We start from the raw sequence: 116,173 nt of genomic DNA, 5'->3' as shown, positions 1-116,173 counted from the left end.
GGGTGATTCAATTTGAAATCTTCACTCCCTGTGTGGGAGATTAAGGATGTGTCTTCGATAGGGGGTGTATGGATTTCAACTGGAAGAGCCCAATGTGGGGTGCAATACATCTGTTGAAACATGAATACCGTATTTCGTCAAATAGTCGCCCCCCCCCTTAAATAAACGCCCCCCACCACCCCTTTTTTCAACCAAGATGTTTCAAAAATTCTGATATTTCCATGCTATCTTGTGTAGTAAGCTTACCAAGTTCCCCACATGGTCAATAATAGCGCCAATAAGTGGCGAAAAATCTGCATCGAACACCGAAGTGAACCAAAAGTCAGTGTCAAAAGTTCATAGTTCGTCATTTTACCGTGACTTTTAAGCTTACCTAATGATTTTAACGGGAATTGTCGTGCTACAAATGACCTATAATAAACGCCCCCCCCCCTTTGGGAAAATGTAACGCCCCGGGGGCGTTTATTTGACGAAATACGGTAGTATAGAGATTTGTAGCAAATGTTAAAGCTATAGTGTATGATTTCCATTTAAATGTACTTTTTTACCCAAAATTTAGGGGGGCTAAACTTGCCAGTTTACAAAACATTACATTTTTTCTTGCATATTTAATGACCCCGTGACACAATGCGCAATTACAGAATTTTTTTATTTTTTTTTTTTTGACAAATTGGGCATGCAGTTAGTGTGTATACAAAGTTTCAGACCTCTCTTTCTTTTTATAAAGAAGGCACAGACTCCCAAAGATGAAATTTATTTAAAGGGCAACTTTTGGGTCCAAATTTAAACCCCACTACTCCAACTTTAAATGGCTGCCACAGAAAATCCGTAAGAGCTACAGACCTCAAATTTGCAGGTTCTTAATATTTTTACAGGTACAACATATGACAAAAATATAAAGCAAATCTGAGGGGGTCAGGTGGGGCGACTCCTTGATTTCATATGGAATGACCCTGACTTAAATTAAAGGTGGGTGAACAGATTTTAGTATAATCCCCCACCACACTTTATCCCATAAAAATTGAGATTTTACCATCAGAAGAACAAAAAAAACTTCTTTGTTATGACTGCTCCTAAAAATACACAATGGTTTGAAGTGACCCTTTGTGCTTAATTTGAGTAAAATAGAATAAAAATAAATCTTGGATTTTTTTTAATATGGAATATTTTTAACCTAAATAAAAGCAAGCAGCTCATGTCTGACCAGTTGAAATCCATACACCCCATTTGAAATTCATACTCCCTTCAAGGAATCTTCCTTGAAGGGAGTATGAATTTCAAATGGGGTTACCTCAAGGTGACTACATTTGAAATGTGGGCTCCCTGTGTGGGAGATTAATGTCATGTTTTCCATAGAGGGTATATAAATTGTAACTGGAATAGCCCATTGACGTGGATGAGAATATGGAAATATGTGTTTTTCATTTCGGCCTGTAGTATTTTGACTACATGTGCTTTCAACCAATTCTCTAATAATGTTCGCCGCAAATACAAGCGCAAAAATTCTATACAAGGTTTAAGATTATCATTTAAAACATCAGAAGGTAATTAAAAAATTGTTATTTAAACATAATATATGGAACTTCTCTCAATCACCACACAATGTACGTCAATAGATCCCACACATCGTTTAATCTCCTGGACACTACTGGTCATCCAACAGCATTTCTGATTGGCTGATAACTTGAAATACTCATTTCAATTGCCAATTATGACTAGGCTTTAAACTATTTATGGTCAAACTTGCTTTTGCAGATGATCTTATTAATACCCTCCTTGATTGGTTCAAAATTGGACACAATATTTAGTTTGGTCAATCGGCAGGTAATTTTCATGGGGTTAACACACAACTTTATGACATTATGTGAACCACAATGATGTGCCACTTAAACCTAAACATTTTTAACCTCATGAGAACTACCTGCCGATTGGTCAAAAAGAAGTTTTTATTATCAATTGGACCAATTGGCAACATTGTTAGAATAATTTCACCACACAAAAAATTTGGGGTGAATTATTTGCAAAGCTCCATTCTGATTGGTGATTAAAATGAAGATATCATGTAATTGACCAATCAGAGGTAATGTTAGATCGGCAGGTAGTGCTCAGAGGGTCAAAAAGTTTTAATGCTTTCAACAACTACCTATCAAATTATACCAAAGTACCACATGGAATAAATCAAAACATGTTTTGAAAAACAATCATCACACAGATCAAATTTGCGAGTTTTTGTAAGTAACTGCCAGTCAAATTGAAAACATGATATCACAAACTCATAAATAAGTTTAAAACATGTTTTGAAAAACGATAAATAAACATATCAAATTTTCCAAGTGTTTGTAAGCAACTATCAATCAAATTAAAAACGTGATATCATGAACTCAGTGCCACAACCTGTTTTGCAAAATGATCACCTCAAGGCTTAATTTGTACGATTATGTAAGCAACTGACAATCAAATTGAAAATGTGATATCATAAACTCAATGCCCCATAGAAGAAGTTTAAAACATGTTTTGAAAAACGATAAATAAACAGATCAAATTTTCCAAAGTGTTTGTAAGCAACTGTCAATCAAATTAAAAACGTGATATCATGAACTCAATGCCACAACCTGGTTTGAAAAATGATCACCTCAAAGACTAAATTTGCACGATTATGTAAGCAAGTGACAATCAAATTGAAAATGTGATATCGTAATTTCGTAAACTCAATGCCCCATAGAATAAGTTCAAACCGTGGTTTGAAAAACGATAAATAAACAGATCAAATTATCCAAGTGTTTGTAAGCAACTGCCAATCCGGTTGAAAACATGATATCATAAACTCAATGCCGCATGGAATTGATCAAAACCTGCTTTGAAAAATGACCATCACACAGACTAAATTTTCGCTACATACAATTTTTTTTAATTTTTCTTTCGTTAATGTTGGGGTCTGTGAAGCCTTCTGAGAAAGAAAACAGAGAGCGTACCACCAGTCAAAAGTCTCCGCATCATCCGATAATGAGGGCCAATTGTTCCATGAAATGCGACTGGCGAGACTGCTAGGCAATTACCACGTATTTTGACGGTCTGTTGCGTAATCGCGAAAGCATGCAACGCTCTATCGCGTATACGCGAAGGCATGCAGCGCTGGCGTGATTCTTAGACATGGCATGATCGAATAATCGGCCCTCATGAATATGCAAGAACTTACATCATATAATACACGGGTGGTACGCTCTGTTTTCTTTCTCCTCTGTTGCATTCATCAGTACACAGTGATCACAAAAGCGATGAAGTTTTTTGATAATTAATTCATGTAGATTCATCACTTCACAAGAAAATCTTGAAATGAATCTCAAACAAATTTTAACAATAATTATATTTATCAATTTAAAATCTTTGAATCAACACAGAAAATATTTTCAATTCTCTTGCTACTTTATTGTATAGAAAAGTACTAATAATTGGCTATCCTGTTGACATCCACACAGCCCCTTTCAAGGACATGGTCTTTATCTTGCACACATGAAATGTGAATTCCAAATGGGGTTATCAGAATTTCAAATGAGGTTAAATCTCCATTTCAAATCTACACCCCCTGTGTGGGAGATTAACGTCTTGTCTTCCATAGGGGGTGTATGGATTTCAACTGGAATAGCCCAATGTATAAAGCAAAGTGTGCATGATTTTATTGATATTGAAATATTTATAATCAGCTTGTAATTGGCCGGACTCGTAACATCGTGGATTAATATAGAATGGTGTACACACAGCTCGGTGCAACACATACACGAACTGAGCTTTGTGTACTATTGTGTGACTGATGTGCGCTGTTGTGAATTTACGTGGACGTAAGATGGAACTTTATTGACTTGCGCAGTAAAAAAATGCATAATTCTCGCCTATTATGAGCTGATCGTAGTATACGCATGAAGATAATATTGCAAGGCCTATCTACAATAGCTACCCTTAACCATTTCTGTATTCTATATTGTACACATATGACACCTGGCAGCTATTGCAGATAGGCCTTGTTATACATGTATGTATAGGTTAATAAATGCGTATCACTTGTTGGGAGTGAAATTGTACAAAATAATGCATGCCTACTAGTACTGAGATGTAGATGCGTCAAATGCCCAAACCCCGAAAGGGGGACACAGTGTCATCGCCCCGATATCTTCATGGTAGAAATCGCCATGGTAGATTGAATCCACAGCCACGCATGGCCATTGTATTCGGACCTTATAATTAGCCAAGTGACCTGACTAAGGCTACTGACAATAGCCGGGGTAATTGATTTCTCGCTGTGTGAGTAAGCTTGTATACGACATTGCGTGCGGTCAATGGTCATACGGTACTGCCTCCACGTGACTGGAGTAGTGAGTGCAGATAGGCTGCACGCTGTATGTATAGTCCATACAGGACCAACGCAATATATTAGAGTTTTGGTCAGATTTCGAGTTCAAGACGCACAGCCTTTTCTCAAGCCGCACGCTAACGACCATCATATCTGTTCAACACATATTTTCAAGTGTATGAGACCACATCTGGTTTCTTGAGACGAAATCATTTACGGCAGATATTCATCATTTTCTAACCCGGTATCCGAAGATTTTCGTCTGATATCAAAATCGTGCATAGCAATTCACGGTATCGATCCTGTGTATTCATGTGTCTCTGCTGCACCAAATAATTATTAGCCAGGCACAAGCAGTAAGTGATACGTACGTATTAACCTATTTCATACATGAGAAAAAAAATCATAACAAAACAATCATCAGAGCCATAACATCCGGCTGAGGATTTATTTTAAAGACTGTATATTTTGGCTTTAGCAATGCATGTGTTAATAATGAGGGGGTGGGGTAGAAAATTGTTTTTCTGATGAAGAGTACTGAGTGCGGTATCCAATTTCCGGAAATTACACAAATTGAAATCACTGCACCATGATACATACACCCTCGCAAAGTGAAATTTAATTTGAGAAAGTTGTATCTGTTTCACTGTCTGAATTTTACCAGGGTATATCAGGAAAGTTGTCATGTCCAGGTATACACATGATAATATATGAAGTGGGTGCAATGTTTCATGCTGGCTGCTTTGAATTGTTTTTGTACTAATATTGTTAAATCTATATACTGCACATATTTTTATCACCATAATATTTAATACCGCCAAGCCCGTAGCCGTGGAGGGGTTGCAATGCACCACCCTTGCCATAAACTGCCAAAAGATCTGCGTTGTCTGTAACAAATAGCAAAATCGGGCCAAAACTCATAATTTGAGATAAATATACCCCAAATCATCAACTTTCTATGAAATTTGTCCAAGGCTTCAAAAATCAATTGTAGAGGGGCTAAAGGTCTGCTTTTGGACAGAATGAAGAAAAGATCTGCATTTGGCAAATTCCCCCCCCCCCCCAAAAAAAATTGTGGCTACGGGCCCAAATACCGCATTCGCTTCATTTGTGCCCCTCACTAATACGCCATCACAATGGTATCTGTATAACAATTAATAACAATATTAATACCCAAAAATATACATGGCAGCTTTTAAATATATGTTGTTGTCCCATCAGCAGCAAATGCAAATGAGTGGGAAAAATATCAATTACATGTAATAAATTAAGTGTGGGCTAAAGTATTATTCTAGCACTTGGTCCTTCGCTGAAATGATTTGGTAACCATGGTTACAGCAGAATATCACTGGCGCATCTGACCAAAATTAATTGCATCCAAGCGTTCAAAATTGTCATTTCAGCTTTCATATTTGAGTACTCCATTATCAAATTAAAAAATGTGAAACTGGTCAATTTGAAATATTGCTACACAAACTAAGCTAATTTAAAAACTCACCACGATTATTGAAAGCTTTGACAGACAAGAGAAATTTGTTCCCTGCATTGAGATCTTCCAGTTGAAATCTATACAAACCCTATGGAAGTCATGACCTTAATCTTCCACACAGGTGGTGTAGATTTTAAATGGAATCACCCATTCAGGCAACTCCATTTGAATTTCACACTCCCTGTGTGTAAGTCGTGTCTTCCACAGGAGTACATGTGTCTTCCCATTACAGGTACAGAGATGCCAGTTTTCCTAATTTATTCAGATTTCCAAATTTTGTATGCATCCCCACTATTTTTTTATTTTTTTTTTTGCCATTTATTTTTCAGATTTGGTGAGTCCCTGGATCTATTGCCAAGTGCTACAATCATTTGTGGTTGATTTTTAAAAATTGAAGAAAATTCACCAAAAAATTACATTTGTGCATATTATTTTCAGAAATATGTTTGGGCAAGTCACTAGCATCTCTGCAGGTAATCATACATGAGCAGCGGATGGACATATGTCTTTGTGCCGCTGAGCCATCAAAATAAATTGCCAATTTCAAGACAAGATGACAGTATATGTGCACGCCTTCCCTTTTATATTTACACAGTGGATAACAGTACACACAAAATGTTTTGTAAGGTTTATGAATGAGTTTTAATCTCAACACTAGTATTTTGCTGTAAACCTTTGATGAAAGCGTTCTTCCGTAATTGTAACAAGGTGCCTCCGATGCGTAATATGTGTGATTGACACTTCGTTCACTGTTAATTCCGCCACCATATGTATAATTGCTACACGTTGTGAGTTGTGCCTTGTCAACATCTCGGATGTATTCTAGCGTCAAAGGCTTACAGCAATATATATTAAGTTTCACTTACCTGGAACATTTTCGCTATATTGACTAGCAGCCTTAGCAGATGGTGATGCTGTAATGACTTCCTGTCTACAACTGAGATAGTCCATTTTGGTATGACATAGTAAGAACTCTTGAAAGATGTCATAAAAGATGTTATAAGTACCTGTAATCCCAAATTGGATCTAAATCCAATTGGCACAATGGGCTATACCAGTTGCAATCCATAGATATGACCTAAATCTACCACACAGGGGGTGTGGATATGTACCCATTCAGGTAACCCCATTTGATATTCACACTCCTTATGTGGGAGATTACAGTCATGTCTTCTACTATAGGGTGCACAACTTATAAGTTCCCCCCTACATATTGTTTTTAATAAATCGAAAACTATTTGACGAAATGCAAACCTGTAAAATGATATGGGTAGCCTTATTTGTTTTACACATGTGGACCAAATTATAGCGTTACACGACATTGCGTTCAGTCACAATGGGTCATTATGTAAAAAAGGAGACCGTTTTAAACAGTGTTAAAAGTTGCATCTGAGTCCATAGGACTCAATTCTCAAACAATACAGTATGCCAGGGATATCCATGTGTCTGTAAAAGAAAACTTAATCTTTGGAATTCTTCTTCTTCTTGAAAAGCAAAGCAGGTGTTTTATTCTTTTCTTTTAATGATAAATGTCTGAGATGGAAGGGATATGTACTCCAGTGAGAATAGACCACATCGCCAGTAGTTCATCACATGTGAAAAGTCACATTTTAATAATGCCACGTTTGCCCGAATTTCTTTGCGGTAGATCAATAGGTTTGCTGGATAAAAATGTACCGGTGAAAGAAATTGCTCGACGTTGCAATGCATTTGACAACAGTGTAGGAGGACACATCCCCTACTAAACCTCTAGACTTTATTTCCATTAGTTTTATTTCCATTACAAACACATGGACATGCCTAACATACTGTATTGTTTGACAATTGACTCCTATGGACTCAGGTGCAACTTTTAAAACTCCCTCTTTTTTACATAATGAACCATCGTGGTCAAACGCAATGATGTGTGACACTACAAATTGGCCCTTATTTGAAAAACAAATAAGGTTACTTTTTACAATTTTACATTTCGTTAAATAATTTTCGATTTATTTCAAAAAGCATTAGGGGGAACTTATAAGTTGTGCACTGTATATATGGGGTGTATGGATATCAACTGGAATAGCCCAATATGTATTGTGATATTGAGGTAATTATGAAAATTCACTCGGATATTTATGAAAAGTGTTTCACATCTTGGTAGTTTTATTTCCATAAAATTGTACCGTCATACAGGTGTGCACTATGAAGCTGGTTTTAATCAATCCCATTATTTTCTTGCTCTCTCATCCATATACCCCCTATGGAAGACATGTCCTTAATCTTCCACACAGGGAGTGTGAATCTCAAACGGGGTTACCTGAATAAGTGACTACATTTGAAATCTACACTCCCTGTGTGGGAGGTTAAGGGCATGTCTTCCATAGGGGTATACGGATTTCAACTAGAATAACCCAATTTGGACCAGTTGCAGCCAGATTTTGAATTATGTTACATCAATGCAATTTTTGCTCCAATATTTTCAAACAATATAAGCATTCTATTGTACCACCCAGTGGCGTAACCAGTGGGGTGGCCGGAGGGGCAAGCTGCCCCCCCCCCCGACACAAAAAAACTGGGAAGAAGACCAAAAAATTGGGAAGGGGAAAAGGGGGGAAGGAGAGAAAAAGAGGGAAGAAAAAAGGGAAGGAGAAGAGAAAAAAGGGGAAAAAGAGGGAAGAAGAGAAAGGGGAAAGAAGAAAAGAAAAAAAAGAGGGGAAAAAGAGGAAGGGAGAAGAGAAAAGGGAAAGAAAGAGGAATTTTAAATTTGTATCTGCAACACTGATTTTTTAGCTTCTAATAGGCCAAAAACCAGGAGCTTCAGGGGGCTCCGCCCCCTTGACCCCCGCCAGTGCTTTGCCCATGGACCCCACCAGGGCCCCTAAGGCGGGCCCCTGGACCCCACCCTTTTAACGCTTCGCGGCAAGCCGCTCGCGACTTTTGGTCAAGAATTGGGAAATTTTGCAATCTTGCCCCACCGGAAGGTCGTGTCTGGTTACGCCCCTGGTACCACCTACTCCCATTTGCAATAGACATTGCATCTATACTTCAAAAGGAGGTGCAATTTGATGATGCAAATTAGATATTTTGAGGCTTGGTTGCAGCAGTTTTCAACTTGCATCGTAAACAGCCTGGATATTTAACCTAAAACAGCCACTGTTGTATTTACAGTAAAAGCACTAAAATCTTAATATCGTATAAAATATTTTGTGTTTAGATTGGAAAAAGATGAGAGGGTAAACCAGGCCTTAAGAAGGAGTCCAAAGTAAAAGTTAAGTTCAAACAGCTGCCAGTAATTAAGAACTACAGTGGCGTATGTGAGTGCTGTCAGTTGAGATTTTACCAGGCTAATTTATACTAAAATTACAACTATACCTGGGCATGTTATCATGTTACATAGTTACCAGGCACGTTTACAAATCTCTTGTGTAAGCCAATAGCCTATATGGGCAAGTGGCAAATTAAATGTGTGTGTTAAAGGCCAAGTCAGTGATTTGATCATTCGGAGGAGCGTAAAAATCATGTGGCACCTAATAGTGTGTTTTAGTCTGCTAGTGGTTAAACTGAGTATTAAAGACAAAATAAGATATTTTACATGAATCTATTAAATTTCTCAACTTAAAGTATAGAAATGAGCTACATGTATTTGAATGTGATCTCATTTTTTGCCATTTTCATTTCAAAAATACCTAGTGTCAATTCTAATGACTTATCCTTCACTTTTAGGCACATCAAATTTTAATTTTTATTACACTTTTGCTGGGATCATTAAATAAGTAATTAAGTATTATAGCATGTTTCTATTGAGACCTATTATCTGGAATATTCTAGCTAAAATAGTAATTGTTATCAATACAAACAATGTCCTACGCCATTAGGCGGCTAATAGCGGTAAGAGATTGTTCCAGTTAGTGTCAATAGCAATACAAGGTAGAAAAGATATCTTACACTTCCCACAATGCATTTCTTCCATTTCAGTTTTCTTTACTGATTTGCTATCTAGTGCAACATGGGACGATTGTGACAAAATGTACCTCAATGATGAAGAGCACATCCAGATCTTGCAAAATGTGTTTATTTCTTGACTATTGGCCCATTTTTAGCCAGTCTATTCTCAACATGAAAACAAAGGGAATCTGTACAAACTAATATGAGTGTCATTTCCTGTAATGAAGTGATGCATCATGTTGCAAAGGATTCTGGGAAGGGTAAGACATCCTCTCTGAACACAAGGTTCTGCCTGAATGCATGCAGTAAGCAGAATCGAACAACTATCCAGTTACTACCACACAAAATAAAGCAATTCTTTTGTGGTAACTTGGTAATAACTGGCTAGTTTTCCCGAGATTCAGCTTTCTGCTGAATGCACATGCTGCAGAGAAATTAGAGATTGCTATTTATAATTTATTGTCCATGCACTTGTACATGTTATTTTATCACCAAACTTCTAATTGGCTGATTGGAGGTCAACATTATCCGTTATTTTCCTGAAAGCAGATCTCAGTAGAAATTTAGAATCCACTTACTGTTATTAGCTGGGTAATGATTACCAGCAAAATGGGACTATTCCAGTTGAAATCCACACACCCTATGGAAGATATTAATTACCTTAAACTCCCATGCAGGGAGTATAGATTTCAAATGGAGTTACTCATTCAGGTCCCTACATTTGAAATTCACACTCCCTGTGTGGGAGATTAAAGTCATGTCTTCATAGGTGATGTAATATGGATTCCAACTGAAATATTGGGATGTTCAATTGAAAGCTATACCAGGGATGAGAACAAGCACTGACATAATTTACTGAAACTGAAGATTTACATCCCTGCTATAAAAATACACTAAGAGAGAGAGAGAGAGCTGTGGTTTACTTGAGTTCAGTTCATCATGAAATTTTATTGGTGTCTGTATAAACATATGATGTTAGGGCAGGGTAGCATCAGGTCATGGAAATATAATTTGGTTAGGTTAGTTTAGTTTTAGTTTATTCTTTCTTTATTGAGGGTAACAACTTCAGTGACCAGCACTGCTTTCCAAGCAGGCCCTCCCGATAGAGGTTTCCCGATAGACCGCTGCTCGGGTACCCAAAATGTCGAGGCCTTTAAGAACAACAAGAAAGTTGCCATACACTGTATGTGTGGCAACATCCAATCGCAGGACGTTCCAGTTTCAGAACAAGCAAAATATATCGCTACAATAAAATATTTTTGCGACTGACAGACCCTACCTTACAAGCAGCATGCATGCAACTCTAACCAAACAATTATTTTCCCACAACCATAGTAATAATATGAAGTTGACATGACAACCTCAATATTAATGTATATAGAATATTTTATATAATCACTAAATTTGATTTTGATCCTCATATTTGTAAATAAAGATATACTACTTATAACAATTATACAGCTACTTTTCACTGTATCCTTCTCATTTGGTTGTTGTTTTTTCAATAATTTTTTACAGTCTTTGATTTACAGTGATTGAATCAGTTCATCAGGTCTGTTAATTAATCAGCTATTTACAGTTTGTTTGTGAAAAATTATGTTTTTCTGCTGACAGTTTCACCAGAAACCTGGCTTTCTCATAGCGTTAGTGATGTTATAGATCCATCTGCTTGTAGTGGGAAACTTGGATGTTTTGGTTTTCCTGGAAGTGATATTCCTGTCGACAGCATTGATCTTGAGTAGAGGATAAAGATATGACTTAGAAAGAATATGCCCTCTTCTCTGTTCATATAACTCTATGAGAAAGCCGGAAGGTTTCTGGCGAAACTGTCAGCAGAAAAACGTATGTTTTTTACTTGGTCTTGAAAAATAAACTCTAAATAGCTGTCTTATTTTACTGTTTTTAATTAAAAAGTATCTTTTATCAGATTCAGTGTATTTTCATAACCAGAGTAACACACACACACCTTGTTTTTCTTAACCTACACTGACCAACTCTACAGAACTTTTCCACAACCATAGCAACACAATTATGTTGAAATGACAACCTCAATATTAATGTATATATAGTCTGTATATCTACCATGAGCCACCAGCACTAGCTTTGAAGTTCAGCTGCGTTGGCTTAGCGTAGTTTCTTGCGTGTGCATATGCGGCACATTGATCACACGCATGTAACGCACCAAGTAACGCTAAGTTAACACAGAACACGCTGAACTTCAAAGCTAGTGCTGGTGACTCGTGGTTGATATACAGACTATAGATTTTTAAATTTGTTAAAATTCATAGTTTGTGTTGGGAATACAGAGAACATTTCTAAATTATTTAACTTGGAGATGATTTGAAGCAACCTCCACTTGAGAAGAGTCTAGCTATTAAGTAAAAAGAGACACATATACACTAAGCCAAAAAAGAAACTTATAATTTTTCACAAGGTCGTATCTTAAAATCCTGTCGATCAAAATTAACGAAAATTACACACAGGATTGCCTCAATACTCTACTCTAAACACATGTCAGTAACCAAGCAGTTGCTCAACTGACACAATAGCAAAATGCACAGATATGGAACAGCTTCCTGGACCACATTCACAGCCCTATTGACACCTAGCAAACAAAATCTGTGAGAATGGCATCTTGAATCACAGGTCACAAACTTACCAACCGATACAAACAGATCACAAACTTACCAGGATCATTATGTCACATGTCCAAACAAATAATGAAGTCATTTATTAACGGTCCACCGTGCGCTTGCACGCATGCTGTGCACCTGCTTCTCATGCTTCCAACCAAGTTCCTGATGATACCCTGGGGAAGATTGCCCCATACTTCCCGTTACTAAAGGACTTCATTATTTGTTTGGACATGTGACATGATGATCCTGGTACCGGTAAGTTTGTTTTGACTCTCTTTAATGTTTTTAACTTAATGTTGTTAAAATTGTTGGGTGTGACCTGTGATTCAAGATGCCATTCGCACAGATTTCTTTTGCTGGATGCCAATAGGGCTGCGAATGTGGTCTAGGAAGTTGTTCCATATCAGTGCATTTTGCGGTTGTGTCAGTTGGCCAACTGATTGGTTACTAACATGTGTTTAGAGTAGAGTATTGAGGCAATCCTGTGTGTAATTTTGATAGACAGGATTTTAAGATATGACCTTGTGAAATATTATAAGTTTCTTTTTTGGCTTAGTGTATATCACCTGACAAACATCCTTTTGACTTGCATGTACACCTTTGTAAATAATCACATCTGTGTTCATTATTTCCCCTCAACTTGGACTCTGTTGGTTAAATCACATAAATGACATAATTCACAATTTTGTGGAAAAGGAGTAATAAATTCCAGCTGAAATCCATTCAATCCATGACTTTCTCCCACACAGGGGGTGTAGATTTCAAATGGAGTCACTCAGGTCATGTCTTCCATAGGGGGTATATGGATTTCAACTGGAATAGTCCATTTTGACTTTTGGGAATGATCTTGCACATCACCATTGAATGAGCCTTGACCTGCCAGGTCCCCTGAGCACTACCTGCCGATCCAACATTGCCTCTGATTGGTCAATTACATGATATCTTCATTTCATTCAACAATCAGAATGGAGCTTTACAAATAATTCACCCAATTTTTTTGTGTGGTGAAATTATTCTAACAATGTCGCTGATTGGTCCAATTGATAATGAAAACTTCTTTTTGGCCAATAGGCATTAGGCAGGTATTTCTCATGGGGTTAAATATGGTATTGATAGTCTTGTTTAGAATATTTGTGACCTATAAAACAGTCTTCCACATCAAGCCACTGCATCAATTCTTTATTTTGCATTTTTCTTTCCTTTCCGTTTATTTCTCTGTCTCTTTTTCTTCTGTGGCGCATCATCTAACATAATATCCGCTTTACGCTTTCCTCCTTTCCCATCATCACTGTGATCCCTCTTCTTTTTCTTCTCCTTATCTTCAAACACATCGGCAGCACTGATTGGTTCAATAACTGTGCCCATCTTTGTGGACACCTTTGGCGTTGTCAAACTCTTAACAGTGAGGGCGGTATTCCAGTGGCTACCAATTGGTGCACGAATAGTACGTTCAAATTGCTTAGTGTGGGTGAAGGTACTAGGCAAGTCGTTGACCTATTGAAATTACAGAGATAAAAGAAAATGAGAAAAAAGTACATAAATAACTTGGAAATATTGCTCAAAATATTAAGGGACAGTTTTCATAGCCAGACATAGTGAAGCATGACAGCAGTGTACCATAATAAACTCATCAATGTTGGTTGGTAAACAAATGTCATTATAAGCCCTGAAACTGATATCTATTCCCTACTTGAGGGAACGCCGAGTAAAAATAAAGCATGTCTCACATCGCCTAGGAATCAATCCTAATAGTGAATACTATAGAGCGGGAAATTTTTGCAGGGGTTTAATTTCCGTGCTTTTCATGGTCGAACAGGCAGCCACAAATTTTTAACCCCACAAAAATATTTATTACACATAGCACTTCATGTGAATATATTTGGAAACACATAGTACTTAATGTATTTATATTTCAAACTGTCCAGAATTTATAAAATCTTGAAAAATTAACCCAGTGATGATATCCCACTATACAGTATCCCGCATGTAAACCACAACCCCTAAACATTAGAACTGGGAGGGTTCGAGTTGAAATGGTAACCATTCTAATCATACATAAAGCTTTACGGAATTAATAAAGCAATTTAATCACTACACGGCTACACTCCATAGTGTCTGGCGACATGAACAGCCTGATACAGCTACCTAATCCATGGGTTAAAAAGCAATAACACCTCAGATAGACCTAGTAACTCCTCCACACTGGTGTCGACTGCAGACGACAAGTTGAATTTTTTTTTAATTAAAAATGTCAGAATTTTTATGACCATATTTGGAATCAGCATGAAAAATGCATTAAAATGAGTACAAACAGGCCTGGTATTGGCTCAGAGGCTCTTAAGATAGCTCTTGATATTTTGAGGAAATTTGGGGAACTTGTGACTTTTTATGTTGAAGGTTATGGCTTGCATGCAAACCATTAAAGATATTATCATTTTGGTTCACAATATGTGACAAAAATGTGTACAACGTCACTTTAATAATAATAATATAATAATAACAAACTGAATCTCACTAAAGCTCGCTATGAAAGGCACTGTGCATGCATGGATTGTGATTACCCAAATAGCCTAAGTCATCATCCTAAGTCATAATCCAGGGAATCCCATGGGCACAGGCTGGTGATCCTGTGCGTGGCATGCGAGGGGTCGGAGGGCCGAATCCAGGGGGTGCCAAGTGATTTCTTTGTTTATCATCTCTTTTTTGTTTGTTCTTTCCCTTCCGATTGGCAAAAAAACCATGGGTTCGGTTAGGATTAATGGGAAGATGTTATATAATCTATGTTGTGCCTCTTATACTTTTACATGTGAAGTGTAGAAATAAACCTGGGGTGTATTTGACTCAACTTTTAACCCTTCTAACCACATGTAACCATTCATAAGTTACGAATACCCTTTTAGTAGACGTAACTTTACAAATGGACTCTGTAGTAAATCCCTCTTAGGCAAAAAAAAAAATTGTTTGTCCACATCCAACCAAACCTGTACTCTGGTCCCGACCGTGTCTTTTTTTTTTAAATTTGCGTTGAATGTGCTAGTAAAACAGTGGTTAGTATAAATTTAAAGAAAGAAAATGTAAAGAAAATGAACAGTATAACATGCAGAACCATCTCAAGAGTTAAGTGGCATATTTTCTAATTTCCTGCAGACGTGAAAGATGAAGGTCGGCCGCCATCAATAATATTTTGGGACATTGATAGGTTTTGATAACACTTTTCAATCACGACACTAAAAAATTCTCTGGAGCCCCCTGTTAAAAAATATGACCACCCCCTAAAAATCGCTCCAAAATCACCTAAAATATGTTTTAAAAAGCAGTTTTTCATCGCATTTCAAGGAAATATTGTAAGAAACTCCATAATTCAACTGGTCCCAAACAAATTGGCATTGAAAATACATATATTGGTGAATCTCCACACAAATTTGCAGAAGCCAACAATTTCATTAAGGTGGATTTTTCATAAACTCAATATAGCCATATTTTCAAAATGTCGAAAATGAGAAAAAATGCAAATTTTACCTAATTTCTAACTTAATTATTGCCTTTATTCAGGCTGAGTTTGATATGACCTTTTTAGATAAACATTTCCCATCCTTTGCCTATAGAAAAATGCTTTTTTTATTGTGGGATCTTTTTTCAATTTATTTTGAGGGGTGTTTAAAATATTGCATTTTGCATTAGTTCGTAAATCAACAAAATCAAAATGAGCATATTAATATTGTCTAATACTATTTATAATCTGTATTATTCAGAAAGAAAATATTATATAACATCAGTATGTAGATTATTAATAACAACTGAGTGCAAGTTTTTACCTAGAAGTGACTTTTTAATGTCCAAATATCCCATTTTTGGCTGTATTTGGTCAATAATTTACATTCATATATGCCTACATACATGGCGCTACCTAACGGCGCTTGATTGTTTGAGACTAAACAACGGCGATATGGCCCAGCGTTTAGGACCGGCTGATCTGCGTAGGGATTTCAGTTGGATAAATAATGGTATATGATGAAGAAAAAGTATAGTATCACAAAATGTTCTGGTATAAGCGTGGTTTTCATGAATGAATCCCTAAATTAAATTTGATGATGCGTGAGAATTTGTTAGATTTTACAGTAAAATTTACTACATCCACTTGGTCCCATTACCATTTGGTACAATAACCATTTGGTCCTATTTACCATTTAGACCAAAACCCAATAGTCTAGGGACCGTTCACAAACACTTGGGGGAGCTGATGCAAATCGCGAACATTTTTCGGGCCACCCTTTACAGACCTCAAAGGCCCCTCCCTTTTGACATGAAAATTATGGGTCAACCCCATAGAAACCTATTTCGTTTTAAAGTTTGGAGTGACAGATAACTCATACTGGCCCATGTCCCATGCCTGTGGCACCCCGGTGATGCATGATGAGCCTATACCGGTTATATTATTTATATACCTTGTAAAGACCGGAAAAGAAGAACAAATAGCCCGCAAAATGTCACTTTCAATACATACAGGCCTCATATGTCTTCTTCTTAATTTTTTGGGTACACTATATGCACATCTCATATACATATATTTACAGCCCGTAACCAGTTGTAGACGATTTTTTTGATGAATTGGCAAATACACGACATAGTATTAGATTATAACTGGTTATTAGACCATACGGTTAATAGACCAAACGGTTATTAAATCAAAGGTAATTAGGCCAGATTGTTGGCCCCCACCCAAAGGTGTGGAAACAACAAATAATATGCAATATGTTAATAAGCTCATTAATATCAATAAAATATATGCAAATAACATGACACAAAACTATCCAGCACATCAGGCCACCATATACTACATGTATCACAAGACCAAGTTAGAAGATGATCGGTTGTTGCGTTTAAGCTGTAGAGTGGATTGATGAAAATGTAAGCAAAATATGCAAATCAGCTCATCAATATTCATTGATATACAAATAACATGACACAACCTATGCAGCACACCAGGCCACCATATCCAATCACCAAATCAAGTTTGAAGTTGATCGGTTATTGTGTTTAAGCTGCAGAGTGAATTAATTAAAATGTAGCTGCAAAATGTAGGCAAAATATGCAAATAAGCTCATTAATATTCATAAATATGCCAATAACATGACAGAAAACTATACAGCACATCAAGCTACCATGACCAATCACCAAACCAAGTTTGAAGTTGATAGGTTATTACGTTTAAGCTGCACAGTGGATTAATGAATTTGCTTCCGCCCGGACAGCCAAACAAAGAAACAAACAAGCAGTCAACTATTTGGATGATAACATAAGCCCAACATATATGTGGGGGCCAAAAATATTAGACCAAATGGTTATTAGTCTATATGGTCAGTAGACATACTGGTTAATGGACCAAACAATATTATACTAAATGGACATTAGACTATATGATTATTAGGCGTGGTAATTATAGCCTTTCTGGTACTAGACCTTTTGTATATACAGACTTGATATTTAGTATGGAATATTTTTTGCAAAATTCCAAGACTGGTCTGGAAGGGGTCTGCATAAACCGCACGGGCTAAATATTAATCGGGGTGTGTCGGGAGATGGTGTAACATAATTTTTTGACAGAAAATGTGCTTTCCAAATTCCATTAGTTTACATTATGACGCTCATAATGTAGTGAATTATCCTAAAATTGCGGTTTTAAGGAGACTGAATTGGATTTTTGTGGGGGTAAAATTTCTGAATGTGAGCAACATCATTCTGTTATTATCAAATTTATTGAGGTTTAAGGTGATGTTTACTGAACCTTAATACCAATAAGTGTTCATCAGAACTGAAATGCACTTGTAATTTACCAGTTTTGAAAGTGGGAGGAGCTTTAAAAATATGGCTCTTAAAAGTGGTACGCACTCAGAAAGTTTGAATGGCCCCTTACAATCTTACTGTACACAAAGAAGCAGCGTGAATTCATTGGACAACCAGAAATCCGCGCAGTTGTTTTTGTACCATAAGTTTATAACATTTGACCCCCGGGGGGTCATTTAAACTTTCTGAGTACGTACCACTTTTAAGAGCCATATTTTAATCTCCTCCCATGTTCAAAAATTTGTACATTGCAAGTGTATTTCAAATGTGATAAATGCCAATTGCTGACGAAGTTTAGGAAATATCACCTCAAACCCCTATACATTTGATTTCGATAATAACAGAACAATTTTGCATACAATCCGAAATTCCAGCCCAGTCCTCGAATTTTGCGAGAAAATATTCCATACTAAATGTCAAGTCTGTAGATAAAATGGGTATTAGACCAAATGGTATTAGACCAAATGGCAATAGATCTGACACCTGATAAAGTCCCCGAATGCGTGAGTCTCACGCTCAATGAGATATTGTAAACGTACATCATTACATGTACATAATATTCACATCCAATTTTAGACAATGCTTGAGGTACCTGTACATGTTATTTGATAGATAACTCATATTATCAAATTCGCCTTTGAAAAGAAATGAAAATTCCATTGCATTGGTAGTAGATATTATATGAAGTATGGCGTGGTGTTTGTTTTGTTTTGTTATAAATGTGTTGTTGTTTTTTGCCTGATCTAACAGTTAACTAAATATTTGTCAATTTTATTTTAAATATGATTTATTACCTAAACAGTGTAATGTTGGGTGCAAATTCCACTTTCGAAAATATGTTTAAAGACACAAATTCCTTGGAAAAAACAAATTCCATTAAAAAAAAACACATTTTGTTATTAGAAACATATTTCTAAAATCAGCAATCAAAATAAATATCATATCAATCTAGGAAACCCGAGTTTCATATCATTAGTTAGCAGGGAGATTCATATGCAAATTCCATGAAAATTAACAAATTCCACTATAATAAAAGAGCAAAATCCACATGAAAATAGTTATCAAACTTATATCAATAATAACCTTGGTTGAGAATTGAAGCCGTATTGTGAATGTAAAATAATTAGTATGTTTATACATTGGAAAACGTTAATTGAGTCTACAAAAAAAAGAAGCAAAAAACGGAAAATCCGCCAAAATCAACAAACTCCCCTGCAGTATAGGAAAAAAGTTCCACGCCAATTTAAACATATTTCAGAAGTACAACATGTTGGTTATATTATCCAAAAGGTTTGATCCAATGTTAGCCTGAATATAGCAGAAAATGTGATTTGAAAATGCTCTTTTTTCGCTACTTTCAAAATTATGAAAAATCCTGTTTTTGCCCAAATTCCACGATGATATTACGTAATTATATCAAAAGAAATAAATTTTTCTGAATAGGTCATCTTATAAAGCATAGTTCAATTCCAATATGTTCAACTTTCTGTCAGACCTAGGTTATTTCAAAGGACATTTTCATGATGTCAAATGCTGTTCATTTTTAAGCTGTATCAATTCTGAGGCAGGTCAAAAGAGGGCCAATTTTAGGGGGGTCATGGAATTTCCCCCAGGGGGGTCACCTGATTTCTATCATAGTTGTGAACCATCTGACCTAGCTAGACTACATACCAAATATCATTGGATTTGGCTGACCTTCATCTTTCAGCTTTGTGTACAGGCCGCATGGTGCTTAGAAAATATTCCACTTAAACCAGTAAAGTGCTGTGTGTTTTGACTTATTTACCAGTCTTCAAATTGTCATTTTCAAGTGCAATATCTGTAAAAAAAAATTTAAAAAATCCGACCTACCGACCCAACTGTTTCATAAGCCTCTATGGACAAACAAACAATTTTTTTTGGCCTTACCTACAAAGGACACCAATGGTAAATTATTTTAGTCAAATGGATCTAGTTTTTAAAAAATTAATAAAAAATCAATATTATTTTATTGTTACGTTTCCCTAAAAACAACAGGGTCAAGAAAACATTTTTTTAAAGATTTTCTCCAAAACTGAGCATTTTTGCCCAAACTTAACCTCACAGATGAATTCATAGCCATTCTAAATACTTTTATTTACTTTAGATCAACAATTTAGCAGTGCCCAAAGGTGTCCATTATTCCAGGGTTAAGACCAACCTTAATAAGTAGGTAATTGGGTTACGCATCCTGCACATGAACAGATTTGATAGTGAGAACAGGAAAACGTGCATGGGTACAAAGCCTCATGTGGATCTTAAAACCATCTCATACACTCCTATATCAAAGCAGCCAATCAAAAAAAACTGTTAGAAAAGTACACAGAGTACCTTGATTGTATAATGTGCACTCTGTGTACTATGCGCAGTGCTTTCACACACGTTTGCGTCACATAGGATTGATTCGTTTTACGGCAGGTTGATGCATTTTATTTGGTTCTATTTTCCAACATTTTTAGTGAAAATTTTGTTATAAAAACAGCATAAAATCAGTTTTTTAAACTTCTCGTGTATGAATTAAAAAAATCAACATCAGCGTGTGTGCATTATTTTGTCTAATTTTTCTTCCAACAAGTAATACGTGTTCATTAACCTATAACTCAAGCTCAATTTTGAAATCAAATTTTTCAAGCAGATTGATAGGAGTTAGGATGAGTCCTCATGCCAGTATACAATGTTTAAAAAAAAGTTAATTTTGCATTACTAAAAAATAGAGAAAATTATCCCTTTGCAGAATGATTCAATTTACTGCAATTTCCTACATGAACCCTTATTGCATGGATGTTGAGGACTTATGTCGATATTATCCAAACACACAGACAGACACCCAGAGTGATAGACAGACAGACAAGACAGAAAGGACTCACCTGATGCATAGCAACATGTTTATCTCTCTTTTCATTGATGATAACAGACAGACACCCAACACACACACACACCCAAGCAGACTCACCTGATGCATAGCAACATGTTTATATCTCTCTTTTCATTGATGATAACAGACAGACCCACACTCAGACCCCCCCCACACACACATACAAGCAGACTCACCTGATGCATAGCAACATGTTTATCTCTCTTTTCATTGATGATAACAGACAGACACCCCGACACCCACCCACACAGACAGACACCCCCACATACAAGCAGACTCACCTGATGCATAGCAACATGTTTATCTCTCTTTTCATTGATGATAACATGATGTAGGTTATCATCCTTTCTTGGTTTGGCAGGTGGAGCCTTTACAATGAATCTGTGTAGAAAAGACAAACGAAAGATGGCAATGTGAACACCTCCAAGGTTGTCCAAAATTTCGGCCCAATTTACGGGTCAAAAAATCGAAAAGTCACCCAATTTTTTTCTTAAGCGTTGGTTTCTATGGGACAGGAAACTATCAGAAGTCGCGGGAGCCGATGTTGAAAAGTCCCCTATTGGTTTCTATGGGACAGGAAATTGTCAAAAGTCAGAGAAAATCTTCAAAAGTCACCCAATTGGGCTACCAAATCATGGGTTTGGCAACCCTGAACACCACCTCAAAGCACCTCACCACCTATGAAGCACTGGTGGAAAGCAGGATGTTAGCTAGCCACTCATCCACCTGTCATTTTGAATGGGCAAAATTGATGCATGCACATGTGATATAGACGAATCCAAATCCACGCATTCCTACACCTGACTAGCAGCCTTTAGTTGGGTAGCCGTCGGCTACAATGCACCCAAAATGTGACATGATTCGACCTTGGCGGAAATTTTAAACTGCATTCCATCACCCGTCTTACACCTTAACACAGGGAAAACACAGGGAGATGCTAGATGATGATTAAAGTTTACAACACAATTCGGCAAAACGCACAGCTTCTACATAGCACGGTGAAGTTGGCTCGAGATTAGAGATTAGAGATTAGACATTCGTTATTACAATGAATATTACACTTTCAATCGTTGTTATGCATCAATCTAGTGTACGGGAGTAATATCAGACATATTTTAGACATTCAAAATTTTTGGCCTAATTTTGGCCCAAAATTTGAATTTTTGAACTTTGTTATTTTGGCGAATTTGACCTAAATACAACTTTTATGTACCGATCGAGTATTCTAGAGTATTTTGACACCGATTTTGGTCTGGCAAAAATTTTGGCCCAGAAATTTCAAAAAGTTTCAACTTTCTTATCTAGGTGAATTTAGACCTAAAACAACTCTTAAGTAGCTATCAAGTATTCTAGAGCATTTTGACACCATTTTGGGGCCTTCAAAAATTTTGGCCCAGAAATTTCAAAATGTTTCAACTTTCTTATCTAGGTGAATTTAGACCTAAAAACAACTTTAATGTACCGATCGAGTATTCCAGAGCATTTTGACACCATTTTGGTCCTTCAAAAATTTTGGCCCAGAAATTTCAAAATGTTTCAACTTTCTTATCTAGGTGAATTTAGACCTAAAACAACTTCAATGTACCGATCGAGTATTCCAGAGCAATTTGACACCATTTTTGGGCCTTCAAAAATTTTGGCCCAGAAATTTCAAAATGTTTCAACTTTCTTATCTAGGTGAATTTAGACCTAAAAACAACTTTAATGTACCAATCGAGTTTTCTAGAGCATTTTGACACCATTTTTGGGCCTTCAGAAATTTTGGCCCAGAAATTTCAAAATGTTTCAACTTTCTTATCTAGGTGAATTTAGACCTAAAAACAACTTTAATGTACCGATCGAGTATTCCAGAGCAATTTGACACCATTTTTGGGCCTTCAAAAATTTTGGCCCAGAAATTTCAAAATGTTTCAACTTGCTTATTTAGATGAATTTAGACATAAAACCACTCTCATGTACCTATCAAGTATTCTAGAGTATTTTGACACCATTGTTGGTCCTTCAAAACTTTTGGCCCAGAAATTTCAAAATGTTTCAACTTTCTTATCTAGGTGAATTTAGACCTAAAAACAACTTTAATGTACCGAGCGAGTATTCAAGAGCATTTTGACATTATTTTTGGGCCTTCAAAAATGTTGGCCCAGAAATTTCAAAATGTTTCAACTTTCTTATCTAGGTGAATTTAGACCTAAAACAACTTCAATGTACCGATCGAGTTTTCTAGAGCATTTTGACACCATTGTTGGTCCTTCAAAACTTTTGGCCCAGAAATTTCAAAGTGTTTCAACTTGCTTATTTAGATGAATTTAGACATAAAACCACTCTTATGTACCTCAAGTATTCTAGAATATTTTGACACCATTTCTGGTCCTTCAAAAAATTTTTGACCCAAAAAATTTCATTTTTAGACATTCGAGATTAAAAATTAGACATTCGTTATTCCGCAGAATGTCGATCTAAAATCCACTTTTCTACACCGATCACGTGTCATGGGGTCATTTGACATCATTTTTAGACATTCAACAACCCTTTAAACATTCCAAAAATTTTGACTAAAAATCTCAATTTTTAGACATTAGTTATTTCGCAGAATTTTGATATAAAAACCACTTTTCTACACAGATCACGAGTCCTGGAGTAATATGACACCATTTTTGACCTTCCCGAAAAATTTTGACCCAAAAATTGCATTTTAGACATTCGAGATTAGAAATTAGACATTCGTGATTTCGAAAATTGTCATATAAAAAACACTTTTCTACATCGATCAAGTGCCATGGAGTCATCTGACACCACTTTTTGACATCAAAAAATTTTTGATCCAAAAAATTGCATTTTAGACATTCGAGATTAGTAATTAGACATTCGTTATTCCGCAGAATTTCGATCTAAAAACCACTTTTCTACACAGATCACGTGTCCTTGAGTAATATGACAACCTTTTTGACCTTCCCGAAAATTTTTGACCAAAATTGTCATATAAAAACCACTTTTCTACATCGTGCCATGGAGTCATCTGACACCACTTTTTGACATCAAAAAATTTTTGACCCAAAAAACTTTTCTACACAGACCACGTGTCCTGGAGTAATATGACACCATTTTTGACCTTCCCGAAAATATTTGACCCAAAAAATTGCATTTTTAGACATTCGAGATTAGAAATTAGACATTCGTGATTTCCGAAAATTGTCATAAAAAACCTTTTTTCTACATCGATCAAGTGCCATGGAGTCATCTGACACTACTTTTGACATCAAAAATTTTTGACCCAAAATATTTCATTTTAGACATTCGAGATTAGAAATTAGACATTCGTTATTCCGCAGAATTTCGATCTAAAATCCACTTTTCTACACCGATCACGTGTCATGGAGTCATTTGACATCATTTTTAGACATGCGACACCACTAGACATTCCAAAAATTTTGACCAAAAAAATCTCAATTTTTAGACATTCGTTATTCCGCAGAATTTCGATCTAAAATCCACTTTTCTACACCGATCACGTGTCATGGAGTCATTTGATATCATTTTTAGACATGCGACACCACTAGACATTCCAAAAATTTTGACCAAAAAAATCTCAATTTTTAGACATTCGTTATTCCGCAAAATTTCGATCTAAAACCACTTTTCTACACAGATCACGTGTCCTTGAGTAATATGACAACATTTTTGACCTTCCCGAAAATTTTTGACCAAAATTGTCATATAAAAACACTTTTCTACATCGTGCCATGGAGTCATCTGACACCACTTTTGACATCAAAAATTTTTGACCCAAAAACTTTTCTACACAGACCACGTGTCCTGGAGTAATATGGCACCATTTTTGACCTTCCCGAAAATATTTGACCCAAAAGATTGCATTTTTAGACATTCGAGATTAGAAATTAGACATTCGTGATTTCCGAAAATTGTCATAAAAAAACCACTTTTCTACATCGATCAAGTGCCATGGAGTCATCTGACACTACTTTTTGACATCAAAAATTTTTTGACCCAAAATATTTCATTTTAGACATTCGAGATTAGAAATTAGACATTCGTTATTCCGCAGAATTTCGATCTAAAATCCACTTTTCTACACCGATCACGTGTCATGGAGTCATTTGATATCATTTTTAGACATGCGACACCACTAGACATTCCAAAAATTTTGACCAAAAAATCTCAATTTTTAGACATTCGTTATTTCGCAGAATTTCGATCTAAAAACCACTTTTCTACACAGATCACGTGTCCTGGAGTAATATGACACCATTTTTGACCTTCCCGAAAATTTTTGACCCAAAAAATTGCATTTTTAGACATTCGAGATTAGAAATTAGACATTCGTGATTTCTGAAAATTGTCATATAAAAACCACTTTTCTACACCGATAAAGTGCCATGGAGTCATCTGACACCACTTTTTGACATCAAAAAATTTTTGACCCAAAAAATTAAGACATTTGATATTAGAAATTAGACATTCGTTATTCCGCAGAATTTCGATCTAAAATCCACTTTTCTACACCGATCACGTGCCATGTAGTCATTTGACATCATTTTTAGAGATTCGACACCACTTTAGACATTCCAAAAATTTTGACCAAAAAATCTCAATTTTTAGACATTCGTTATTTCGCAGAATTTTGATCCAAAAACCACTTTTCTACATAGATCACGTGTCATGGAGTAATAGAACACCATTTTTGACCTTCCCGAAAATTTTTGACCCAAAAAAGTGCATTTTTAGACATTCGAGATTAGAAATTAGACATTCGTGATTTCCGAAAATTGTCATATTGACATCAGAAGGGCATTCCTCGTTTTCAAAATGCAATTTGCTGTGTCTAATGTGCTCTCAGGCCCCATTCGGTGTCCTCTCGCTATTCAAGGTCCGCCATTCGAAGATTCGCTATTCTGAAGGTTCGCTTTTCGAGCGTGTAATTTTACCATTAAGCTATTCGAATATAATTAAAGGTTCGCTATTCGAAAAAACGGTTCTCTATTCCGAAGGTTCTCTATTCGAAAATTCCCAAAACACAAACATGTTCTCTATTCCGAAAGCAGAAAGGTTCTCTATTCCGAATATGAAAAAAGGTTCTCTATTCCGAATATTCAAATATGGGTTCTCTATTCCGAAAACGAATAAAGGTTCTTTATTCCGAAACAGATCACCGTGTTCTCTACTCCGAAAATGAAAAAAGGTTCTCTATTCCGAATATGTTATATGCAGTGGAATTAAGTAACATCATGGCTAACCAAAAACAAACTTTACTTGGTTTCTTTTAGGGCCTTTTCTTCTGGGGTCCTCTCGCTATTCGAAGGTCCGCCATTCCGAAGGTTCGCTATTCGAAGGTTCGCTTTTCGAGCGTGTAATTTTACCATTCGCTATTCGAATGTAATTAAAGGTCTGCTATTCAAAAAAAAACGGTTCTCTATTACGCAGGTTCTCTATTCCGAAAATAGAAAGGTTCTCTATTCCGAATATGAAAGAAGGTTCTCTATTCCTAATATTCAAATATGGGTTCTCTATTCCGAAAACGAATAAAGGTTCTTTGTTCCGAAACAAGTCACCGTGTTCTCTACTCCGAATATGAAAAAAGGTTCTCTATTCCGAATACCAATTCCGCTTTACCAATGTGTCATGTGTTTTTTGTTTGTTTGTTTTTATCTTGAGTTCCTCTAATTACATGTAAAGGTAGAGGACAGTTTGAGGTTTGTAACTGTGGAGGGAGTCTGCAATGTTTTGTACGTAAAGAACAATAGAAAATTAGCTACTTTGCATACAATTTGCATATAAGGTAGTTACCTCACCGTCATCATGCATGGTCATCAAGTATTGCCAATCAGTCAAACTGAAAATTCAACATAATTTTACCATTATGTAGGCCTACATCCAGTACCGCCCGACAAAGGGGGGTAACTGGTGCGTTACCCCGGGGTCCTAGGGGGCTCGTAAAAAGTGAAGAAAACATACCTTACTATGCGGCAGTAAAGCAAAGAAAAGGGACCTCAGGGGCCCGTAAAAGGTAAAAAAAGATACCTTGTAATAAGGCATATTTTCTTTGCTTTAGGGTCTACGGGCCAGCAAAGGTCTCTTTTCTTGTCCGTTAGGCCTAAGGTATCTCTTCTTTGTTTTTTATGGGCCCTCCGAGGTCTCTTTTTTATGGGTCCATTAAGGTATCTTTTCTTTGCTTATTAAGCTGTTTTACATTCTCACTAAGCTCTTTTCTTTCCTTTACGGGCCTCATTTCGGAATAAAGAACCTGTTTTAGATTTTGGAATGGAGAACCCTTTTTCACACTCGGAATAGAGAACCTTTTTTCATATTCGGAGTAGAGAACACGGTGACTTATTTCGGAATGAAGAACCTCCTTTCGTTTTCGGAATTGAGAACCCATTTTTCATATTCGAATAGAGAACCCTTTTCATATTCGCAATAGAGAACCTTTTCTATTTTCGGAATAGAGAACCTTCGTAATAGAGAACCTTTTTAATTTTCGGAATAGTGGACCTTCGAATAGCGAACCTTCGGAATAGCGAAGTTCGCCCTTCCTCTGTCATCAAACACATCATTCTGTCATGGCTATAGCGCTAAAACTACGAAGGCCCCAGAGCCCATATGTGGTATACTAACGGGCCCTACCCCGTAGATTTATCCTTTGCCCATCTTGGCCCCAGAGGTCAAAGTCACAGGCCCCAGATTTGGAATGGAGAACCCTTTTTCATATTCGGAATAGAGAACCTTTTTCATTTTCGGAGAGAGAACACGGTGGCTTATATCGGAATAAAGAACCTTCTTTCGTTTTCGAATAGAGAGAACCCATTTTTCATATTCGGAATAGATAACCTTTTCTGTTTTCAGAATAGAGAACCTTCGTAATAGAGAACCTTTTTAATTTTCGAATAGTGAACCTTCGGTATAGCGAACCTTCGAATAGCTTCGAATATACTGTGTTAAAGTTGCTATCAGATCCCTTAAGCTTTTTTTTCATATGACAATATTTTGAACTCAGTGTATTCGCGGGTAGTCTAGCTTGTCGTGTAACTTTGAAAACGACCCTTTTTTTAACGATCACTTTTCTGACATCCACTTTTTGGGAAGCCGAGTTTGCGAGATCAACATAACGACAGCTCATTTTGAAAAGAGAACATGTGTATATAAATAACTCTCCTTGTCGACTTGAAAAGGCCAGGAAGTTGACATGGTGAGATAAATAATATTATCATCATCTCGCCATGCATCCGTATAAAATACCGGTATTACTTGCGTAAATAAATTTCTGACGAAAGTGACAGTTTTTCAGAAAAGAAACGCAAGCGTGTTAGCACTTAATATGTAACGGCAAGCAGAAAGATGCGATCATGCGAAGAGAACCATTTTAAACATCTTAAAACTTTTCTGCAGACTTACACTTATTGAATTTCAGTATTTTGAGTAAGTAGTACTTAGTCTTTATTACTAGTCGTTTAGTACCCAATTTAATCGTTCTCATTCCTGGTAATCAATCTGGATATTTGAATGCTCAGATATGGAAGAACTATACAACGGAATATTCCCTACCACAGCGGATACGTATGGAAATTTAAAGTTGTGCACGTATGAAAGAAAAAGACAAACACTATTATTAGTACACGTATACAAAATACTGAAATTCATGTACATGTACAATAATTGAAAAATAGGCATACATTTTCTTGTAAGGGACCTTCTGTTTATGCTTTGGTTTATTTTTTATTCACCATATCAAGTTTAGATGAGGTGACCTATGATGTCACATGTTTACATTCAGACCGCCCTCTGTTGTTTCAAAGCAGGCAAAATAAAAGTGTCTATGACAGACCACATAAATCTCTTTAAAACTCAACTTTTAAAAACAGTTGAAGTTTTGTGTGATATATGTATATAGCTTGATGCATTTATAAACAAGATTGATACCATTTTTTGTATTATTTGCTTTGAAACCAAAAGTTAATGAATAAAAATCAACTTCTTCCATGTAAACTATAGTGTTTTTTGCCTGACAGTTTTGATCACAGACCAACAGAGGCGTATCAAATGTAAACACATGTCACCTCACACACCGACATCGCCTGGCTAATAATTATTTGGTGCAGCAGAGACATTAAAATGAATACACGGGATCCATACACGTGAATTGCTATGCACGATTATGATATCAGACGAAAATCTTCGGATACTGGGTTAAAAATGATGAATATCTCCCGTAAATGAATTTTTCTCAAGAAACCAGATGTGGTCTCATACACTTGAAAATACGTGTTGAACATAGGCCTATATTATAGTCGTTAGCGTGCGCTTTGAAAATTGGCCGTGCGCTTTGAACTCAAAAATTGCCCAAAACTCTCAATTTTATATTGCCTTGGTCCTATATGGACTACAGCGCGCAGCAGGCTATAGCGGCACTCACTCAAGTGGAGAGAGTATAACCATTGACCGCAATGTCGTATACAAGCTTGCTCACAGAGCGAAAATCAATTACCCGTCTATGTCAGTAGCTTAATAGTCAGGTCACTTCGCTAATAATATGCATCTCATAAGGTCCGAATAAAATGGTCATGGGTGGCTGTGGATTCACCCTACCATGGCGATTTCTACTATGAAGACATCGGGGCGATGTCACTGTGCCTCATCTATAGATTTAGTGGTGGATCCATGGATTGCAAGTGATCAGCTGCCCCGGCAACTATCCAAGGAAAGAAAGAAGAAAGAAACAGAACACGAAGGGGCATCGGGTATCCCCCTCCATGGTCTTGAGCTTTGCCGCCAGTTGCCCCTGCATCGTTACATTTCCCCACTCAGTCTTGGGCTTCCCCCAGTCGGGCCCCCAGTACCCTCATGTACCCTGTCAAATAAGGACTGAACGAAGGAGACATTGGGGTATTTGTCTCTCATTTATGGACTTTGACGTGCATGACGCCAGAGTCCCCTTTTAAATAGGGGAAACACGAAGCCTTGGTGGAATGGGCATTTGCAGCTATTTGCCAACTCAGTCTTGAGGAAAAGTTTCCACTTTTGAGGGAATATACACAATATTATATTCGACATGAATGTCCCCAATGTCAAAATATGGCTGGATTTTCCCCGGTTGCCCGCCCTAAAATTTACCCCCCCCATTGCTGGCGTTTAACACAATTTCAATCATTTTGCATCAAATATACGCATGGGAGGAATGCGGACCCCTTCCCCACGCACCTCTTTTGTACCTTGCGCACATGACCTTCGCTATTCGAATAATGGAGCGGGAGGTTAGCCCTTTTTGCGGATTGAAATCCTTCTTTCCGGCTGAAATAATTGTGAAAGTGTGTGACCCGGGGTTAGTAATATTATTGTTTGAGTGAGTTTGCACTAATTTGATCAAAATCACCACTTTTTAATTGATCCTTGTTACTTTTGTGCATGTTTGCTTCAGTATCTATATGTCTGCAACATCAAAAAGACACCTTGGGTATCAAATTAGCTCATTTCATTGTTTACGCCACTTAGGGTATCAAAATAGAGTATTTCCAAATTGACGCCATTTAGGGTATGGTTTTTGCATGTGCTACGCCATTTAGGGTAGGATTTTGCATGTGTTTAACCGTTAAGGGGTGCAATTTGGTTATGTGAAAATTCGCCATTAAGGGTGCATTTCAGAGGTGATCGGACGCTGGTGGGAGGCACTTTTTGTGTGAGAGTGACCCCGGAAGAAAACAGGACACACAGTGACCATGTGCCATACCTTAAAAGCCAAACAAGGCGCACAAAAACAGCAACTTTCATTTATCACTGATTTTGTTACTTAATAAAAAGAAATTTGAAGCCATTTAGAACTAGAAATTCGATTTTCGAGGTTTCTAAGACGCTGTTTCGGTTATCACCCACAGATTCCATTTAAAAAAGGTCATGTTCTCACCCAATGACCCCATATTTTTTACATTTTGCTCTCACCGAATGCCAAAATCATGCTCTCACCCCCCCTCCACCGGGATGTAAGCTAAAGGGGAACAGTGGACAGAACGGGAAGATACGGGACAACACGGGGGGGGGGGGTACAAAGAAGAAGTTGATTAAAATTAATTAAATGAAACGACTGATCAATCGGTAATAAATTAGGGAGTTGGTAAAATGTTACGCAATAACAACTCGGAAGGTGGTGATGCAGTTGTAAAATTGCATTTATTTACGAACCGCGAAAGACGGGTGACCGCTAGTTTAAATAAAAGGTAATTTTCTTACCCAATGCCCCTTAAATTAGGTCCAAACGGTCTGTCTCATCCAATGACCCACATTGTTATATTTTGCTCTCACCGAATGCAAAGTCATTAGGCCTACCAGTAGCGTAGCCAGCAGGGGGGGGCAGACTGCCCCTGAAAAAAAAAAGAGAAAAGTGCCCCTCTGACCAAAGGGCAAAGGAAAAGAATAAGGGCAAGTAGCCCCTTTTCCATCAAAATTCACCCCGATCATGGGCAAAAACTGGTGTCATATTCAAAAATTTTGCGCGCGCACATCGTCCCCAAATGGCTATTTTTGGAAGCTCGAAGACATGTAGGGGAAAGTGGGGTAATCCCGGGCACCTTTCGTTAAGGCTACACAGGTGCAAGATTAAATAAAGTTCATCAGTGAAAATCATATCAATGCAAAGTAGGAGTAATGTTCTAACTAGTAACCAGTTTTTAATAACTCAACATCTATAGTTAATAAGTTATAATTAAAAAACAAAATGAAAAAAAATGATGGGGTAATGCGGACACGGGTAATCCCGGACACATGATTGTTGCTAAGAGGGAAAGTGGAGTAGGATGATAATCCCCTGAATGTATTAGGTACTTCTGTTACCTCAAGCATGCAACTATGGGGGCTGTTGTTGTTGTTTATATTTTCGAAATAACAAGTGTCCGGCATTACCCCATCTGTATAGAGACGCATGTGTGTCCGGGATTACCCCTCACGGTCTCGATTTATTTTTTCAGTGCTTGTTCTACTAATCCATTTTTAAGATACCAGAACTCATACATCCAGCTAACAATCAAGTATCAAACATAATTTTCAGCCATACTGAATCTGTGTCCCTTGTCGCTTTAACTGTCACCTAGCTAATAAATCACTGTTCAGATAAAAAGTCAAAAATGACAATTTCTGTTTTTTCGTAATTTTCACAAAGAAAGACGAGACCCAAAGCGCTGGTAGTAGTACACGTGAGGTACACCTTGAGGTAGCTAATACCCTAAGGTAGTATAATAGTGCCACCCTTCTCCGTTTAGCTGCAATCGACGTGTCCGGGATTCCCCACAGTCCGGCATTACCCCACTTTCCCCTACAGTCTCCCTAAAAACAAAAATTGCATGGCCAACATTTGGAGGCCGCGAACTCACGTGCCGAGGAAGGCATGTACACTCAAGTCAGTGGCCAAGTTTTGGTTTACGATATCGAGGGCGGTCAAAAGTTCAGTAGAACTCGGTATGCTACTTATTCGAGCGGTATTGAATTTGGTCTCATTTGAAAGCTTGTTCCTTCAAAACATTACTGCAAAGATATTATATTTTTGCATCACTGTATGTGGGCAGGACACTCTTCAGAGGAAGCCTACCTCCATGAATTCACAGGTACTACCAGAAGTGAATACAGGGTCATTATGGAAATTTCTCCAGACGGCGGTGAAAACTCAAATAAAATGTACAGTTGCTGTAAATGGTAATGAAGTCCTTCGTATTCAACAGCAACGAAATGGTTCTTAGAGTTAAAGAATGGAATGAGCGTCCTTGAAGATCATCCAAGGTCCAAAAGACTTGCTGACGTCACCACTAATGATATACGTGCGGTACAGTGGCATTGGTAATGAATAAAGAGCCAAATATGAAAGATGAGATAGCCACAAAATATGACAACTCTGATGAATGTGTTTTCAACATTAATCCATTAACATTGGGTATTCCAGAGTGTCTTCTAGATGGAGTCCAAGAATCTTCATGTACAAAATTGATATCAATTGACATGTTCAGGTCCACACCTTCTATACACGTAAAATGAGGACCGAGGCAAGTTTATTCTATATGTGGTTAAAGGTGATAAGACATACATTAATCACTGGAATTACGAGTGCATTTAGTGGAAGCACCTGGATCTCCCAACCCTAAAAAGATCATCACTCGGTCACCATAGTGCAAGGTCTTCATCGCTGTTTCTGTGATCCAGGGAGAGTCTTGATGACAGATCATTTGGCAAATGAAAGTACAATCATAGGCATATATCATACAAGTTTGATAGCAAAATTGAGGCAAGCCATCATGTGAAGAAGGTTGATGGTAGGAATGTGACTGTTCTCGGATTGTGTCCTGTACGCTATTATTAGTTTGGCAAGCTGCCATTCACGACAGAGGGGCATGTTAACTAAAGTAACCACATTGTGGTACAGGCATGGCCTCCAGTTAGTGAAACCTACTTTAGAATTATAAGTCCTACCTTCATAATATCAGGTTTGCTGGTGATCAATGCTGGTGAGCCTTCACTGAAGAGTGGCTCAAGGAGCTGTCGGAAGATTTCCATTTTGTTGACATAGAAGGTTTCAAGAAAAATTGTGACGGGTGCATTAAGGTTTGTAGTGAACATGCTCAAGAGTGAGATAGAAAGAATTTGGCCCGGGGGGGTCACTCCCATTGTGGCCTGTACACCATCCGCGATAATGAAAACGCGTAAAAGGGTCGTTTTTAGTGGGTAGGCACGATCTGCGTATCGCGTTTAGGGTGTCAAAAACATGAAAAATTGGAAAAAGGGTAGCAAAATTGCAATTGCTAAATCGCGAAATGAAATTTAGGGTATGAAATTTGATACTATGAATGAAATCCCTGTTTAGGGTGTCGTTTTAGCCAAGGGTTAAATCCTTGTTTAGGGTGCTTTTCAAAAGTTGATTATCGCGGATGGTGTACAGGCCACAATGGGAGTGACCCCTCGGGAATTTGGCTAGTACCTTTCAAGTACCTTGTTCTCTGAACTTATTGACCGCCCTCGTATAATAGGGGACTAACATATTTTGTTCCGAATTTACTAGGACATTTGCGCACAAAACACGCGAAAAAATTCAATTTCAGACTATTTTAGCCCCAGATTAACATGAATTTTGCTATTTATGCGTGGGAAGCACAAATTTTTACCTTTTTTCCCTATTGGCCAAATAACATGCTGTTATTGGGGTTAAAAGAAAGATGCATGAGGCAATTTTGGGGGGCCTGGACCCGGGCCGATCTGGTCCAATGATAAATTTGGCACTATGCTCTCTATTATCAGCCCTTATTTAATTTTAAACTTTTGTGCTCGGGGCCCCATGGACTTCGTCCACCCTGTCCCCGCTTGCTCTCGTCCCTGGGGCTGGATTAACCACTGCTTATGGGTAGTAGTGCATTATTATATGTACCCGTGGAGTGGTGAATTATAGGGGGAACAGATATTTGGCAGGCCAGGGGGGCAAGCATTTTTGGCAGGTCGAAAGGGGGAACCGGGGGAAACAAGCGATTTTTGAAGGTCGAAGGGGTGGGTGAGCGAGTCTTGGTATGCACAGATGTTCTGGGCACCATTTCTATATTACGCCGTAAAAGTACGAAAACGTTTATAGGAAGACGTTCAAATATGAAATTTCTAGGCCCTAAATGAAGAGACATTTTAAATTTTCAAGGTTTTAAATTTGGTTCCCCAAATTCTTGCGCTTGCGTGTTTAAGGGGAGTGGGGTTATTGGCACGTCAAAGGGGGGGGGAGACAAAGGGAGCAAAAATATTATGGCATGGTCAAGGGGGGAGGCAAGCGATTTTTGGCATACCATTTTGAGAATTCACCACCTTGGGCATGTTGGGTGTTACTGTACACATAAATATTGCACAGCCCATCTCCACAAATCAACAAGCAAAATAAAAACTGCCTTCCCTTAGGGGCTGTGCAATAATTATGAACCCTGGGGAAGGGTAGAAATGGGATGGGGTTCCGGCCGGGGCCACTCCCACTGTGAAGTTGACACGCTTATGATCTATATGAAGGGCCGTTAAGACCCCTTTTCGCCAGCCCATAGGGCTGGTATCTAATTCTGAGATGGGATTTGTGTACACTATAGATTAGCTAAGATTATAGCCTTCTTCTATTGGTATGAATTTTTTTTTTTTACTTCTTGTGGTGGAAATGTTTTTGATGTCTGCTAATTCGATTTGCAAGGAAAAGAAAGTATGTTTTGCCGTTTCAACGAAAGAAAACGATTGAGTAATGCCCAAGTTATGTTTGAATTAATTATGACTTAAAAGTTATCATAGGTTAGGCCTACACATATAAACAAAAACTTGTTCAGCAATCAGCATATCAAAAAAATGACATGGTCAACAATTAGTAATTAGTGGGGAATGATCACTGGAACAAGGTCATATCAGTGGACTACTGAGCATAGCATGATGTTTGGTTGCCTGTGAGTGCATAATTGATATGTTGATAACAGATCTAATAATGTTGTAGAATCAAAATCTTCATTATATGGACCACATTGAAGTCAAAGTAATTATCTATCCTATCCTGTATCGTTTATGGATAAAATTGACTCAAAATTTTATTGATGATATTATTGCTATCTTTAACATCAGTTTTGTCTTTTCAACGGAAAAATCCGATGGAAAATAAAGTTTTAGGGCTAGCTATAATATTGAACAATATATCCCATATTTTGACATGCACTTATAGAAAATAAATAAATTATTGTCTTACTTTATAAATTATAAATACTGTAAAATGACACATAACTAAACTGAGGCCACTTTCTATCTTTTTTATTTGATTCATAAAATTACATTCAACAAAATGATTGAAGACTGAGAAAACACATAGTTCAGACTATTACAGAATGGAGTAGGTAAGATGCCATGTCCATAGCTTTGCAGGAGTTTCAACACATTCAAAAAATACAGTTTAAAAGTGAAGATTGTAGTGAATGATCAGTCCTTTATCATGTGCTTGCCACTATCTACTTTATAGTAAACTATACATTGCGAAATAATATAAAATCATTTTAAAATAAAATGTGCATGTAAGTTGAGTTTACATAGCGAATTAACTAACAACTGCAGTGAATTTTTTGATTTTAATAATAAGCATGGGTAAAAAGCAGTAAAGATAAAAATACAGAACAATTTGGAGTAATGAATTAAAGAGTTGACAGGAGTTATAGGAGTTAATGTTTCTTGCTGTTTCAGTGTGCATGTTCTCACCATTGATGGTTTGGTGAACTGTCATGTAACATGGATGTAAGCGTGATCCTAAAAAATGCCTTTCACGGTGACCCAAACTATTTACAAGACCTCTTCTGCATTGAGGCTGGCCTTCCCTTTTAAAGGGAATTTTTATTCAGCATTTGATTCGAGCGAATATGAGACTTCATCACAACTATACGGTCCTAAAAATGATTAGAGCCACTTTATCTGATCGAATTATAATTGTGATGTTTAGAGTATGGTTTGTAGATTCACTGAAATGAACGAACGTAATCAGGCCCGTAGCCAGCGGGTGCGGGGGGTAATATTAAAAAGCTGAAATGATCAAAATCAAGGGTCTTTTGGAGCTGTATTTTGGCAAATATAGGGGTCTTTCGAGCTGCGAAATCCAAAGAGGGGGCGGTCTTTTCGGGGAAAATACCTGTATGGTCATTTGTGTTATTGTGCCCCCCGGACCTTGCCCCCCCAGCTCATAATTACTGCACAGCTCCCGCCCCGTTAGGGACGCACCATTAGATTCTCAGGGGGGGGGGGGCATGGGAGTTTGGGTCAGGCAGATTTTTTTTTTTTTTTACTTGGCGTATGGAATTTTTTTTTTTCGCCTCCAAGAGCACCAAATTTTTTGGTTATTTTTTTCAATTTTAATGTACATTTTATACAAAGTTGGGTGGGGAAAATTTTTTTTTTACTCATCAGTGAGGCAAAATTTTTTTTTTTTCGTCTCACTAGTGGGCAAAGTTTTTTTTTTTTCTCACTAGTGGGCAAAGTTTTTTTTCAAAAACTCCCATGCCCCCCCTGAAATCTAATGGTGCGCCTTACTTGGTGAAAAAACCGGACTGTAACAGTGTGTAAAATAAACATTAATAGAAAATAAGCCAAAATATCAGGCACTAAGATCCCCTCATCATCATATATATTAGGGCAAATAAAAAGGTTTCTTCAATTATATTTTTATTTTTTGAAATTCAGTTATAACTTTTCAAAATAATATGTCTAGGAAGTAGAGATGCTTTCTATAGCCTTGTTAATGAATACAAGAAAACTTTTGGATGGTTTTGTGATAATAGGGGGCCTACCTCAAAGAACAACAAATAAAAAGAGGCCTCGTCCTTTTTCCAGTCATTATTGTGTACTCTAAAACAGCTCTAATTATGGGTATTTACACCGATTTTGCGACAAAAAAAAAAAAGCCCCTCCTCCTCCTTTTTTCAAAAATCCGGATGTGAAACATGTTTTTTAATATTTTACTTGGCCTTTATCCCGGCCTTTATCAATGAATACACACTAGGCCTACATAGTGCACTCTTGTGCACCACCATGGACAAGCACAAAATACAAGACACAAGGCCATACAGGTCAAGTTTATCCCTTCTCTGCATGGTGGGATCATAGTGGATTACATCATTTTGAAGGTCTATGGTCCAAACATGTTTAATAGTGTTACATAATAGTAAAGGGCACCATAAATTATGTGTTCAGCATAAAGCATAAACATAATAAAAGTAGTATCTCTTGTGTATATCATGATAATGTTGGATCAAAGATGATATATTAGGCCTACTCATATTAAAGCAATATTAAATCTCGAATGTCTAAAAATGCAATTTTTTGGGTCAAAAATTTTCGACCCCCCCCAAAAAAATGCACAATTTTTGGAATGTATATAGTGGTGTCGAATGTCTAAAAATGATGTCAAATGACTCCATGACACGTGATCGGTGAAGAAAAGTGGATTTTAGATCGAAATTCTCATGAATAACGAATGTCTAAATTTCTAATCTCGAATGTCTAAAAATGCAAAATTTTTGGAATGTCTAAAGTGGTGTCGAATGTCTAAAAATGATGTCAAATGATTCCATGATTATGTGATCGGTGTAGAAAAGTGGATTTCAGATCAAAATTCTGCGGAACAACGAATGTCTAATTTCTAATCTCGAATGTCTAAAAATGTGTTTTTTTGGGTCAAAAATTTTTTGATGTCAAAAAGTGGTGTCAGATGACTCCATGGCACTTGATCGGTGTAGAAAAGTGGTTTTTATATGACAATTTTTGGAAATCACGAATGTCCAATTTCTAATCTCGAATGTCTAAAAATGCAATTTTTTGGGTCAGATATTTTCGGGAAGGTCAAAAATGGTGTCATATTACTCCAAGACACGTGATCTGTGTAGAAAAGTGGTTTTTAGATCGAAATTCTGCGAAATAACGAATGTCTAAAAATTGAGATTTTTTGGTCAATTTTTTGGAATGTCTAAAGTGGTGTCGAATGTCTAAAAACGATGTCAAATGACTCCATGACACTTGATCGGTGTAGAAAAGTGGATTTTAGATCGAAATTCTGCGGAATAACGAATGTCTAATTTCTAATCTCGAATGTCTAAAATGCAATTTTTTCGGTCAAACATTTTTGATGTCAAAAGTGGTGTCAGATGACTCCATGGCACTTGATCGATGTAGAAAAGTGGTTTTTATATGACAATTTTTGGAAATCACGAATGTCCAATTTCTAATCTCGAATGTCTAAAAATGCAATTTTTTGGGGTCAAAAACTTTCGGGAAGGTCAAAAGTGGTGTCATATTACTCAAGGACACGTGATCTGTGTAGAAAAGTGGTTTTTAGATCGAAATTCTACGGAATAAGGAATGTCTAATTTCTAATCTCGAATGTCTAAAAATGCACATTTTTGGGTCAAAATTTTTCGGGAAGGTCAAAAATGGTGTCATATTACTCCAGGACACGTGATCTGTGTAGAAAAGTGGTTTTTAGATCGAAATTCTGCGATATCACGAATGTCTAAAAATGGAAATTTTTTGGTCAAAATTTTTCGAATGTCTAAAGTGGTGTCGAATGTCTAAAAATGATGTCAAATGATTCCATGATACGTGATCGGTGTAGAAAAGTGGATTTTAGATCAAAATTCTGCGGAATAACGAATGTCTAATTTCTAATCTCGAATGTCTAAAAATGCAATTTTTTGGGTCAAAAATTTTTGATGTCAAAAAGTGGTGTCAGATGACTCCATGGCACTTGATCGATGTAGAAAAGTGGTTTTTATATGACAATTTTTGGAAATCACGAATGTCCAATTTCTAATCTCGAATGTCTAAAAATGCAATTTTTGGGAAGGTCAAAAGTGGTGTCATATTACTCAAGGACACGTGATCTGTGTAGAAAAGTGGTTTTTATATGACAATTTTCGGAAATCACGAATGTCTAATTTCTAATCTCAAATGTTTAAGAATGAAATTTTTTTGGTAAAAAATTTTCGGGAAGGTCAAAAATGGTGTCATATTACTCAAGGACACGTGATCTGGGTAGAAAAGTGGTTTTTAGATTGAAATTCTGCGGAATAACGAATGTCTAATTTTCTAATCTCGAATGTCTAAAAATGCAAATTTTTGAGTTAAAAATGTTCGGGAAGGTCAAAAATGGTGTCATGTTACTCAAGGACACGTGATCTGTGTAGAAAAGTGGTTTTTAGATCGAAATTCTGCGATATCACGAATGTCTAAAATGGAAATTTTTTGGTCAAAATTTTTCGAATGTCTAAAGTGGTGTCGAATGTCTAAAAATGATGTCAAATGATTCCATGATACGTGATCGGTGTAGAAAAGTGGATTTTAGATCGAAATTCTGCGGAATAACGAATGTCTAATTTCTAATCTCGAATGTCTAAAAATGCAAATTTTTGGGTCAAAATTTTTATTATGTTTATGCTTTATGCTGAACACATAAGGTTAAAAATTGTGTCATATTACTCCCGGACACGTGATCTGTGTAGAAAAGTGGTTTTTAGATCGAAATTCTGCGAAATCACGAATGTCTAAAAGTTGAAATTTTTGGTCAAAATTTTTCAATGTCTAAAGTGGTGTCGAATGTCTAAAAATGATGTCAAATGATTCCATGATACGTGATCGGTGTAGAAAAGTGGATTTTAGATCAAAATTCTGCGGAATAACGAATGTCTAATTTCTAATCTCGAATGTCTAAAAATGTGTTTTTTGGGTCAAAAATTTTTTGATGTCAAAAAGTGGTGTCAGATGACTCCATGGCACTTGATCGATGTAGAAAAGTGGTTTTTATATGACAATTTTCGGAAATCACGAATGTCTAATTTCTAATCTCAAATGTCTAAGAATGAAATTTTTTTGGTCAAAAATTTTCGGGAAGGTCAAAAATGGTGTCATATTACTCAAGGACACGTGATCTGGGTAGAAAAGTGGTTTTTAGATTGAAATTCTGCGGAATAACGAATGTCTAATTTTCTAATCTCGAATGTCTAAAAATCGATGTAGAAAAGTGGTTTTTATATGACAATTTTCGGAAATCACGAATGTCTAATTTCTAATCTCAAATGTCTAAGAATGAAATTATTTTGGTCAAAATTTTTCGGGAAGGTCAAAAATGGTGCAATATTACTCCAGGACACGTGATCTGTGTAGAAAAGTGGTTTTTAGATCAAAATTCTGCGAAATCACGAATGTCCAATTTTCTAATCTCGAATGTCTAAAAATGCAAATTTTTTGGGTCAAAATTTTTCGAATGTCTAAAGTGGTGTCTAATGTCTAAAAATGATGTCAAATGATTCCATGATACGTGATCGGTGTAGAAAAGTGGATTTTAGATCAACATTCTGCGGAATAACGAATGTCTAATTTCTAATCTCGAATGTCTAAAAATGTGTTTTTTGGGTCAACATTTTTTGGTGTCAAAAAGTGGTGTCAGATGACTCCATGGCACTTGATCGATGTAGAAAAGTGGTTTTTATATGACAATTTTCGGAAATCACGACTGTCTAATTTCTAATCTCAAATGTCTAAGAATGAAATTTTTTTGGTCAAAAATTTTCGGGAAGGTCAAAAATGGTGTCATATTACTCAAGGACACGTGATCTGGGTAGAAAAGTGGTTTTTAGATCGAAATTCTGCGGAATAACGAATGTCTAATTTCTAATCTCGAATGTCTAAAAATGCAAATATTTGAGTTAAAAATGTTCGGGAAGGTCAAAAATGGTGCCATATTACTCAAGGACACGTGATCTGTGTAGAAAAGTGGTTTTTAGATCGAAATTCTGCGGAATAACGAATGTCTAATTTCTAATCTCGAATGTCTAAAAATGCAAATTTTTGGGTCAAAATTTTTCGGGAAGGTCAAAAATGGTGTCATATTACTCCAGGATACGTGATCTGTGTAGAAAAGTGGTTTTTAGATCGAAATTCTGCGAAATCACGAATGTCTAATTGAAATTTTTTTGTCAAAATTTTTCGAATGTCTAAAGTGGTGACGAATGTCTAAAAATGATGTCAAATGATTCCATGATACGTGATCGGTGTAGAAAAATGGATTTTAGATCAAAATTCTGCGGAATAACGAATGTCTAATTTCTAATCTCGAATGTCTAAAAATGTGTTTTTTGGGGTCAAAAATTTTTTGATGTCAAAAAGTGGTGTCAGATGACTCCATGGCACTTGATCGATGTAGAAAAGTGGTTTTTATATGACAATTTTTGGAAATCACGAATGTCCAATTTCTAATCTCGAATGTCTAAAAATGCAAATTTTTTGGTCAACATTTTTCGGGAAGGCCAAAAATGGGGTCATATTACTCCAGGACACGTGATCTGTGTAGAAAAGTGGTTTTTAGATCGAAATTCTGCGAAATAACGAATGTCTAAAATTGAGATTCTTTGGTCAACATTTTTCGGAAGGTCAAAAATGGTTGTCATATTACTCAAGGACACGTGATCTGTGTAGAAAAGTGGTTTTTAGATCGAAATTCTGCGGAATAACGAATGTCTAATTTCTAATCTCTAATGTCTAAAAATGCAATTTTTGGGTCAAAAATATTTTGGTGTCAGATGACTCCATGGCACTTGATCATGTAGAAAAAGTGGTTTATATATGACAATTTTCGGAAATCACGAATGTTTAATTTCTAATCTCGAATGTCTAAAAATGCAATTTTTTTTGTTTTTTTGTCAGATATTTTCGGGAATTCAAAAAAATTTTGATGTCAAAAAGTGGTGTCAGATGACTCCATGGCACTTGATCGATGTAGAAAAGTGGTTTTTATATGACAATTTTTGGAAATCACGAATGTCCAATTTCTAATCTCGAATGTCTAAAAATGCAAATTTTTTGGTCAACATTTTTCGGAAGGCCAAAAATGGTGTCATATTACTCCAGGACACGTGATCTGTGTAGAAAAGTGGTTTTTAGATAGAAATTCTGCGAAATAACGAATGTCTAAAAAATACTCTAGAACACTTGATATGTACATGAAAGTTATTTTTAGGCCGAAATTCGGTTAAATAAGTAAACGTAGTTTTGAAATTTTGAAATTTCTGGGCCAACATTTTTGAAAGTCCAAAAGGGTGTCAAAATACTCTAGAACACTTGATCTTTACATGAAAGTTGTTTTTAGGCCGAAATTCGGTTCAATAACGTAGTTTTGAAATTTCTGGGCCAAAATTTTTTAAAGTCCAAAAGGGTGTCAAAATACTCTAGAACACTTGATATGTACATGAAAGTTATATTTAGGCTCAAATTCGGTTAAATAACGTAGTTTTGAAATTTGGCAATTTCTGGGCCAAAAGTTTTGAGGGTCCAAAATGGTGTCAAAATACTCTAGAACACTTGATCTGTACATAAAAGTTGTTTATAGGCCAAAATTCGGTTAAATAACGTAGTTTTGACATTTCTGGGCCAAAATTTTTGAGGTCCAAAAGGGTGTCAGAATACTATGTACGAATTCGGTTAAATAACGTAGTTTTGAAATTTTGAAATTTCTGGGCCAAAATTTTTGAAAGTCCAAAATGGTGTCAAAATACTCTAGAACACTTGATATGTACATGAAAGTTATATTTAGGCTCAAATTCGGTTAAATAACGTAGTTTTGAAATTTGGCAATTTCTGGGCCAAAAGTTTTGAGGGTCCAAAATGGTGTCAAAATACTCTAGAACACTTGATCTGTACATAAAAGTTGTTTATAGGCCAAAATTCGGTTAAATAACGTAGTTTTGACATTTCTGGGCCAAAATTTTTGAGGTCCAAAAGGGTGTCAGAATACTATGTACGAAATTCGGTTAAATAACGCTCGTTTTGAAATTTTGAAATTTCTGGGCCAAAATTTTTTAGGGTCCAAAATGGTGTCAAAATACTCTAGAACACTTGATCTGCACATGAAAGTTGTTTATAGGCCGAAATTCGGTCAAATAACGATGTTTTGACATTTTAAAATTTCTGGGCCAAAATTTGTGATAGTTGGGCCAAAATTTTTGAAAGTCCAAAAGGGTGTCAAAATACTCTAGAACACTTGATCTGTACATGAAAGTTATTTTTAGGCCGAAATTCGGTTAAATAACGTAGTTTTGAAATTTTGAAATTTCTGGGCCAAAATTTTGAGGGTCCAAAAGGGTGTCAAAATACTCTAGAACACTTGATCTGCACATGAAAGTTGTTTATAGGCCGAAATTCGGTCAAATAACGATGTTTTGACATTTTAAAATTTCTGGGCCAAAATTTTTGATAGTTGGGCCAACATTTTTGAAAGTCCAAAACTGGTCTGAAATTGTCAGAAATTACTCCCGTACACTTGATTGATGCATAAAAATGATTGAAAGTGTAATATTCAATGTAATAACGAATGTCTAATCTCTAATCTCGAATCTCGAGCCAACTTCACCGTGCTTTCTACATGGTCTATTCGCTGTTGAAGTGCCATATAATAATCGGATTAACTACACGCGGTATCTATGCATATACCATATCAAACGCTACAAATGGATGTACTTGCGAACAAAAGGACTATAGGCCCCTAAGTATGAATAGATGCGACGGGATTACCTGCGGAATTATCTCTATTGTATTATACTATTAACCCTCCTCGTCCTTGCATCTTCTCTAGGTGTTAGGCGGCGTTTATTTGCACAATTCGTCTGCTGTATTCCATAGTGGCGTATAGTGATTTTTGGTCATTTTTTAAAAATTGGCACATATGTTTTAATGATGTTCTTTTTCATTTTTCTAAGTCTCATCAGTCAAAACTACCTAATTAATAAGTAATTAATTAATTAAATGTGTCGTATAGCTACAAAGTGAAATTTTTTGTTTTCCATAGTGGCGTATAGACCATACGCCACTTTTTATACACATTTTATAATTATGAAATATCGGCAAAATGAAAAGTAACGCATAGGGATTACACGGCGACCGAGGTGGCGTAAGGTTAACGTTAGGTTAGGGTATTGCGTTTTGTTTGTTTTCCATAGTGACGTATAGTTTTGTGCTTTTTATTTTCAGTTTACCAGCAAGAGTGTGTATTTATTTCTTTTGAAAAATATATAACAATAAAATATATTTAGTTTACTACAGAAATTTCACATCATTTACAAAATATAACTAGAGCGGTTCTCGGCTTTTCGCTGTTCTCGGCAGTCGCGGTTCTCGGTAGTGTGGGTTGGGCCGTATGTGACGTTTCTGTTCAGAACCTTGTGTGACCCTTCCCCCCCCCCCAGAAAAAAATCATCCGCCACCACTGGTTATAACAAGGGCCTTGTAAATGCAACTGGTGAGACAGAGCCTCGAATGACGTTTGTGTTTTCAGTCTGATTTCAGTTCCCTAACAGGTACAAAGTTTACGCATTATCATTAGGCCTACCAAGTATTGTATGTCCTATAATCTCTTATATATGACATGGATCTTTACCATGATTGTGCAAGCCAAAAAAATATCATTTCAATACCCCAAACATGCGTTAAAAAAAGACCATGTTTTACACATGCAACCTCAAGTTTAGACATATAATTTAATTTTCCCTAAACCCTCATGCACGGGAAAAATCATGCCGCCACCATTGGTTATGACAAGGGCCTTTTAGGGTGCACACCAGTAAATAACCCCCACTGACTTTCTGTACAGACAAGGGCCGGGAAAACAACCCAGTTCTTCAAAACTGCCCCTTTCTGCAAGCAGAAGGTCATATGACGACATCCATTGTAAAAATTAATATATGGATTTAAGGATTTTTTTCCAGAAATATTGTAAAAAGTTCAACCTATAACCCATACAGCTAACGCCACCTCACAAACAGCTTGGTGTTTCTGAAATGTAACACATTTTGAAAGTCGTCATAAAAAGTCGGATCCTGCTAAATTTACACAGACAATCTAATTTACAGGCCTAAATGATGATTAAATATGAATCAGGGCCTAATAGTTGCCTTTTAAGCCTTTTCTAATGTATTACATTAAGTCATATTGCACATTTCCTCGTTTCAAATACTGTTTTTTTCCCTTCCAGGGTGTAGCTAGACTTCTCCGTACTCCACTTGCCAATTGTGCTTCTGGCTGTTGCATTTAAGCTTAAAACTCTGATTATTATTTGTGCACAATTGATAGATTTTCACATCTAATCTTTTCAGTCACCGTCGCCTCTGTTAGCTTCCCAAGTGGACTACTGACTTTGGATTATGGATAACTTTTTAACACGGGATTCTATGGAGAGTTAAAAAACTAAAATTGGTCATGATGTAATGCATCTTTAAATGAATCTGGCTTGTGATTGGTCCCCCAGATATCGTTATTGATTGAACAAATTCATCAGGATCGGTAGAGTAAACTAGTAAAGCAGAGTTCGTAGTATCTGATCCAAGAAAATGCACTTACTGTGTATGCGTTTCAACAACCACTGTTGTCTTTGTCAACACTTGATGAGGAGTGACTGCAATCTACTGACAACCAACGCTAGAGGATATGTAAAATCAGGCGGTTTTTGGCGATTTTAGCCATTAAGCCCCCACCGCATAAATCTGAAAGCCCTCTGAGCCCCCCTCCTGGAGACGCTATTGCAAAATCAATGGAGAGAAACTATACTACCTTGTTTCTTAATAAAATGTAACGGGGTAGATCAGGCAACTATGAGAGCCAAAAAGGCCTCAAATTGAGCAAAGAAAGACATTAATTTTCACGTGCATTTCAACCAAGACGCTTCATTAGTGGTGTTCGTCCTTAATGTCATATTATCATGACCGTTTTATTTTGTTTTATGTTAAGGGCTGGGGTATGAACGTTTGGACAGTATTTATTGTGGGACATTAGAGCACATCAGACATATCGAATTGCATTCTGAATACTAAGAATGTCCTGATATCAAATAATTTTGATTTTTTGAAATTGCAATGTAATACACATTTTATGACAAATCATTAAAAATTGATATTTTTGATATATAACAGTCCTCGAAGTAAATTTTATAAATTTAATGATACATTCTTTAAGTATATGTAGCTGGGAGGAAAGGGCGACGATCAATTGAAAATTTTGACCTTTCGTATTGAAGATTTGGATTCCCCCAAAATAAAAATGATAGGTCTTTTTGGGAAATAAAATCCATATCTTCAATATGAAAGGTCAAAATTGTCAATTGATCGTCGGCTTTTCCTCCCAGCTACATACACTTTAAGAATATGTCATTAGATTTATAAAATTTACTTGAGGACTGTTATATATCAAAAATTTGAAAAATATCAAATTTTAATAATTTGTCATAAAATTTGCATTATATCGTGAAATTCAAAAAATGAAAATTATTTGATATGAGAAAGACATTCTTCGTATTCAGAATGCAATTCGATATGTCTGATGTGCTCTCATTTCCCACAAAAATACTGTCGAAACGCTCAAAACGCTCATTCCAGATCCCTTAAGTATATGTCATATTACATGTTTCACATTTGTACGATTTTAAATAATTCTTTATCATGTTTATAGGACATGCTCTGTTATATTTTTATATCCTCTTTTCATTCTTGAAAAGATAGATCATGCTTTTATTTCACCCATTGGGTATTTCTTTATTAATTTGTGTTTATATGGCGATTTCAAGTGGGATAATAACTCCTGGATGACGTAAGCATAATGTTGATAGATTTAAATATCATTATAAATAGGCACTTAATAATAATGATATTGAAATAAATTGATAAATAGATAAATTAATAGAGAAATAAATAAAAGATATATAAGCCTAGATAAATAATAAATAAATGATAAACTAGGAGTAAATTGCAAACATTAAATATCTTAGAGCAAATGAGCATTTAATAAGTTTTTATGACAAATATTTTGCCCTTCTTATGCTTTTATCATTATTTTATCTTTTACTAATTTTTTTTGGGACATGCTCGCTTATTTATTTTTATGTGTTCCTCTTATCATTTGTGAAGTATTTCTTTATTTTTGTTTTAGTACAAGTGATCACTGAGTATGTTTAACTGTGGAAATATCGGTAGATAAGGTGTTTTTTTTTCACCCTTGAGTATTATTTATAAGTGTATCAACATACATTTCACATGTCATGATTTTTCATTGTTTTATTTTAAAGCAATTCTTTATTGGGGTGCATGCTCTCATATATTAGGTGGTTTTTTTCATGTTCCTCTTGTCATTCTTGATAGATGGCTGTTTATTTATGTCGCGTATTAAGTATTTTTTTTAATTTTTGGTCGAAGTGTATAATTATCATCACATGCTGTACGCTGTTTATTTATTTCGCCCTCATTTTCTTTTCTTTTGTTTTTAGATCTTTAGTTCTTTATTTTTGTTTCTGTGAATATCATCCAAAAGTAGGCCTTCTGCACATTATGATTTTTCCTTGCTTTATTTAACTCTTTACTGGGGTGCATGCTCTCTGCTGGTTTTTTTCATGTTCCTCTTATCATTATTGACAAGATAGCACCTGCTGTACGCTGTTTATTTATTTCGCCCTAAATCATTTCTTTCGGTAAGAAAATAATTATCATAGACCATGTAGACAGAACGGACAATAGTCATAGGCGCTCTCCTCCATTTTGAGAAATATACTTTTACACACACACTACATTTATAATTACAATGATCAGCCTTAAAATTTTACCTTTTAGTGGGTTAAGCCCCGGGGTTAAGCCAAACCTAAGTGGATGAAATATAAATCAACACTTCTGGCACTGATTGGTTTCCGTAGTTGTTATATGGAATACGAGCTGTCTGTAGCTACAAAATTGTCTGCAAATCGGCTTTTGCCGAGCCTCTCTTTTTCGGCGTTTTTCTCATTAAATTAGGGTCCCGTTCAAATAAAAAATAAACTGGTGTCTAGATGTAATCACAGTTAACACACCAGGAAAATTATAGAATATACAACAACCTAGTTACACCTGTAGACTGCGAACAAACATGCACCTGGCCAGACCTGGCCGTAAAACAAAGTGTTCTCCCTACGGATACCCTTAAGGGTCACACAATGAATGTCTGATTTACACAACTCGATTTTAAATTGGCATTTCTTCAAACCCGATTTTCTCGAAAAGTTGTTTATTCGCGGCGCCCCACTATACGCCACTATGGAATACAGACGCACGAATTGGGCACTCAAAACACCAGGTTGGTGCTAACGGCTACCCAAAGGTGGCCGACCAAATCCTGACCATGACTTGGCTCGTTGGATTCGTCTATATGCTAAATTCTAAAAATAATGCTTGAATAAGTTCTGTGAACTGAAAACAAATACAGACTATTAAATCCTGAGACTATTATACCTGAAGAGATAGGAAGCGAGCCACTCAAACCACTCGACCCGTGTCCAATGTCCTATGCTCTTTCGTTATGCTAATTACGATACACTCTTGACCGATTGCCTACTCATTTCCACTATATTGACCCAGCTGACGAAATGCGCACACGCAGAGCAATTAACAGCAACCCTTTAAATGACCCAGGTCAGGTATAATAGTCTCAGACTAAATCAAAGCTATAGCAATAACTAAATGAAATGACTGAACCTCCAGAAGGGGCAGACGTCTGGTTTTTGTTTTCAGGGTCAAATTTTGGACAGGCCGTTTTGATGAAAATTACGGGTACTTGTCAAATCCTGGCTAAGACCCTGATGAAAAGAGCATGGCAATGCAAGGAGGGGGGGGGAAGAGCCATTCCCATTCCCTGTAGTTGTAAAAATAAACCCAAATATCCAATGTTGAGGTCCATTTAAAATTAATGTTATTGTCATACAAACTAGTGCCAGAATTGCATCTTGTTGAGCAGCTGAAATAATAATGTAAAATTTGTTTATTTTTACAAACTTTGAAGGAAAATTTTGTGTTATTTTGTAAAGTGAAGATATGAAAGTGACAGTTATGAATGAGGTTAATAACGTTGCATCGGTAATATGTCGGGCATTATGAAAAATCTAAACATTTGCTTTGGACGTCAGAAAAACCACTCGGGCTGAGTGGATATTCCTTGTTTCCAAAGACAAAATGTTTAGATTTCACACACTGCCCTCCAAATAACCAATGTCCAAGTTATTAACCTCTGATTAATGTACTATTGCAGTTGAAATCCATACACCCCCTATGGAAGACATGGCATTAATCTCCCACACAGGGAGTGACAGGGATGTCTTGTCTTCCATAGGGGGTGTATGGATTTCAAAGAAGAGCCAGATGCTAGGAATAACAGTTTACCTCTTCTTTTTCTTAGATGGCTTCACTCCATGACCTCCCCAGTCTCCCCATCCAGGCAGCGTCAGATCAACATCCTTTGGTGCATCTTCATCCATCTTCTTAGCCTTCTCCTCCTGGAACTCATCAACGACGTCATCATCCGCAAACGCTTGCTGGATGTTCATCCTCTGCTCCTGAATCTCTGTCATCTCCTCGTCTTCCATAAGATTAGGAGCCAAGGCATTCATTTCCTTTGGTTGGATTGTAAATACCTTATTTGGATCAATAAATACCATATTAGGATCAATAAATACCTTATTAGGATCAATAAATATCTTATTAGGTCAATAAATATCTTATTAGGATCAATAAATACCTTATTTGGATCAATAAATACCATATTAGTATCAATAAATACCGTATTAGGATCAATAAATATCTTATTAGGATCAATAAATACCTTATTAGGATCAATAAACACCTTATTAGGATCAATAAATACCTTATTAGGATCAATAAATACCTTACATAGGATCAATAAATTATAAATACCTTATTAGGATCAATAAATACCATATTAGGATCAATAAACACTAATATCTTATTAGGATCAACGAATACATTATTAGGATCAATAAATACCATATTAGGATCAATGAATACCATATTAGGATCAATAAATATCTTATTAGGATCAATAAATACCTTATTAGGATCAATAAACACCTTATTAGGATCAATAAATATCTTATTAGGATCAATAAATACATTATTAGGATCAATAAATACATTATTAGGATCAATAAATACCATATTAGGATCAATAAACACCTTATTAGGATCAATAAATATCTTATTAGGATCAATAAATACCTTATTAGGATCAATAAATACCTTATTAGGATCAATATTGATCGGATTCACTACTTTGCTTTGTATGTCATTGGTTTGAAAATTATGGCATTTGTCATTTATACTATGTATTTTTAAAATTGTGAAATAAATGTTTCTTGAATTGAATAAATATCTTATTAGGTCAATAAATACCTTATTAGGATCAATAAACACCTTATTAGGATCAATAAATACCTTATTAGGTCAATAAATACCTTATTAGGATCAATATGCTTGTGTTTCGTTTCCTTTTCTCTCTTTTTTTCATCGCTATCTTTAATGACAACATCAACTTTTGCAGTGCTCTTAGTAGGCACTTTGGATTCATTATCGTTTTCCGATTCCCAGTTCTCGTTCAACTTCTCTAAAGTTTGTCGTCGTTCCAAACCTTCTGCAATCAATCCCTCATCATCTAACTCTGACCATTCATCATCATCAGCATCAATAGTCCGTCCTGTTTTCTTAGCGATAATAGCATCTATATCACTTTTTGTGATGCCATTCTTGTAATTGTCACTATCATCATCATTTTCAGAATCACTTGAGTCTGAGACCACATTTACATCTTCTTTATCATCAGCAACAACTGGCTGTAACGTTGGAAATAACGATGATCCACCGTCATCATTATTCTGATCATCTTTCTTGTTTAATTTACGTTTATGAAGGATCAAACCATGGATTATTGACATCAGTTACTGTTGAGTTTAAAGTATCATTGTTCTCGGTGTCATCATCGCTGATTAGTTCATTTTTGGCCGATTCGTCTTCATTATCACTCATGTTTGCGTCGGCGATCTTCTGAGTAAGGTCCCGACTTTTTTGGAGTTGCTCTTGGAGTAGCTCTCTTGCCTGTAACAGAACAAACAAATATTTATTAATAGCTTTATATGCTGGGAGGAAAGTCTTTGCGAAGAAACCTTTTCAGAGTCTTGCCTATAATAGCAACTTTTCTTAAACATGTAATAAAGTTCCTGCAATATTATCAGTTCATAGTCGTGTGATATGACACGATATAACACACTTTAGCGTGTGCGTGTCGATGCGATACTTGTATGCGCTATTTTAACCAATCAGAGGTGCATAGCAACAACGGGACTGATCGATTCTAAGCTCTAAGTAATTCCTTGTAAAATGTAGGATTTCATTTGACTAAAATTTGGTATACTTATATTTATTTGAATTGAAGTGTATAAGAATGAGAATAAAGGTATTGTTTTTTTTAGCTGCTGTCATGCATCTATCATCTCATATAACATGCGACATCATTATTTTTGGCGCAGAACAACTCAGATTCGCTTCATTGTTTTACTTAAAATAATGATGTCCCCAGTGTTATATGAGATGATAGATGCATGGCAGCGGCTAAAAACAATACCTTTATTCTCTATGTAGTTTATGACACCATCACAGCATTTTAAAGGAGTATTTTGTGATTCTATCATCCTCTTTTGAAGATATTTTTCAGTAGATATCCACGAAAAAAGCTTATTCCCAAAATTTCAGTTGATTCTGGTTTTGCGTTTGCAAGTTACTATATGCATGATTATGTGTATCACTCTGCTCCATTGGCCACTCTGTTGTTATTTTGTTTTGTAATTTTGTTTTGTTAACCAGACCGTAAATCAATAACATTATGTAGCCAGAGGTTTCCAGTGGTATAAAAATCTCAACTTTTTTATAAAAGTGGGGGGATGAGGCTGTGTATCATGAAATGCCCCTTTAATTCAGAGAACTGCCTTTATCATTTAATGATTACCAACTCAAAATTACACGATAAGTAACGCTATGGCAAATCCGCCATATTGGTTCGTCGCTCATGGGGGCCACTAAATGTACCTCTAGCATTTAATGACAAGAGCCCGAAATTGAGCAATAATTTGTGTCTTTTAGTTTGAGCAGAATCTTGGACAGTTATCCAGTTACCACAACTGAACCCGATAGAATCATTCGCTTTATTCCTTGTGGTAACTGGATAGTTGTCCATAAAGACAAAAAGCAGAACTGAACCTGATAGAATCATTTGCTTTATTCCGTGTGGTAACTGGATAGTTGTCCATAAAGACAAAAAGCAGAATCTTAGATAACTATCCAGTTACCACAACTGAACCCGATAGAATCATTTGCTTTATTCCTTGTGGTAACTGGATAGTTGTCCATAAAGACAAAAAGCAGAACTGAACCCGATAGAATCATTTGCTTTATTCCGTGTGGTAACTGGATAGTTGTCCATAAAGACAAAAAGCAGAATCTTAGATAACTATCCAGTTACCACAACTGAACCCGATAGAATCATTCGCTTTATTCCTTGTGGTAACTGGATAGTTGTCCATAAAGACAAAAAGCAGAACTGAACCCGATAGAATCATTTGCTTTATTCCGTGTGGTAACTGGATAGTTGTCCATAAAGACAAAAAGCAGAATCTTAGATAACTATCCAGTTACCACAACTGAACCCGATAGAATCATTTGCTTTATTCCTTGTGGTAACTGGATAGTTGTCCATAAAGACAAAAAGCAGAACTGAACCCGATAGAATCATTTGCTTTATTCCGTGTGGTAACTGGATAGTTGTCCATAAAGACAAAAAGCAGAATCTTAGATAACTATCCAGTTACCACAACTGAACCCGATAGAATCATTCGCTTTATTCCTTGTGGTAACTGGATAGTTGTCCATAAAGACAAAAAGCAGAATCTTAGATAACTATCCAGTTACCATGACTGAACCCAATAGAATCATTTGCTTTATTCCATGTGGTAACTGGATAGTTGTCCATAAAGACAAAAAGCAGAACTGAACCCGATAGAATCATTTGCTTTATTCCGTGTGGTAACTGGATAGTTGTCCATAAAGACAAAAAGCAGAATCTTAGATAACTATCCAGTTACCATGACTGAACCCGATAGAATCATTTGCTTTATTCCGTGTGGTAACTGGATAGTTGTCCATAAAGACAAAAAGCAGAATCTTAGATAACTATCCTGTTACCATGACTGAATCCGATAGAATCATTTGCTTTATTCCGTGTGGTAACTGGATAGTTGTCCTTAAAGACAAAAAGCAGAATCTTAGATAACTATCCAGTTACCATGACTGAATCCGATAGAATCATTTGCTTTATTCCGTGTGGTAACTGGATAGTTGTCCATAAAGACAAAAAGCAGAATCTTAGATAACTATCCTGTTACCATGACTGAATCCGATAGAATCATTTGCTTTATTCCGTGTGTAACTGGATAGTTGTCCTTAAAGACAAAAAGCAGAATCTTAGATAACTATCCAGTTACCATGACTGAACCCAATAGAATCATTTGCTTTATTCCATGTGGTAACTGGATAGTTGTCCTTAAAGACAAAAAGCAGAATCTTAGATAACTATCCAGTTACAATGACTGAATCCGATAGAATCATTTGCTTTATTCCGTGTGGTAACTGGATAGTTGTCCATAAAGACAAAAAGCAGAATCTTAGATAACTATCCTGTTACCATGACTGAACCCGATAGAATCATTTGCTTTATTCCGTGTGGTAACTGGATAGTTGTCCATAAAGACAAAAAGCAGAATCTTAGATAACTATCCAGTTACCATGACTGAATCCGATAGAATCATTTGCTTTATTCCGTGTGGTAACAGGATAGTTGTCCATAAAGACAAAAAGCAGAATCTTAGATAACTATCCAGTTACCATGACTGAATCCGATAGAATCATTTGCTTTATTCCGTGTGGTAACTGGATAGTTGTCCATAAAGACAAAAAGCAGAATCTTAGATAACTATCCAGTTACCATGACTGAACCCGATAGAATCATTTGCTTTATTCCGTGTGGTAACTGGATAGTTGTCCATAAAGACAAAAAGCAGAATCTTAGATAACTATCCAGTTACCATGACTGAACCCAATAGAATCATTTGCTTTATTCCATGTGGTAACTGGATAGTTGTCCATAAAGACAAAAAGCAGAACTGAACCCGATAGAATCATTTGCTTTATTCCGTGTGGTAACTGGATAGTTGTCCATAAAGACAAAAAGCAGAATCTTAGATAACTATCCAGTTACCATGACTGAACCCGATAGAATCATTTGCTTTATTCCGTGTGGTAACTGGATAGTTGTCCATAAAGACAAAAAGCAGAATCTTAGATAACTATCCTGTTACCATGACTGAATCCGATAGAATCATTTGCTTTATTCCGTGTGGTAACTGGATAGTTGTCCTTAAAGACAAAAAGCAGAATCTTAGATAACTATCCAGTTACCATGACTGAACCCAATAGAATCATTTGCTTTATTCCATGTGGTAACTGGATAGTTGTCCATAAAGACAAAAAGCAGAATCTTAGATAACTATCCAGTTACCATGACTGAATCCGATAGAATCATTTGCTTTATTCCGTGTGGTAACTGGATAGTTGTCCATAAAGACAAAAAGCAGAATCTTAGATAACTATCCTGTTACCATGACTGAATCCGATAGAATCATTTGCTTTATTCCGTGTGGTAACTGGATAGTTGTCCTTAAAGACAAAAAGCAGAATCTTAGATAACTATCCAGTTACCATGACTGAACCCAATAGAATCATTTGCTTTATTCCATGTGGTAACTGGATAGTTGTCCTTAAAGACAAAAAGCAGAATCTTAGATAACTATCCAGTTACAATGACTGAATCCGATAGAATCATTTGCTTTATTCTGTGTGGTAACTGGATAGTTGTCCATAAAGACAAAAAGCAGAATCTTAGATAACTATCCTGTTACCATGACTGAACCCGATAGAATCATTTGCTTTATTCCGTGTGGTAACTGGATAGTTGTCCATAAAGACAAAAAGCAGAATCTTAGATAACTATCCAGTTACCATGACTGAATCCGATAGAATCATTTGCTTTATTCCGTGTGGTAACTGGATAGTTGTCCATAAAGACAAAAAGCAGAATCTTAGATAACTATCCAGTTACCATGACTGAATCCGATAGAATCATTTGCTTTATTCCGTGTGGTAACAGGATAGTTGTCCATAAAGACAAAAAGCAGAATCTTAGATAACTATCCAGTTACCATGACTGAATCCGATAGAATCATTTGCTTTATTCCGTGTGGTAACTGGATAGTTGTCCACAAAGACAAAAAGCAGAATCTTAGATAACTATCCAGTTACCATGACTGAACCCGATAGAATCATTTGCTTTATTCCGTGTGGTAACTGGATAGTTGTCCATAAAGACAAAAAGCAGAATCTTAGATAACTATCCAGTTACCATGACTGAACCCAATAGAATCATTTGCTTTATTCCATGTGGTAACTGGATAGTTGTCCTTAAAGACAAAAAGCAGAATCTTAGATAACTATCCAGTTACCATGACTGAACCCGATAGAATCATTTGCTTTATTCCGTGTGGTAACTGGATAGTTGTCTATAAAGACAAAAAGCAGAATCTTAGATAACTATCCAGTTACCATGACTGAATCCGACAGAATCATTTGCTTTATTCTGTGTTGTAACTGGATAGTTGTCCAAGTTTATGCTTGCTGCATGTTACACACTAAATACAAACAAACACACACTTGAAGTTTCCTGATGCAATGCAAAATAATCCGCAGGTACATTATAATCAAAAACAGAATTAATAAACTAGTTGGCACATCATCTGTGATTCAACAACTCTTCCTATACCTTTGTACAGGAGCCAAGCATTGTTAATCCGTGATGAATCTACAGTCCAGTAGCATATACGCGAATGCAAGCATGCATATGCGTTATACATGAGCGCGTAAAATTTGTCATGCCTGGAACCTGTGTGCATATACACACTTACAAGTTGAATTTTTTTGAGGTAGCGGCTAAACATTGCCGTTTTATTCTGTAGTTTTATTGCTAATATCATCAGAGAAATAATCTATCTTTTTCTAAGGCTGAGTGGCAATGATTAACTGACATGCTTCATGAAATATTCATGTGAATTATATGACGATATTTAACTCACAGAATTGCAAAAAAATGGTGACAAATTATGTACTTTTACAAGGCAAAAAGCAACTTTTCTAGGCATTTTTGACATGGGGCTTTCAGGAAAGGAAGTTTCCTACTGTGAAGACCTAACTTTTGACAGTTTGGGTATTTGAACCTATAATTTATCTTTCGGTACAAGTTTGCTGAAGCAAGTTGCAATAGGTAATAAATAACTGCCATGTATACTTCTCATGACAGGCCTTGTATTCAATTTCATCTGTGATGTTGATGCTAGGTGTAACTTTATGCTATCAAAGTAAGCGTGTTGCAAAAACAAAAGGATCAATGTCATGCCCAGCGCCATCCACTCAAATTAAGCAAATTTGGGATATTCCAGTTGAAATCCATATACCCCCTATGGAAGACATTACCTGAATCTCCCACACAAGGCGTGTAGATTTCAAATGGAGTCACCCATCAGGTAACCCCATTTGAAATTCACACTCCTGTGTTGAAGATTAAGATTGTGTCTTCCATAGGGGGTGTATGGATGTCAAGTGGAATAGCCCAATATAACACTGGTTTTGTTGTTCTACATCCTGTAAAATGATATAGTGTGATATAATGATATTGTTATACTCTACTCTGCGATTTATTCCTAATATGCAAAATAAAATAAATTCATATTGAATGAGCCACTGTTCTTAAGAGCTAAACTTTTTGTAAATTACATTTAGCATTTTGCACATGCTGAGATATTGAAAGTTTTCTTACATGAAACAGGATACTTGAATATTACACTTAAACTGGACAGTTAAAGTTGGCAGTGTGGAATAACTTCATACATCAACCATGGACAGAGTATATGAATTACTATATATATGCTGAATGCCACGCCTGTGTGCTGCATTCAACCAGTATCGCGAGAGGAGCAGAGTCGTTGTGTAGAAGCGGTGAATGAAGAATTAGGATTTTGTGAGATTTGCTTATTTGGCCAAAATTGGGACTGACTGCCATACCAGTGTTTCGTATTCAACCATTATTGTGAGATGAGCAGTGCTGTTATGTAGAAGTAATATAAAAAATACTTCTGAATTTTGGATTTTGTTATCTCCTGACTGTCACATTCATGTTTCATATTAAACAATTACTGCAAGTGGAAAAGTCACAGAGTGTAGCTGAGGTGAGTGAAGAGGTAGGATTTTGGATGTTGTGCAATTTACTTGGGCCAATTTATACGCTGATTGTCACACCCATATTTCACATTTAACTGTTACTGTTACTGCCAAAGGACCTTTGTCTCCCAGGCAGTGTTTTTATGAATTGTGAAGAACTTTTTGTATGTAGCGTGATCTAATTTGACCAATTCGGATTTTGGATGCTGTTATCTACTGACTGCCACACTATACCCAGTTGGTCACGTCATACGTCGCATTGCCACACCCGTGTTTCATATTCAACCATTATTGTGAGAGGAGCTGTGATAGGAGGTGAGTGAAGAGGAATAAGGATTTTCGTATTGTGAGAGTCAATTCGGCCAATTTATACGCTGACTTTCAAATGCATGTTTTGCTGTGAGAGGACAAGTATCTTCATGTTAAGAGAGCCGATTGAAGAAAAAAAATTGCTACCTGTAATCTACTTACTGCCACAACCGTGTTTGCTATCTTTATTGCAATTTACAAGATTTAACACTGTGTAAACGAGGGGAGTAAAGAATAATTAGGATTTTGGTTAACTTATGCGCTGACTGCCCCCGGTGACTGCCACACTCATTTTTCCCATTGAACTGTTACTGTGAAAGGACCAATGTTGTTATGTTATTTACTATAAAAGTTATCTACTGACGACCACGCCCATGTTTCATATTCAATCATTAGTACAAGAGGAGCAGTGACGTACGGCAAATGAAGTTGGATTTTGGATGTGATCTACTTTGACTAATTTATGCGCTGATTAATACGCCAGTCTTTTGAATTCAAACAGTATTTCAAGAGGACCAGTGTAGGAGAGGTAATATAAAAAATACTTTTGAACTTTGAATGTTGTTTTCTGACTGGCATACCTTTGTTTCAATTATTCTTGCGCGAGGAGCAGTGACATTATGTACGAAGTGAATGAAGAAGAATAAGGATTTTGCATGTTGTGTGATCTACTTTGGCCAATTTATGCACTGAATGTCACACCTGTTGAACTGTTACTGTAAAAGGACCGGTGCCTTTATGTACACGAGATAATTAGAAAACAAATTTGAACCTTGGATGTTGTTATCTACTGACTGCCTGCGTTTATATTCAACTATTATTGTAAAATGCAATAGGAACAAAGACATTGTGTAGATGAGGTGAGTACAGAAGATTCGCAGTTCGGATATTGTGTGATCTACTTGACAAATTTATGCGTTGACTGCCACATTTGACTATTATTGTGAGCGGATTAGTGTCGTTACATAGCAGAAGTTTTTTTTACAGTTTGAATTTTGTTATCTACTAACTGCCACACGCATATTTGTTGGAGTGTACGCTCATTTGTGTCACCAAGAAATCATATCTGAAACAGTTTACCACATTAAATCTGGTGCATCAAGCCGAAAACTCATTTGATGTAAACTGAACTTGACCTTTGAACTCTTCATTTTTATTTTGTGATTTTACATATTATGTACATATATATTTTACTTATTTTGTGTATTTATTAAGTTGTTTTGCCTATGTTGTAAATAACTTTGTAGTAAGTTTGTAAGTCTGCTACTGTTTTGGTTTTCTGTGTCTAATTAAGCACCTCCCCATAGCAGTGGTGTGGAACTGGTGGACGTTTGCAGTAAACAGATCATAATAAGTTGTTTTGGCTAAGTTGTACATAACCTTTTGTAAATTTGAAGTGTGTTACTGTTTTGTTTTTCGTGCCTAATTTTACACACCTCCCCATCTACTGTAGGTGAATTTTGGTGCATTACAAAATGCTATAATAATTATTGTTGTTACATTGAAATTTTTGTTTGAGAGATACAGTGTTGTTGTGCATAAGTAATATTAATCCCCTGTGTACTGGCCATAGGCTTCAACATAAAAAGTCCCTAGTTCTGAAATATATTCCCAAAATATCAAGAGCTATCTCAAAAACCACTGAACCAATACCAGGCTTCTTTGTACTCATTCTAATGCATTTTTCATACTGATTCCATATAAAGTCACGCATTTCTAAAATTCTGCATTTTTTTAATTTAAAAAGAAAATTTGGATTGTCTTCTGCAGTCAACATCCATGTGGACAGGGTTTTAAAAAAAAGAGCTAGGATTTTGGTTGTAAAGGGTTCAAGCTTGTGTTTACAGGTCGGAGTGCCAATCTCTCTTTCTAATTAATTTGGGGCCACTAACATTCCAGCACATATATCCACCAAGTATATGCGCTGACTACAACACTGCTGTTTCTTATTAACCCACTATTGTGAGAGGGAAGAGTTTAGTATTGAGATTTTTTCCCATATCTTTGCCTGAATATCACTACCACTATGTCTTGGCTTGGTTACAGTGAAATCTCAGTGTGGATGCTGCTGCTATTCTTTACAGTGCTTGGTAATAACACTGTTGCAGATGAACATCCAGAGCACATGTCCGTAATATGTGAAGAGGAGGATATTACCAACTGGTGGTATGAATATAAATACTATACATCAGGTGGTAATGGTACAAAATGTCACATCCACTGTCCCATAGACTGCACATGTATCCTTGGTAACTACACAGTATCAAGCAACTGTACAAATGGATACATAGCTGAGACTATAATCCCATACCCATCTGATGTGAGCTATCTGAGCTGGGCTGACACCACATTGCATGGTGTCAAACCAAAATCATTCTCTCTGTTTGCTGATATATTAGATGGATTACATCTAAACAATATCAGCCTCAGGTACATTCAGCAAGGAGCTTTTGATGGGTTAACCATTCTGAGGTACATATTCCTACAAGAAAATAATCTTACTGATATTACACCTGGTGTATGGGGTGAGTTGACAAGCTTGGATAGGTTATACCTTTCAAGCAATAATCTTATTGTTATTACACCTGGTGCATTCAGTGAGTTGACAAGCTTGTGGGAGTTACACCTTTCAAGCAATAATCTTAATGATATTACACCTGGTGCATTCAGTGAGTTGACAAGCTTGGAATGGTTAGACCTTTCAAGCAATTATATTACTGATATTACACCTGGTGTATTCAGTGAGTTGACAAGCTTGGAATGGTTAGACCTTTCAAGCAATTATATTACTGATATTACACCTGGTGTATTCAGTGAGTTGACAAGCTTGGAAATGTTATTCCTTTCAAGCAATAATATTACTGATATTACACCTGGTGTATTCAGTGAGTTGACAAGCTTGAGATGGTTATACCTTTCAAGCAATTATATTACTGATATTACACCTGGTGTATTCAGTGAGTTGACAAGCTTGGAAATGTTAAACCTTTCAAGCAATTATATTACTGATATTACACCTGATGTATTCAGTGAGTTGACAAGCTTGTATTGGTTATTCCTTTCAAGCAATAATATTACTGATATTACACCTGGTGTATTCAGTGACTTGACAAGCTTGGGATGGTTATACCTTACAAGCAATAATCTTAATGATATTACACCTGGTACATTCAGCGAGTTGACAAGCTTGATTTGGTTACACCTTTCAAGCAATAACCTTACTGATATTACACCTGGTACATTCAGTGAGTTGACAAGCTTGCAAAATTTATACCTTTCAAGCAATAATCTCAGGGATATTACACCTGGTGTATTCAGTGAGTTGACAAGCTTGAGTGGGTTATACCTTTCAAGCAATAATCTCAGGGATATTACACCTGGTGTATTCAGTGAGTTGACAAGATTGGATGCGTTAGACCTTTCAAGCAATAACCTTAATGATATTACACCTGGTGCATTCAGTGAGTTGACAAGCTTGATATATTTGTACCTTTCAAGCAATTATCTTACTGATATTACACCTGATGTGTTCAGTGAGTTGACAGAATTGTGGTTGTTAGATCTCTCCAATAATCATCTTTCTGTGTTAAAGCCTGGCACTTTCAGTAAATTATTCAGTCAATCACTACCACCACGTTATGATAAATGGGTTGATATATTACTCCTGACATTGTCACACAATGACCTTTCCATTTTACATTCTGGCACATTTCAAAATCAAACCGAACTCAGATATCTTGATATTGATCACAACCGATTGCAGTTCCTTCCACAAGATATATTTCATAAACTGAGCCAGTTGCGACATCTGGACCTGTCGGGAAATAAATTGACTAGCATTCCTGCTGAACTGTTCTTTCATTGTTTATATTTGGAAAGAGTTTACTTGCTTGAGAATCCACTTTTGTGGATTGAGCCAAAAGCTTTTGTAGGGTTGAATGGAACTGATTTAATTGTAAGTGACCCTTCTATCTGTTGTTTTACATTGGCTAATTGTATATGTGACAAAGCTCCATCTCCATTCCTCACATGCAGACGTTTGTTGCCATATTTTGGCCTTCGAATAGCAGTGTGGTTGGTATGTGCTCTTGCTATACTTGGAAATAGTTTGGCTTGTTACGTTAAATACAAGCATAAACAGCAAAGTAATAAGGTCCAATCCTTGCTGATCACAAATCTGTCAATATCTGATTTCTGTATGGGTATATATCTGATCATTTTAGTTTCAGCAGACATGTATTACACACACTATTTCCCATCATTTTCTAAATCATGGAGATCTAGTATGTTGTGTAGAATAGCTGGTGCCTTGTCTGTATTATCCAGTGAGGCATCAGCTTTCTTCATAACACTGATCACTATTGATAGGTTTCTTGGGGTGAAGTACACATTCAGGTATAAAATAAGCACTAAACTTTCCCGAGTTATGGTTGCCCTGCTGTGGTTTGTAGCATTAGCCATAAGCATAGCGACATTGGCATTATCACAAGGTAATCCAGATATCTATGCAGTATCGGAAATTTGTGTGGGTTTACCCATTTCAAGAACAATTTCTCATACTATAAATAAAACATTGATACATCAAGATAGACTGCATGGATTGGATTTTACATTGATAGTTTCCTCTGTTGTACGTACAGGGAGCAAGGCAGCTATGTACTTCTCAATTGCCATATTCACAGTCCTAAATCTGGCATGCTTTTTTGTTGTAGGTTATTGTTATGTGGCTATTTTGATCTCTACTAGGCAAACAGCTAGGAGAGCTGGTCGTTCTGCCAATTTAAAAGAGGAACTCAGAATGGCTATGAAAGTCTATCTTTTAGTCTTTACAGATCTTTGTTGCTGGGTTCCAATAGGCATATTGTCCATCCTGGTCCAAGCTGGGGCAGTAGAAGTCAACCCAATTGCCTATGTCTGGATAGCAATATTTGTCTTACCATTCAATTCCGCCATTAATCCTTTCTTGTATACTTTGGCATCTTTTATTTCAAGTAGCAAGCTATGTAGCAAACGAAAGAATCAACAAGAAAATATTCCTCTCGGGCCAATCAGGGGATCATAGAGAGCTAATTAAATATTAAGATGTAAATAAATATTATGATATTGATAAGTCTGCTATTATATGAATTGAGGCTTTCTGCATGCATTGAATCATTGTCTGGAGTCCAATGACACAACCAAACAAGCAATAAAGCTAATTGTGTGTACTCCAATTGTGTGAAATTGCAGAGAGAAATGTTGGAAATTGCCTGGAAATAATTATTGAGCACAGTTATGTAGAAAATTGGGTCAACAATTGAGTTGATTTTTGAAACCATTGAACCCAAGGCATTTTCACTGATAGATTGATTATTTTAACAGAATTGTAGTAAATTTCCTGTGTGTGATCGCTGTGTAACAAATTTTTATTGAATTAATGTCAAGCTACTATGTTTATGATAACAATTTGGTTGACAGTCTTATTTAGTAATGTGTGCTATGATTATTGATCATGTTTTACTTTAATCAGAGTCAACCTACTGAGTGTATGATAGTGATATCAAATGATCAATTTGATTGACAGATCGGTTGATTGAAATTTAAAAACTTGTAGTAAATTTAATCTGAGCCATGATAATTTACAAATTTCAATTAAAATAATGTCAAGCCATCAAGTGACCGAGTCTATGGTAAAATATCACATGGTCAATTAGGTCGGCAATTTGGTTTTAAGTGGAAATTTGAAACACTTGTCATTTAATCTACAGGTGCCATCATGCCATGATCATTAATCATGTTTTAACTAAATTATAATCAAGCTGCTCAATTTAGGACAACAATTTGATTGGCACTTTGGTTGATTAAAATCTCAACTTGTAAATCTAAACTGTGTGATGATCATTTACAAATTTCAATTAAATTAATGTCAAGCCACCAAGTGACCAAGTCTATGATGAAATATCACATGATCAATTTGGTAGGCATTTAATCAGTGCCATCATGCCATGATCATTAATCATGTTCTAACTAAATTATAGTCAAGTTGCTCAGTTTAGAATAATGATATCAAATGATGGTTGATTAAAATCTCAACTTGTAAATCTAAACTGTGTGATGATCATTTACAAATTTTAATTGAATTACTGTCAAGCTGCTACATTTATTATATCACATGATCAATTTGATTTCCTGTTTGGTAACTGAAACTTTACAAACTTGTAAATATAATATGTTAACATATTTTAATTGAATTAATGTCAACTACACATAATTTATAAATGTATGACTTTGAAATTGAACTTATTTTGATGAATTGTGCAAGTTTTGCTTAGTTTTACTCAGATGTCAGGGGGGCACCAAATCGACAAAAAAAGATGCCATTCCTACACCCCCTCATCTAAGATATTCTCGGGTGGGGTTAGGCGCGCCAATTTTGTTTCTTGCCCCGGCACTACCAACCCTAGTTACGCCATTGGGTGTGTGGTTGTGTGTGAGGTGGGTAGGTGCATTGATGTGGTTGTGCATATGTGCAAGTGAGCAATATGTTTAATAAATAAAATTTACTTGCTTGTGTCATTTTTCAGTGTATTAGCTTAGAATAATGGTATTTAATGTTTTGAATTTGTTATTATAAATGCACATGATCTAACTTGTCTTTAATCATTGTATTTCAATATACACCAGGCACAAAAAGAAACTTCGTCAGTTATATTCATCCTTGCTGTTCAATAACTTGATAATTTTGGATTATTCTGAAATATACATTTTGTTAATTGGACTTTTCTTTCTCATTTGACATCCTGTTCGTGAACATTGAACAAGAATTGACCAAGATATGCGCCTCCAAACTCTCAAACCCTAAAATGAAAAGTTGCAATTTTAACGATTCAATTGTGCCTGGTACACTGTGTGCTTTATTGATTGGCCCGTGGTGCTTGTGTGCAATACAACGATGCGTTCCCATTGAAAATCGTTGAAAATGCAACTTTTGATTTTGGGGTTTGAGGTTTTGGAGGCGCAGATCTTGGTCAATTCTTGTTCGCTTTTCACTTAACAGGGTGTCAAATGAGAAAGCAAAGCCCAAATAACAAAATGTATATTTCAGAATAAACCAAAATTATCAAGTTATTGAACAGCAAGGATGAATATAACTGACGAGTTTCTTTTTTTGTGCCTGGTGTATATTCTCCTTATAGGAGCCTACTGTGTAGTTGATGTTTGTTTGATGTTCTGTTTTTGAAAAAGCTTTGTAGCTACCCTGGGATGGACTGTTCCAGTTGAAATCCATACACCCCCTGCAGAAGACATGACCTTAATATCCTACACTGGGAGTGTGAATCACAAATAGGGTTACCTGAATGGGTAGCTCCATTTGAAATTCACACTCCCTGTGTGGGAGATTAAGGTCATATCTTCCATAGGGGCATGAATTTCAACTGGAATAACCCATTGTCATGAATCACATGGTAACCTGTAAATAAAAAATACTAGCTATGTATTCTATTGTACTCTCATTTACAATTGTCAGTGATAAAGATAACAAAGCAAAAGAAAAAAAAAAAGAAAAGAAAAGTCATGTCTGGTTGTTCTCTTATTTGTCTTGTTCTTCACTTGTCAGAAACATATAATAAGCTATTGCAGTTGATATCCATACACCCCCTATAGAAGACATAACCTTAATCTCACACACAGGGGGTGTAGATTTTAAATGGAGCTATCCATTCAGATAACCTCATTTAAAATTCACACTCCCTGGAATGGGAGATTAAGGTCATGTCTTCCATACAGTGGGGGTGTATGGATTTCAACTGGAATAGCCCAATTGCATACCATTTGGGGAGCAGCCCGTCGGGACAATTTTAACAAATGCAATATGCCACTACTACGGTGCCTGGACCCTACCTGCCCTAGGTCCTTCTATAAGGGTCCTACTGGGGGAAGCCCTCTCTTGTTTGCCCTAGGTCCTTCTATAAGGGTCCTACTAGGGAAGCCCTCTCTTGTTTGCCCTAGGTCCTTCTATAAGGGTCCTACTAGGGAAGCCCTCTCTTGTTTGCCATAGGTCCTTCTATAAGGGTCCTACTAGGGAAGCACTCTCTTGTTTGCCCTAGGTCCTTCTATAAGGGTCCTACTAGGGAAGCCCTCTCTTGTTTGCCCTAGGTCCTTCTATAAGGGTCCTACAAGGGAAGCCCTCTCATGTTTGCCCTAGGTCCTTCTATAAGGGTCCTACTAGGGAAGCCCTCTCTTGTTTGCCCTAGGTCCTTCTATAAGGGTCCTACTAGGGAAGCCCTCTCTTGTTTGCCCTAGGTCCTTCTATAAGGGTCCTACTAGGAAGCCCTCTCTTGTTTGCCCTAGGTCCTTCTATAAGGGTCCTACTAGGAAGCCCTCTCTTGTTTGCCCTAGGTCCTTCTATAAGGGTCCTACTAGGGAAGCCCTCTCTTGTTTGTCCTAGGTCCTTCTATAAGGGTCCTACTAGGGAAGCCCTCTCTTGTTTGCCCTAGGTCCTTCTATAAGGGTCCTACTAGGGAAGCCCTCTCTTGTTTGCCCTAGGTCCTTCTATAAGGGTCCTACTAGGAAGCCCTCTCTTGTTTGCCCTAGGTCCTTCTATAAGGGTCCTACTAGGGAAGCCCTCTCTTGTTTGCCCTAGGTCCTTCTATAAGGGTCCTACTAGGGAAGCCCTCTCTTGTTTGCCCTAGGTCCTTCTATAAGGGTCCTACTAGGGAAGCCCTCTCTTGTTTGCCCTAGGTCCTTCTATAAGGGTCCTACTAGGAAGCCCTCTCTTGTTTGCCCTAGGTCCTTCTATAAGGGTCCTACTAGGGAAGCCCTCTCTTGTTTGCCCTAGGTCCTTCTATAAGGGTCCTACTAGGGAAGCCCTCTCTTGTTTGCCATAGGTCCTTCTATAAGGGTCCTACTAGGGAAGCACTCTCTTGTTTGCCCTAGGTCCTTCTATAAGGGTCCTACTAGGGCAGCCCTCTCTTGTTTGCCCTAGGTCCTTCTATAAGGGTCCTACTAGGAAGCCCTCTCATGTTTGCCCTAGGTCCTTCTATAAGGGTCCTACTAGGGAAGCCCTCTCTTGTTTGCCCTAGGTCCTTCTATAAGGGTCCTACTCGGGAAGCCCTCTCTTGTTTGCCCTAGGTCCTTCTATAAGGGTCCTACTAGGGAAGCCCTCTCTTGTTTGCCCTAGGTCCTTCTATAAGGGTCCTACTAGGGAAGCCCTCTCTTGTTTGCCCTAGGTCCTTCTATAAGGGTCCTACTAGGAAGCCCTCTCTTGTTTGCCCTAGGTCCTTCTATAAGGGTCCTACTAGGGAAGCCCTCTCTTGTTTGCCCTAGGTCCTTCTATAAGGGTCCTACTAGGGAAGCCCTCTCTTGTTTGCCCTAGGTCCTTCTATAAGGGTCCTACTAGGAAGCCCTCTCTTGTTTGCCCTAGGTCCTTCTATAAGGGTCCTACTAGGAAGCCCTCTCTTGTTTGCCCTAGGTCCTTCTATAAGGGTCCTACTAGGGAAGCCCTCTCTTGTTTGCCCTAGGTCCTTCTATAAGGGTCCTACTAGGGAAGCCCTCTCTTGTTTGCCCTAGGTCCTTCTATAAGGGTCCTACTGGGGAAGCCCTCTCTTGTTTGCCCTAGGTCCTTCTATAAGGGTCCTACCAGGGAAGCCCTCTCTTGTTTGCCCTAGGTCCTTCTATAAGGGTCCTACTAGGGAAGCCCTCTCTTGTTTGCCCTAGGTCCTTCTATAAGGGTCCTACTAGGGAAGCCCTCTCTTGTTTGCCCTAGGTCCTTCTATAAGGGTCCTACTAGGAAGCCCTCTCTTGTTTGCCCTAGGTCCTTCTATAAGGGTCCTACTAGGGAAGCCCTCTCTTGTTTGCCCTAGGTCCTTCTATAAGGGTCCTACTAGGGAAGCCCTCTCTTGTTTGCCCTAGGTCCTTCTATAAGGGTCCTACTAGGAAGCCCTCTCTTGTTTGCCCTAGGTCCTTCTATAAGGGTCCTACGAGGGAAGCCCTCTCTTGTTTGCCCTAGGTCCTTCTATAAGGGTCCTACTAGGGAAGCCCTCTCTTGTTTGCCCTAGGTCCTTCTATAAGGGTCCTACTAGGGAAGCCCTCTCTTGTTTGCCCTAGGTCCTTCTATAAGGGTCCTACTAGGGAAGCCCTCTCTTGTTTGCCCTAGGTCCTTCTATAAGGGTCCTACTAGGGAAAGCCCTCTCTTGTTTGCCCTAGGTCCTTCTATAAGGGTCCTACTAGGGAAGCCCTCTCTTGTTTGCCCTAGGTCCTTCTATAAGGGTCCTACTAGGGAAGCCCTCTCTTGTTTGCCCTAGGTCCTTCTATAAGGGTCCTACTAGGGAAGCCCTCTCTTGTTTGCCCTAGGTCCTTCTATAAGGGTCCTACTAGGGAAGCCCTCTCTTGTTTGCCCTAGGTCCTTCTATAAGGGTCCTACTAGGAAGCCCTCTCTTGTTTGCCCTAGGTCCTTCTATAAGGGTCCTACTAGGAAGCCCTACTAGCCCTAGGTCCTTCTAAGGGTCCCTCTCTTGTTTGCCCTAGGTCCTTCTATAAGGGTCCTACTAGGGAAGCCCTCTCTTGTTTGCCCTAGGTCCTTCTATAAGGGTCCTACTAGGGAAGCCCTCTCTTGTTTGCCCTAGGTCCTTCTATAAGGGTCCTACTAGGGAAGCCCTCTCTTGTTTGCCCTAGGTCCTTCTATAAGGGTCCTACTAGGGAAGCCCTCTCTTGTTTGCCCTAGGTCCTTCTATAAGGGTCCTACTAGGAAGCCCTCTCTTGTTTGCCCTAGGTCCTTCTATAAGGGTCCTACTAGGGAAGCCCTCTCTTGTTTGCCCTAGGTCCTTCTATAAGGGTCCTACTAGGAAGCCCCTCTCTTGTTTGCCCTAGGTCCTTCTATAAGGGTCCTACTAGGGAAGCCCTCTCTTGTTTGCCCTAGGTCCTTCTATAAGGGTCCTACTAGGGAAGCCCTCTCTGGTTTGCCCTAGGTCCTTCTATAAGGGTCCTACTAGGGAAGCCCTCTCTTGTTTGCCCTAGGTCCTTCTATAAGGGTCCTACTAGGGAAGCCCTCTCTTGTTTGCCCTAGGTCCTTCTATAAGGGTCCTACTAGGGAAGCCCTCTCTTGTTTGCCCTAGGTCCTTCTATAAGGGTCCTACTAGGAAGCCCTCTCTTGTTTGCCCTAGGTCCTTCTATAAGGGTCCTACTAGGGAAGCCCTCTCTTGTTTGCCCTAGGTCCTTCTATAAGGGTCCTACTAGGGAAGCCCTCTCTTGTTTGCCCTAGGTCCTTCTATAAGGGTCCTACTAGGGAAGCCCTCTCTTGTTTGCCCTAGGTCCTTCTATAAGGGTCCTACTAGGGAAGCCCTCTCTTGTTTGCCCTAGGTCCTTCTATAAGGGTCCTACTAGGGAAGCCCTCTCTTGTTTGCCCTAGGTCCTTCTATAAGGGTCCTACTAGGGAAGCCCTCTCTTGTTTGCCCTAGGTCCTTCTATAAGGGTCCTACTAGGGAAGCCCTCTCTTGTTTGCCCTAGGTCCTTCTATAAGGGTCCTACTAGGGAAGCCCTCTCTTGTTTGCCCTAGGTCCTTCTATAAGGGTCCTACTAGGGAAGCCCTCTCTTGTTTGCCCTAGGTCCTTCTATAAGGGTCCTACTAGGGAAGCCCTCTCTTGTTTGCCCTAGGTCCTTCTATAAGGGTCCTACTAGGGATGCCCTCTCTTGTTTGCCCTAGGTCCTTCTATAAGGGTCCTACTAGGAAGCCCTCTCTTGTTTGCCCTAGGTCCTTCTATAAGGGTCCTACTAGGGAAGCCCTCTCTTGTTTGCCCTAGGTCCTTCTATAAGGGTCCTACTAGGGAAGCCCTCTCTAGTTTGCCCTAGGTCCTTCTATAAGGGTCCTACTAGGGAAGCCCTCTTGTTTGCCCTAGGTCCTTCTATAAGGGTCCTACTAGGGAAGCCCTCTCTTGTTTGCCCTAGGTCCTTCTATAAGGGTCCTACTAGGAAGCCCTCTCTTGTTTGCCCTAGGTCCTTCTATAAGGGTCCTACTAGGGAAGCCCTCTCTTGTTTGCCCTAGGTCCTTCTATAAGGGTCCTACTAGGAAGCCCTCTCTTGTTTGCCCTAGGTCCTTCTATAAGGGTCCTACTAGGGAAGCCCTCGCTTGTTTGCCCTAGGTCCTTCTATAAGGGTCCTACTAGGGAAGCCCTCTCTTGTTTGCCCTAGGTCCTTCTATAAGGGTCCTACTAGGAAGCCCTCTCTTGTTTGCCCTAGGTCCTTCTATAAGGGTCCTACTAGGAAGCCCTCTCTTGTTTGCCCTAGGTCCTTCTATAAGGGTCCTACTAGGGAAGCCCTCTCTTGTTTGCCCTAGGTCCTTCTATAAGGGTCCTACTAGGAAGCCCTCTCTGTTTGCCCTAGGTCCTTCTATAAGGGTCCTACTAGGGAAGCCCTCTCTTGTTTGCCCTAGGTCCTTCTATAAGGGTCCTACTAGGAAGCCCTCTCTTGTTTGCCCTAGGTCCTTCTATAAGGGTCCTACTAGGAAGCCCTCTCTTGTTTGCCCTAGGTCCTTCTATAAGGGTCCTACTAGGGAAGCCCTCTCTTGTTTGCCCTAGGTCCTTCTATAAGGGTCCTACTAGAGAGGCCCTCTCTTGTTTGCCCTAGGTCCTTCTATAAGGGTCCTACTAGGGAAGCCCTCTCTTGTTTGCCCTAGGTCCTTCTATAAGGGTCCTACTAGGAAGCCCTCTCTTGTTTGGGTCCCTAGGTCCTTCTATAAGGGTCCTACTAGGGAAGCCCTCTCTTGTTTGCCCTAGGTCCTTCTATAAGGGTCCTACTAGGAAGCCCTCTCTTGTTTGCCCTAGGTCCTTCTATAAGGGTCCCACTAGGGAAGCCCTCTCTTGTTTGCCCTAGGTCCTTCTATATAGGGTCCTACTAGGAAGCCCTCTCTTGTTTGCCCTAGGTCCTTCTATAAGGGTCCTACTAGGGAAGCCCTCTCTTGTTTGCCCTAGGTCCTTCTATAAGGGTCCTACTAGGGAAGCCCTCTCTTGTTTGCCCTAGGTCCTTCTATAAGGGTCCTACTAGGGAAGCCCTCTCTTGTTTGCCCTAGGTCCTTCTATAAGGGTCCTACTAGGGAAGCCCTCTCTTGTTTGCCCTAGGTCCTTCTATATAAGGGTCCTACTAGGGAAGCCCTCTCTTGTTTGCCCTAGGTCCTTCTATAAGGGTCCTACTAGGGAAGCCCTCTCTTGTTTGCCCTAGGTCCTTCTATAAGGGTCCTACTAGGGAAGCCCTCTCTTGTTTGCCCTAGGTCCTTCTATAAGGGTCCTACTAGGGTAGCCCTCTCTTGTTTGCCCTAGGTCCTTCTATAAGGGTCCTACTAGGGAAGCCCTCTCTTGTTTGCCCTAGGTCCTTCTATAAGGGTCCTACTAGGAAGCCCTCTTGTTTGCCCTAGGTCCTTCTATAAGGGTCCTACTAGGAAGCCCTCTCTTGTTTGCCCTAGGTCCTTCTATAAGGGTCCTACTAGGGAAGCCCTCTCTTGTTTGCCCTAGGTCCTTCTATAAGGGTCCTACTAGGGAAGCCCTCTCTTGTTTGCCCTAGGTCCTTCTATAAGGGTCCTACTAGGGAAGCCCTCTCTGGTTTGCCCTAGGTCCTTCTATAAGGGTCCTACTAGGGAAGCCCTCTCTTGTTTGCCCTAGGTCCTTCTATAAGGGTCCTACTAGGGCAGCCCTCTCTTGTTTGCCCTAGGTCCTTCTATAAGGGTCCTACTAGGGAAGCCCTCTCTTGTTTGCCCTAGGTCCTTCTATAAGGGTCCTATAAGGTTTGCCCTAGGTCCTTCTATAAGGGTCCTACTAGGGAAGCCCTCTCTTGTTTGCCCTAGGTCCTTCTATAAGGGTCCTACTAGGGAAGCCCTCTCTTGTTTGCCCTAGGTCCTTCTATAAGGATCCTACTAGGGAAGCCCTCTCTTGTTTGCCCTAGGTCCTTCTATAAGGGTCCTACTAGGGAAGCCCTCTCTTGTTTGCCCTAGGTCCTTCTATAAGGGTCCTACTAGGGAAGCCCTCTCTTGTTTGCCCTAGGTCCTTCTATAAAGGGTCCTACTAGGAAGCCCTCACTTGTTTGCCCTAGGTCCTTCTATAAGGGTCCTACTAGGGAAGCCCTCTCTTGTTTGCCCTAGGTCCTTCTATAAGGGTCCTACTAGGGAAGCCCTCTCTTGTTTGCCCTAGGTCCTTCTATAAGGGTCCTACTAGGGAAGCCCTCTCTTGTTTGCCCTAGGTCCTTCTATAAGGGTCCTACTAGGGAAGCCCTCTCTTGTTTGCCCTAGGTCCTTCTATAAGGGTCCTACTAGGGAAGCCCTCTCTTGTTTGCCATAGGTCCTTCTATAAGGGTCCTACTAGGGAAGCCCTCTCTTGTTTGCCCTAGGTCCTCTTCTATAAGGGTGCTACTAGGAAGCCCTCTCTTGTTTGCCCTAGGTCCTTCTATAAGGGTCCTACTAGGAAGCCCTCTCTTGTTTGCCCTAGGTCCTTCTATAAGGGTCCTACTAGGAAGCCCTCTCTTGTTTGCCCTAGGTCCTTCTATAAGGGTCCTACTAGGGAAGCCCTCTCTTGTTTGGCCTAGGTCCTTCTATAAGGGTCCTAATATGGAAGCCCTCTCTTGTCAGTCAATATGCTCTGGTCATGGACGAAAAAGATAACAGACCACATACACTACTACGGTCCCTGGACCCTACCTGCCCTTGGGTCCTTCCTATAAGGGTCCTAATATGGAAGCCCTCTCATGTCAGTCAATATGCTCTGGTCATGGATGAAAAAGATAACAGACCACGTACAAGCAGTCAAAGTCTCAGCATCACCCGATAATGAGGGCCGATTGTTCCATGAAATGCGACAGGCAAAACTGCTATGCACGTACCGCATATTTTTACAGTCTATCACGTAATCGCGAATGCATGCAACACTCTATATGCAAAGGCACACAACGCTGGTGAAGAAGGAAAATGCACTGCACATTGCTTTTCAATTTTTGAAGAGCTTTGAGTCCAACTATTTAATCATGATTTGCCTTATCTCATACACTGTATATACATATTGAAAAAATTATTTTGCCCAAATTTCACCTCATATATTGAATACACAGAATTTTAACAAGAAGTTTCAGGAAATTGCCTTAGTTGTTGATTGAACAGATTCATCAGGATCGGTATAGTAAACTAGTTAAAAAGTTCTTTGATCTGATTCAGAATGTTCACTTATTAGTATGCGCTTTCAACAACACTTGTTGATAAAGCCAACAGGTGTTGTTGAAACATACACAAATAAGTGAACATTCTGGATCAGATACAAAGAACTTTGTTAACCTGCCTTAGTTGTTTATTTCCTAGAATTTACTCCGAGTGTAATGTACACTTCCTGGCAGAGAAGAACGGCACTTGTTTACATCTTGAGAGCGTACTCAGTGTAAACACAGAAGTGGGGTTCTAATTGGCTCATTCAATCATCTGGCAATCATAACAATCTGACTGGTCGATTACGCGTCAGAGAAGCGATTGGCGCAGAGCGGCACTCATCAAAGCCCTGTATTTGTCGCTCATTAACAGGGCATGTGTGTCCTACCAGAGCAAGAAAATGCAGTACTTCTCTGTAAGCTAGTGTAATTGCATGTTCAAAATGCAATTCTGTGTCTCAATCCCCACTGGACAATTTAGGTAAAATAGCAACTTATACAGTAACTATGACAACTGACTCACCTCTTTGTTGTATTTCCCAAATCGGATCTGTGTTTTTGCCCATTTACCAGTGTTCTTGTGTTTCAAACTCATTCGTTCCTGAAAGAAAACAAAATTGCAATAAATATCGATGATGTTTTGAAGAAAAAAATTGTACTTTTGAGGGTACTGATCAGAAATTTGGGGTCTAACACCCGGGTCAAACCTCTGGGAAAGGTGGGGCATTATGAACTCTCTCTATAGTAAGAAGGACATTAATGGGCTATTCCATTTAAAATCCATACTACCTCTGTGGAAGATTTAGCTAAAGTCTTCCACAGAGGGAGTATGAGCTTTGAATAGAATAGACAATTGGGTTACTTCCATTTGAAATACTCACTCCAGTTGTGGAAGATATAGGTAAAGCCATTATACAGGGAGAGTATGAGTTTACATTTGAAAAACATACTCCCCTTTTGGAAGGTATTTCCAAAATCTCAATTTCAACTGGAATCGCCCACTAATATGTCATTTGTCAATAGAGCATTCAGATAATAGGAGTAAACCCTGTGTATGTATCACACAGTCACTCACTGATCAATTCACTTGATTGGTTCAAGCTGAGACAAATATACACGTCAGTTTATATATTTCAGTTTATTGTAATACACGTTGCATTGCTATCTGACTTTGGCTCGATGTTTCAAGCAAACTGCAGATCTGTCAAACTTTATGAATAGTTTTAAGAGAGTTTTTCTTTTGTCAAAACCAGTTTGAAGAAAACTTACTAGTTTTTCTTGCTGACAGTTTCGTCAGTGAGCCACTGACTTTATCAAAGCTTGGTGTTGTTGTGATGATCCAACAGCTGATGACTGGCGGAAGTTATTTCACTTCCGGTAGCAATGTTAGTCTTGCTAGCAGTCTTCAGAAGAGGATCATACACGTGACTTAGGTTGTAGACCCCTCGCCTCTGTTCATTACTCCTCGCCTCTCTTTTCTGATCTGGATTGATTCCTTAATCCACCTTGCTTTCCTCTTGATCCTCTTCTGATGACTGCTAGCAAGACTAACATCGCTACCGGAAGTGAAATAACTTCCCGCCAGTCATCAGCTGTTGGATCATCACAACAACACCAAGCTTTGATAAAGTCAGTGGCTCACTGACGAAACTGTCAGCAAAAAAACTAGTAAGTTTTCTTCAAACTGGTTTTGACAAAAGAAAAACTCTCTTAATTCATTCATTACCAAACCTGATGAATTTGTTTCAAGATTTATGAATAGTTGATGGAAAAATGTTTGCAAATTTATTGAAATTAAGCTCAAATATAGGCAATTGTCAACTGAAATAGTAAAACCAGTTTTTTTTAATGAATGAACGTCCCAGATGAACATCGTATAAGGAAATAATAAAAGAAAAGAATCCAATCATTCCAAGGTCTGTGCAACTTTGGAATTGGATCAATGAAAAGTCTATTGCCATTAGTGTGTGACTGTGTAGTAAACAGAGGATCTGATCAAGTTAAGTGTGAAATAACTAGAAACATCACAGTTTTCGAATGAGATGCCTCCACTGGCACATGAGGCAATTTAAATTTGGAAAGATATTATAACAGCTATTAAATGTCAAACTGCATGAGTGGTACACATACATAACCTCAAATTAAATTTGACCTCCGTATGTGACCTTGGATACCACAAATACATGAAGGTACCCATAATGCAGCTATGAACCAAGTTTGATATCAAATTGGATCGATTGAGCCCATATTTATTGGTCGAGCTACGAGTTTATAATATTGGACAAGACGTAGTCGAGTCCAATATTTTAAAACTCATAGCGTGACCAATAAATATTGGGCGTAAAGCATCCAATTTTATCATTATTATGTGTTGGATCCAATATTTTCACACACTTGGATTCATCAAAACATAATAATGGTTTCATTAGGATTTAAAATGTTCATATGACACCAAATGTTAACCAAAAGTTGTAAATAATGGTATTTTACAAGTTGACCTCAAATGAAATTTGACCTCAGTATATGACATTGAACACCACCAATAGCTGAGGGTTCCCATAGTGCAGCTATATGTATGACCCAAGTTTGATTTTTTTTTAATGGATCGATTGAGTCCATATTTATTGGTCGAGCTATGAGTTTTAAAATATAAACTCATAGCGAGACCAATAAATATTGGGCGTAAAGCATCCAATTTTATCATTATGTTTTGGATCCAATATTTTCACACACTTGGATTCATTAAAACATAATAATAGTTGCATTAGGATTTAAGTTGTTCATATATGAGACCAACTTTAAACCAAAATTATTAAGTGTTAATCTAGATAACGACCATACAGTAGACGGAAGAAGGGGGTCAGCACAATTCACTTTAGATTAACTCATTCTCCCAGTGCAGTAAAAAAATCAGTGTTTCTACTTAAAGATAAAAACCTGAATTAAAAAATATGCATATTTCACTAATTTCGTCTGGCTACATATACACGTTTCATAACATATGGGTATGCCATTCCTTTTTTCTTCCAGATTGTCAACAGAGTTATCTTGATAAAATATGCATACTTGCCAACATTAAATTGGAAAATCAAAAACAGGGATAATCTTATGCGAAGTGATTTTAGAAGGAGGATGAAAACTGGCAAAATAAATCCTAATTGAGATTTTTTTGACAAAAGCCACATTTTCAAACCAGTATATTACATTGACCGAGATGAAGAAAGTTTACTTTGATCCGTTGGTGATACCGTTCTAAGCCCCAGAAGACCATATTGCTTCCAAATAAAACACAATTGAGACACATGATGTAGCTTCATTTAATTTATATAATGAAAATTAACACCGGCCTGTCCATCAGTGACGGGTTTGTCTTCCACCACTTGAGTTCAGTTTCAACATCAAATTTGATGTGATAATATTGAGTGAAGCTGCAATAACACTTAGAGTTGTAGTGATGATACTGAGTGTTGTTGCAATAACAGTGGGTGTTATTTTGGTTCTAGCTTGTTCCCCCCATCCTTGGTGGCTGACTTTTCTCTTCATCATCATGATTATAAATCATTTTAAAATAAAGTGGTATATTCCCAAATCTGTATTTTTTGGTGAATTGAAGGTACACCTATACGTGTACATTACTTGCTTAGTTATTTACTGACCACCCTTGTGGTTTTAAAATGGACATATCTCAAAAAGCTACAAAGGTATGACCCACAAGAAAAAAGTTAGAAATACAATAAGAACACCGGGGGTTCTCGAGCCAGCATAACATATTAAAAGCCGACTCCACCCCAGCTAATTAATTTAAGTATTCGGGCTTGTCATATGGTCGAATCCAACGAAAAGTGTACACGGCATGTTCAGGGCCATAACTTAAAAGTATTAATCAATTGGCATTCGCTTTTGTATTGTGTTTATTCGCTTTGATCATACGCTTCAGCCATATATAATAAGACCCCTTCTGTGAAAAACTTAGACACGGAGACCCCAAAACATGCTATTTTTACCCATTTTTCAAAATATTTCTTAAAGTATTTTTAAAAACGATAAATCAGTTATGAAAAGAAGTCATTAGATTGAATCTAAATTGATTTCCTGAAAGGTGTGTATTCAAAGATTGCCTGTTCAATTTTTCACATATTTGTACATAATTATGAATTTTTTGTGATAATTTTTTGAGTGGTATTTTTTACATTACCTACTTAATACAATTTTTCATAGCACTAGATATATCTTTAAAAATGGAAATCACTAATAAATGCTAATTGATACAAGCTTTGATATGTCCAATACTGAAATGCATTGCATTCGGACATCTTTATTATTGTGTTTAGCTGCCAGAAATTCCAGATGGCACAAAGGTAGGTTTGGTAAAAAATATGCATTACCTCCGAATACATGTTAAAAGCTGTGCCATTTCCACAAAGTGAGAGAATAGTAAACAATAGTTAAGCAATAGGTGCAGGGTAATACTAGGGATGTGGTCGGCACCGTTTTTTATTGTCGACATGTCGATATAATTCGTATACCGACGTCGACAGTGTGTCGACATAAAAAAATTCTAAAAAAAAAAAAAAAAAAAATTTTTTTTTAATTTTCAAAAAATATTTTTGGCCAGAAAATCAAGTTATAGGTTAAACTGACTTGTTATTCAAGGTTGAAACCAGAGAAATACTGCTACTCAAAAAAAAAAAAAATGCCAATTTTTTTTTTACAAAGTTGAAAAAGTTGTACATTTTAATTACTTTTGTTTCTATTGAACAGCTAGCAATGCATACTAATTCAATGTGTCCCTGACTGTTCAATAGAAGCAAAGGTAATCAAAATGTACAAGTTCATCCAACTTTGTAAAAAAAATTGGCATTTTTTTTTTTTTAGTAGCAGTATTTCTCTGGTTTCCAACCTTGAATAACAAGTCAGTTTGGGCCTATAACTTGCTTTTCTAGCCAAAAATATTTTTTGAAAACTAAAAAAAAAAAAAAAAAAAAAAATTTTTTTTTGTCGACATGATTTTTTGATGTCGACATGTCGGCATACGTGCCGACGTCGACATTATGTCGACATAAGGCATGTCGACCACATCACTAGGTAATACACTCTTTATTTCTACCAAGTTTCAATAGCCTGCGTTTAAATATTTCTGAGATGTCAACAATAAAAGCAAGTATTCAGAGGTACATTTCGGTAACCGAATGTTACCTACGAATACAATTTGACATCATAACAGTATTGTGAAACACCGCCATTCATGCCAATGCCCATATTGGTACATAATAAAGGCCTGTATGTTTGCTATCAAATCATATGTCAATGAAAGTTGCGAATTCACATACATGCCCACCATGCAAAACTGAATACGGCTTAATTGGTGAAAAATATGTACTGAAATAGACGACGGTCTGCTCATTTGAAAGAAAAATCAGATTCAAAGAAGATTAGAAGGGATAAATACTTGAATTTGTCAACTGTCATGTGTGCTTCATTTTAAATGTTTACCGACCTTCTGGTTTCTGAGTAATTTGTGTCCAAATTGATTTATTCGAAGGTAACTTTTGACGTTTTCGCTAAGGTTACCTACGAATACCATGGCAAAAACGACTGTTCTCATTGTCTCATGATCTAGACAACACATTGATGGACCCTGGTATAAAGCTAATTGTAGTTGCCCTCAAACGAAAGGCCACAAGACGTAACTGACTCCAAGATGGACTTCACAAGTCTGCAATAACGGTTTTAAGCGATTTGTGTGCAATTAAGCAAATTAAAGTCACTTTAGTGCCTTTGTTTCTTACTTCAATCCTCTTTCAACCGCTGTGAACCGACATTATTAATACATGATAGGGTCTAAAGTATCAATAAACGCACATAAAAAAATAATACATTCAAAGTGCTTTATAAAATGAAGTTTTGATTGCGATATCCACCAAAAGTCTAATTCTTACCTACAAATACTGAAATGTTACTTACTTAATACAGCATAATACATGACATGTGTAATGAAGTGTCTCTACCAATGGAAATTAATTGTCAAAAACTTTAAGCGGTACCCCAGGACACTATTATTACCCATATACGGATTCATTCAACAATTATTTATTATGTAAAATTGCTGATTAACTACTTGTATATAAAAATGAAGTGGTCAAAATCTTGCTAAAAGCATCAAAATTTTTTGATCTAAGGTAATACCATTTATTCATTTGGATGTACCATCTGAAAGAGATCTAAAAACTATCATTTTATTAATTCATTACCATAATAGCAAAATTTAAACCGCTAAACTCAATATAGATATTGTTAAATCGCTCATGTTACCTACTTAATACCCGGGTTTCTTCACCTTTTCATTGTATAAAGCGTTAGGTGTATGCGTATAATTCCTAATATTCTTGAAAACATATATCCTACTCGCTCTAATACAATGTGTAAATTGATTCATACTCATTTGATAAATAAAATACAGAAACTGACCTAAACTTCATTTTCAAAAATAAACTAGCATAAATTGACTAAGATCATATTGATCACGTTATAAAAATAAAAACAAATATTTTCTGGTTGAGCTAGCATTTTCCTGACACCCTATGGTCTACATTAAAAAAAAAAAGCGTTAATGGGAATATTCCATTTGTTTTAGGTTGATTAGTATTGCGATAGTGAAAGCATCCTAGTGGTATTCGTAGGTAACATTGGGTTTTGATATCACATTTACTATCACACGTCCTGGATTTATTTTTCAAGATTAGTAATGGCACTTTTGGTTCCTATAAGGCCAATATGTCATCAATCAATGGGCAAAAGGAAAAATTGTGGAGACATTTTTATTTCGGACTTTTATTTTTGGCCCGTGGACACTTTTGGTTGGATTCACCATATACAATAATTACTAATTTTGATCAGAAACAACATGCAAATAAGCTGGCGCAAACATTACCACAAAAGTTCATATTACGGGCCAGCATATTTATGGGCCGACTCCACCCTGACACTTGATTAAATAAGCTGTTATAACTTTGGAAGTATATGTGCTATATTAAAAGTTCAGGTACCTTGGGGAAATGTGGGAAACTCCTGCTAGAGAGCTGTTTCAAAATGGCCACCAAAAAAACATTGAATGACATCCTATAATTAAAGACAGAGATAAAAACAATTTATCGCGTCTGATGTCACTGTCAATTACGAAAAGGAATCTATCTGGTGCTGATTGGAGAAAAGGAATAGCAGCAAATGGCGAAAAATGTCGTACTTTTACAAGGCAAAAAGCAGCTTTCTAGGCATTGTGGACATGGTGCCTTCACCAAAGAAAGTTTCCTACTATAAAGACCTAACTTTTGAGATGGTTTGCATGTCGAAAGGTGCAAAATTAACAATACGGGCGCTCGGTTATAAATCCGTGTTCAGCAAGTCATCATCACGACACTTGTAAACAAACCGTGCTCGAGTTTGATTGACAGGTGACGTCAGACGCGATAAATTGTCTTTATCTTTGTCTTTCATTATAGAGCCATAGTGTTTACTGATGGGACATATTGTATCAACTTTGTACACACATAAAATTAAGAAATGCTCTGATTCTGATCAAAATGGCCTCACATTATTCTACTTGGACCAACATTTTAAGCAATGAATAGTTTGCCAAATCTCGGGTGTTTTGTTACCTTGGTTACATGGTCACAAATGTCAAGGTTGACAGGATATAATTATTACCCAGAAAGGAAAGAAAACCAAAAAAATTAAATAATAATTTCATATAAACTGAACATTGCATATTGCAAGGTCAATTCATTACGCTAATATCATTTTGAGGGACATGGGATGAAGTATCATATACTGCGCCAATAAAGTATCCTTACACTTGGTAAAATAATCACAATTTCCAAACTGAACAATTTTGGAGTAATTTTGTTTTTTTAATAGATGCACTATCTAATCCTGCACATTATGACATCACATTGAATCCAATGTGACTTCAAGAAGTAAAGTTACAAGCATTTGATTAGATGAAGGTCCAGTTTCAAAAGTGACAAACTGGCCTATTCAAATCAAAACTCCACAGACCACAAATCTGGTTTGAGAGTGGTGAATGGCTAATTTATGCGTGTGGCTTTAATGTAAAACAAAAGGAACAAAAGAAAACTGAAACAAAAGAACTGACAAATAAAATGAAAGTTATGAAAAGTACAGAGAAGAAAAAACTTAAATAAAAAACTGCTTTAAATAAGGCTTCATTGAAGAAACCGTGTTGTCTCTTTGTTTGTCACTTTTAAAACTGGACCTTCGTCTATTCAATTGCTTGTAACTTTACTTCTTGAGGTCACATTGGATTCAATGTGGTGTCATAATGTGCAGGATTAGATAGTGCATCTATTCTATTAAAAAAAAAAAAATTACCCCAATATTGTTCAGTTTTGAAATTGTGATTATTTTTCCAAGTGTAAGGATATTTTATTGGCGCAGTATATAATGTTACATGTAACACCAATTGAGATTGTAATCGACTCTGTTATAATGATAACATGTCGGTCATAAATCTCTTGTATATTTTGTTGATCAACATCGTTGTCCATTAAGGTATAATTGGTTACAATTTGTGAGGTGGTGATTACAGTTTTCTGGTTCAGGTTTCAATTGACTTGTTGAACAAACCTGTCATAGACAGGGCCGAACAATTTATGTAGAATAAAATTGAAAATTGCCCAAAAAAATAGCAAATTATGCGGAAAAAATAGCAAAATATAAATAAACACATTTAGCTCAATTTAAACTCGGGTTTACATTATACCTATAGCCAAGACTGTTTTTTCATATTTCTTGAGCAAAGTAAGTAGTAAACCACATATTTTGCTGAAACTTGACTGAAATATGAATTATGTGATGAAAAATTGAATTACATAGAAAAATCAAATTGCGTGGAGAAAGCAAATTTGCGAAAAATTGTTGGGCCAGGGTAACAAGCAGACATGCCACGATGGAAAGTCATCAATTTAGGTACTTTCAGAAGTTAACTTTTTACCAAAGTTACTGATGTTAGAATTAAAGGAATATAGTCATCTAAAAAAGGGAATACTCTGAGTAACTACATTGTAGATTGGTTTAGGATATGGATTTTATTCAAACTTACATAGAATGTCCAATATTGTCCCTTTTAAGCATCCATGTCAGTTGCATTTGAATGTGTATTACAAATTGTATTTTGATGCTTTTGAAGTGGTTAGCGTGGGTCATCCGATTGGGGGGCACCAACCATGATTAGGGGGCAACAGGTCTGATGGGGGGGGGGGGCACAAGTCGTTTTTTTCAATTTGCAATTGATGGGGTTTTTGTCAATTTGCAATTGATGGGGGGCACGTGCCCCCCTGTGCCCCTATTTTTGTGCAAATATGGTAACAAACGAAACTTAATTGAAAAAGAACATTTGCAGCGTAATTATGATTAATTAGCAAGCTAATATGTTTAACATGTGCATGTTGCATTGTGGTCCTAAGGCGCTGCAATAAACAAAAACATGGTGTGTTGAACTTCCTTTTATTGTTTCTTTTGAGAAGAAATGATGTTCCTATCTTAATCAAGACTTACAGAGATCAGAGTAAAAATAAATTTAAAAAAAATAATAATAATAATACTATCCCAAAGCCCTTCGAAGGCTAAGACCAAATACCTCAGCTCTTGATTTCTCCATTTTCATCAGCAATTCCTGGGCTTCTTCTGGGTTGCTTTCTATCATTGTTGCAAGTTTCTTAGATTCTTCTTTAGCTTTGGATTTGCGTTGGATTCGATGGTATCTGCAAATAGGGGTTAAAAATATTACTGTAAAAGTAGAAATGTATCATCAGGAATACACCCAAATGTATTAGAAACACACCCAAATGTATTAGAAACACACCCAAATGTATTAGGAATACATCCTAATGTATTAGGAATATAACTATATGTATCAGCACTACAACCAAATGCATCAGGAATACACCCAAGTCTATCTGGAATACACCCAAATGTACCATGAATACACCCAAATGTATCCGGAATACAACCAAGTGTATCTGGAATACATTCAAGTGTATCATGAATACACCCAAATGTATTAGAAATACACCCAAATCCATCAGGAATACACCCAAATGTATCAAGAATACACCTGAATATATCAGGAATACACCAAATGTCCAAATAGCCTAAGTTTACTTGGGAAAATGCATCATATCCTGTCATGGAGCCACCACTGCAAGCAATAAGACATTGAAAGACAGCTTACTTTTTACTCTTGATCTTTTTCTGTCGTCTACACTTGGCCTCATAGTAAGACTGCAAGGCTCTGTACTTCTGTAACTCAGCTCGTCTCTCTTGTGCCTGCATTAAAATAAGGACCAGCGATATATCAATGATAATCAATAAATCGACTACACTTGGCTTCATAGTAAGACTGCAAGGCTCTGTACTTCTGTAACTCAGCTCGTCTCTCTTGTGCCTGCATTAAAATAAGGACCAGCGATATATCAATGATAATCAATAAATCAAATACACTTGGCCTCATAGTAAGACTGCAAGGCTCTGTACTTCTGTAACTCAGCTCGTCTCTCTTGTGCCTGCATTAAAATAAGGACCAGCGATATATCAATGATAATCAATAAATCAAATACACTTGGCCTCATAGTAAGACTGCAAGGCTCTGTACTTCTGTAACTCAGCTCGTCTCTCTTGTGCCTGCATTAAAATAAGGACCAGCGATATATCAATGATAATCAATAAATCAAATACACTTGGCCTCATAGTAAGACTGCAAGGCTCTGTACTTCTGTAACTCAGCTCGTCTCTCTTGTGCCTGCATTAAAATAAGGACCAGCGATATATCAATGATAATCAATAAATCAACTACACTTGGCCTCATAGTAAGACTGCAAGGCTCTGTACTTCTGTAACTCAGCTCGTCTCTCTTGTGCCTGCAATAAAATAAGGACCAGCGATATATCAATGATAATCAATAAATCAACTACACTTGGCCTCATAGTAAGACTGCAAGGCTCTGTAGGCCTACTTCTGTAACTCAGCTCGTCTCTCTTGTGCCTGCATTAAAATAAGGACCATCGATATATCAATGATAATCAATAAATCAACTACACTTGGCTTCATAGTAAGACTGCAAGGCTCTGTACTTCTGTAACTCAGCTCGTCTCTCTTGTGCCTGCAATAAAATAAGGACCATCGATATATCAATGATAATCAATAAATCAACTACACTTGGCTTCATAGTAAGACTGCAAGGGCTCTGTACTTCTGTAACTCAGCTCGCTCTCTTGTGCCTGCATTAAAATAAGGACCAGCGATATATCAATGATAATCAATAAATCAACTACACTTGGCCTCATAGTAAGACTGCAAGGCTCTGTACTTCTGTAACTCAGCTCGTCTCTCTTGTGCCTGCATTAAAATAAGGACCAGCGATATATCAATGATAATCAATAAATCAAATACACTTGGCCTCATAGTAAGACTGCAAGGCTCTGTACTTCTGTAACTCAGCTCGTCTCTCTTGTGCCTGCATTAAAATAAGGACCAGCGATATATCAATGATAATCAATAAATCAACTACACTTGGCCTCATAGTAAGACTGCAAGGCTCTGTACTTCTGTAACTCAGCTCGTCTCTCTTGTGCCTGCAATAAAATAAGGACCAGCGATATATCAATGATAATCAATAAATCAACTACACTTGGCCTCATAGTAAGACTGCAAGGCTCTGTAGGCCTACTTCTGTAACTCAGCTCGTCTCTCTTGTGCCTGCATTAAAATAAGGACCATCGATATATCAATGATAATCAATAAATCAACTACACTTGGCTTCATAGTAAGACTGCAAGGCTCTGTACTTCTGTAACTCAGCTCGTCTCTCTTGTGCCTGCAATAAAATAAGGACCATCGATATATCAATGATAATCAATAAATCAACTACACTTGGCTTCATAGTAAGACTGCAAGGCTCTGTACTTCTGTAACTCAGCTCGTCTCTCTTGTGCCTGCATTAAAATAAGGACCAGCGATATATCAATGATAATCAATAAATCAACTACACTTGGCCTCATAGTAAGACTGCAAGGCTCTGTACTTCTGTAACTCAGCTCGTCTCTCTTGTGCCTGCATTAAAATAAGGACCAGCGATATATCAATGATAATCAATAAATCAACTACACTTGGCTTCATAGTAAGACTGCAAGGCTCTGTACTTCTGTAACTCAGCTCGTCTCTCTTGTGCCTGCAATAAAATAAGGACCAGCGATATATCAATGATAATCAATAAATCAACTACACTTGGCTTCATAGTAAGACTGCAAGGCTCTGTACTTCTGTAACTCAGCTCGTCTCTCTTGTGCCTGCAATAATATAAGGACCAGCGATATATCAATGATAATCAATAAATCAACTACACTTGGCTTCATAGTAAGACTGCAAGGCTCTGTACTTCTGTAACTCAGCTCGTCTCTCTTGTGCCTGCAATAATATAAGGACCAGCGATATATCAATGATAATCAATAAATCAACTACACTTGGCTTCATAGTAAGACTGCAAGGCTCTGTACTTCTGTAACTCAGCTCGTCTCTCTTGTGCCTGCAATAATATAAGGACCAGCGATATATCAATGATAATCAATAAATCAACTACACTTGGCTTCATAGTAAGACTGCAAGGCTCTGTACTTCTGTAACTCAGCTCGTCTCTCTTGTGTCTGCATTAAAATAAGGACCATCGATATATCAATGATAATCAATAAATCAACTACACTTGGCCTCATAGTAAGACTGCAAGGCTCTGTACTTCTGTAACTCAGCTCGTCTCTCTTGTGTCTGCATTAAAATAAGGACCATCGGTATATCAATGATAATCAATAAATCAACTACACTTGGCCTCATAGTAAGACTGCAAGGCTCTGTACTTCTGTAACTCAGCTCGTCTCTCTTGTGTCTGCATTAAAATAAGGACCATCGATATATCAATGATAATCAATAAATCAACTACACTTGGCCTCATAGTAAGACTGCAAGGCTCTGTACTTCTGTAACTCAGCTCGTCTCTCTTGTGCCTACATTAAAATAAGGACCATCGATATATCAATGATAATCAATAAATCAACTACACTTGGCCTCATAGTAAGACTGCAAGGCTCTGTACTTCTGCAACTCAGCTCGTCTCTCTTGTGCCTGCATTAAAATAAGGACCATCGATATAACAATGATAATCAATAAATCAAATACACTTGGCCTCATAGTAAAGACTGCAAGGCTCTGTACTTCTGCAACTCAGCTCGTCTCTCTTGTGCCTGCATTAAAATAAGGACCATCGATATAACAATGATAATCAATAAATCAAATACACTTGGCCTCATAGTAAAGACTGCAAGGCTCTGTACTTCTGTAACTCAGCTTGTCTCTCTTGTGCCTGCATTAAAATAAGGACCATCGATATAACAATGATAATCAATAAATCAAATACACTTGGCCTCATAGTAAAGACTGCAAGGCTCTGTACTTCTGTAACTCAGCTCGCCTCTCTTGTGCCTGCATTAAAATAAGGACCATCGATATAACAATGATAATCAATAAATCAAATACACTTGGCCTCATAGTAAAGACTGCAAGGCTCTGTACTTCTGTAACTCAGCTCGTCTCTCTTGTGCCTGCATTAAAATAAGGACCATCGATATATCAATGATAATCAATAGAGGTAGTCATTATGACGTCAACGCCGCCATCTTGTGGGTACGGAGTGCCTTGTTGCTAAGATCACCGCATTGACGCTTGACTGAAGAGGTGCATCACACGCTGCGACTTCCGCGTAATCAGGGGCGTAATGTCATAACGTATGACATGCAGAACGGCAGTACCCACAAGACGGCGGAAAAGGCTGACGGCCTCTATAAATCAACTATGTAAAAGTGGACATTTTCACGCTACATTTGTTTTCGCGCTTTTCGAATCCCAAGCTGCTACCGCAAAAATAACAACACACAAATATATTCCTTTTGTGTACAGGTCAAAGTAAGGAAACTTAGAATCACAAATTTCAAAACAAGGGAAACAGTTCAAAATTGGCAAAGAGCGAAAAAATAATTGCGCGAAAATATTCACTTTTACAGTATCCAATAATTTCTGAATAAAATCGATATATCCAAGTTGCCAAAAAAGTATCGAAAAATCGGGAAAATGGATTAAAATTGAGCAATTGTCCAGGCCATGCATGTGATGATATCGTACTACTGGGGTCCCAAGGAGAAAGGCTTTCCATGCCAGCAACGAAAGGAAAAACAGAGGGATGAACTAATAGCAGATGCTAACAATGTATGCATGAATATTGTAAAAGATATGAGTAAAATTGGGAGGATTTATCAATTTTTATTGATATTTTAGAGGCCAATATATTCATTTGTTTAAATCCTGATATCAACAGTCCTTACATTAGAAATATAAACATGATGATTATACATTGCAAAGTACACAAAATTTCACGATACTTTGCAGGGCTGTCAACTTTTTGGAATTGCTTGGCGTGAGACAGGGGCGTACTGGGATTTGCCGACTCCAATGTTCATTTTGTACCATGATTATTTGAGCCACGGCGCTTGAGAATGTGAAAAGCGGGGGGTAGGAGCAACAAATTATTCATGACAATGCGTGAGATTTTACTCATTTTCCAGCTTTTTGCGTGAGATTTACTACCTAGGCGTGATATTATACTACCTTGGCGTGAGACCGTGAGAAAGTGACCCAATGCGTGAGACCCACGGCTAATGTGTGAGAGTTGACAGCCCAGACTTTGTGGTCACTTAACACTTTATTTTTGTATCACAATTTTGATCAATTTTGATTATTTGGTAAAGAAAGACTGTTTGAAATACTAGGACACAAACATGTCACAGTCTAGATTTAAGATGCAAATTCAAAAGTTGCAAATTGCCCTATTGATTTGTACACAAAGCATTCCCGAACAAGAGAACTAGCACCATGCTTTCAACTGATTAGAATATTAAAATGAAACGTTTAATTTTGTTCCTTCCTTGGATTTTCGATCACTGTTTCTTTAAATCTCAACAAATGATGTCACAGTTTTAAATCAGAGCTAGAGGGTTCAGGTATTGGCTGGTTTTAATTTTGACATACCTGTTTTAGTTTAGGATATACAGGGGTGAACATAACTGGTACCCAAAATCCATTGCTGTCTGTACATTACCTCTTTGAGACTCATGGCTTTGAGGGCGTCCTCTTCCGCTATACTCAAATCTTTGCCCTTCTGTTCTCGGTGCTTACTCCCTTTGAGAAGTTGGTATACTTGCTGTTCCAGTGATGTAGCAGGCTAAAATTGACACAAACATATTAATTCTATTATTTTCAACTTTCAACAGTAAGTTTACATAGAAATTTTTCTTTAAAGGCGAATTGGAGCGGTGCCTAACTAAGCTATAGTTTGATCAGCTCGTAATCGGCGGGCCATATAACATTGCAGATTAATATCAATATATTTTATTTTTCGAGAATTGTCCTGTTACGTATCGGCAGAAGCATCATGAATTATCAATTCAAGTCCTCTACTTTGTATACTTTCTTTAATCTGCACATTATAGACCAGACAGTTTAACTATATCACTTCTATTTTCGGCGTAGTGGAAAAAATCTAACAATTCCCGCCGATTACAAGATGATATAGCGGTGTTTGGCTATGCCAGTTGAAATCCATACACCCCCTATGGAAGACATGAACATTATCTCCCACACAGGGGGTGTGCATTTCAAACAGGGCTATTTGAATGGGTGACTCCTTTTGAAATCTACACCATCTGTGTGGGAGATTAATAAGGTCATGGCTTTCATAAGGGGTGTGGATTTCAACTGGAATAGCCCTTTGAATTCAGACATTCAGATTTTGCCCAAGCCAATACCCCAGCAAGCTTTATCGGCAATGGTGTCATGCACAACATTCTGTGAAAATGATATTGGATGTGTGTATTGATGAGAAAGTCTTACTTGCTAAGTTTTACTTTTTTCAAAAAAGCATTTTTGACTTACACATTTTTTTGTCATTTAAAAATCCCATTTAATTATTACTACAGGGTAGGGTTTTTGGCACATTGCCAATTTCTCAAAATAACCAAACTTTTGAAAACACAGATTTTATTAAAACTTATTTTTCTCTTCTTTTTCTGCAAGAAAGTCATGCTAAATGTTGTTTTGTTTTTAAGAAAAGAAAAAGAAACTATCTGAAGTATGGGAACACAAATAGGCTGTGCTCTAGCAGGGTGGCTCCGCTTTAGCCCTGCTACCCTTTTTAATTCTGGCTGCGTTGTCTGGCTGGGACAGTTCCTAGGTTGGCTGTAACCTTGGTGGTCAATGTATTTTGAAGGCTGCAGCCAGAGTGGGGCGCACATAAGGATTATATGTGCTTGGGTAAATAATGTGGTTTGCATATTTGCTGTACAATACTAACCATTATTACTATTGTCCACTTCGTGTAGTCTATGCCTGTATATCTACCTCCAGTCAGCAGCACTATAGCTTTGAAGTTCAGCGTTGACTTAGCATTATTTCTTGCGTGTACAATAAGCCTTATGTGCCTTAAATCGAATTCACTGGGTCTTGGATATGGGTCGCAAGGTGGAAACAACACACATTAGGTTAGCGCACAGCCAAACGCATGCAGCAGGGCAAACCTTGTGTTGGCTTCGCTCAGATTAGAGCACAGCAAGCGTCACCCTGCTGGAGCCCAGCCAACTTGTGCTCCTGTGCCTAAAACAACTCAACGTATGAATAATACCTTAAATTTCTTGACAAACGCCTCCGTGCTTTGTAATCGAGCACTTTCTTGATTGAGAGGAAACGATAGGTGCTCAGCTTTACGGTTGCTATTGACGACCTCATCCCATTTGGAGACATCTTTGCTGGTAGCCTGGTAGGCTAACGTACGCTGGATCTGAAATGAGTGAAAACAAAACACACAGGTTAATCCTGTGAGAACTACCTGGCTAAAATGAACATTGTGTTCAATTTTGAATCAATCAAGGAAGGTATTAATAAGAAAGCCTAGTCATTATTGGCAATTGAAATGAGCATTTCAAGTTACCAACCAATCAGAAATGCTGTTAGATGACCAGTACGGTTGCTAATAATGATCTCATCCCACTTGGCAATGCTGGTTTTTAGACTGCTGCCAAAGTTTTACTTTTTCCAAATCCCCTGAGGAAGACTCAAAACACAATGTTTTATGAGATAAACACAAGGCCAAATTTAACTTTTCGGGACCCTTGGGCCAGGCCAAAATTTGGAGGCCCCCAAACTCCCTGTGCGGAAGTTTTGGTTTACAAATAGGGGGCCTACTATAAGATCGACAGTGGCGGCGGAAGCATTAAAATTTAGATGAGACAAGAACATTTTGTTCCGATTTTGCTTGGACATTTGCCCGCGAAGCACACATAAAAATTTCTATTTCAGACTATTTTAGGCAAAAATGAAGGTAAATGGGCAGGATGTGTGAAGTGTGCAAAAAATTCAATTTTACCATATTTTGGTCAAAAAAATGAACATGCACAGAGCAATTTTGGAGGCCCCAAATTTTGGAGGGGCCCTGGGCATGGGCCCATCTGGCCCAATGGTAAACCCGGCCCTGGATAAACATTTGTCAACTTGATGGATTCCTCTGCAAATTATGCAATTTCAAAATCTAACATGAGGCAGCCATTAATATTGCACATATCGTCATTGGCCCCTGAACATGTTTAAAGCAAAACCACTTATAGTAACCTATTGGCAGTTTTGTTTTAAACATGTTCAAGGGCCACAAGAACATAGGTACATACGACGATATCGTATGCAATCTCACCTTGTCCGCTTCATGCTTGTACAAAGGAGTCTTCAAAGTTGGAGTTTTCTTCTGGAAGTTGTTGAGCTGCTTACGGATGTCAGAATGGGCTGCTGTATTCTTTAATGTCTTCACCAGCTCATGAACCTTGACCCCTCTCTCATCTAGATAAGTTAGAAAATGAATGAACAGTCTTTATGTGAATACGCTGATTGGGGTATTTTAGTTGCAATCCATACAAGCACTAAAGAAGACATGATGTTAATCTTAAAAGCAACTTTAAGTTATAAGCGCAAGATGACAGGGATGTCGAGAGTGACTTACTATCAAAATATCACATGCATAACAAAAGTTGAACACAAGGACTTACACTACACATAAGCCTTCACTACACCTTTGTTTTCACATTTTTTTCTTTATTACTTTTTATTTATTCTCTTATTTTTACATGGTTGAAATTATAAAACAAAAGAAACATAATTATGGACAAATTATACAATATAGAGCCCATCTGAAATTAAACATGTTTAATTCTCTGATTTTCCAAATAAAATACTGTGTCTGCCATGCTATAGCTGGGCATACTCAAATGCCCACCAAATGTATGGTGGTAATGAACATTGCATCATGTTGCATTATGTCACATAAGCAACATGCTAAGGAATGTGTGGAATGTGGGCTAAGTATGCAAGTTGTGAACTTGACATTCACAGGGGTACTGGTGTAAGGTACATAGATTATGTCATGAAAGGGAATTTATATTTGTTAACACCGACTCAGATTATTTTTTCAAAATCTACAATGTACATGTAACCTTTTTTGGGGACACTTGGTATATTAGTTTAACATGGTTGTGCACTAGGCTTTTTTGACATGTATGTGTTTTGTTTTGCTCCTTATGTTTGCTTAGATCTCAATTTCATTGTTACTGACTTTGGTCTGATAGATCATTTCACATTATATTGATTGAGTTATCATTTACCTGTAACTTTGTTGAGATGGAATTCTGACACCTCTGTAGCGGGTTCTGACCTCTGCTTAATTTTGGATCTGAAACCAAGGGAAAGTGAAAGTCAATAACATTGCATATGATTACCATACTAATCAGCCTAAATACTAAAACATGCAGTAATTTTGCCCACTTGATGTGCCATTTTTCTTACCTCCGTACATATGAATTTGGTGTCAAATTAAAGCTTAATTTCTTGAGATTCCAATATTTTTATTGGCTTATGGTGCAATCCGCTTTTTTTTTTGCTATTTTGTGACGAAAAAAAGAAGTAGGAATGTTAATTAAAACTGTGGATTTTTTCATTTTGAGCAATTATTGTCCTTGTGTCAGAGATTAAGGTCATGTCTGGATTTCAACTGGAATAGGCCATTTTTGCCCAAGACAACCCATTTTTTCCTCCTAAATCCAACTTACCTTTTCTTGATATCTATTGAGCTAAATTCGGGCACCCGGGCAGGAAATACCCTGCCCGGGTAATGTAATCTCGGGCGGGTACCCGCAAGCCTGCCTGAAAATCCCTGGCTTAGTTTAAATCCAATTTACCTTTTCTTGGCATCTATTGAGCTAATCGCTTTCATTAGTTTAAATCCAACTTACTTTTTCTTGGCATCTATTGAGCTAATCGCTTTCATTAGTTTAAATCCAACTTTCCTTTTCTTGGCATCTATTGAGCTAATCGCTTTCATTAGTTTAAATCCAACTTACCTTTTCTTGGCATCTACTGAGCTAATTTCAGGCACCGGGCAGGATATTTCCTGCCCAGGTAATGTAATCTCGGCGGGTACCCAAGCCTGCCTGAAAATCCCTGGCTTAGTTTAAATCCAATTTACCTTTTCTTGGCATCTATTGAGCTAATCGCTTTCATTAGTTTAAATCCAACTTACCTTTTCTTGGCATCCATTGAGCTTATAGATTTAATTAGTTTAAGGTGGTACTACACCCCTTGATAAATTTGTGACTATTTTTGCATTTTTCTCAAAAAAATAATCACTGGTAACAAAGGTTATGTATATTATAGGGGCAAAGAATCCAGTTACTACACTGGAATGTCACTGACTCACAACAAGCGGTACGTTATTTATGATAAGAAAAGAGGTACCGCTAGAATGTACCTCATTTCGTAACATAAATGAACCACTTGTCTAGAATCACTGAAATACAGTGAAGTAACTGGATTCCTTGTCCCTATAATATATCAGTGTATAGTTATTTTTTGGGGGAAAATGCCACATTAGTCACAAAATTTATCAGGGGGTGTAGTACCACCTTAAATCCAACTTACCTTTTCTTGGCATCCATTGAGCTAATAGCTTTCATTAGTTTGGAATGTGTAGATTTAGAATCGTGATCCTGTAAAACAAGATATAAACACATAACATTCATAATATTATATAATGTTGTAGTATGCAAGGGCAGGGGTATACACAAACAAAAGCCATTTACAAATTGCTCCTGGTTCATGAGACATTGCCCAGGTTGGTTCATAGCATTCATAAGCTGTTGTCCCCAATCAACAGCGATGAAGGGACATACTCACTCAATCATGTATATGACCAGCTACTACAAAGAACTGAACAATCTAGAAATGAGAGTAGGAGTGTTGCTTGTTCATCGCATTACTGATGAAGTCTTACCATCAGCTGATGATACGTCTAAAACGTGAGCAAATTATTGGACTTGTAAAACATAATTTACTAATAGAATGATATCTAACAGTCCTGATGAACTTATTCATCATCATCATCACCAGTCGGCAAGCTTTCTCCAACTATTGCGATCTTGGGCAAGCGAAACAATTTTGTTTGGCTGCAACATCCCTTCAGTATCTCCCAGGAGGTGCTGGACATACTGTAAGTACAGTGTGCTGCGGCCGTCCGGTTTCCTCTTCCCATGTGGTGGAATGTAAAGGGCATATTCTTTCACAGGCTCGTCGTCTTCAAGACGCAGTATATGGCCGAGAAATTTGAGTTGATGAATCTTGACTCTGGCAAACAGTGGAGTGGTGTTGGTCAGATTGTAGATGGTTTCATTTGGAATCCGATCCACACGCTTGATGTTTAACATGACTCTGTAGCAAGATGTTGCAAAGGCATTGATTTTGTTTTCCATGTCCTTGGTGATTACCCATGACTCACACCCGCACAGAAAGACAGTAACGCAAGTTGTCTGAAACAGCTTGATTTTTGTTACAATTGGCAGGGATGGGCTTCTCCAAAGGCGTTCCAGTTTCCAGAAAGCTGCCCAGGCTAGTGCTTTTCTTCTTTTTAGGTCTCCAGCACTAGAGCCCATCTTGGAACCCAAGTACTTAAAGTCTGTGACATGGTTGATGGTACTACCATAGACTTCAAGTGCTGGTTGGGCGTTACAGTTTGCAGTCATATATTCTGTCTTAGGTGCACTGATGACAAGGCCTAGATCTGCTGCTGCAGTTGCAGTCCTAGTAAGCTGCGACTGGGCCCGGCTGTGGAAGATTCCAACAGGGCAATATCATCAGCAAAATCCAGGTCATTCAGCATCCTAGCAGGATACCTGCTTGACCGACGTGGGTAGGTAACAATTCCAGCATCAATTCCAGAAGTTGATTTCTTCAGAAGGTAATCTACCAGGATAATGAACAGGAATGGCGATAACATTCAAGGACATAAAAAGATTTCTATTTTTAGATTTGTGACAATTTCCAATATTACATCTTCATAGTTATATTTCCAATAGCACAAACAAACAGTCACTTTAAAATAGTAATTTGGGGGAAAAAATATGTCATTCATTCATTACACTTCATTTTTTTACTCCAAAACATCTTTGATTTCTTTAAGTTATTTTTTTATTATGATAAGGTGAATCCTCTGGCCCTTTAAATGGTACACAAAACAAGTGCGTAACCTTAAAAACACATGGCTATCTTAACCTTCCCAGAATCCTCTGCATCATGATGCATCACCTCATTACACCAAATGACATTTATTACTTTGTACAGACTACCTGGATAGCAATTCAGTACAAAAAATTGAAATGGAAGAAATGCATTGTGGGAAGTGTAAGATATCTTCTCCGAGTAGTAAGGGTGTGAGTGAGTCCCGGGAATTCAAGTCCCGGCTGTAAAGCCTATTACCGGTACCCGAAATTTAAAAAAATTAAAAACAATTGTAAGTTATTTATTTTTTGTGGTTTTGTAGATCCTAGACGTAGACCTAAATGCTAGGATCATTCATGGTTGACCTAAAAAATGCATGATTGTTTGTGTTTTTAATATGAAAAGTGATAATTTTCATTCATGTTATACTCTATTAATGATTTCAAATTGGATTCAAATTCAATGCATTTTGAAATCATTAATTAGAGTACGACAGGAATACAAATTATCATTTTTCATATTAAAACACAAACAATCATGCATTGTTTTAGGTCAACCATGAATTATTCTAGCATTTAGGTCTAGGTCCAAGGATACTACAAAACCAAAAAATCAATAACTTTAAATTTTTTTATTTATTTTTTTTTTTTTTGCAATTTCGAGTACCCGGTTACCCGCCCAAAAATGCACTGGGTACCCGGGCACAAAATTAAACGAAAATCACACCCCTAGTTTAAAGGAGCCACTTAACTTTTGTTTTGGCTTATTTAATTAATACCAGAAATAATTTGTGTGCATAACTGATGGTTGCTTACCTCGTCTCCATCCTCATCCTCATCCATCTCCCCATCTTCATCTTTCTCCTCCTCATCTTCACTGGCACTGATGTCATATTCTGGTTGTAAGTCATCCTCATCCTCAGGCCTGTTAAAGAGGAAATAACTCTTATTCATTAGGCCTTGTTATCGACTGGCATATGTGTTGTATTATCGTCGATATGACCCTAAATCCGACATGTCAAAATAAATTGTCCTTTTTCGACACTTTACGACACAAACCTAAAACTAGAAAAAAAATTAAAGTTCCATACTACTTTGTCCGAATAAGCTTACCGTACAATCATGTTTTCAGTTTTCGGAAAGTCAAAAATTACCTCCCGAAGTTGACCCAACCCCGGAAGTAAACAAACCAGGAAGTATGTTAACACCGGAAGTCGGCAATCATAACTCATTTCAGTGTGATTTTAAGCTTAACTTTTGACTTTTTCAGCATCTGATTACGAGTTTCGACACATGTCGATTGTCGTATTTTTTTCCCCAACGAAGTGTTCAATTAGAAATCATGTGTCGATAACAAGCCTAGTTCAACAAGTGTTACAACAAGCTCAATATTTTTTAACATATCCTGATAATTGTTCAGGTCCCGTGTAAAAGAATATTGTGATATGTAAGGACAAGGTTGTACCTGCCCACATCCTAGTATAAACACCAGGTATAAGCATTCAGTAATTGCTGGTACCGGGTCATTCCATGCCAACTCAGACAGGGGCAGTGTTTGAAATAAGCACAAGTTTATCCTCTTGTCCTCTTGTCCAAAAATCACTGGGGACAACCATATTGAGCTATGTACTTATCCCCTGGACAACCACTATTTCGGCACTCAAAAACATGACATACATTTTGGGGACAACCAAAATCTTTTGAGGACAAGCAGAATTCATGCTTTAGTTGTCCTCGGGACAACCTCCATATTTTCATTATTCAGGGGTGTGAGTGACCTCTATTAAAAAAAGAGGAACTTTGTTCATAAAAGAAGAAAAAAATAGGAAAAGCACTGAAATATGCTCAAAATGGGCTGAAAATGAAAGAAAAAGCTAAAATTTTGCCTCAAAGAAATTGCCAAAAAAGAGGAATTCAGCTTAAAAGGGGAGATTTCACACCCCTGGTTATTTCGGACACTGGACAGGGGTGTACAGCATACCTCAGTGATTTTTTTCTTAGTTTGGGTATGGATAGATATCAATGAGAAATGAAAAACCTGAAAATTTGAGCCTCTAACTTGTTTCTATTTTCACAGAGTCATCAATTTGAAATTTACTGGGGGTCAGCATGAATGTGTCGTCGCGCAAAAGTCCAACTTTAGGGGGCCATTTCTCCCAAACTACACCCCTAGAACATTCAAATTCTCTACTCTGGGGCTTTTCAGGGTCTGAGCTCAATTAGCTACTCTGGGGCTGATCAAAAATGACAATTTATTATTTCAGTCATAACTTGACCCCCCTGAAAATCAATGTCACCCATTGAGCACCAACTCAATTCAGCCCAACTCCAGGGATGTGCACCGCAGCACCTCTTCAATTTTTTTCTTTTTTCTGTGTGGTGGTAGATATTGATGAGAAAGTAAAATCCTGAAAATTTGAGCTTCACACTCTATTTCGTTTTCCCGTAGCATCAATTTGAAATTTAGGGGGGGTCAGCGTAAAAAATGTGTCGCAACGCGAAAGACGATGTTTGGAGGTCCATAAATGTATAAAGGGAAACCACTACAACTTTGAAAATAATGTATCCTGTGGTACTTTTTGTGTAGAATTCAAATCTGGCATCAGAAAACTTGTAACTCCTTTACTTTCAAACATATAGGGCCCTCAAAATGCAACTTCGGCCATTCAGGACCAACTTCGGGGGGTAAAAATAATTTTTCTGTCCCATTTTTTTGCCAGTCAGAGCCCTTTGGTAGGACATTACTCTTATCCCATATTAAGCCTATTAGAATATTTTAGCTGAGATATTACCCATGCAAAACTACAATTTTATATTTTTTGTACATTTTGACACCCCTGAAAACCAATGTCAGACATTTTGCCCCACCATCAACTTCAGGTATGTTGAAAATATGTTCTTGGACAACATTTCTGCGAAATAGTGGCTTTTAAAGTAAAGGAGTTACAAGTTTGCTGGTGCCAGATTTGAACTCTACACAATTAAGTACCCCAGGATACTATACTTTTCAAAGTTGTAGGGGGTTCCCTTTATACAAGAGGTGCTGCGGTGCACATCCCTGGAGTTGACATAGAATGGTTCATCATAGAATGGGAAGCGGCAACATTCTGAATAAGGACTCAAATGCTTTCAGCAGGAGAATCAGGAAAGCAATCTACATTCGTAATTTGGGGCCAAAGCAATCAACCGCGACAAAGGTCTTGTATCTCTCGATCACGTATCATACGATCCACTGCTCAAAACAAAAACATCATCACTTCCAGGAAATGTCAACAAGCCATTTCGCGGGAAAAGCAGTGGACCAAGTCACTTGTGATCAAGCTGTCAGTCTAGATGGCGAAAGCTAAAGTAGCGAGTACTTTTTCAATGGATTTGTCAAACAAAAATGTTTGAATTATTCATCTGCAATCCTATAATTGCATCTATTTACTCCAACTAATATAGTTTGCTGAAGAAAAATTTCCCACCACTGTGTAAGGCACATCGTGTGGGTCTATTATTTAGTTTTGTCAGAATATCTGCTTTGATTTCACCTTTTTTCACTTGTGACTGCCAAAATGTCCAACTAGTACTTCATTTCTAATAATAACCAGCAGAAATAACCGATATTTCTATTGTGGCTTGCAAGTTGATTTGACAAAATTGGTAGTCGGAAATTCGGAATGAAACATGGTGCAATTAAGGAGGTACTACACCCCTGGCCAATTTTGTGCCTATTTTTGCATTTTTCTCAAAAATTATAGCGCATTGATGACAATTAAGATATGCATGTTGGGGGGCAAGGACTACAGCTATTGCTCTGAAAATTCAGCAACTCAAGGCAAGTAGTTATTGATTTATTGATCAAATACTGGTTTTCCCTCATTTTTGACTGCAACTCCACAACTGCTGTCTGTGCCGAAATAAGCTGAGCTGGTAGAGGGGAGCGTGGTGTTGGACTGTGAATCCAAGGGTCACAGGTTCGAATCCTAGGTCCGCCTGAGTATGCTGAGCTCGGCTGGCTCTTTGTGTTCTTGAGCAAGGCACTTCACTCTAACATACTTGCTTAGTGCTTCGGAGGGCACTTTAAGCTGTCGGTCCTGTGTACATGTATTTCTGACATTAATGCAGTGTGCATGTTAAAGAACGTCACAGGCTATTATTCGAAAAGAGCAGGGGATCATCCCGGTCATGTTGACTGTACTTCAAAAATACACTCATCTAGCTACTCTAGGTTCCAGAGTAAAAATAAGTACAGCTTGTCTGTATGCCCAGGAGGTCACATCACACTTCCGGTGTGACGTGCCCAGAACTCCAATACATTTTCGGAAGCGACAGACAAATTGCAGGACAGGCTGGACAGCGTGCCAATTTAAGCTTCCTGTAATATCTATTGCACATAACATATGAAGTCACAAACTTACAAACTTCAATATGAGGGACCGTTCACAAACACTTGTAAGGGGGGGGCCTGATGCAAAAAAAATTTATCACACAAATTTTTCGGGGCCCCCCTTTACAAACCTCAAAAATTTCAGGGCCCCCTTTTTTGACATGAAAATTATCGGTCAACCCCATAGAAAAGCATATAAACTCAATTTGTGGCCATTTTTTTCAGGGCCCCCCCCTAGGAGGGTCAAAAAAATTTAGGGCCCCCCTTTTTGCATCAGGCCCCCCCCCTTACAAGTGTTTGCGAACGGTCCTATATGAACTTCAAATACACCAGACCAGCTGTTAATCATTACCGACCCTTCAGAACGTTTTGCTCTTGCAGCTGTTTGATGTAAAATGCGACTTCGCTATCTCCATTTTCCCCATCGAAACGTTTACAATTTTGCCGGAAATGTGGGAAATCGCCAGGCCTTCTTCTGGAAATGCGCAAGGCATTGTGGGAAATTGTCAGAGCTGTGCACGTTGTGTAGCCTAAGTTCCGTGGCCCTAATCTTGAAACAATAAACATGGCGGAATAAAATGACCGTGCGTAAGCAGAACCAACTTTGCAGGACTGGTGGATCAAACCTACATGTACAATATGCAACTCATCGGTCTGACAAGGTCAGGTCATATCCGCGTCATCAGAGTTGGTAAATACGTCATCTGCTTAATACACGGATTACCCCATTGTTGTAGCCGAGAGCAAGAGTAAGGTCTGGACACTTTTCGTGTTCTGGACACAAATTTGTCATAAATATATTGGCGATGTCCAGTATTTATGGACACTTTTTACATACAGGTAAGTTTGCTTGTGATAGGGTAGATAGATTCGATAGCTGTACAAATTGTACAAAATATCAATTTGATGCTCACATGCTGACCTAAAATTGTTTACAAAAATATATTTGGTCCACACGTTGTGCATGTATTCAGTTGTTCGACGTTTAGCTTGTCTATACGCAGTGCGCAAATAATACTCAGACATATGAGGCCAGCACTAATAAGGAAGAAGAAGAAGACTATAGGGTATTGGTACACATGCCAGGGGTAAGCTTAACACCATTGTCCATTCTCCTGTCATGCCTGTAAGTGTAAGGGCGCACACCACCAAATCAATGCGCCATTTGTGTAACCCTAATGAGTTCCGGTAAAAACAGAATAATTTTTGAGGTAGTTTGAGCCTCTCTGTGGATTTGTAATCAAAAAGAGAAGCATGTTATAGCTTAAATAAAAGATTAAGACCTATACATGAACTTGGATCGCCCAAAAACACAATTTTTAAATAAAGTAGGCCCGCGGATTGAAAAATGGCCAGAAACAGGTTTTCAGGGTATAGAAGGGGTCGAAAATGGTCATGGTGCTGTTTGAGCGCCCATATCTCGAAAATTAATCAGAAGACTACCCGTACATTGAAACATATATTAAAATTTCATCGATTTGCAATCGATTGGTAGTATTTTTATAGTCAATTTGTTGCCGGAAAGGTCTGAAATCGCGCAGAGAAAAGGCGTGTTTTCACGTGTGTTTCAATGGGACGCTGTATTGGTGGTGTGCGCCCTTATAAGGCATATTGGCCGGACTTAGGCCTGTCATAGAAATCGGGTCAAAAACAGGATAGATATGTATAAAATTCCGATTTTATGTTCTGAATTAATTCTTAAGAAATCACTTAATGATTTTAAAGCTCTTTAAAGTGAAAGTAAGATTTAATTTTCTTAATTCGGATTGTTAAAGTTCATGAAAGTGACGAAAAAGTTAACAAATTCGGCTTTTAGAAAGTTTTGATTAATTTAATATCATGTTTAACTTTTGGCACGTGTCCTTAAGGGGGTACTACACCCCTGGCCAATTTTTTGCCTATTTTTGCATTTTTCTCAAAAATTATAGCCCATTGGTGTCAAGTAAGATGTGTATATTATAGGGGCAAGGACTACAATTACTGCACTGGAAATTTTATTTCAGCACAGACAACAATTGTGGAGTTATAGTCAAAAATGAGGGAAAACCAGTATTTGATCAATAAATCAATAACTACTTGCCTTGAGTTGATGAATTTTCAGTGCAGTAGTTGTAGTCCTTGCCCCTATAATATACATATGTTACTTGTCACCAATGCGCTATAATTTTTGAGAAAAATGCAAAAATAGACACAAAATTGGCCAGGGGTGTAGTACCCCCTTAAAACGACTCAAATGTCATTTTTTTCGGGGCAAATGAAACTTAATATAAAAATACGAATGTGTAGAAAATGTATAAACTTACTTTTATTACGTTTAAAGACATAAAAATGCAAATATACCATTTAAAAGTCGCTAATTCGAGTGATATTTTTGAAGAAAATGGCACGATGGCTAGAATGGTCAAAATCACAAAAACTGTACATTTTCTGTATTGGACGCATGTCTTCAAAGGTCATTTTTTCTAAATTTATATATATCCTAGAGTAATAAAACTTGAGGATTTAACTCAAAAGTTAAGAAAGTTTCTAAATCTGTGAAAAAAAGAATCGACTTTGAAACTTCATGCATTATAAGGCATATTGGCCGGACTTAGGCCTGTCATAGAAATCGGGTCAAAAACAGGATAGATATGTATAAAATTCCGATTTTATGTTCTGAATTAATTCTTAAGAAATCACTTAATGATTTTAAAGCTCTTTAGAGTGAAAGTAAGATTTAATTTTCTTAATTCGGATTGTTAAAGTTCATGAAAGTGACGAAAAAGTTAACAAATTCGGCTTTTAGAAAGTTTTGATTAATTTAATATCATGTTTAACTTTTGGCAAGTTGTCCTTAAAACGACTCAAATGTCATTTTTTTTCGGGGCAAAATGAAACTTAATATAAAAATATGAATGTGTAGAAAATGTATAAACTTACTTTTATTACGTTTAAAGACATAAAAATGCAAATATATCATTTAAAAGTCGCTAATTCGAGTGATATTTTTGAAGAAAATGGCACGATGGCTAGAATGGTCAAAATCACAAAAACTGTACATTTTCTGTATTGGATGCATGTCTTCAAAGGTCATTTTTTCTAAATTTATATATCCTAGAGTAATAAAACTTGAGGATTTAACTCAAAAGTTAAGAAAGTTTCTAAATCTGTGAAAAAAAGAATCGACTTTGAAACTTCATGCATTATAAGGCATATTGGCCGGACTTAGGCCTGTCATAGAAATCGGGTCAAAACAGGATAGATATGTATAAAATTCGATTTTATGTTCTGAATTAATTCTTAAGAAATCACTTAATGATTTTAAAGCTCTTTAAAGTGAAAGTAAGATTTAATTTTCTTAATTCGGATTGTTAAAGTTCATGAAAGTGACGAAAAAGTTAACAACTTCGGCTTTTAGAAAGTTTTGATTAATTTAATATCATGTTTAACTTTTGGCACGTGTCCTTAAAACGACTCAAATGTCAGTTTTTTTCGGGGCAAAATGAAACTTAATATAAAAATATGAATGTGTAGAAAATGTATAAACTTACTTTTATTACGTTTAAAGACATAAAAATGCAAATATATCATTTAAAAGTCGCTAATTCGAGTGATATTTTTGAAGAAAATGGCACGATGGCTAGAATATGGTCAAAATCACAAAAACTGTACATTTTCTGTATTGGACGCATGTCTTCAAAGGTCATTTTTTCTAAATTTATATATCCTAGAGTAATAAAACTTGAGGATTTAACTCAAAAGTTAAGAAAGTTTCTAAATCTGTGAAAAAAAGAATCGACTTTGAAACTTCATGCATTATAAGGGCGCACACCACCAAATCAATGCGCCATTTGTGTAACCCTAATGAGTTCGGTAAAAACAGAATAATTTTTGAGGTAGTTTGAGCCTCTCTGTGGATTTGTAATCAAAAAGAGAAGCATGTTATAGCTTAAATAAAAGATTAAGACCTATACATGAACTTGGATCGCCCAAAAAGTTGCAAAACACAATTTTTAAATAAAGTAGGCCCGCGGATTGAAAAATGGCCAGAAACGGGTTTTCAGGGTATAGAAGGGGTCGAAAATGGTCATGGTGCTGTTTGAGCGCCCATATCTCGAAAATTAATCAGAAGACTACCCGTACATTGAAACATATATTAAAATTTCATCGATTTGCAATCGATTGGTAGTATTTTTATAGTCAATTTGTTGCCGAAAAGGTCTGAAATCGCGCAGAGAAAAGGCGTGTTTTCACGTGTGTTTCAATGGGACGCTGTATTGGTGGTGTGCGCCCATAATCCGTAACTAGTCACGATTATCGCACTTTCAGTTTCCCACGCGTTTGAACGGGAATTGGATTGCGTACTTTTTCGATGTCTAGTGAGCAAATTTTTTCAATATTTTGAGAAAATGATGTCAAATTTTCTATTCTGTATTGTTTGGTAATAATGTCTTTTGCCAATAGTACATGTATGTTTAAAATTGTAATTTTGTGTTTTTGATCGCAAAGATCGGATATTTTCGTTCGATTCAATTCTGAACCCTTCGCAAGGGTGCCGATTTCGCACAACTTTGACGATAATTTTGCCTTTTGGACACTAAAATGCTTTCGATCCTTAATTTTGTTTCAACCGAGTCTTAAATTAGCAAGCACAATAAGGTTGGTACCACTTTTATATACATTGATAAAATTTTAAAGATTTTTTTTTTTTTTTTTAATCGGCGGAAATCGTTAAGTGTGTATTTCCCATTGACATCCAAAATGGGAAATACGAGTCTGATGGACATAGGAACGGCGTCCATGAGACTCAGCGTAGACTACCTAACTAGCCTGTATCTCGTTTCGGCCAAAGAACGTCTGTAATACATACCTGTTTTTAATGACTTTGCAACAATGTTTCTATTGTCAGCAATAACAGCTTGCATTCATACTTTTGAGTTTATATGGTGAATTTTCGTACACATCATAAATAAGTGAAATCAGAATATCCTGAAAGGACTTTAGGTAACGCATTCAACGACACTGACCTCCCAGCAGCTAATGTTTTCATGTAAACATGGCGTCATTAGACATTTTAGCCTACGTTTCAGTATCCTACTATCGGATCGTTGAAACAACAATACCTCAATCCCCGGCCTCATTCACGAATTCACTCACCTTCCTACACCACCAGTTGAAATAAAACTCGTAATATCCCGTGTTATTCCTCAAAGCTACATGCACCTTCATTAATAAAAATTGAAATCCTAGTAGGAATCCGTTATCGAAAATTGTTTGATATAAAACGTCAACAAAAGTAATTTTTCTGAAGAGTAGATACCGCGTGTCAAAATGGCGGCCGCAGTCGCATCCCCCCAGCTTTGTACGTGTACCCAGGTCACGGTATGTCTACGTGACGAACAGTCAAGGTCAGAGGACAGCGCAACCTGGCTGCTGTCATAATATAATGACTCCGCCCAATGAACGGCGCGGCGCTGTCAATCATCCTTATTCACAATCGCCTTTGTCGAACAGACTTTTACGCAGGTAAGAGCTCACGCTGTCCTCACTTCAGCGATAATAGGAGCACACGCCGTCCTTCAGCGATAATAGGATCAATGAGCGTCAGGCCGACACAATCTGGTTGTGTAGGAGACTATCATCGTGATGCCCACGTTGGAACCATTGGATTACGGAAGAAATATTCATACCAGGACTGAAGCAAATGTGGCCATTTCTATGTTTGTATCGGGCAAGTATCGGACATTTTTCAACACGGAGCTAGCGGAAATTACTGCAAATTCGTTCAAGGTAAGCAAAGGGTTGGGGATCGCATTTTAACTTTGACTAAACTGTTTCGAGTTAAGGCACGCTAAAAGTAGACCATTTCGGGGGCTGTATTTGGTGTACAGGTGACGTTTTGAACAGAGTAAAAAACGACCACATATTCGCTATTGCTGAAGTATACTCGCCGAATCATGTACCAATACACAAGGTATTGGTACATGAGATCAGGTATAGACTCAGCGAGTCTAGCCCGTAACTGGCTGTGCACCACATATCACATGATTGTGACTGATCATTGTGATTATTTCAAACTCATGGTTCAATATGTTGGCTTTCTTGTTGATATACCAAAGGACTCACCCTAACATTAGCAGCTGTTCTGTCATTTTCAGGTCTTAAATTTCCCATAAAACACGGAAAACTAGGAGCGATATACACGGTATACATGTATATACACACGTGTTAATTTTTAAAGAATCTGAAATGGTTACAAGCTTTCTGTAGCTACTCAATATGATGCATCTAAAATAGTTCTTGATTGGACAAACTGCAAAGCACCGCAGAGTTGATGTTTAATTAATTAAAAAGTATTCATCAACAAATTCATTATAATTTACTACATGACAAAAATTGTGACGTAAAGTAGCTCTTTCATTAGCTGAATTTTTAACCAATTTTGTAGGCTACTGTATTATTTATGCGTACTGTAAGTTGATGCATTTGTAATTTATTGTTTTCAAAGCTTATAAAACTATATGTACGTGGCTTTAATGCCGTACTCAGTTAGTACTGCAGAAAAAAAATCTTCCGCAGTCGAATTTATTCATAAATATTAAATTGAAGGTTTGTTTTGTTTTGTTTTTGTGCATTTACATGATTCAAATGCGTTGTTGTGTATGTTACAATTAAAATATAGTACGTGGAATATGTTGTTTGTGTCTTGTTGTCGTTGATGGTCATGAATGATGGTGTTCTGTTTCTACTCATGATCATGCATGATGATGATGATGATCAGTGACAGTGATGAGTGATGATGTCAATTGTCACTCATGACTCAATCATGATTGACATTAATCTCAATTATAGAATGTCAATTCTCATTGTACAACTACAACTTAACATTCAGTGTTACTTGTTTGTTATACTATTTACTATAGAAAAATTATATAATTTGTGTACATCGTGGAACATAACTACGCTTGTTACTCTGCGACTAATCATGCTACACGAGTGTACAACGCTACTCTAAATATTAATTAAGACTACGCGTCCATGATATTATTAGTGAGGTTATCTGCAAACAAATTAACAGCTTACTATAGAAAATTATCAAATTCGTGTACATCCTGGAACATACTCTTTGCGTGGTTGTGCGTAGTAAGCTGTTGTACGCAGATAGCCTCGCTAATATGGACGCGTACATTGTAGAGTAGTGTTGTACACGTGTGTAGTTAGCATGATTAGTCGCGGAGTAACAAGCGTAGTTGAATGTTCCACGATGTACACAAATTTAATATTTTTTCTATAGTATACGGTATACACAAATTAAATAATTTTTCTAAAGGCAAAATATTACATTCTCGACAGGGGACGCGCTAACCTGCGTTTCTGCGCGTACAGGCCATATTTTTAAATTTGAGCGCATATATTCATTTTTGCATACCAGTTCAGGGGTTTTCATGCGCGCAGAAAAATGAAAACATGTGAAAGAAACAGTGTTGTAGTCAAGACCTCTATGTCCGAGACCAAGACCTGCCCGTCCGAGATCGAGATCGAGACCGAGACCCAAACCTTCCGAGACCAAGACCACCCCTTCTGAGACCAAGACCTCTAAGTTCCGAGACCAAGACCGAGACCGAGACCTTGGTTTAATCCTGGGGGATACTCAAGTTTGGTTTGGGTAGGGGTACGGGTTTGCCGCTGAAAATTTGAAAGAGAACCCATTATTGTACTATGCCTGCCACTTCCACATACTTGTGCATAATACGGAAGGTCGATTTGTGCCCATAAATGTTTAGGCCTATGTTAAACTGTATGTTATACAAATTGTACAGCTATCATTTCTACCCTATGACGAACCGACATACCTGTAAATCAAATAGCCCACAAAAAACTGGTCATCGCTGGTATTTTTCATGAAGAAAAACGACACTTTTTTACGCCGGAACATGTCCAAAACACGTCAGCTGACGTACAAGCCTCCCCACGCATGTACATAAACAAGCCGTGTTCATTGTTTAATTGTCACCTGCAGCTGTTCGCAAGAAAACTTTCTGCATAAAATTACCTGGGGTCGTTATCAGGCCTGAGACACACTGGCGCTAGTTTGAGGACAGTCACTATGAGTTACTAATGTCGGCACATGCAGAAAATGCGTGATGGGTCACCATTTTGTGACTCGTGCAAGCTAACACAAACAAATTATTGGACTTAATAATCTTTTCAAGTTTTAATAAAACGTGCATCTATCATGATAATATTCAGGCTGCGACAAATCGCCTGTCCGATAGCCCGGGGCAATCACATTTTTTGTCGGGCAATTAAAACTCTGAAGAGCTGTGCCCGATCGGGCAAGTCTAAAGTTAAACCAATTAAAGCTTGATGATTTAAAATGTTTCTGTCCAACTTGGCGTGTTCACAGAAGTAAAAAAACGTCAAAACAAAGTAGAAAACTTCTTGAAATGGAACTCAAATTTCGCTAGGCACTCGTATCCCACACCAGACTTGCAGACATATACATGTATATATGCTAATGAACATCATGCCGTTACGTGACGTATTGGAAGTTTGGCCAATTATAGAACCTGTTTCGCAGCAAATATCATGACGCCAATGACGCCAGCTGGCCATGTATTTGCATATGATTGAGATTGAGATGTACTAGTGGTTGGCGAAATACGTAAATCGCCGTGACTTTACTGACAAAATTTCACATAAAATACACATTATTTTCCACATGTAAGAAACAAACAGTGAAATAATTGAATGAAATGTTCATTTTTATGCATTTCATGAATACTCATTTATTTATCAACTTAACTGAGAAAAGTATTGGATTTCCGTAAGAATGAAACTGCCAAATTCGCACACTTACGGTACTATGCACTGCACTGCATGATGAGTACGGTATGTGACTTTGTCGACAATTGTTGCCGGAATATGGGTTAATTTCGGGCAATTTCGGGCAACCAATTTTTGGATATTGCCTGCCCGATCGGGCAAGCTAAAAAATAAAATTTGTCGCGGCCTGATAATATTACATTTTATTATTTTATTATTTGAATTACATAAGCTATGTCAATTTTGTGTCCATACTCCATGTTAATTTTTATATGGATTTACCTGTGTTGATTTTAAACTGTTGTGAACGTGGAGCTACGCAAACTGGCAGGCGATTACCCACCATGCAATGCGAATACACGGAAACGATCCAGTTTAGGATGCATCGCAGTTCCTATTGTGTAAACCAGGCGTAAACCGCCCATCCAACCTGATCGTGTGCACAGGATTTGTGCTGGAGGCTAGTTAATGCGCACAACCAATGCGCAGAAGAAGACCTTGATACTAGGCGGAGCTTACGTTTCACAAGAATGATTGACAGCTGTGAGTAAGTGAAATTCTGTTCTGTGATTGGTACAAAAATATGGTTCTCGTATAAATGAATATATTATCCATGGCTTCAAAATTAGGAACCGTTTCTTCCACAGAGCCCTATATAGAGCTCTATGGTCTCTACTCATCATACACGACCGTAGAAGATCTGGCCAGCGACGGCGCTTGCCAATCAGGCTAGCTATTTGTAACGGCGTGGCCTCTCATCCTTTTTATTATCTCTGGTCTTGTCACGCTGGTAGATTCGCCCACCTGTGATTACTGACCTGGATCTGACAGAAGATTGTGGAATTTACGATTTTCAGCAGCAGGATTTTATGAAACTGCCAATATTTGCAAGTATTCTGAAGGATCGGTAATAATTAAAATATTTTTCATGGTGTCGGTAGTGCAAGTTGAAGTTAGTGAATTTGTGGTTTTGTATGTTATGTGCAAGAGTGTTTTCAGGAAGCGTAAATAGGCAGGCCGTTATGCTAAGCTCTCCATCTTATATGTAAGTTCGGCGACGAACTGGACACATCACACGGTAGTGTGATGTGTCCAGCCTGGATATATTATTGTACCAACTTTTCAAGAAATTTGGACCCGCAGTTTAACACTACATGTAGGCCTATTCGTCTTAATTGTTACCATTTTTCCTCCAAATGTTGAGAAATTTCATAAATGTTGGCTACAGTGGAGGCAAAATTAGGCTAGTGTATGAGGGGCCAGTGTGTGAAGCAACTGCATGAGCAATTTTACCACAGTGTTGTTTTTGTGTTGAAAAGAAGATGCACACTGCACAGAGCAACTATTTGTTCATCTATTATGCTTTTACAAAAGTTTATCGGGATCCTCGCTTCCGCCACCTGCCCACCTATGTTTAATCATGAACTGAAATTGGAAGCTCACATACGAACATGCTCACTTATGATTCATTTATAACTTTATAAAATGATTTCTGTATCTTTATTCTTAACAATTTCTTCAACATTCATTGAAATTTAGGGTAAGGAATAAATAATGAACAGCAACAGAAAATCATATCTTTTTCTTCAGGTCTCGACAGGTCTTGAACAAAAAACCTTCGAGACCAAGACTTTTGAGGTCCGAGACCGAGACTTTTGAGTTCCGAGACCAAGACCTTGACAGAGACACTGCAAAACCAGGTCTCGAGATGGTCTCGAGACCGAGACCTGGTCTCGAGACCTACAACACTGGAAAGAAAAATAAAAGCTTCGATCTCCGATATTTACGACCCGTCCAGAATTATGTAACATAAAATGCAATAACATAAATGTTGAAGTGAAGTCGCCGTAGCATTGTAACATAATTTAAAAATAAAAAATAAAATACACACCGCCAGCGTAATTACACAGATTGCGATATTGTCTAGAATCACTGATGAGTTATTGCAGTACGGTAGGCCTACTCAATGACGACACGTACGTGAGTTGGTAAATTTCTAATTATGGATCGGTACGAAATGCTCCAAGGGTGGTGTGTAGAGGTATGCCATCGGTGAAATACAATGCCGTAGAAGAAAAAAGTGACAAAAATTTGCACTTGAATTATGTTTTATAGTCAAAATACTCCAGTAATTCAACAAATATCATGATATTTGGCCTAATCTTGAACTCATTTGCAATGAAATGTCATTTTTAATGAGTAAAGCATGGCTTTTTCTCTCGTCCATGTGAATTGCAATGCTGTTGAATTCTGTACTTTGCCGAAGTTGAACTGCATTTTATGGAATTCGGCGAACTTTTATGGCATAAAGCAACACTTTTATAGCAAGTACACTGCGTGGGAACTTTCTTAAAAAGCGAGATAGTTGGTTAATAGCGAGAATCGCGGTGTGAAAGCGAGATCGCGTTTTTTGCCGGGCCTTAACTATTTATAGTAACACATCATAACCAAAATCACAAAATCTTTTACTGATATATTGAAACGGTATATTCAATACTTGACTAGAGAACCCCTCATTTTAGGATTTGAGCGCATATTTTTAACACTTTCAGGGGGTTCAGGGGTTCTGAGAACCTCTGGTTTTAAAACCTACCGTACCCCTGATTCTCGATCATGAGAGGATAAGTCCGTACCTTCTGCATACTGTTGCATCAGCGTACTATTTTTTATTTAATTTTTTTGCTGTGAAATGCAGATTTAATGAAGAAAAGGGATGACCTCACAGAAGGATTCATCAAAAGTCTTGGCCATTCTAAATATGTATACTTTTATAAACCAACAATATAGCGGTTATAAGGCCCAAAAATTTCAATAATTCCAGGGTTAAGACCAACCTTCAGCAGGAGGAGCACCCGCAGAAAAACCTGCGAGACCGAGCGTTGATCGGCATGGATATTTTTGGCCAGAAAAAAAACAACCTAGTGGCGGTCCAATACAATTCATAGCCTCGGTTTGAGGCTTCTGGGCTCTGGGATGGTGTGTTGTTTTTGTTTTGTTGTTTTTTCTATTTTTTCTATAAATTTTTGTATATACATTGATTTCAGATCGCAGCAAGCTGAAGACTAAATCTGTTCACTGATAAGTTACAAGAAGGAATGTGAGGCCATCACAATACATCAAGTATCGTTATACATCTTTAGGCATATTCAAGTAAATCAAGCAGAATACAGACTTGATTCCAGTCTACAATCCAGATACAATTTGCAACCAACACTTGGCTTATAGACTTGAATCAAGTCTCAAGTGTTGATCATGTCTGGGTGTTTGGATCATGTGGAATGTCATAGACCTGAATGGTGTGAGATAGGAGAGAAGAGGAATGCAGTGGCATCTATTGCAGCAGGAGTATTGGTAAGTTAATACTCTGAGGCTTTTTAACATAAAAAGTCCAAATTTTGAGATATTTTCTCAAAGTATCAAGAGCTATCTTTAGAACCACTAGGCTTATTTGTATTCATTTTAATGCATATTTCATGCTGATTCTAAATATGAAAATTTACCATTCTGAAATTTTTGATTTGTTTACAAAAAAATTGAAACTTGTTGTCTGCAATCGATACCCACACAGAGAGAACTAAAAGGGCATCCAGAAAATTGGTTGGAATGGTTGAGTGATCCTCATGAAAGCATCAATTTCAAACAGCAAAAGAATTACTGTACCAGATATGTTCGCCCCTGTATCAGAGGATGATTTAAGGAAGCCCCATCATGCACTGTAAAAGTGTTATCACTAGAGTTTCAACTATCACTTTACTTTTCAAATCCCATTGAACTCTGTGCAAAAGATGTTGTTTTAGAATTGCCCGTGTGTCATTATTAGTTGGTCGATTTCAGATCTAAAGTGATGTATGCATGAAGGATAATCCACACCTTCTGTAGATAACATAAAATGTGAAATCGACCAACCTTTAGAAGGTGTTTTTATTGTAAATATATCTGTCCAAATTCAAATTTAACCATGCACGTGTATATGCAGTGGGCGGGCAGTGGTGTCATGTTCACTCACACAGCTGTGCTAACCGCAAGACTTGCTGGGAAGTGCTTAAATCATCCTCTGCCCCTGTATATCCTAAACAAAGACAAATCTGTCAAAATTAAAACCTGCAGCCAATACCTGTCCTGTAACCTTTAGCTCTGATTTAAGACATCATTTGTTGAAATTGGTTGAGAATTAAAGAAACAGTGATTGAATCCCCAGGAAGGAACAAAATCAAAAGTTTAATGCTCTAATCATTGGAAAGCACGGCCATAGTTCTCTTGTTCAAGAACGCTTTTTGTGTACAAATCAATAGGGCATCCAATGGAGCAAACTGCAACATCTGAATTTGCATCTTCCTTGGGATTTTGGTTCTTTATTTCTTGAAATATTCAGTTGGCTGCTGGTTCTATTTGTCTTTGGACGTATTTGTCTTTGTTTAGGGTTCCGGTCCAGGGGTGGATTAAATTACATGAGCTGCTGTCATTTACCCTTGTAACAATCAACTGGCCATGCATATTAAACATCTCTCCTGATGAATAGTTATCACCTAATGAATATGTATTTTTGTGTGTAGTTTGCAGGCTGGTTGATTATATTTGATGCTGCTGCTGTTTACTCAAGACAATAAAGATCTGCTCCATGCATATTAAACATCTTGCCTAATGAATATTTATCACCTAATGAATATGTATTTTTGTGTGTAGTTTTTTGCAGGTTGGTGGATTATGATTGAAGCTGCTGCTGTGTACCCAGATAACAATTTTTCCCCATGCATATTAAACATCTCACCTGATGAATATTTAACACCTAATGAATATGTATTTTTGTGTGTAGTTTTTTGCAGGTTGGTGGATTATGATTGATGCTGCTGCTGTATACCCACACCAGAAAGATCTGCTTCATGCATATCATACGTGTGGAGTGGTATCAACGCTTGCATTCTTTATGTAAGTTAACAAGCCGGTGCTTTTTGCGCTAGATGTGTTTATTTAAAATAAGCTGGGGAAAAGTAAGTGATAATGTATTACATTACTCACCTGAACTGCAGTAACCAGGATTTTTTTGCAGGGGTGCAGAATTTGCCAAATTTGGGCCTCCCCCTCCCATTAAAGCTTACATCCACAAAGCGGACAAACCCCCCTCCCCAATAATGCTATTTATAATTTGAAATGATTTCTCTTGAAACTGAAGCTCAATTTTCTAAATGATTTTGGGGCATGTACCCCTATGATGCTATGCCACTGCATAAGGGTTGTATGGGATTCTTCTAGAACAGCCCAATATAACTCCAAGGGTTGAGTTTTGAAAATAGCAGGTGTGTTACAAATCGCACTTCTGGTAATGTTAAGGTGGTACTACACCCCCCGATCAATTTTGTGACTAATTTTGCATTTTTCTCAAAAAATAACTACACACTGGTAATAAAAGTTATGTATATTATAGGGGCTAGGAATCCAATTACTTTTTATTTTAAGACCAGTTGTTCAGAAATGAGGTACATTCTAATGGTACCTCTTTTCTTACCATAAATAACGTTGAGCCACTGAAATTCCAGTGTAGTAAATGGATTCCTTGCCCCTATAATATACATAACTTTTGTTACCAGTGTGTTATTATTTTTTGAGAAAATGCAAATAGTCACAAAATTTATCAGGGGGTGTAGTACCACCTTAACATTGTCAGAGTAAAATTTATCAAGGGGTGTAGTACCACCTTAAGGTAGACTATCAGGTGTGCTATAATTGCACTCGGTTAAAAGTTTAGGAATTGAGGTGTGCTATAAATTGCACTCAGACAGGCAATTTGAGGTGAACTCTATGAATACAGTATTTTTCAGTAATTGCCCTCATCTACTATAATCAAGGGTTTGGTGCAAGAAAGATGCTATAGCTATTACAGATAGGCCTTTCTTTTTTATTTCTACTTCAATTATTTTGTACAGGGTCAATGCAGTTTCTGCTGGTCAAGTCAGAGGTGATTCTTACACAACAGGCTGTATTGGACAAACAGGTGGGTAGTATAAATACACAACTCACAAAAAGAAAAGATCCACTTTTAACACAACTAAAGAATGGCAGTTACACATCCCGGCAGAGAAAAACGGTGTTTGTTTACATTTTGAGAGCGTACACAGCTTAAACACGGATGTAGGGTTCTGATTGGCTAGTTTAATTGTCTAGCAATCATAACAACCGACAGGTAATCTGATTGGTGGATTACACATCAAAGAAACGATCGACACATAGCGATCATAATCTCACAAGTTTTTCTCTGCTTCCTTCCAGAGAAGATATGATATCCTTCCCAGAATTCTTTGCAACATGATACATCGCTAGACTAATTCCAATCAGCCGTCTACACTGCGCATGTAACTAGGTTATGCTTCGTAGTGAAAACTGATTAACTTACAGTCCATATCGTGACGGATTTCTGAAAATACTCAATGCCTTATTTGATCAAATGAAACTCCCATTATATTCACACTGGTTCCCTTTCTTTTTTTCTCTTTTTTTTTTGAGGATTAACTACTGAATTAACATGGGTCGATAGTCAAGAAATAACACAATTTGAAAGATCCAGATGTGCCCTGTTCATTGAGGTCACTATTGACCCATGTTGCACTAGATAACAAATCAATACAGGAAATTGAAATGGGAGAAATGCATTATGGGAAGTGTAAGATAACTTCTCTGCGTTCCTTCCTTCCATTCCAGGAGCACGTATCTGGTTATTCATCGGATTCCTGTTAGCATTTGCAGCTTTAATTGGCTCATGTTGGATTCTATTTGCAGCCTATGTTGTAAACCGTAAGTACTGTTATTATCATACAATTAAGCATTCTACCATAAGTTAGTAACATGACCTTTTTCCCAATTGTGTAAGATCCATGCATTTTGGTGCAGGTCAAGTTCTACAGTAGTTCAGTTCAGTTCAGTTCATATACTGTGCAGACTATACAAGGTATATCAAAATGATTGGTACCCATCAGTTTTGTTGTCTAATGAAACGGCTGCTTCTACCAAATTCAGCATTAGAGCATCTTGAAAATGACTACCGTTTGTAGTTTTATGACCTTTTATTATGTAAATCTACAAATTTGGTCTATGCTATGCTCTATTTTGATGTGGCAGTCTTGGCCATGCTCACTGGATATTGATGGGTACCAATCATTTTGATACACCCTGTAGTATACAAATACTACCTAAGTAGAAGGGAAATGGGCCACACTATTTAAATAAGGTCACTGACTACGGGCTAATAAACCTCTTACTGAACTTACTGAAAATAAATTTTTATGTTTTGTTTTGATTTGTGTATTACAGAAGACAAAGACAGGGACCCGTACCCAGGAGTTGCAATATTTATGCAAAATTTTCTCATCTTTGTCGGGTAAGGCCATAAAACATTTAACCCCATGAGAGCTACCTGCCGATTGGCCAAAATGAAGTTTTCATTATCAATTGGCCCAATCAGCAACATTGTTAGTATAATTTCACCACACAAAAAATTGGATTATTTGCAAAGCTCCATTCTGATTGGTGGTTAAAGTGAAGATATCATGTAATTGACCAATCAGAGGCAGTGTTATATCGGCAGGTAGTGCTCAGGGAGTTAAACTTATATTTGCAGTATATTGAAGATATTTTTCCTCTTCAAATCAAGAACAATCAAGTTATTCCCTCCATTGATTTTGATGAAAAATGAGGATTTTGTTGAAAGGACATTCTTAGAAAGTTGAGATAGTAATTGGATTTGGCACTTCACCATCATAGTGTGATGTCAAAATCAGTAGTCACCAGGTCAGCTGGTTCACGCTATCTGTGTTAGGAACCACAATCAAAATGATCCCAACACAAAGTCAATGGGTTGCTAACAGGTGTGCAAACCAATCATGAATCGGTAATTAAGGTATGACGCATTTACTACGACAGCGAATGTTTATTTAGTTTATACCCCAAAAGAGTGATAATTACATAAATAAGAAAAGCAAAGAT

The 116,173-nt window shown here is 37.4% G+C and overlaps 2 protein-coding genes across 2 annotated transcripts in view; one reads left to right on the top strand and one right to left on the bottom strand.

Moving 5' to 3' along the window:
* Positions 1 to 13,178: 13,178 nt before the first annotated feature.
* LOC140156674 (U3 small nucleolar RNA-associated protein 14 homolog A-like) lies at positions 13,179 to 105,591 on the bottom strand. The gene is given in 15 exon segments (XM_072179613.1): positions 13,179 to 13,891; positions 21,416 to 21,515; positions 49,862 to 50,112; positions 50,950 to 51,398; positions 51,400 to 51,586; positions 73,848 to 73,925; positions 82,980 to 83,103; positions 83,574 to 83,668; positions 88,539 to 88,661; positions 90,117 to 90,272; positions 91,179 to 91,321; positions 92,140 to 92,207; positions 93,452 to 93,519; positions 95,839 to 95,947; positions 105,500 to 105,591. Coding segments are annotated over 15 exon segments (2,292 nt in total). The 5' UTR covers positions 105,526 to 105,591; the 3' UTR covers positions 13,179 to 13,576.
* Positions 105,592 to 111,243: 5,652 nt separating this feature from the next.
* Positions 111,244 to 116,173, top strand: part of LOC140156668 (transmembrane protein 50A-like) — a 7,185-nt gene continuing 2,255 nt past the window's right edge. The window contains exons 1-5 of the mRNA XM_072179606.1: positions 111,244 to 111,550; positions 113,013 to 113,125; positions 114,121 to 114,188; positions 114,893 to 114,985; positions 115,502 to 115,568. Coding sequence (XP_072035707.1) covers positions 111,452 to 111,550; positions 113,013 to 113,125; positions 114,121 to 114,188; positions 114,893 to 114,985; positions 115,502 to 115,568 — 440 coding nt within the window. The 5' untranslated portion in view covers positions 111,244 to 111,451. The remainder of the gene's footprint in view (positions 111,551 to 113,012; positions 113,126 to 114,120; positions 114,189 to 114,892; positions 114,986 to 115,501; positions 115,569 to 116,173) is intronic.

The sequence above is a fragment of the Amphiura filiformis genome, chromosome 7 (genome assembly GCF_039555335.1).
Source record: "Amphiura filiformis chromosome 7, Afil_fr2py, whole genome shotgun sequence".
NCBI classification, from domain to species: domain Eukaryota; kingdom Metazoa; phylum Echinodermata; class Ophiuroidea; order Amphilepidida; family Amphiuridae; genus Amphiura; species Amphiura filiformis.
This window is presented reverse-complemented; position numbering and strand designations above follow the sequence as displayed.